This window comes from Phacochoerus africanus, chromosome 1 (genome assembly GCF_016906955.1).
Source record: "Phacochoerus africanus isolate WHEZ1 chromosome 1, ROS_Pafr_v1, whole genome shotgun sequence".
NCBI lineage: Eukaryota > Metazoa > Chordata > Mammalia > Artiodactyla > Suidae > Phacochoerus > Phacochoerus africanus.
In genome coordinates, this window is record NC_062544.1 from 133,363,970 (window position 1) to 133,508,148 (window position 144,179).

The 144,179-nt window shown below is 42.6% G+C and overlaps 3 protein-coding genes across 6 annotated transcripts; 1 reads left to right on the forward strand and 2 right to left on the reverse strand.

Moving 5' to 3' along the window:
* Nucleotides 1–17,777: 17,777 nt before the first annotated feature.
* On the reverse strand, nt 17,778–87,492 carry EIF4E3 (eukaryotic translation initiation factor 4E family member 3). 4 transcript variants are annotated; one of them, XM_047779213.1, is made up of 8 exons: nt 87,400–87,492; nt 61,140–61,287; nt 42,091–42,163; nt 32,880–32,974; nt 31,216–31,276; nt 28,598–28,664; nt 24,602–24,757; nt 17,778–19,787 (listed from the first exon to the last, which is right to left on the reverse strand). In XM_047779213.1, the coding sequence occupies exons 4-8, from the start codon at nt 32,903–32,905 to the stop codon at nt 19,741–19,743; spliced, it is 357 nt and encodes a 118-aa protein (XP_047635169.1). In that variant the 5' UTR covers nt 32,906–32,974; nt 42,091–42,163; nt 61,140–61,287; nt 87,400–87,492; the 3' UTR covers nt 17,778–19,740. The 4 variants fall into 4 exon arrangements, with proteins under 4 accessions (XP_047635169.1, XP_047635161.1, XP_047635151.1 ...); XM_047779205.1 differs by lacking the exon at nt 87,400–87,492 and adding an exon at nt 61,735–61,892; XM_047779195.1 differs by lacking the exons at nt 61,140–61,287; nt 87,400–87,492 and adding an exon at nt 57,865–58,056.
* On the forward strand, nt 86,922–89,704 carry GPR27 (G protein-coupled receptor 27). The gene has a single exon (XM_047779185.1). The coding sequence runs from the start codon at nt 87,238–87,240 to the stop codon at nt 88,366–88,368; it is 1,131 nt and encodes a 376-aa protein (XP_047635141.1). The 5' UTR covers nt 86,922–87,237; the 3' UTR covers nt 88,369–89,704.
* A 14,772-nt stretch (nt 89,705–104,476) lies between these two features.
* On the reverse strand, nt 104,477–120,584 carry PROK2 (prokineticin 2). Its single transcript, XM_047779220.1, has 3 exons — nt 120,425–120,584; nt 116,609–116,734; nt 104,477–106,055 (listed from the first exon to the last, which is right to left on the reverse strand). Exons 1-3 carry the CDS (start codon nt 120,518–120,520, stop codon nt 105,951–105,953), a joined length of 327 nt encoding a protein of 108 aa, XP_047635176.1. The 5' UTR covers nt 120,521–120,584; the 3' UTR covers nt 104,477–105,950.
* Between the last annotated feature and the right edge of the window lie 23,595 nt (nt 120,585–144,179).

The window sequence follows — 144,179 nt, forward strand, 5'->3', positions numbered from 1 at the left end:
CAACGGCGGATCCTTAGCCCACTGAGTGAGGCCAGGGATCGAACCCACATCCTCATGGATACTAGTTGGGTTTGTTTCTGATGAGCCACAACAGGAACTCCTATTGCTTCATTTCTTGTGTCTGTTTTACCTGGGGGAGCCAGGAAGACTGGCCTCCACCCCCAAGGAAGGAGATGACTCCATAATTGGAGGGCAATGAGGAGGGGCCAGCAGCTCAGTCTCAGGCCACTTCCCTAGCAATTAGAAGAGTCTCTCACCTGGACAGCACTTCTGGAATCAGGGGGGCCGTGAGCTGCCACTCCTTGGCTAAGTGATTCCAGGCCAGTCCCCCATCTTCCTCTCAGTCAATGCATCTGCAAAATCATGCTAATATGTTCATCACCTTGACTCCTCACCAAGGCCACCAGAGATAATGCACACAAATGCCCTTTGTCAACTCTTACATGTCACTCACATTCCAACTATTATAAATTCAGACACATGCAGTTGAAAAGCACATGCGTGAGTCCTCTGGTGGCTTGGCAGATTAGGGATCCCGTGTTGTCCCTGCTGTGTTGTGGGTTCAATCCCTGGGCCGGGAACTTCCGCCTGCTGTGGGCATGGGCAAAAATAAGCAAATCTTAAAAAGAAATATATAAAAGCCCACCTCGGTCTGAATTTTCATTTGAACAGGTGGAAACTGCATACTTTTCTAGGTGTGCTTTTATTTTTCCTTCCTTTGAATACTAAAAGAAAGGTTTTTTTTCTTTAAAGCTCTTGTCTCAGGTAGGAGACGAATGAAGACACTTTAATTTCCGGTGGTGCCACTGCCCTGGATTTGGGCTTTACCCCCAGCTGTGCTCAAACCAAACAAACAGCATGTCCACCCACCCGGGAGACTCAAAGTAACTCTGGATTTCTCTTTGCTGGGTTTCCTGTGGGTACTTCAAAGCCTAGAGATTTTGCAGATGTCTTGGTGGTGATTTCCCTTTAGCGAACACATGGGAAATACTCCAATAAGAGAGAGACCAGGAATTTTGGCTGTAGAAAGAGAGGGAAGAAGGCTTGCAAGCCGAGCCCAAGAGCACAGTTGCCCAGATTCATTCCTCATCCATACGGAGGGGCAGGTGTGTGTTTGCAGCTGGGGTTGAATCCCTCAGCTCGCCTCCAGCATTTACAGCAAGGAAGTGTTTCTGGCCCTTGAACAGTCAAAATCCAACTTAGCCAGAAAGAAATATATTCAATACTTCACCATCGGCAAGACCTTCCCTGCAAGCCACCACCCCCATGGGAAAGTTAAGAAATGAAGACTCTTGTATTTGAGAAAGGGGAGTAGGTGGCCAGCAGAGAGTGGATCCCCCGGCCCATGGTGTTATTTCCAGATTTGTGTTTCTTTGACATTTTTGATTCTCCTCCCGAAGCAAATTTCCCTTAACCTAGAGTCAGAGACATTTTTCCTTTGAGCAGCTCTAAAGTTTTAACACAGAAAGTCGATCTTTGCTTTCGGGAAACTTGTTCTGTGGATGAAAATCTGCTTTTTAAATCAAGTGGTAGTTCATCCTTTCAAAATAAGAACTGATTACCAGACAATGCTGCCTCTAAACCTAGATATAGTGTTAAGAGTCCATGCCTTTGGCCAGGAGACTGCTCCCAGACTGTCACTGGTGCAAGGGTAGGGGCGTCCACTCAGAGCCCAGCACACTCTCCCTGGGCACCTGCCAGGGGCTGTGCAAGGCATGGGGTCAGAACGAAGCCCCCTCATCCACTGGAGCACACAACCCACAGGATCAACCAGGCAGAAATGCTCTGCCAGCTGGCCTAGTATTCACCCCTGGTTGTTTTTCACACCAAAGATCCTTTGACTACCTGCTCAGGAGGCATGGCAGCCTCCTGAGTGATAATCAGGGTCTCCATTGTCACCAAGTCTAGTGGGTGGGACAGACCAGCAGGCAGTCTCCATCCAGTAGCCATGACCTGTCCAGGGAGAGGTGCAGAGCGCTAAAGGGAAACGAGAGGAGGGGGCAGAGCCAAGGCGGGTACTGCAGGGGCCCCTGGGGAGGTCACTCTCCTGGCAGAGGGGAGGAGCAGTGGAGGTGGGGAGAGATCATGGGTGGGGACCCAAAAAAGGCTGGAGACTTAGCTCCCTCTGGGATAATTAAGGAGTCAGGACTTTATCCGCATGGCATCTGGGAGCCACTGCATCACTCAGTCCCAGGCCCCTGGCTTCTCAGCTTATGCTAACTGCTAAAATGTACTGAGCCTGACACAGCTTAGAATACTAGAGAAAGTGAGGACAGTGCCCTTATCATCTGCATTCTGCAGCTGAAAAAAGGGAGGCTCTGAAGTTAAAAAACTTGCCTTAGATCATCCAGCTACTGGTACTTGAGGCTGCGGTAGAGCTTTGAGGGTTTTGTCTCTCAGTATCAATACCCCCTTGTCTGGGGAACCACTGACATGATTTCGCTCATGCATTAGGGATAGGTGTGTGACTTAAGCCTGGCCTGTCATTACACGGCTATGCCCTGCCCAGAGTAACTGGCTCAAGAATAAGAACGAGAACACTTTAGTGACAACCCTGGGACTTCTCGGACTCCAGAGAGGAAGAGAAAGAGAGAGAAAGGGGCCCAGTCTGTTGCTTTGGACTTAAAACTGGGAGGATGTAGGTTTAGACCTAGACAATGAAGAGAAAAATAAGAGCCAAGACAATAAGTCTCCTGGATCAAACTCTGCCTGAAGCCATTGCTCCACAACTTTTCAGTTAGGCCATTCATAATTTTTTCCTTCCCCTTAAGACACTCAGTTGGTTTTTCTGTCACTTGCAATGAAGTTGCCCTAATGCAATGGTGTTTAAGTGACCCTCACTTATTATACTCCTAATGGTTTAAGCCACTGAAATTAATTTGGCGTTTTGCTTAATTCATACAATAATTTTTTTTTTTTTATCCTCAGTGAAAATTTCAAGCATGGAGTAAACACTGCTTAGAAAAATAAAGGCAGAGTGGGGAATGTGGACGTGTTATTTAAGCAACTGCAAAATTATAGTTGCCTAGCAGAAAAGGAACTGAATGTGGGGTAGGAGGAGTGAGGTACAGGTCCTACTCTGTGGTTCACTAGTTCAGGGACCTTGGGCAAGGGACCCTTCCTCTCTAAGCTTCAGTACGTCAACTATGAAATAAGGGTGTTTCACAAGATGGGACCCTGACTCAAGTCAGCAACTTCTTCCTACGCTGTTCTTGAATCATCAAAGGTTGACTAGAACAAACGTAGGAAGCCCCTTCATAACCGAAGGTAAATAAGGGTTTATCTTCCTTCCAAGAAAGTCCACACCTGTTTGTATCCAGCAGGTGCAGCAGAGAAAGGTTCATCATTGAACATGGGCTCAGAGAGGTGTGATTACATAACTGACACTCTCGGGGCGGGGGCGAGGAGGGGAGAGAGAGGGAATCTAACTTGTACCACATCTTGGAAATCTCCAGTGGCAGCCCTGGGAGAGGGTCTCCCACCGAGTTTGAGTCCTGCTGGGCTCAGGAGACACCACCTCACCATCTAACCAATGGAGAGAGAGGACTTGCCCGGACTCACTTTGCACCACCACGGAATCTCTCTAGCGTAAACTCTTACTATGAGTCCCCAAGGCACAGCTAGCCTAGATTTTACACACACACACACACACACACACACACACGTATGTGTATATATATATGGCTTAGCCAATTATCTTTTTTTTTTTTGTCTTTTGTCTTTTTTTTGTTGTTGTTGTTGTTGCTATTTCTTGGGCCGCTCCCGTGGCATATGGAGGTTTCCCAGGCTAGGGGTTGAATCGGAGCTGTAGCCACCGGCCTACGCCAGAGCCACAGCAACACAGGATCCGAGCCGCGTCGGCCTACGCCAGAGCCACAGCAACACAGGATCCGAGCCGCGTCTGCAACCTACACCACAGCTCACGGCAACGCCGGATCGTTAACCCACTGAGCAAGGGCAGGGACCGAACCCGCAACCTCATGGTTCCTAGTCGGATTCGTTAACCACTGCGCCACGACGGGAACTCCTATCTTTTTTTTTAAATTGGAGTATAGTTGATTTACAGAGTTGTGTCCATTTCTGTTGTACAGCATAGTGACCCAGATATATACATTCTTTTTCTCATACTATCTTCCATCATGTTCTACCCCCAAGAGACTGGATATAGTTCCCTATGCTATAAAGCAGGACCTCATTGCTTATCCTTTCCAAATGTAATAGTTTCCATCTACCAACCCCAAAGTCCATCCATTCCACTTCCCCCCACCCCCATTCCTTTGATGACTCCAGCCCATGAACTGGGAGGAGGCCCGCAGGAATCTCAAGAAAACCACACTGGTTAGTTCACGAAGGTTGATGCCGGTGGCTTATATACAGGAATAGTGTCTTTGAAAGAATGATGGGCTGAGTGCCTTGTTTACCTTTTCTGCTAAAAGTTCACCTTACGATTTCTACAGCTTTTAAAAATAGATGATTTTCATCTATTTTGAGCTTCATACAATGAGCAAAGTACCTCTAAAAACTGGAGATAAGGAGCCGGTCACTAATAGACTTTGAAGGCAATCTGTTCTTAAAACCTGTGTTCTGTCCCAGGTAAATACATTTTTGTCCTCCAATAGTTCCATCTAGGAGTTCATTAGGCGTTTCTGTCTGCAACACGAGATTTAAAATTTGGTTTTGTAAAAAGTGAAATCTTCAAATGGGGATGTAAAATGGCTACTGGGATTTGCTAGCACAGGGGTACATTATAACCAGGAGCGCCCCCCGCCACCCCACTGCCTTTTCACAGGTAGAAAGCATCTCGTCAGCCCAGAAAGCACCAAAGCACACGGTCACATGCAGTCCCAGTGACATCCTCACACTCAGACCTTGGCCATTTCAGGTGAATGACATTCCAGGTCTGCTCTGTCTGGGCTCCACATGAGCAAAGAGATGGAACAAACCACTGAGGAGAACGACACATAAAGAACAATGTTACATAAAGAACAATGTAACTCCCGTTTTTACACTCTTGGCATCTGACATATTCTCAAACTCTAGCCCAACATCCAGTGGAAACTCTTAAGAGTGCACAGCTTCTGCCATGGCAACTCTAATTCAGCTACAGAAACGCAAGAGGCGTAAACCATTCCTGAAGACAGGATACAACATCAACAAGAAAAGGAAGCAGATTGAAAACAACTAACCTCCACAAAAGTTTCTTCAGGGCCAACAATTTCTGCCTCTTGGCATGAAGATAATGCCTATTTGTTGATCAAGGTGAGTGACAATTTAATTACTTAATGGGGGGCATTTAGGAGGGGGATAGAAGGAATTGGGGGGAAGGGGTCCTAAACTTCTAAAAGTCCTGTGCGTTTTCTCTGCCTTCAAACCGAGAAAGCTTGCTTTCCTCTGGAGGCGCAGAGTTAAGAGACTCCTACAGGTGTTGGGTCCACACAAATGAAGCATAATGGCTACATTTCCTTTAAAATGTTTCTTTTTTTTTGTCTTTTTTTGGGGCCACACCCGCAGCATATGGAGGTTCCCAGGCTAGCGGTAGAATCAGAGCTGTAGCGGCCAGCCTACACTACAGCCACAGCAACACCAGATGTGAGCCTCGTCTGCACCACAGCCCACAGCAACACTGGACCCTTAACCCACTGAGCAAGACCAGGGATCAAACCCTCATCCTCATAGATACTGAGCCAGGATGGGAACTCCTAAAGAGTTTCTTAACGGGAGTAGGCAGGTGTTATCAATAAATTACTTTCCTACCACCTGAGGGAAGGCAGGTGCCTCTAAGCCCAGGTCGCCACTTTCCTTTGGTCCCTTATTTTCTCTATATCTCCTTTGCTGTTCTGCCCTCACCCCAGCCCTGGCCCTAAGCAGCCCAATTTTCCTGCTATCCTCAGAAATCCATAAACACTGTTATTTCCCACTATTCATTTAGGAATAAAAAAAGTGATTAGGGGAGGCAACAAATTATTATCATTCACATTTGTTAAAATGAGCACTTTTATCCTAAAAAAATGAATTTTCATAAAAGTAAAGGGTTTCTGGTCTCCTTATAATGTGATTTTAAAACAACTACCAAGTATCTAAAAATAAAACATAACCAAAGCAGGTCTACCTTGACCAAAACACTTACAGCACCGTGAGACCTCAGTATTAAGACTTATATAAGAACAGCAGTTGACAGTTCAAAGTGGGCCTTCATGTGTAATTTTCTCATTTGATCCTCCCATCTCATGATGGGGGCATTCATTATCCTGCAGCCCAGATGAGGAAAAGGGGATTCAAAAGAGTCAGGCAGCTCATTCAAAGTCACAAAAACGAACAGGTTGGGGTGTAGGGAAGATGGGACTAGTCATTTCATGCCAAACGCAGTGCTCTTTCTGTGGCCAAATAATTTCCTATGAGTGGCACGTGGGTTTCTTAGGATGGGCTCTCGGATGGGCTTATGGCAATACTGCTTCTCGATCTACACAGAGCAAAACCTCTGTGCTCAGGGCCCTATGTGAGGGTGGACTGTAACCAGGCCTGGGGACTCTCAGGTTAGTGAGTGCCACCCTTACAAATGAACACACACACTAGAAAGAGCCAAGGGCCAGAGCAGAGCAAAAAGAAATTCAAGGGTCCCCTAGATTGGAAGAGAGGAGGGTGCCACTCAAGCTAGAAAGTGCAGAACAGGCTTGATGTGAAAGGGGGCCCTGGGTCACCCTGGGAGCCCTGGAGAGGAGGGCTAAGCATGCGGGGCTGAGGGCAGAGAGCCGGGGCAAACAGTGCTGCAGCCAGCTGGCAGAGGGAGGTAGCACCCGTGGCATGGTTTGCTCGTTGCTGAAATCTACAATATGGCTTTAAATTATCAAGGGTCCTGGAATGCCACAGACATTTTGAAAACTACCTTCAGGATCAGAAAGATATGTGGAGGAGAGATCTTCAAACCTAGTGTAAGAAATGAGAGATGGGCACGTGACCCCGCCTCACCCCACATGCGCTTATCAACCATAGGTGGTTGGGTGGCGGTGATGCGGCTGTGCGCAAGCAGACCCTACAAACTTAACAGAAGAGGAACCTTCTATCATGTGTAGATGTGAGCGTTTTGCTTCCATTATTAAAGGGGAAATAAACACCTTCCGGAACAAATTTGTGTTGCCAAGGTACGAACCCTTCATTTTGTAAAGGCGTTTTGGGAAAAGCGTAAAGCTCGCCCGGGACAGTCAGGGGACCATATTTCGTGCAACAGCAATTCTTCTAAATATAGAAGGCAGAGCAATCACAAGAAGGATGAGAGCGGTGTCCTTGGATGCCCCACTGAACACACGGATGACAGAGCTGCTGAGAGGGTTTTGCATTGACATCCTCTGCTCCCCGATTTAGCAGAAGGCTTCTCTGGCTGGCCCGGGAGTGGATTGCAAGAGCAGCCCCACAGTAATGGTATTTTGAAGCCGGCTCCTTCACCTGGTGCTAAGGCCTGCCTTCACAGGTACATAAAAACCCCGAACTCAGGGAATTTCTTTTTTAGCAATTTCCTTATCCAAACTCGGGGCTACCTCTAACGTTTGCCAGATATCACAGACCAATTTCTTTTTTCTTTTCTTTTTTTTTAACCTCATCTTCACAGCGAAAACATAAAAGGGGAGATCTATAAACATTTCAGATTCATAATATACTACTTCCTCTCGGTCCTTCTAAGCGGAAACTTTGCTCTAGAGCAAAGGTGAGCATCTACTACGAAGTAATTTTCCCCGGCAGGAGGGCTGGCCGTGCACTCGGTCGCAGCTGATACGTGTTTTAATAAGGCCTTTCTCCTTTACAAGCCCGGCTGGCTTTCAGCTCCATCCCACAGTTGAGCAGGGAGGAAGATGGCTCTCAGATATCCTTTTGTTACTCTAATCAGAGCCAGAAGGGCTGTATTGACTTTCTGGGCCTTGGGGAGTTGTAGTTCTTTTGTATCCATCTCATCCAAGAAATCAAGTTTGATTAATTTGTCATCAAGGAAAATGTGTGATCTGCTCAGAGCCAGGCCTTTGAAGTGGAAGGATGAACTTGGGGCTTGCAAAAGCCCAGGTCAGCAGGCGAAACAGCGATGGTGCCAAATGGAGCAAGTTCTTCACAGATTGCCTGTTCTCATTTAAACCACTTAAAAAAAAATTAAAAAAAAGGAAAAAAACAAAACAAAACAAAAAAACAAACCTTTTCCACAAGAACATTCAGTGTTGCAAGGCTCCCTGGCCAGGGTCTCCTTTTGTTTACCTTAATTTTGAAAATAGAGTTATCAGGGCTATAAAGCAAGACCCAGAGAACACTTAGCCATGCCACAAAGTGTGGGCTGGGAGGGTCTGACCTCCTGCCAATCTTAAAAGACCACTGAGAGTGGGAGAGCAGAGCAGGCTGAACTTGGTGTCAGCACGTGCTCCTGGAATGAATAATCGGGAGAGGTCTCCAGCTGGGTCATGGGACAGATGCTCATTTATGATGCTCTGTTCTTGTTAACCTGCACTTAGTGGAGTTCCCAAACTGCTGAAAATGCATAAGGTAGCGCCCCCCAAGATATTATTTAATCCTAGGCTTAGTGTCATATTTCTTTTTCAGATGCTATATATGCTTTATAAGGAATTACGGGGGCTTTTAAAAATGACAGAGTAAGCAATCTTTAGACATTCCACAGCGTAAGAATCCCCATATTTAACATGTTGGTGCACAGGCCATTTTATGATGCTTACCCCTCAGGTAGAGACATAAAGACACTCTGAATTACTGAGCAAAAGTCAAGGGCTCGCTTGGCTTTGAAAGATATTTGAAAAGCACCAACAAATTATCAACAGCCCTTTGCGGTTACTGAATTCATTGTCAAAACAATTATTAGAGAATTTTAAAACAATACTGAGATTAGTGAAAACACTCAGCTTTAGAAATCTAAGGATATTTTGACTTAAAAAAAACACACACCTCTGCTTACCATAACATTCAAGCATTCCTTCATTCAAATATGCATTGAGTTGGCAGTATGTGTAGGCATGTGGAACTCGAAGATGTTAAAGATCTACTCCCTGTCTTTCTCATAGTCTAGGAGTTCAGGGGTTGTAATGATGTTTACCAATCGTCTTATTTGTAAGCTCCATGAAGAAGGGAAGATGTTTCGGCCTGGAAACATTTTCATCAGCTGAACTTCCTTCTTACACTCCTGAGTAATGATGGCAACTATGTCCTCAGAAATATTTAATTGGAAGGTCCATTCAGGTTTTGAACTGGTTGATGGCAAGCAGACTCAGAAGTCAGGTACATGGAGCTCAAATGAGCCAGGCAGATTTGTTTTCTCTGAATATGGTTTGATGAGGTAGAAAGATCAGTAAACAAACAGTTAAGAGACTAGTAGGCTTGGCCAGTGTTGCCACCAACAACTTGCAAGACCTCAGACAGCTGAAGCTGGGCCATTCCCTCCAGAGGAAAATGCAAAAGTTTCGTTTGATCGGCTCATTCTCTCTCCGGGGTGTATTTCACCAATACAGCCAACCAATGGAAGTACTATATACTAACGCTCTGCATGAACCAAGTACTGAGGTGGGTGCCTAAATATGCTGTTTGCCTTGAAGAAGCTCCACCTTCTTCCTTCTAAAAAGGAGAAACGGAGGCTCGCAGAAGATGAGTCGCTTGCTCAAGGCACAAGCTAATAACGGGATTTCAACCCAGTAACACCAATGCCAAACTAAGCTCTTTGCATTATGCCAGTTTGCTTTTCTTCACCCCCAAGGCCCAAGGCTCACGCCCAAAGCCAAGATGGGCATCCTGGAGGGGTGTGACCCAGGAAGAATCAATCCTATAGTCTCCCACCAAAACCTCCATACCTTTATTTATTTATTTATTTTTAACCAGGGTGCCTAACCCTCTGGTCAAGAAATCACATTCCATCTCCTCTGCTTTTCTCCTCTGCAATCTCTGGTAGAAGCATTTGCAAACACAAATAAAGGTCACCAGTAAGAAGTAGAAGAGGGATTTTGCATGATCCATCTGTGCTGGGATAATCCAGAATTGGCCGTGAATATATTGAAGGGCCTACATTACACCAGTAATTCTTTTTCACCTGCCATGCACACCAGTCAAATGTGTTATTCTTGTACATTCTTTGGGGAAAAGTGTTAGGCATGTGCATCTACAGATTGGGCACTCAATAAGTGAAGCAGAAAAGCAAACTTCAAATATACATTTAAAAAAAAAAATTCCCAGTTAAAACCTTGAGAAAATAAGCAAGTGGGTGGTGCGTCCTAGTTATAAACTGGTTTCAAGTCCAATCTGCTCGTGTGGAAATGATGCAAAAAGCAGATTAGAAACTGTGTATTTTTTTCCACATTAAGTATGGGATGGAAGAAGGATCATTGATTTTAAGAGCCAGAAAATGTGGGGATCTGCCTGTGACTTTGCCACCAACTGTGTGACCTTAAACACAGTCTTTATCCTCTCTGGGTCATTTCTTCATGTGTAAAATGAAAAGCTGAACAAGGCCTGCAGGGATTTTTCTTTTTCTTAAAGCTGTAGATCCTTTCCTTTAGAAACAAACTCTTAAGACAGAATCTCAAAATTCTTGTACAGCAGAATCTTCAACTTCCATCAAGGCAGCCTCACCCTGGGAGAACAGGCTGGCCATTACTATGGATATGAGTGGGCTCTGAGATTAACAGTGTGACCCTGGGCATGTTAGGTGCTTCTCTGAACCTCAGTTTCCGCATACAGAAAATGGGGACAACAAGATCTACCTCCTAGGGTTTTGGAAATGAGCTAATTAATCCATGTGCTTAGAGGGTGTGGACCTCCATACATATTTGCTGTTATTATTAACGATATTATAGCGCTGGACAGAGCAGCATACCTCAGCAGAAGCATCTCACACTCTGTCCAGTCGCTGACTTATGGGGATGGTGATTGTTTACAAAGTATCATTCTGCACTTATCATTCAAGGGCTTATAACTAACTTTTCTGAACTTGACTTTCCTAAGTAGAGGAGTTTCTATGTAAAAAAATAAAAGTGATGTTTTTCACTTGAGTGATAGAACCAGAAAGAAATGCAAGGAAATGCCTACTTGGGTCAGAGGAATGGTTATTTTAATGAGGCAGGTGGGGGCTGTGACTGGGAGGGGAATGGGACTCCTGAGGTAGCTGGCACAGTTCTCTTTCTCGACCTGGGTGCCATTATAAAAATGTTCTCCTGGAGTTCCCATCGTGGCTTAGTAGTTAAACAAACCTGACTGGTATCCATGAGGAAGAGGGTTCGATCCCTGGCCTCATGCAGTGGGTTAAGGATCCTGCATTGCTGTTAACTGTGGTGTAGGTCACACAAGTGGCTTGGATCCCAAGTTGCTGTTGCTGTGGTATAGGCTGGTGGCTATAGCTCTGATTTGACCCCTAGCCCGGGAATCTCCATGTGCAATGGGTGCGGCCCCAAAAAGACAAAAAAAAAAAGTTCTTCTTAATACAATTCACTACGCTACATGTTTGTTTAGGGTGGTTTTCTATATCTTTTGTTTTATCGTACAATAAAAAGGTCTTAGAAGCGATGTTTCATAAAACAAAATCAATGAAATTATGCTTGCAGGCTCCCAAAAATGTTAACATTCTACCACCCAATGCACATCAGCATGGATGTGTTACTGTTTTACTACACTTTAAAAAATGTCTTTTACAATAGGAGTTTTGTTTGCAGCATCTAAAAGTATTTCTGTAGAACCAGCCACCTGGGAAACACTCTTTGAAAGCCACAGGACTTCTGTTAAATTTTTGTTTATGATTCCATGATGGGTTTCTTTTTTTTGAAAAGATACATGCTAAAAATCAAAGTCTTATTCTTCAGAACTTGCCTATCTTCATGAAACACCAATTATTTTTGCCTTAAAAGGGGGACTATTGCTTCAGTGTTGAACTTTCATTTGCCATTGTTCTGCAGCAAGAGTAAGATACCAACGGCCAAAACTTTGCTAAGACCTGAAAACTTCCTCGAGGTCTGTGCTTTCCAGAATTCTATGTGTGCAAAAAAACCCAATGATTTAAGCTTCCCGAGTGAAAAAGGTAATTGGGGAGTAAGAGCTTGTCCACATCTTTGAGGCTGGGAGGAGCACACACTTTTAACCATACCATCTGCACAAATGGAACTAGAGTTCAGCATGCTTATGACTAGAAGGGCTTATGATTTATGCTTGCTAGTTAAATACGCGTATGATTTAAACTTATTTTCTCTGGCACGAAATAAGCTAGTCAGCACCATGGCCTGGCCAGATGATGGGAAGTGGACACATATTTCAATGATACACATTTTAACTTGCAGAGCCTTGCAAGTGCTACTGTTTTCTTTTTATAACAAAAGACCTACCTTCCTGTAGGATTCCAGAGATTTCTTTTTAATACATTCATTAGTGAAAGCAGCTAAAAATTCTTTAACAGCAGTTAAACATTAGAAGTCACTGGTGTTGGCCTCGAAAAACAAAAACAAAAAACCCCTGTATTTTAGGTGGGAAAGCAAAGACTATGCTAATAAAACAACCAAGAACACATTCTAAAAGGTACATCGATAACCACGAGATGATAAAATACATACAGGATACATGGCAGGAGTAATCAGACTCATACGAGAAGGAGATATTAGGAAATCTTAACGCCTTCAGAGCGTTATACCTTGCCCTTCAAAGCTTTTATTAAATTCGCTGTCTTAAAATCAATTGGGCATCATATGCATAATCTTGAACTGCTTGCTTTTATAGGGAGATACAGGGAAGTCTGGAAAGTCTGCAGACGAATGGGAGAAATAAGAGTTGGCTGGTATTTTCTGTTTGTTTTTCAAGGGGTATATTAGCTAGAAAGGAAAAGTAAAGCCACCTGACTTGGCTGCATAAGGGACAACTGAATCTTATCGGCAAAAGAGAAACAAGTGTGCTTGGCTTATTCTAAAACGAAACCATTCTTGGTAAAGGGGCAATAAACAGAATGAAAAGAAGGGAAATGTGTTTTCTAAGACACCAAAATGGACTCTATCACCAGATATGTTCAGCATGAGAGTAGAAGAAAGAGAAAGAGCTGCTTCCTGCCAGAGGACCATGGACGACCTACTAGGCATCATACACTATGCTAGGGTATGGGGATGGGTAGGCAGGAAGTTTCAGTAGGTGCTGGAATAAACAGGGTTTGACGGTCACCACACATATACCTGGAACCTCATTAAGATGAACCAGTGCAGTTAATAAAATTGCATGTAATTCTACACCTGAGGGAGAAGAACGACATTTCTACACTACAGACCCTAACCACAGGATGAGAATTAGTGGCAACAGATTAGGGAAAAGGTCAACAAATTCTACAAATGAATTTAAACTCCATGAAGTTATAGCTGGAAAAAAAAAAAAAAAAAGAAGAAGGAAGGGGCGCAAATTCACAGCAATAGAGTCCCAAATTAGAAAACGGCAAGAATTTTCGCATGAGGAGGCCAAACACATGCACTAAACACATAAATCGCTACATTTGCAAGTAAGAAAAGTACCGTCTAGTCTTACCTTATTGCTGCAAGAGGCTGGAATAAAAATTACTGACTTAGAGAAGCAACTTTCACATGTATCTGAACATCAAACACAACACACAATACAAAATCAAAAATAACTAGAACAGAAAAAGTTTTCAGTCTGACCTTAAAAATACTGAGCAAATCACAAGATGAAGCCAGATCAAAGGGGAGGGCATTACACCAGCTTGTAGCCATATGTGAAAGGGCCCCAAATGCACAGGGCACAGATGGTAGCTGAGGGGGAGGAAGGGGCACAAGCAGATCCAAAACAGAAGGCAAATAAACCTGCTTCAACTTACACAGGTAAGACAGTTTGAAAGAATGAATAATTTTGAATGCAACTCATAAGATGCTTAATGTGGGACAAATGGTGCCGGAGGTCCCAAGCTAAAGTGGGCTCACTAGTGTAAGCTCTGAAATCCTTTTGAGTTACAATCTCGATGAAACAGAAGCCTCAGTGAGGAGACATGCAAAGGGCTGGTGATTTTCTATTAATCGATTACTGAGAAGACACTTCAAATTTTTTAAAAAACCATATAATGGCTGTCAGCCACATTACCTGATGAAGGGCTGAGAAATTGGGGGGTGGAGAGAAACTTAATGTATGCTCGCACAATTAATAGCTCTATTTGAAAACAGAAACCCTGTGACTTTATTAGAATGCTCAAAGTTCTTTCGTATCTCTCATTCCTCATTAATAGGAAGGGCTAAAATTACAATTTTCATCTCCTTAAACGTTCATTATAAGTCACTTGTTTCTATGTTAAAAAAAAAAAACTTCTATAGAAAACTCAGAAATGCTTATGTTTACTTCATGCTTGTTTCTCTCATGCAAAAGTGCCACTTCAATAAATCCCAAACACTTGTTCCAAAACAAAAGTTTTTTTAAAAAAAATCCTGACTTCAACATGAGAAGGTGAAATTTTCAGCAAGAAATCATACATTTCGATAAATGAGTTAATCACTTTTTTAAAGCAGCAACCAAAACAAACACATTTAACACAGATTTCTTCAACCTCATGATTTCTGAAGGACACAAGAGCATAGAATATCCAAAAGGCTATTTTATTGGATATTCTAATAAGGTACAGTCAACACACACATATACAATGGGACTCTAAATTTTAGTAGCAATGATGAACAAAATAATATTGACTTCACAATGACTCCTTATTTGATTTTTTTGACACTTCTATGTATTAAAGAATCCTTCCAGTTTAGTAACAGCTTTGCTAAGCTAAGTCTAGGAGTGACAATTAATTTTAGTGGAAATTCATTCCCAGGCTACTTTGATAGTCATTTGAACAGTTTTGCGTTATTTTACATGCAATTTTATAGCTCTATAACGTTCATTTAATCTTGTTCAATGATGCTGAACCCCAGATGCCATAAGACATTATAGAAAAGTAGTTACTGCACATATGGGGTAACTACTTTTTCTGAACATTAATTTCTTTTCTCTTAACAGGCTGAAATGGTATTTAGAAAAGAGAAAAGCCACCAGTCTGTATTAAGGGCTTTATGTTATGGACTTCCGGAAATGGGCTACCCATCACTGCTTGTGGCCCTAGCCATAAAGTTCTTATTTACAACCATCATCTTCTCAAATCTAAGGAATAATGGCTTTCTCCAGCCTTCAGAAGGTTGCTGGTATGAGACATTTGAATCAGGTCACCTGAGAAGCTTGGGGGCGGGGGGGAGGTTTTCCTCATTTGTCAGATCCGAGGGTTGGAAATAATCAGGGGTTCGAAAAGTGGGGTCTGGGGACCACCCACATTACAATCACTGGGGCACTTGCTATGAAGGCGGATTTCTAGGCCTCCCACACCTGCTTAATTCAAAACGAAAGGTTGGAGGTCAGGAAATCTGCATCTTAAGTAAGCACCCCAGTGATGCTTCTCCATGCTAAGGGGTGAGAGGCACGGGTAGATGATCTCGAAGGTCCCTTCCACTCTAAAATCCTAAACCTCTGTGAGTTTTAAAAGTGGAGTCCTGTCAGCCAGACCAACACAAGTAACTCTGAGCCAGAATGGGTTAACCTAACAAGAAGTGTTCTTGAATTTTGATGTATATGTAAAAGCAGAAAACAAAAACAGAACTGCATCATCAGATGTGTGAGGAGTATGTTTGTTTGTTTTTTTTCTTCACAGGAGATGCAGAGGAAGACGCCACCGTTAACCACTACGTAGAAGAAAAGGTTCCAAGGGATTTTGCACTGCCTGTTCCTATTTTTTTTTCCTTCTCACCTGCTGATGCCTCTCTGCTGTTGAGGTAGTGCTCCAGGCATTTCCAATCCCGAGTCACCAAACTCTTAAGTAATTTGCAATCAGTCTGCATATACTCTTGCAAGAAATAAACTATCTACAGGCAGTCCTCTACTTACATGTGTAATGAGGGAAATGTTACAGAAACATCAATAGAGGAAAAGTGAATGGCAGACTTACATTTTTAAGGGGGAAGTTTCGTATTTAGGCAGCAAAAAAAAGAAAAAAGAAAAAAAGGAATCAAACTCTAATTTTACTTCTCCCTTTGGGCACAGTATTTGCCCACTTGGATAAAATATTTCTGGTATTACCTATATGTTAGTTTATTTCATTCCTTCTCTTCCTAACTACTTATCGGCTCAATGAGAGCCCACAATTTGAGGTGGTTTTTTTTTTTTTCCAAGCACATCCGGAGTGTTCTATCTTTGACATATTTTTATTAGGTGCAGGAGAGCTAAACTTTTCTACTGGTAGTATCTCACCAAATTTTTATAAGATCACAAGAGCTATATGCAGTTGAACCTTAAAATAATTATACAGAGCTGGATAAATTATGTTGCTGAGCCAGCACCATCACGCGGGAAGGCAGCGCCACCATGTGATCGCTCCAAATGCTGTTAGAGTTGTGGCAGTACAAAAGTTAGGCTCCTCTAAGAGGTGGGCATCTTAGAGCAAAGGCCCATCTCCTGGAATAATAAGTTTATTTTCAAACACCAACCTGTGACACTGCTTCAGTCACTGAATGTGACAGGGAGAGAATGAGAGCTGTTTATAACAAGGACTGTGGAATAAGATCAATGGCCAGATTAGATCGGATATTTAGTGCTTGTACAGGGTGATTTGTTTTGGGGTTAGGGTGACAGACTTTGAGTGCTGTCTGTTTAAGGAAGCCTGGATCAGGATGTAGCCTGCAGACCTGAAAGCCCAGCTCTGTTACACTGGCTACTCCCCTGTCCTTTCACAAGGGACAATCCCTCTGTTGGGAGGTTATACATTATGTCTAGTGGACCCAACCATACTCAACATTTCTCTGAAGGATAGTGTCCTGTGACTGATACAGGGTGCAGCTAAATTCAAGACAGTGGAGAAAGTCAGAGTCAAGTTAAACTCCACTTAGGCTTTACTAGGATTGTGTTTTCCTATTCATGGGGTTTTTTTCCCCATCAATTCTATCTTGAATTCAATAGACACATTATATTAAAAGGAAATGTCCTCTATAAACTATACACTCTTAGTTCAGAAATGTGGGAAAGTGGCCAAGGAAATATTAAAATGGAGCAAGTCAGCATTTCAATAAGGACTCACAGAAGTAAGCTGAAATACAGACAAGTTACTTTAAATGGGTATTATCCATCCTTATGCGATGGGTGTAACTTGCTAGATGTAAGCAAGCACCTGAAATCAGACAGCCTGGGGAAGAATAGGAAGAGAAAAGGTGTATTGATTTCAGTCAGAGTCCCTGGCTCTGCATCACAGATCTTGAGGCGTGACAAAGACCAGAGGGTGAGCTCTCTGGCTTCTGGATGTCTTGATGCAGAGCCCAGGCTACACCTGCAAGGACGTGGCTGAAAGACATTGGGACTCTGCTGCAAGCTCTCACTTTTCCCAGCAACGGCCAAGGTGGGTTCGCCACCCAACACAAAAGTCACATGCCCTGCAAAATATTTTCTTCTATCTCACAAGAGCATTAGCTTCTTTAATCCAAAAAGGTAATGAGAGGTTTTTAAACTGATTAAATCAGCTTAGTTCATACACTGTCTCTTATGAACTCAATATTCAATTAAAACAATTTCCAGAGCAAAATCTGACAAAATCCTCCCTTGGAGGAACATAGATGATAGGTTCTTAACTCCAGCAAGTTAAATCCTTCTCAGGGTTGGCATTTTCCGCAGGGTCAGAAAGAGTTGCACAAGTTCTCTGGGACAAAAATTTACTTTGTGTGTTAAGCCACGTTTTGTGATCATAAACAAAAGAAACTAGAAAACAGTGATGGGAGCCTAACATTCCTATTTCTTTCATTTTATTTTTTTACTTCAAAAGCTACATACATGCAAAAGTTGAACATGTCATCACAATACTTTAAATAAAGTTCAAAAATAAAAATACTTCAAAATCCATTTACTTCTGGAAATATATATGACAATTATAATGAAGATAAGTCAATTATATCCTTTTTGTCTAATCTATCAGAAAAATACTTATATTATAAAAAAGAATTGAAATTCATGCCATGAATATTTTTCTAAATCCTTGATGAGTAATTTAAAAACAAGTTGGATGTTAGCACAATCTTTTAAAGAAACAAGTTCCAGGCTTTTGAAAAATGGGTCTGATATACCTCATTCTGAAGTCAATGAAGAAAAGTTGAGAACAAAAACATTAAAAAAAATAAAAAACTATGATCATTGTTATTATGGCTGATATGGTTAGTAATGCAAGTGGAGGGCACAACTTTTGTAAATAGATACTGTCTGAAGTCCATTAAAATGCCTGAATGTCGAAGGTTATTTACAAACACAGGTGGAAGGCTAGAAGCAGCTACCACCTCTCTCTGCTGGTCAATACTGCGAGAGGAATTAAAAATCCTGGGTACAACGAAGCTCTGAGTGCACCATCCTTTTGTGACATGTATAAGCATGTCCTGGCTTCCCTGACTCCAGAAAAATAGCCATCAGGAGGAAGGGTCTTCAAAGGGCCCTGCCTCTTTCAGGTAAAACGCAGGAGGAGGCTTGGCAGAGTGGAAAGAGGGAAATCGGAACATTCTGAGTGTTCCAGGATTGGGGGGGTGGATGGGGGGGAGGTCACTTCCTTCTACTAAACCCAGTACTTATTTGGTAACATAATAGGACGTATCTCAACAATTCCAAAATTAATATGAACAGAACGCAATTAAGAGTTCATCTCTGTGAATGTTCACATTCATTCTGGAAATGAGATTTAACTTCTGTTCCTAAATGAAGAAGGCAAGGGGGAAAAATTCCCCTGGCTGGAGGATGATCCATTACAGGAAATGACATAGGATGTGAGCAGGAAAAAAGGGGACTCATTTAACAGAATGTGTGTGAATTGACTTGGAAAGCCCTAAGTGGGTATATGCACCTGAAATTCGGAAGAAGCTTAACTCAAACAATTAAAATATCGCCTCCTCTTTAAATCAGAAATTATAAGGTTTCCTACTGAGACAACGCCCTTACTACCACTCTAAGCCTTCCTTTGAAAAGGCCAAATTGAAATTCTGGTTAGAAAATATTTCCACAGAGGGTCCAAAGACCTAGAATTTGATTTATATCCTGATCCTCAACTGTGATTATAGTTTTCATGTTTGGCAACCCAACTATTATTTTCCTTTCATCTCTTAAAAAAAATGCTTAAAAAGGAAAAATAAAAGATATGTGTGCTGTCAGTGCAAAAATCAGATTAAGTAAGGTTTTCCTTTTCCCTGGGACAGAAAAAAACAATGCCCAGTGCAGGGTATGTAGGAATGTGTCACAACAAATAATCAAAAGACAGGTTTCACCAAGCTAGTATTCCTCTGAGTACAGTGTGGTTTTCAAAAGCAGTATTGTCATGATTATGCATATTCTCATTAACTAGGTACAGCAGAGCTACTTAAAGGGAAACCGATTTCTTGTGCCTCAATGAAAGGGGAGTGCAGAAAACAATAATTAGACTGAATGAGGAATTTAAAAGGGCAAAAAAAAAAATTGGGGGAGTGAAAAGAACAGAGAATTCAGAAAGCCAAAAAAAGCAAGTAATGTGCCGGTAGAAACCCACCCCATCTCCCCCCACCCCACCTGCCACTTTGAGTCCTAATTGCTCAATCTGCAAGGACAGAAACCCACTCTAAATGGACCAGCATCGGGCTTCGGCAAGTCTTCTCTTCACTCTCCCTCCTGTTAAGACCGTTTCCAAAACCAATCAGCAAAGGACAAAGAATTCTTTACAGAGTGCAATTAGTGTTTTCCACGTCCACCTTCAAAAGCATGATGCTCTTCATGGGCTAAAGGACAGAAAAAAACAAAAAAGAAAAAAAGGAAAGAAAACTTTAAGCAAAGGATGGGGCAACCCTCCTCTAAGGCATCTCATTCAGTTTCCCCAAATGTTGGCAAGAACTCAAACACCTTTTTTGTGCCAGTAACTGTTAGCTAAGGCGTGCATTTCCTGAGAAACGTAATAATGAAAATTAAAACAAGAAATAAACAAGCAATGGGCAGTCTGCCGGTTTCTCCTGGCTGAGCCAGAGAGGATGAGTAATCCTGATGAGCTGATGGGCTACAGGCAAAGGCTGCGGGAAAACTTGCCCCACAGAACTCGGGCCTGGGACCTCACTGACCTGAGAGGGGGCCTTCACAAGCCTCAAATTCAAAATAAAATCAAACAAAAGTAAAACAAAACGAAGAACAATGCAAAGGTGGTGGCACTTTGCTTATGTTCCCCTCCCCCGCCCCCACTCCTGAACACCCTCTGTGGGAAATTAAGTTTCCTTCAATGGATGGGTCTTTTATTTCTCCCAGTCATATGTTTTTTTTGTTTTTGTTTTTGCTCCCCACTCTCTTTTTGTCCAGCCCTACTGTCTGGCTTGCAAAAAAAACCAAAAAACAAATGACAATTAGGAACTCTAGAATAAAAAAGAATGCTACCAAAAATGTTTTTCCAAGACTTAAACTTTTATAAAGTGGAAGCAGAAATTGGGAGACCTGTGAAACATATAATAGTTCCTTCAAGGCAAAAGGCCAAGTTTGAAAATCCACTTCCCGTGATGATGGTTAACCATCATCATGCAAAGGGGCAGAGTCTGTTCTCTCAAGTGAACAGACTGTAACTTGGGTCTGGTAAAGCCAAGGGCCCCTCAGGATCCCCGAGCTTTGCTCCCCCCACCCCCCACTGGCAGCAAAGGATGTCCTAGGGAAGCAGACAAGGGCTTGCCCATTTCATCTCCCAAGCCCCCCCAAGTCTGTATTTTTAAGAAGGACTCCATTCTTCAGACTAGTGAGGGCTGGGGATGAGGTGGGGAACAGGACCATTTTCCCTTTAGGATGGATGTTCACCCAAACTTGCTATTCACTTGGATAAAACACCAGGAAAAGCACACTTGATAGCTCCCAGGGTTACCTCCGGTTGGCCAAATTCCTCATGGTGGTCAGTAATTTGAATTGATGTAAGTGAACATTTCTCACACGGAGAATTTTATAGATATTTCTTTCTTTCTTTCTTTTTTTGCTTTTTCGGGCCAAACCTATGACGTATGGAAGTTCCCAGGTTAGGGATATACTCAGAGCTGCAGCTGCGCCTACACCACAACTACAGCAATGCCAGATCCAAGCCTTGTCTGCACCCTACACCACAGTTCATAGCAACACTGGATCCCTAAACTACTGAGTGAGCCCAGGGATCAAACCTCATGGATACTAGTCCTCATGAAAACTAGTAGGGTTTGATACTGCTGAGCCACAATGGGAACTCCAATATTTCACTTTTTATGCTGTTTTTTTTAAAGAAAGATTTTTAGGGCAGACATCAAAGAAAACGTGACCTGCTCTGCAATTAAATATGCTGTGCTTCTGGGCCAAGCAGGAGAGCCACGGCCCTCTTAGTGATGCTGGGCTTCCAATTATACATCCAGAGATGAGGTCTGTCCACTGATCTGTACTACTGAGTGTGAGGGACAGTTTGGGGCAGTCACAGTTGAGACAGTGCAATCCTGATGGGTTATGGAGACAGAACATTCAGAATTAGGAGAGTTCTGGGGAACAGAGACAGTTCTGTAGCCTTAGGTTAGTCTTGGTTGGAAGGGAATAGAGAAAAGCGCAAAGCCAGGAGTCAGCAAACTTTTTTTTCCAGAAAGGGGCAGGCAATAAATATCCCAGGCTTTGTGGGCCACAGGGTCTCTGTCTCAAGTATTAACTCTGGCTTTGTAACATTAAAGCAGCCACAGATGATATGTATACACATGGGCAGTGCCAATACACTTTATATATATACTGAAATCTGGATTTCATACAACGTTCATGAATTACAAAATGCAGTTCTTTTGATTTTTTTCCCAGCCAGTTCCCGTTGTGGCTCAGTGGTAACAAGCCTGACCAGTGTCCTTGAGGATGGGGGTTCATTCCCTGGTTGAGGATCTGGAGTTGCCATGAGCTGCAGTATAGGTCACAGATTCGGCTCGGATCCCAAATTGCTGTGGCTGTGGAGTAGGCTGGCAGCTGCAGCTCCAATTCAAGCCCTAGCCTGGGAACTTCCATATGCCACACATGCAGCCCTAAAAAGCAAAAAATTTTTAAAAATATTAAAAAATTAAAAAGAAGAAAAAAAAAAAAAAAGGAAAGCCATTCTTAGCTGCAGCCCATACAAAAACAGGTGAGAGGGGGCAGATATGGCCTGACAGTATAGTTTGCTCTAAACAATGCTCACGTCAGAAGACATTTGTCATTCAGCTGTTCTGAAGAACCTGAAAGAATCTGGGGGAGTGGGGGAGGCCTCTGTCCATTTCAGTTGCTCAGTCAAATAACCAGTCTGTATCCAGCTCGTACACTTATCAACAGCTGGACTGTCACCCACCCGGCTGGAGGCCATGCCCAGATTCACTAGGGCTCTTTCTCCACGGAAAACCTGTTACGTGGCTGTCGTACACTTGGGAATACTTACACCAGGATCCTATTAACAAGACAGAGGAAAAGCGTGGAGCTGGCCATTCCTGACTCAGCTCACTACCACTGTTCTTCATCAAGCTGGCAGGAACATTTCTGCCCCAACCTCATTTTCCACATCAATTCTGCAGCACGTGGGGTAGAGCCCTACTGAGTAAAGGACTGCCTGCTTTATTTCAAATCAAGACAATCGCTTGTTTTTTTCCCCATTCCAATTTCTATTTGAATAATCTCTGAATTTTTAATTTATGCCAATAAAATATAGATTTCTACCAAGACCTGTAGCCTGTTCTGCCTGACTCGCAAACTTGACAATGGCATCTACACTGAGGGCTGCAATCCTGCCCCTTTGTTCAGCTTCCATCCCCCGTTCCCAGCCATCATATCAGCTAAGTGATGACGCTCCCTTGCTTAGTCTTACCTGATGGCTGTTACTGCCCTAAAAACTAGTCTAACACTCAGAGGCCTAATTACCTCTGTGGCCTAAGTGTGCCTATCATGTTGAACCTGCTGCTAACCAACGTGTTACCTAGAAATTTAATTGAAGAATTTTGAAGCAGAAGGGACCTTGGAGACCATTTAAGACCAACCTCCTTGATATTAAGATGAGCAAGTGGAAGGATGAGAAAGTGTGACATGCCCAAGGTCACAGTGTTGACATGGGACATAAACCCACAGGGACAAAAACCTGACTTAAGATTCCAAACTGCTTTTCTCCTCCTTGGAGTCATATGTGGAGCAGGTTCAAAGGCAATAAACAATGTGTTTGCCCCGTTCATAACGGGCGGCAGAACACACTGCCTGCTGGAGAGATTCTGCTGGGGTGAGTCTCGTGGAGGAGAAAAAAAAGACCCCCGGTGACCTTTTCATTAGTATCTTCAGTTGAAAATACAATTACTGTTCCCTAAAGAATCAAAGTTGCATCTACAAATGCTCCAGTTCCACACTGCACAATCAATAAGCAACTTCTGCAGGGCCAACTCTGCCTCTTTTATGTAAACTTTTGTTTAAAATTCAGATGCCAAGCACGTCCGGAACACCTGCAGCAGCAGATCCGTCCCACTGCTTCAAGTCTAAACCACTGGGCCTGTGACTACGATTCCTGAGAGGGAGGCCTCAGTTTTCATGTCATCCTAGGACAATCACAAAACAAAATCTGATTTTTTCCTTCTCCTTTTTGACAAGGGTTTGGGAACAGTGAATCAATAATGGAGTGTATTTCACCAATTCTAAGATGCGCTCCCCCCACCAACCAGCCCTGCACATTTGAGGACCCCTGGGATCAAGAATGTGTTATAGTTTAATTAGGAGCCTTTTATTTTTCTTTCTCAGTAAAACTAAAATAACACTTCGCATCAAGGGCATCTTAGATTCAGGGAAATACCGTGGTTTTAAAAAAGTGGGTTACTAACTCAGAATCGCTGGGGAAATAGGAAATTCATCATCTACGCGTCGGGCTGTCAATCCTTTTCTCTAACTCATTGTTAAAACTATAACCCACAGTTTGATCTACCAAACATTGGTTTAATAGCACTAAGCTGTTTTCATTATGAAAAAGATGACTTTTTCAAAAGAGCACACAAAAGCAATGAACATGAATCATGATGGAAACAATGGGTCCACACACCTATTCACACTGTGAACATTTCACCACTCTGCGTGAATTCTCTCCTGTGTCACAGTCATCCGTAATGAGGACGTATTAGCATTTCAGTAGAACACTCAATCATGCCCGTGCTCAGAACGAGTTCCTCCACAAATACAGATGTTATACATTATAAATTCCTGTTTATGAAGGGGATGATTGAAAATCTGCCTGCCAGCTCATAGAATAACATTTTTGTTATTGTTGCTTCACGTCAAAGGTAATTTTTTTTTTTTTCCCCTGAGAGTGACAAGTTGGAGATCAGGTTTAAATTTTTGAAATCACAAAAACAATATGTATCTCCTGTTCTGATCCATGTGTGCAGGCGACAATAAAAGCTCATTTTTAATTTCTGAGACTAAACTTTTCTTTTTAGCCACCTAAGTGGATTTGGCTGAATTATTTACTAGATGATAGAATTTCAAGGGATTCTTTCTTCACCTCATTTGCAACAGTGTCTGCCGTTAAAAAGTATGAGAGAATAAGCTAGAAAGCAATAACCAGAAATGAAGCACTTACGTTTATAAAATACTGCTTTAAAAGATATGTGGGGCAGAAGTTCATAGATCTTTTCTAAAACGGTGGCTTCGCCCACTAACGCGGCATTGACATTCCACACTTGGACGACGTCTTCTCGGTCCCGGACGCTGACACTGACTCCTATTACTTCGTCATCTGAGGGGACGGCAGGGGGAAGAAAGAAATGAGGAATCAAGTCCGCTGGAGCTGGTTTTTAAGCACTTATGTTATCTGTAAGTTATAAAGCAGATGATCAAAACAAGATGGCAAAGGAGAACCCAGAACCAATATGGTTTCTAAGGAGACTCATTGGACAAAAGCACATGACAGGGTGAGAGCTGTAGCGGTCACATCACATTTAATCGGGGACTGAAACAAACAGTGTCCTGCCCAAACAAATTTTCCAGATAAGTAACTGACCCTTTTGAACATGTTACCGAAGCTCTGGCCTATTTCTTACTCTGTTTTGATGAGACTTTTTCTAAAACGAGTTGCATAATGTTCAGCCCTCTGAACGCCAAGTGAACTCACATGAACTTTTCCTCGATGCTTGGCTGTCTTTGTGAAGAACAGCAAGGGTTTCTCCTGACCTTCTGCCAGCCATTCAGAGATCTGGGGGGCTTGGTGCTCTGTGCCCAGACTGTGTGTTCTGAGCTGCTCATTCTGCTTCTTGCGGTTTGCTGGTCTGCACCTTTCCTGTCAATGCTCCCCGCTCCCTACTGCTGCTCCCCAGCCACCCCCCTTCTGGTTTTGGCATTTTAACTGTGGGCTAGAGAATCAATGGCCATCTGTTAGCACTGTGTATAAAGTAAGAGTCGATGTCTTCTAAGAGTGGCTCTGCTATTAGAGCACTTTGGCAAATGGGCAGGAAAGCATTTATCTACCCTGATGAAGGGAGGGTTTTTTAAAAAACTGAATTCTGGATTGGGGGCTGCTTGGTGGATATTTAAGAGCAGTGGCTGGATAAGTTAAGGCTGTGTACTGGTCTATGGAGCTGCTCTGTGTATGTTAATTTGCAGCAGAAAGATAGAAGACTTATGACTCCTGGTTTACACGTTCATGGCATATGACTAAAACAGGGTCACTCTCAGCCTTTGCACACTTAGCACCAATGAGTAAAGTGTGAAAGGTAAGCATTAGCAAAGTTAGGAAATTCTGCTCTAATTAATATATTTTGCCCGATTTTCCTTGTTTTCTGTACATTTGTACATCTCAATATTGGCACCATCAGTTTTCCCAGTTGTCTTCTGGAGCTTAAACTGGTCCCAGGATTTACATACAAGTTTAATGAAGACATGTCCAATTTACTTGAGGAGTTCCTCTTCAGTAAAATAATTCTTTTCTCCATCCTTCCTTTCCCACCTTCACTTGCTCTTTCCTTCTTTCCTTTTTAAATAAATTTCATTATGGCTAAATGCGTATGACAGGACACTAAATAATTCCAAGTAGAGAGATGTTTGAAAGGAGGCAGAATCAGTCTAAGGTGTCAGAAGTTTAGGCGGGTGGCCACCTCGGGAGGAAGAGAGGGCGTGGAGAAATTCTGGATGGCAAGATGTTCTGTTCCTTAATCTGGATGCTAGTTACAGGGCTCTATTTACTGTGTGAATATTCATCAAGCTATACACATCATAGCTGTGTCCTTTTCTGTATACATGTAACATTTAAACAAAAATTTTCAAAAAAGAAAATAGTACCTGATCATGGCCCTCCATGGAAACTTGCTATCCCATCAAGAATTATGTCATATGTACAGGTTTCTTATTTATTTATTTATTTATTTATTTATTTATTTATTTGGTTTCTTATTTTTTTAAAGCTACCTTCAAATTATACTTGCTAGAGCTCAGTGTTAATTTTTTCTGGCCACACCTGCGGCATGTGGAATTTCCTGGGCCAGGGACTGAACCAGTGCCACAGCAGTGACCCCAGCCACTGCAGCGACAGTGCCAGATCCTTAATCCATTGAGCCACAAAGGAACTCCTCAATGTTAAGCTTTTTTGTGACCACAAAATCATCAGGTAAAGCTTTGGCATTTTCCACTTTCAAGAACAGGCAAGAAGATTCTAGCTCAGCCTGTTAGGAAAAGATCAGCGTTTTCCAATCTTTTGGTTCCACCCATTTCTACCCTCCTGGTCAGAAGGCATTGTGGATGGGTGCTAAAAATGCAGAATAGTCAATATTGCAGTTTGGCTTGGCTTCTGGTACCTAGGTGTAGCCTCCTTGCACAGTACTTTCAGAAAGGCTGCAGCTTCTATGCAAAAGGGGATCCATCAGCAAATATGTAATAGGTATAAGTAAAATAGATCAGCAAAATCCTGCTTATTTTAGGGTAGCATAAGACCCTCGAGCCAGGAGGAGCCAGTGTTTAAAAAAGGGGAAGTGAGGATCAGCAAGTTGACCTGACCTGCTGTAGTGGCAGAGGCAGGTTAATGCAGAGCTAGTGGTTAATAGTTAATGGTGCTCAGGTTCCCAGGTCAACGAGAGAACAATAGGTCTTCTTTACTCAAGCCTGGCTATTTATGGTTTCTTAGACTATGTTCGCTGGTTCTGGAAACAGGAATAATTCATACAGAAAACTTCCTCTCCCAGGGATTTATGTGTTTATCATTACACCAAAGAGGCATTTTTGGCAACATGTTGTAAAATGCTAACTACTCTCTATTAAAACAGAAGGAATCTGTACTTTTAAGACAATTTAATCTTAACCCAGGTTCTATCTTCAGTGAATAAAAAGAGGTGTAAGAATTAAGGACAACAAAGACAGAATGATTGACACTGTTAGCGAGGTCAATCTGAAGCCCGCATGGCCTTGGTTAGGCTGATGGGGTTCCCAAAGACCACACCATTTAAGAAGTCTGAGGGCAAATTAATCAATACCAGTTAGTTAAAAGAAATCATTACTGAAAGCTGAACAGGAAAAATGTTATTCTAAATGTGACCTCAGAAGCATCCAGAGGGAACTACCCAGGAAACAAACAGAACTTTAAAGCAGCAGTTCAACTTTCCTCACTGAGAGTTCCATGATAAAAACAGAGCAAAATAAAAATGGGGTAGGGGATTAAGAGATAAAAACTCTTAGGCATAAAATCAGCTGCAAGGATGTGCTGTGCAGCTCAGGGAATATCATCAATATTTTGTAGTGACTACAGATGGAGGGTAACCTTTGAAAACTGTGTCACTAAGTTGTGCACGTGTAATGTACATGGTTTTGAACATCAACAATACTTCAATTAAAACAAAACCAAAGCAAAATAAAAACGTACTCACAGGGTTCTCAGGAATTCATTCAATATTTGAAAATCGTCTTCAGAGTAAAGTCCTGAGGATTTTATATGTTAGCCTCAATTGTGGGCTCATGGGCACTCATGGTGATTGGACCCCTAGCTGCTACCCTTTATCACTCACTTTGAGTGAAAGGGACCAAGAGAGGAACAGGAGGAAGTGGCAAGGGATTGAGAGTGGAAAAACAATAAACTTGAATAACAATAAACTTCAGTGGACAATAAAGGCATGTGCCCCTTCTGGAAGAATTGGAACTGATAAATGAAAACTCAGCTCATTTAAAAATAGATAGAAATAACCTCCACCAATTGCATGAGGAGCCCAATGTCAAATTTTCTTCTCTTCTGGAAAGAATATAATGTTGTGTGTCAACTACACGTCCCTTTTTATTTTAAATATTTTCTCCTTTTTTCCTGCCTATTTTAAACAAATGGTCATAGATACTATTAAGATGAGCTTTAAGTGCTAAAAAAATAAGCGTATACCCATATGCACATCCTCATAATATACACATATGTAAATATACATATGTACATACACATACAACACTAAACACCATGATCACATGGAAAAAAAGCTAAGTAACTGCATAGTTACAAAATCAATGACTTCAGAAAATCTAAAAAGCCAAACACACAAAAACAAACGTTGGCAAGGAACAAACACAAGCCAAGCGCACGTGAGCGGATGCCCGGAGCTGGGGGCTTTTTTACCTGCGGCGGCACAATCTGTGAATTGTTCCCCGATAGTCGCTAACAACAACTCTTTCCAAACTGTGGACTGGCGTGGGAAAAGAATAAAAAACAACAACAAAAAAAACAAAACCAAAGGGAAAAACAAAACACACACGTTTTTAAACAATTATCTTCAGGAGCTACACATATCACATTTTTTTTTTTAAGTCACATTTTCTTTAACCTCACATGCTATTTCCATGCCCATACCTGGAGGCTGCAGACACCTCTGAATCACAAGTGTAAACACTCACATGGTGGCATATAATGCACTGTTTGACACGTAACTTTACACAGATAGGTGGGAGGGATCCCAAGTTATAAATTATGTGTCCCAAGTCACAGAGCCAATCTCTAGTGACACCTCTGATGAAATGCAGAAGAATGTGAAAAACTTAGAATTTTCCAATTTCTCTACCTCTTACTGATTCAAAGGGTATTGGCTGGTTACAGGTGAATGCTATTAGTAAAATCCTTCTCTTCAAAACCTTTTCCTATTTTTCTCGCGGTTTGTGAGGTACTTCCAAGGTTACACAAGTGAAGAACACTTAAGGAAATATCTGGCTTATTGATTATCAGAGACTTGCAGATTTCCATTCATTTGAAGGCATTTTGTTTCTGCTAAGTGACTGTGTGTGTGGTGCATTTCCCTGGGAGAAAGACTGCATGCTCTGGTCAACTTCTTCTCACTGAGAAGAACAGGCATCTCTTCTATTCAAGGCCACTAATGCCAGCATCCATGCACATGTAAACTAACTGGAGGCCTGCAAGTTCTTCTACTATTCCTCCTTGAAAAGTTCTTGGTCCCATTTCTCTTCCTCATCATGATTCACAGGCTCTGACCTCTATGAGCACTAGGTTTGAACCCCGACAGCCGGCTTATCTATGACCCGGGCAGGTTCTCAGCACCCACTTGAGTATCGGTTTTCTTTGGTGGATAGGGAGCAAGAAAAGGATCGACCTCCCAGGGTTGTTGTGACCATGGAATTAGTCAACAAATGTATTTGACAGGCTCAGTCCTGTGACTGCAACAACAGGACTGGAGATTTAAGATCCATTCCATAAATAGCTGCATGTTTGCTCTGGACCAGGTGCCCAGTATATATTAACTATAATAAGATTGTGTATTATCATGTTCTAAGCAACTGAAAGCAGCCTAGCTGAATTTTTAACCAAGACAAGAGTAGTTCACCATTGTGCCCTTTCACTCCCAAGGAGAGTTTTCTTTCCTCTTCCCTAGACTTCTGGTCTACATACCTTCCATTTTCTATCTGTCCCATCTGTGGTCGCTTATGCAGACAGCGACAAAGATGAGAGTGTTAAGAAGAAATCAGAAGATGGGAATGTTCCCTCCCCCATTGTGAATTCAGAGAGGGTTGACCCCCTGAATGCCCACTGGCCAACAGTGAATAGTGGGCTGAGCTGCCTGGGAAGATGACGCTCATGCAGACACGAAAGTGTTATTATTTGTGACTGAATGTGGTCAGGTGAACTGACAAGGAGGGAGAACAAACGTGCCTCTCAGCTACCTTTTACCCACACTGACATCACCATTGCTTCCACTAGAATCCAGTGTCTACTGTGGATAAATAAAGGACATGGCAAGAAAAACGTGTTCTTACTGAAATTCACAACCTTCTTTCCTTTTTGATGGACAGGAAGAGCTTTACAGACCTTGCTTGCTTTATTCTTTGCTCCCCTGACATTTTTTATACATATATGCCAAATAACGGGTGAACCTTATACATATATGCCAAATAATGGGTGAACCTGTCTGCATCTTAAAGACAGTTTGCAGCTTTAACAAACAAATCAGGTCACGTCTTTAGGTTTGTGCTTATTGGGAAACAAAGCCAGGTCAAGCCTGGGGTCCCTGAAGACATCTCAATTCTCTGAGCTTTCCCAGAGGAAAGAGACCATGAAAAGGTGAGACTGGGTGGGATCTCCCCTTTCATCCATTTTCAAAGAAGCTTTATGTTTCCCAAAGCTTAAGAATAGACGTGAACGTTTTTTTTCAGTCAGTACAATAAACTGGAGCCCACTCCTGGAAAACCCAAGTTTCTGAAGCTTGACCACTGCCAGCTAGCACCCCAGCAGACTGTCCCACCAACCAGGCTCTGATCAGCCCCAACTGGCGACTGGGCCCAGCCTGGCATGAAACCCCAGAGAATGGTGAGATGCAAGGCCTCCTCCACATCCCCACACTCTGTGCCAGGGTCATTCTCAGAAGTGCCTGTCCCCACGGTGGGGGAGGGATGAGCCTTTGCTGGGAAGGAGCCTGCTTGTCACCATGTAAACTAGCTTCCACATGATAAGTCATGGCTGTGGAGGGCCTGACAGTCATAATCAGCTCTTCTGTCAGGTTGAAAGGCATGGGGCTGCTCAGACTATATCATAGAGTCACACTATTACACAGATTCACAATATATTTCCAAGGTGACATTGTAAGGTAGAACACCTCCGAGGTCAGGACAGACGTTCTCACCCCCAGCGCCATCCTGAGTCTACCAGGCAGACTGTCTAAAATGAGAGGTTCATTGTATGCAGTCAACAATAATCCACACTTAGCTTCTAGAAAAGGATTACAACAAACCTACCGTGCTGTCCTTGGGAACTTTCATCTTCCATACGCCACCCTTGGCATTACTTTCCTCTTCCCTGGATCAAAGACCAATGTTCAAAGTTATATTCATGGATAAAAGTCCTACATACATTGAGTTTAACAATGGATGACATTGAAAACAAAAAACAGTGGCGCATTCTTCAAGAAACTCTCCCCCATTGGTTATACTGGAAACAGAAGCAGATGAAAGAAAAAGCAAGAGGGAGGAGCTGGGGAGGGAAGAAAGTGGGATTCAGTGGCTAACAGGGCAGGGAAGGTGATGAGAGGCCAGGTTCTCATCCTCAAGCAGGTGGTGATGAGAGGTTCCCCAGACACTGTGGGGATGGAAAAACTAAAACAAGTGCCTCACAGATGTGAAGGCCTTGACAGTTCAGTGTCATGTTCCTGATGTTGCATTTCAACCTAGTGTCATAAGCCTAAAAGGAGACTCGGTCCCTGGAGAGGATGCCTGAGGTTTCCTTGTCTAGTAACTGCTCCCTCCTCTGGCAAAAGCACTCCAATTTCCCTTTAAGAAGCTCCTAGTCCCCTACTCCTATATCAGATTCTTTCTGATGTGACTGATTCCATGTCCTGGCTTTAAAACGGGCTTACAACCCAGGTTCACCTATGGGGAATCCTGCCTCCTAGTCTCTAGGGTTGGCAAGGGATGGACAGGTAAAGTACAGTGGGCCAGTCTGGCATTTTAATGGGGCTGGGGAATGTGGACATAGATAAACTTGTAAGGTTAAGACTGGAGTTTATGAAAGCCCTTTTATCACCACAAATGGGAGAGCCTGCCTGAAAGTTAAACCAAGGCAGAGGAAGGCAACAATGCAAAGCCGATGGAGAGGATCAGATTCCTAATAATGAGCACCTAGATCTGCCCCAGATCAGCCCTACCAGTACACTACTCAGGTACTACGCCTCAGAGATTCCAATTTTTTTGGCTCAACTTAGGTCTCTATCATTTGCTACTAGAGAGCTAAGATACATTTCCGTTTTATTAATGAGTCCATAGCTCAGAATGGTCAAGCGACATGATGCAAGGATTTACCACTAACTGGGACTCCAGCACAGGCAAAATGACACACTGTCCACCACTCTCAACATTACACCAAGCTATTAAAGAAAAGAGACACCTTCCCCTTGACCCTGGGCCATGACTAGTATCATATACTTCCCATGGGGTCCACATGAGACAGGTCTAAGGTGCTAAGATCTTTGTTGAACCACGCAATAGATGCAGGTACCACAGCTGTTCCTTCCCCTCCCCTCTAGCCTATAAGCTTTTTCATTCCACTGTCCAGGTATCATTGAACCAGTGACAGAACGAACCCAAACGATGCCACACCCCCCTACAAAGACTTGCATCACACCTGCAGTGAGCTAATGATGGCCTATTTATGGGGAGACTGCACTGGGGTGGTCAGTGTCGTGGTGGGAGGATTCTGAGACACCTGTTTGTCAGCCACAGAGCATAAGGGGAAAGAGTAGTGGGAAGGGGCCTATTTCAAAATGAAATCATGGCTAAAATGACTTTCCAATACCACCAGGAGAAGAAGACTTCGGCATTCCAATTCAGCATGCAGTAAGTATTTTAAGTTCACAACCATTTCCCTCCCACTGTAGTTAACCCCAAATTACACAGGACACACTTACCAAAGTGGTCGCCTCTCGCCTCTCATTAAATGATAACTACATCTCAAAGGCAGGCTAGTCACAGGAGGAATATTATTGTACACACTCCAGAATATCTTTAAAAGAAAAACACTTTGTTTAATATACCCAATATTCACTTACTGTGCCACTAGATTGTAAAATTAATGCATTAAAGAAAAATCAGATTCTCATTAAATCCTCTCCATTCAAACTAGATCGTTCTCGGTATTTTTTTCTGATTCTCTGATAAAAAATATAACATAACACTAATGAATGTTACTTTCTGAAGTTGGGGCCAAGCTGTATGCTTCAGGAAGCCATGGGTATTAGGCAAACATTCCTATGCAGTATGTATCCACATAAAACTGGGTAAGGACCTTGCTAATGATTTTTCTGACAAGTAGGTAGCATCTAACAGAGCCTGTAGTGCTGACAAGATGTACTGGACCCTATTTCCTTACCACACAAACTCTCCCTTCTTTCTAGCCTAGAAGGGTCTGCTAGACTTTGAATTAGGGGATGGGGTAGAGAGGAGTCAGCTATGTGCTCTGCCCTCCTTCCTTTCCTCTCTCAGAAGGAAAGAGGGACGGCTCCGTTGCTCAAGATATGGGACATGAAGGACTTCGTTTTTGTGTCCTTTCCCAGTGGGACAGTTTTAGGAGGTGGGGTCTTTAGGAAATGATTAGGCCATAAGGATGGAACCCCCATGATGGGATGAGAGTCCCCATAGGAAAAGGAAGAGGATTAGCCTTCTCTCTCCCTCAGTTGAGGAAACAATGAGAAGATGCCTGTCTGTAAACCCAGGAAGAGTGCCTTCACCAGGGCTGGCACTCTGATCTTGGACTTCCAGCCTATAGAACTGTGAGAAATCATTGCTGTTTAAACTACAAGTCTATGGTGTTCTGGTGTAGCAGCTGGAACTGAGCCACTGACTGGCGGGTAGACAGAAACAGATACATAAAAATAAAAAAGTGGAGTTCCCATCGTAGCGCAGTGGTTAACGAATCCGACTAGGAACCATGAGGTTGCGGGTTCGGTCCCTGCCCTTGCTCAGTGGGTTAACGATCTGGCGTTGCCGTGAGCTGTGGTGTAGGTTGCAGACGCGGCTCGGATCCCTCGTTGCTGTGGGTCTGGTGTAGGCCGGTGGCTACGGCTCCGATTTGACCCCTAGCCTGGGAACCTCCATATGCCGCGGGAGCGGCCCAAGAAATAGCAAAAAGACAAAAAAAATAAATAAATAAAAAAGTAACATCGACAATGATAGTAACAGCAGTAATGGTAACAGGGCAAGGATTCAGCCTATGGACTTTCAGATGTTTATGTAATTTTTCTTAATGACAACCTTGTACAGAGGTACAATTATTATCCTTGTTTTATAGAGAAGGAAACTGAGGCACACAAATGAATCTGCCCAAGCATCACTGTTTGGTGTAATCATTGGGATTAGGACAAGGATTGCGTTTACAAAGAAGAAAACTCCTCCCAGTTTATTTGAAATGGGCCCTAGAATCATTACACTATGAACTCTATTCACATAATCATAACACAAATGAGAAATATCATTCTGTGTGGTAAGATGCATCAAGGGTGACTGACTGGGTCTCCTAGTGGATCTGAGGAGAACAGAACAAGCAACAGAACAATTATAAAAATGAATCTCAGCTCATAAAGAACAAAGTAGCATTGGTGGAATGAAATTGTGTCTATGCCGAACAATAATCCTTATGGGTCTATGTTTGAGCCCATTAAAGCTGAATTAATTGCAACGGCAGCAATAATGAATGGCAGGGTAAAATTGAAGGCAAAAATCCCATCTGACAGTAGATTTATTAGGAGTACTTTGGGTCCCTTATACTCAAATGGTGCTAAAGTAGGAAGTAGCTGCAAAGAGCTTTGTGGTAACAGCAGGTCCTCAAACAAACATCTGTCTTTGTGAAAATACCTAACTTATAAATGGTTTGCTAATAGTGCAAATTAATAAGATTACATCAACATTTCAGTGTTAGTCTGCTGTGGGAGTGTGAATTGTCAGTGCTAGAATCTGAAGCCAGGTAGGTAGATTCCTCAATCAGTAAGCTCTTTCCTCTGAAGGTATCATTACATGTTTTAGGCACATCTTTCTCCATTCCTCAGGAACAGGTCATGAGGTAACAGGGAAAGGGCACCTGTGGAAAATGTTTTCCCACCAGCAGGTGCCCTTAATCATCTTGACTATGTCGTTGCCTTGGCTTGAGCCTGGGACTTCCGCAATGACATGGCTATGACCTGTGCAGAATGTACGGACAGCATTATGCTAATGCAAAATTCTCTGCTTCCACCAGGATGACTTTGGTGCTAGCAAACTGCAAGTCTCCTAAAAGGCATTTACGAACAGAGCACCTGCACTCGCTCCTCTGCTAAGCTTCTCAAATCCTAACTTTTTACCCAGTATTTGAAGCACCGTGGATTCCAAACACACAAAATGCTCCTCTCATTCCAAAGGTAAGAAAAACACACTAAGGATTGTGCTATGGTGTGTAGCTTTAGAAGCTTCTCTCTTTTTTTTCTTTTCTTTTTTTTTTTAACATTCATATGTATGGTGGTTCTCTATGAGGGTAACAGCGCAGCCACATAGAAGCTTCCTTTGAAAACAAAAACCGCCAACTGACTGTGTTAGTCTTGGCAAATCTGAGAGGAGAAGGTTAACAGCCCAGGAAGATACAGTGACAGACTTCACTCTGACTTAATGTACTTACTAAAGTCTTTGCATGTTTGGACACGAACACAAGATTCAAGTGACATGTGGTGATCTCACTGAAAAGAGCCATGTTAAAGTCTGTGGCACTAAGTCAGACTGTTTCCTTATTGCAAATCCCATCCAATGTGTAGGATACTAGTCAAGCATGTATGATGGTGAAAGAGCTCCAGGAAGGACCCAGCATCACACAGTGCTTCAGACCTTCCTCCTTCCTCTCCTGCGAAAGGGAAAGGGCTGTTTCACTGGAAGCTCGGTAATTCCTGGCCATACTCTGCATAAGACACTTTCATTTGAATTGAAATGAAACATCTACATTTCACTACAGACAGAACCTCGCAAATAGATTTCAAAAGACCTTAGAATTCATTCTAAGTGGTCTGCAAACAGCTTGCAGTAAAACTAAGCACAATGTTGATGAATAATGATGAAATGTTTTTTCCCAAAGACTTAATGATGACCGAGGAGTGGTAGGTCGGTTGGACATCATTCTTTCAGTCAATATATGTGGACACTAGTCGGGGGAAGCCACTGTGATGAGTCCCAGGGGTGGTGAGATTCATTAGACAATGTGACCACTTGACAAATCCGCAATCTATTCTGATGGAAGCAATTATGCTCCTCCAGTTAGTCTTTTGCCAAGCAGATAGTCGATCATTACCAGAAAAACAAATTTTCTCAATTTTCTACTCAATATTCTTTAAGAAAATAAAAGAATGTACTTGAAAATACTTGAGAAGATGCCATGATAGATAGACAATAGCATGTGAAAAAAAAGAAAAGAAAACATTCAGCAAATACACCTTGAAAAAAAAAATACCCAAATCAAGGATTTCTTCTGAGGATCATAGCCCACAAATCTTTGAAAGTATCCTCAAAATTTCAAACAAACATTTTTGCATTAGGCATTTATACTCAGCTGGGGCTTGCACTCACCAAGTGAGTGAATCAGTGGTATTTATGGGAAGGACAGAAAAAGCCCAGTAGACAGAAGGCAACCAAAGAGCTTAATGGATGATTTAACTCAAGGCAGACACAGGCTGAAAGCAAAGTGCTTTTGACTTGCTGGAGTTGGGTACTTGAGAGAGCAATGGGTTTTGCTTTCAATTCCAAAGGGCTGGACTTAAAGTGAGAGCCAAATTTGGAGGACTGATGGGGGAGCAGGTAAGACAAAGGCTAGGATGTTGGGGCGATTTCCCACCACACAAGAAGTCAGCAAATGAAAAGCAAAGTCTGAGCTGGGGAGCTAAGTAGGGTTCATACATTGAGAGACTAGGAGGTTAGGCTGGGCAAACAGCAAAGCAGTGTGTATTCAGCTTCCTGGGTAAAAGCCCATAGACATCTGTCTCTTTACAGATGTTAGTATTTTTAAGTGCATAGGACTTCCACTTTGGGGAAAACCCAAAGAAGGGATTAGTCTCAGAAGCTTATACACCATTTTAACAAAGGTTGATAAATTGTGGAGAGTGACCAAAGGAAAGGGTGTTGGGGACCCCTAAAGGTGGTATGTTGTGGGAAAATGACAATACAAGGAGTTGCTTAGTGGGTTTGCTATGCAGACTCAAGTGATAAGAAAAGGGGATACCTTTACAAATGTAAATCTGTCACCTTTAAGAAGGAAATTTATGCCTCAATTTCAGGAAGAAAGATGGTGGGGGGGGGGTGTCTCAATCACCTTCAATTCAAAATAATTCTTATGCTAAAGGAGAATTTTGGGGTGGCACATTCTGATTCCCTTTGAGGTTTTACAGGTGAAGTCACTAAAGTACCTTCATTTGGCAGGATTCAACCCTCACCTGCACAGGGGCCTCCACTGCCTACATACATGCTGACAGACAGGATCCCAGGTAATCTGACTTTAGTTCTTGTTCTGCACAACTGGGTTTGTGACCATAAATGTCGGTCCCATCATGCACACGCTCACTAAGTTTAATGATAGGTACAGAATCCTGCAATTCTTGCTATAAATTTTGTGCTAGATAGAACTATGAAGAAGACCAGGCTGCAGGGTTCTCTCTTATTTCAGAAGGGAGTTCCTCTCTTTCTTTCCTTGACCACCTCCTTTCACCTAAATGGTTCCCTGGAGGTCATTCTGCAAACAGCAAAGCAGTGTGTATTCAGCTTCCTGGGTAAAAGCCCTGTGGGCTGTCCTGTGGGGTTCCAAGGCCCTTAGGACTTTGAATCCATCTTTTTATCATTCCCCATTGACAATACTGACCTATAATACTTCACCTCCTGAATGGGGCAGCCCTCCTTTCCCAGTGATCTGGAGAACAACCTGCTGTTCTAATGTCATGACCTATAAGAGCACAACAACTCTACAACCTTCTGATTAGGGATGATGGCCTGACAGCACTGGCCACACACTGGTATAGTAGGAACATTCTCTTCTTTTTAAGAGACCATATGTATATTTTTAGGATGACCTTCTATTTATGATAATTAGATATCCATTTACAGAAGAAATATGGAGTTTCTATTTGCTAGAAATTGAAACAGAAATTCAGTCCATTTATGGGTTGCACTGAGTAGGACACAGAACAAGTGGGACATAGTGTGGCAGGACCGTGAAGGCGGTAACTGAGGTGGGTTAGAATGTGGTGCAGGAATGAGTTCTCAGGGGTGAAATTTTGGTCTTGTGGTAGCAAAATCGCACCTGGCTGGTAGCTCTTCTTTCTCCCCACAGGTAAAATCAGGCTTGTTGGGAAGCTGTGTTCTATTCTGCACTGCATCCATGTAGGATGTAAACACACAGGAGAAATGTGGAAAATTTGGAAATGTTTACAAAAGAGTAAAAGGAATCAATAAGCCTCTGGGAAAATGCATCTAGATGAAAATGGAATTTTCCAAGGAAGACAGGAAAGGAGGAAATGAACTGAACTTCAAGCAGAGAGCATTACTGTTGGCTGTGATGAGAGTTGTCCACAGCAGGGGTCAGGGGGCTGGCTGGAGGTGCAGGCCTCCTCCTCTCCTTGCTCAGTAAAAGCAAGAGGGTGGACCTAGAAGAGGAGGGAGTTCTGATCCCAGAGAGATGGCATTATTGGCTGTTTCCACCAAATATTGTGGGTCACTGACCTCCCTGCCTCAGTCTCTCCAGCTAATAAATGGGGTTAACAATTCCTGTTCCACCCCTATCAGCATCTCTGATTTGCTGAGTGCCTCAAAGTACAAAAAGATATATTATGTCTTTATGGAAAGCGATCATTAATAACACATGATACTGACATTTCACCTAAACATAGATGAGGGGGAAGCAGACACTATTAGAGATGTAATTTTTTTAGTGTTGACAGATCAAGGATCAACTAGAATAAAAGGACAGTGGGGCAAAAGCATATCCTCAAAAGCATGTCCTGAAAATCAGCACCCAGGCTAGTTCTCAGGTACTATGGCCTATTCACAGATATTAAGAACACTCAGGTTGGAATCCCAGAAATTACGGATAAGTTAAACGTGTTTTCCTAAGGAGAGATTTTTAGCTATGGTATAATCTGGGGAATGACTGCTTAAAATAAATGAACTAGAAGCAGCCGTTTTCTGATTGAAAACATGATTAAAGAAAGTACAAAAAAATGTAGTAAGAGAAACAGGCAAATAATGGCAGATGAATTTATTATTATTATCAGGCACTTACTATGTGCTTTTTACTTCCCATGCCATTTTATTCTCGCCACCTCATACCACTGGTATCATGATTATCCCCATCTTAGAGATGAGTCAACAATTGCAGAGAAGTTAAGAAAATTGCCTAAGGTACGAAGTGGCAGATATGGAACACATACCCAGACAGTGTGCCTACCCTGCACCCCAGCCCACATCCTCCCCAGTAAACAGATGGAGATGAGGGGCAAACCCAACACTTTAGTAAAAGCTGTCAATAGTAGAGCACTGACTGAGCACCAGGTACTACTAAGAACGATGCAATCTCCTTTAACCCTCACTCAACCCTAGGAAGTAGCAACTGCTCCTCTCCAAGTTTTACAAGTGAGGAAACAAAAGGGGACAGAGACATCAGAGACGTGACAGAACTTCCTGACTCCTCACAGCAGTGTTTCACTATCAGCCCCCCTATGCTGAAGGGGACCTTTCTTGTGAAACTTTAAGACCACAGAGGGACTATACATCTCTTTATGTACTGCATGTATATCTGTGCTTTATACTTAAAAGCAGTAAGATTTTATTTACCCCCACCAAGAACCAAATTCCCCCCATTGAGAATGTGTGGCTACAGCTTAAGGGATCCTTATGTGAGCCATCTGCCATGACTCAGGAAAGTGATTCATGTATTAATTTCTCATTCATTCATTCATTCAATCCCTCCGTATTTATGGAGTGAAAGGAGCCAGACACAACACAGTACTGCGTGATTCCATCTACAGGAGATCCAAGAAAAGACAAAACCAATCCCAGGTGACAGGGATGTGAAAAGTGGCTGCTTCTGGGAAAGAAAGGCTGGAAGGAAAAAGGGCACCAAGGAACTTCCCAGCATGATGGACCTTTTTTTTTTAATCTTGATCTGGGCCATGGTTACATGTTTATTTATTTCTGTCAAAATTTATCAAATAGTACACATAAGACATCCGCATTGACTTACGTGGGAAAGGAATCTAAAAGAGAATGGATGTGTGTACATGCATAACTGAATCCCTTTATTGTATAGCAGAAAGGATTACAACATCGTAAATCAACGGCATTCCATAAAACTTTTTTTTAAAAAAAGTCTGCATTTACTGAATAAATATATTATATCTCAATAAAGTTTCTAAGATGGTATTTCCTAGTATGTGCCAGCCTGGGTACTTTAAACTGGTCTCTAAAGGCCTTATGTCACTCACTTGCTGCCAGATGCCAAGGCTCAACCAAATGCTTTGTCACCACACAGGGTCCAAGAAACAAACTGACCCCTAAGTATGACTTCACTAATGTTTTTCTAGATTTCCATCTAGGCACAGCCCTGATGACCCAATGTCATAGATAGTGGGAAAAGTCCAATTAGGACCTCAAAAAAAAAAAAAAATCAGTGGGATCTAAGACCTTCTCTATTAGGACAGGCTTTAGAATCAAGCGCTCTGCAGTCTACACAGTGGTGCTGGGAAGAGGTAACAAGGTCCATAAAGTCAGACAGGGGAGAAGTGGAGGGAAACCCTTCCCGGACTCTGAGAACATCTGTCCCTCTGGACGGTGGCCCACATGCTGCCTTGTGACATGGCTTGTACTTGGCACTGAGTGGTTATTTACAGCAGCACTGTTATTTTGCTTTCCACATGCTTATGTCATTTTCTCAACTGGATCAGAAATGGCCTACGGTCAGGACAGTGTCTTTACAGCCGGCTTAGGGCTCTCAGTGGCCATGCATGGCACCTTACAGTCAGATTCCTGGGACTGCAAAACTGCACACTCAATTTTCTGAATGAGATACTGGGAGAAATGTCTGAAAAAAAGGGTGTCTGTGCTCCTTCTGCATGTGAGCGGCTGCCTAAGATACACAATAGAGGCCAGTCTACTGGAATTTCTAACACACTAAAAAATTTAGGGGCGGAGCATGTAAATGATTTAATCTGGCTCTTCTAGAAAATTCAGAACATATGGTCAAAGTGAGTATGAAGCAGCCTTAAAAGCCTTATTTTGTCGACAACAATGTATTAAGGTAGAAAAGGAGGAGAAACTGGACAGAATTTGCTTATGAATAAAACAGTAATGTGATCAACTAAATAAGCCAGTTTTGTTGTTGTTGTTGTTTTTTAAGAAACATTCAGCCTAAGAATTGGACAGAGAAAGAACTAAGAGCACTATGAGCTTCCATCTATTGAGAACCTACTATGTATCAGGTTTCCTGCTAAGCCTGCTAAAGACCTTTTATTGCTGGGTTCTCACAGCCACCCACAGAGGCAGACACTACCAACACACCAGTTTTATAGAAATTAAAGGGGCGATACCTGCCCAATATTAGGATGATGGACTTTGAATAAAGGATAAGAAACCGGTCTGAGGCCTTCCACTTTCATGCTCACACTCTCCTGCCCTTCCTATGTGACTGGTGACCTACGATAACCCTGCAGGTGGGTGCCAGCACCTCTCACCCATGGGGAACCACCTCTCAGAGAGGGAGTGGCTGAGTGGGTGTCCGAATGGGGACCCAGGCTGATATCTTCCAAACCATACCATTGTCTGCTGCTCTTTATGGTCTGGGAAACACTGAGGAAGCAGACAGGATTCAACAGCTCACCAAGAGAAGAGCAGGTCACTTGGGTGTGAGCTCTGCTGGCCTTTGTAGTAGATGTGGCTGGGGACAGTGCCATGGTATTGGACGTGAGGCCCTGGGTGGGGGCTGCGAGTAGGAATGTACTTGAGCACCCCAGGTGGGGGGCTGCCAGCAAAAACGGATGTGAGTACCCTGGGTGGGGGGCTGCCAGCATGGTGGGAGTTCTCAGGTTGTATGATTAAGTGGCCAACAGACAGCATGTTTCTTGATCTTACCTGCACTGTGTGTACCGTGTAGATTTTCTTCAGATTTGATGCACACTCAGCTGCTGTGGCACCAGGCAGGGATCTAAGCAAACACAAGCAAAAGAGTAAAGAAACAAGCAAAACAAGGGGTCAGTGTTCATGACATTTTACAGTGTAAATCTGCAGGTCTTCACACAAAACAGGTCTGAAACCACAGAAGTGGACCTTTCTGAGATGCCCGTTAGAATTTAAAATGTGAGACTCCTACTTTGTGAAAGCAGATGTTTGCGTCTCCTAAAAATAAGCATATTTGTCCTGTGGAAATTTAACAGGGAAAATAGAAATGTAAGTAGGAACAGAATTGGAAACCTTAGAATCACATTTTAAAAAATACTAAGATAACCAAGTAATAACCGTGCCTTTCTGCCTAGGACTTTGGATGGGAAACTGGGCCTGTTGTATAGATGACAATGACAATGCAGGGCCCTGACCTGGTTATACGTTTTTTTGAAAATCTCCTTAGTTCCAAAGTGGTAAATATTCATGAATTCTTGAGAAACAGGGTGACCTTTCGCCAACTTTAAGAAAATATGATTACTAAAAGCCACCCTTCGTTCCACTTGAACTTGCATGTGGTTCCAAAACCGCTTGCCTTTAGAAAATACTTTCCGTTGTTTTCTCCGGCTGATTTAATTAGCTCTGCTGAACTCTGTGGTCAGAATACATTAATCTTTAGTTTGCCATATGTTCCACTAGATGGCAACATACTACAGGCTTATTCACCAGAAACACCAGCCACCAGGACCAGCTTTACCCAGCACCATCTCCCAGGCTTCAAGGTAAGGGGACAAGGTCTCAGCAGACTGAGGAAGTGAATGAAGGCAGTCCATTCCTCTCCCTACACTACGCTGAATTAGCAGTTCTTGTTCAGGAATTTGGGGGTCCAGATTCATCAGGGCTAAGATTAAAAACCTCAGATAATGCACGACAGCCCCACGTCTGGTTGGGTAAGAAATCAGAGGTTTGCAGAGAGAAGAATGCACTGGCTCACAACTCTGCCACCGGTCCCTGGACTCTATAAAAGGAATGCTCTCTACCAGCCAATGACCCTCTGAGACACAGTCCCTAGGGAACCTCAAGATGTTGAACTTCCTGGCTACAGAGGTGCACAAAAAACGTGCCCCAAACTGGGGACAGCTCAGAGGTGGAAGGGATGGCAGAGCAAAGGCCATGCCCAGGTGTAGGGTGAGCTTGAGATACAAAGGGCAGGCTACAGTTCTAGAACTCTGGACCAATCTGTGCTCCCCAGGTGTTGAATCTGCTATCAAAAATGCATTTCTGAACACAGCTCTCTAGCCTGGGAGCTGCTATGGAAACAGAGTTACAGAATAGTGACAGGGGGTGGGGGGCAGCGGGGGGAGCAAGGGACCCCATCGAGCAGGTGGAGTCTCATAAATAAATTTTCCAGAAGGAACCAGGTTTACAACTCTTTTCTAATTGTTATAAACGTGCTGGACGTTGTTTTTGAAAAAAGGAAACCCACAATAACCACCACGTTTGCATTTTGCTGCCAGACCTAAAGCCCGAAGTAACTATGCTGAAGGCTGTGGTGAGGAGTGAAGCAAGTGTGATGGAGGGGCCTGGCCCCTAGGGGCCCCTGATGGTCTATCTGGACAGCCACGCCTTGGGGTTCTCAAGTATGGACTCTGATAAACACTAATTTGCTCTTTAATACAGGTTATATGCTGTTTGGGGCTTAAATTACAAAAGGATGGGGAAAACTTTAAAAAAAATCGAAATCCTAAAACTTTTCAACAGATTTTCATATGAACAACCTATTGCTTTTGTATGAAAATTAACTGGTATTTATTTCCACACTGATTTTTCTTGCTCTGAAGAGTTTAGCCGACCTATCCATCAAACATGCCTGGCAAACACATTCCTAGATGCCCAAAGCACACAGAGAGTGCACACAGGATTCTTTCCCTAATGGGGTAGCTCGAGGGTTGGTGTGAGGGTCCAAAGGGAGGAAATGCATGCTGCATTTTTTTTTTCATTTTTAAAACTGTGTATTTTGAATTTTTACTAATTTTTAAAGTTATGATTCAACTTCTGATGGTTCAGAATGAGTATAATTTGAGCATTCACCTCATACAGTTTATCAACTGAAGTAATATAATGTGAGAATAAAACCATTTAACCTAGAAAAAATCAAATCAAATCAAAATCAATCACCTCTTTTCAAAGGCCACTGTCTCCATGTTCTGGTCTTTTACCCATATTCAAGTGTGGGAGACAATTAGACAAAGGAATTTAAGTCCGTTCACAGTTTGAGTTTTTTTGAAGAAATCCAGTTTCCAGAGTCCAAGAAAGGGTTCTAGAGGACTAAGGCAGTGCTTCTCACTGAAAACAATGTCAGTAGCTAATACATGTGTACTGAATTCTTGCTCATGTACTAAGCATCTCATCTTCATTACAGTACTGAATCCTTGCAAGCCTACTTATGCAGGTGAGCAACCCAGTGCCTACAAAGTTTGGTAATGTCCCCCAGGCAACAGGAACCTGGCTTAAATACAGGTGACCTGACATTTCCTGTTCTTTACTCCTCCCTGCTAAATATCCAGTCAAGGAACATACACACTTACATGTTTATTTGTGCCTTTTTTTTTTTTTTTTTTTTTAAGGGCTGCACCATGGCATATGGAAGTTCCCAGCCTAGGGGTTGAATTGGAGCTGTAGCTGCCGGCCTACGCCACAGCCACAGCAATGCAGGATCCAAGGCGTGCTTGCAACCTACACCACAGCTCACAACATTGCTGGAACCTTAACCTACTGAGCAAGGCCAGGGATCAAACCTGCATCCCCATGGATACTAGTCGGGTTTGTTATCATTGTTACCACAACAGGAACTCCCCCACACTTATATTTTTTAATGGAGTTTTGCAACTGACTGTTAGGGGATTCTCATCAAGGCTTCCATTTTTGTATGGAGGATCCTAGGCTGGGGTCAAATCGGAGCTACAGCTGCCAGCCCATGCCACAGCCACAGCAACACCAAATCTCAGCCACGTCTGCGACCTACACCACAGCTCATGGCAACGCCAGATCCTTAACCCACTGAGTGAGGCCAGGGATCAAATCCGCAACCTCATGGTTCCTAGTCAGATTCATTTCTGCTGCTCCCACGGTGGGAACTCCTGAATCCTACTTTTAATATAAGACTCTGTCCCTATTACTTTCTTAGAAGAGTCTTTCCAGTAGAGCAGGGTAGAGAAGGTCCTCACTAAAACCAGCAGGATCTTGTTCAAAGATAGCTCTATTCTGCTTAGCATCTTATGATGCTGATATACTGCTGTTTGAAAGGAAACACGTCAAGTTCTATGGAAACTGAGTTTCCTAATTTCTTAATGGAGGAGGTTGGATTCTCTGATCTTCCTGGTGCCTTCCAGCTGCTGGACAGCATTATGAGTATCTAGGTTTCAGAGTAAGAAAACAAGGAAAGCCATTTTTCTAACAGCCAAACCTGATTCAGACAGTTACTAGAAAACATCAATAAGCCTAAATAAGCCTCATATCCACACCTCAGCCATCTTTCACAAGCACAACAGGGCCACCGCCACAGAATCTATTTTAAAAGGGCAAACAAGCCAAGATTTATAAGTGATCTGCCTTGTAAACAGGTCAGTCTGTCCTGGACTTGCTGGTTCCAAGCTGAACTGGAAGTGGACCATCTACAGTTACTGTTTCTTAAAGTAGCAGTGCGGGTGGCACCTGGCAAAGCCACAGCCCTGGGCTGGCAGCAAGCAGCCCGTACCTGCCCTCCCCTGTTTCTCTAACATACAGTTGCAGCAACTGAAGGGCAGTGTTTGTAGTGGATTTCAATGACAGACACTTTTTTTTTTTAATGGTGTCACATATACAGTATATTCTCACATCTTTAAAAAAAACCTTTTTACTTCATTCATATTCCAAACCCAAACCTCCCGACAGAACCCTAACCAGACTCTCTCTGCAGACCAGCAGGTGATGTCTAGGGGTGATGTGGCCTCTGGGGAGAGGACAGCTGGTACTATCTGGAGACATTTTTGCTTAAGCCAGCTGAGGCACTGAGTGGGTCAAAGCCAGGGCTGCTGTGGACCCATCTACCGTGGACAGGATAACCCCCACAATGAAGAATGATCAGGTCCACTATGTCAAGAGTCAATACTGAGGAGCCCTGCTGGGCACATGGAACAAATTGCCTGAGAAGACTTTTAATTTATTTAACCAACAAAGATCCACTGCACACCTCCTTCAGCTGATGGGAATACAGCAGTGACCAAGCCCTTGGGCTTATGGAGTATATGTTCTAGAACCTGTACCCTTGCTCTCTGAATTCTTCAAACTCCCAGAGGCAAAGAAACAATGTTTAGATTCTCTTTTTTTTTTTTTTTGGTCTGGGAGCGGGGAGGAAGTAGGGAAGAGAGCTGACAGAGAAATACACACATTGACTATACAGCCAAAGCTGTGAGAAATCACAGAACCAAGGAATCAGGAATTATTTTCACATCCTTTGCATTCTGCGTCCCCCTCCCATAGTATACAGCTGGTGCTGAGAACACGGCTATGGAAAAGGTTGAGTCTGAACTGTTGCACTAGGAGTTTTCCCTCTGATATAATGAAAGTAAATAATGGCTCCCTTTTATTGAGCATCTATTATATGAAAGGGGTTTGCATATAGATTTCTATTCCTTACAGCAAACTTGCCAAGTTGGTATCATTATCCCCACTGACAAATTAGGAAATTGAGGCTCAGCGAGCCTTTTTGCAAGTAGCAGGCCTGGGTCCTTTTCCTGGTTTCTATGGCTCTGATGCCCATGATCTTCCTTTTGGATGATGATACCCCTGGGTAAATCCCAGCAGTCACAGTCAGCATGGTGCTCACAGAGAGCACATCTCATAGCAAACCCTCTCTCAGTCTTTCTTAGGTTATCCAGCCCCTCCTTGGGTCCACCCACTGCCCTTGTCCATCACTGTCTCCTCTCCCATCCATTTGGCCATACTGCCAGGAAGGCAAAGGAGAGATGCCAGGCAGGGTTAGATACCACCAGAACCCCGGCACTAACGATACCCCTGAAATGTGATAAGAGGAACATAAGTCAAGAAGAAACCATCTGTATTTGTCCTCATTTTCTGAGGCATGGACATCAAAAGGAAGATAATTTCCCTGTGGTAGGGAGGCAAGAGAACAGAGGGGTTAAGAGGATGGTCTTTGAAAGTGACCAATTTGAGTTCAAGTGTCAGCTCTGCCACCAAGCAGCTGTGTGACAAGCCTGATTCTTCTGACCCTCACTTCTACTTTTGGAAAACCATGGTCTCCAGCCCATGGCCCCGTGTCTTAGACCACAGGAGCTAATGCGTGCAGAGGACTCACCCAGCACCTGGCATCTCACAAGCAATGGCTGCTGTCATCACCCGCAGCAGCAGCTGAAGAGGAACAGAGGAGGAAGTATTTAGAACTAAGAGGCACCAGTGGGGCAAGAGAGTAAAAATTCCAAGGCATTTTTGAAAGTTCCACAGAGCTGAGAAACCCCTATCTCCATCCTCTGAGGAGAAAGCCTATTCAGTGCCAGTCTCTCTGGCCTTAAGGCCACAGCTTCTGTGAGCTGTTTCTACTTGGACTTGGCCAATCCAGAAGCTGTGATGGTTGAGGCAGAAGTGGGAAGGGATCCTTCTGGGTTGGTCAAATAGATGATGAGTGTAAGATATCAGGAGAACTCAGTGTTACTGAAGACCAAAAGTCCCCAATCCAGCTCTATGTCACTCCTGTGTGTCTTCAACTTAACAATGGAGTAAGAGGAAATACATCTCAAGATCTTCTACATAAAACTGGTCAATGGGAGTTCCTGTTGTGCCTCAGTGGGTTAAGAATCCGATTAGCATCCTTGAGGACATGGGTTCAACCCCTGGCCTCACTCATTGGGTTAAAGGATCCAGCATTGCCATGAGCTGTGGTATAGGTCGCTGATGCAGCTCAGATCCTGAGTTGTGTGGCTGTGGTGTAGGCTGACAACTGTAGCTCTTATAGGACCCCCAGCTAGAAACTCCATAGGTCATAGGTGCAGCCTTCAAAAAAAAAAAGGATGAAAAAACCACCCCAAAACCCTGCAAAACTGGGTAACACCCCTTTTCATTTGAGGAATTAGAAAAAGCAAGGTAGACTAATAAGTTGGACCAGCTATTCTACTTAAATGATTTCCAGGAAGATAAACACCATTTACATGCAAAAGTGTAATGTGCTATTTACAAATCATTTTTATCTACTCATTAAAGCAGCTCCTGGAGAATCACCACAAGAGAGACTCTTTTAGCTCAATTGAAGTCTGAGACACTTTAAAGTACTTTTAGCCTCTTAGTCAAGAGATAGTTCCTGTGGTCCCAAGAGGTGAACAGACCACACAGCATGTGCTACACACAGGCATTATTAATGAAGCACCATGAGGTAAATAATGGTTGCAACCCCACCTGCAGAAAAGCAAACTAAGTCTGAGGGTAGTGACTTGCACCAAAGACTCACGGTTGACTAGTGGTGAAGTTGATACTTGAACCAAGGGTTGCCTGGCAACCTTGTTCTTTGTCATTAGCCTAAACAGATCACTTCTGGCATCACCCCAACTCTGCTTGATGCTGCGAACACAACTCTGCACCAAAGATATTCTCAATTCTCCTGCATCTTGCAATCCTCAACCCTGACTTTCCAGCCTCTAAATGTGCCTTCTCCCTAAAACCCCACACCTAGAGAGATGGTACTTCAGGCTAAGCTCAGGAGAAAAGTTCAGGAGGACATGGAGTTCCCATCGTGACTCAGCGGTTAACGAATCTGATTAGCATCCATGAGGATGCAGGTTTGATCCCTGACCTTGCTCAGTGGGTTAGGGATATGGCATTGCCGTGAGCTGGGGTAGAGGTTATAGATGCAGCTTGAATCCTGTGTTGCTGTGGCTGTGGCAGTGGCTGTGGCTGGCAGCTGTAGCTCCGATTTGACCCCTAGCCTGGGAACCGCCATATGCCACAGGTGTGGCCCTAAAAAGCTCCCTCCAAAAAGTTCAGGAGGACAGATGCCTCTGTAAGTACCTAAGGAAATTATCTTAACCAATACCTGGCTAGCTCTTAGTGGGCTACAGCACCACTTACCAGGGACCTGGATTCCTGGAGATACGTCCTACAAAGAAAAGAAGCTGAAAAGGTTTTTGCAAACCCTGCCCGAATCCATCCCACTTAAAGCATAGTCCACCAACCAGAAGCATCACCTGGAAGGTGGTTAGACCCACAGAGCCTCCAGTCCCCATGTGATGCATGCTAAATCTCGGGTGATCTCTCTATACATAAAAGTTTGAGACTTGTTGGCTTACATCATCTAAAGCAAAGAATGTGGACAACCTGGGAAATAAAAGCTAATGAACTATAGATAGCATTATCAGAAAAACATTAAAAAAATCATTATTCTCACAGATGCATTTTTTTCATCACTCAAAGAGATGATTAAGATAGGGTTATTGTTAAATGCGAAGGAGAATCCTAAAAGGCACTTAAATATGAATTTTAGGTGGAGTTCCCCTGACTTAATTATCTTCCATAACTCTGGCCCCCAATTTCCTTACAGGAGGAATTAAGGGACAGGCCCAGATGACCTCTCGAGTCCTATCCAGTGCCCCTATTTTATGATATGTGTCCCATTCATTGTTCATATTCACAGGGAAGCAGTATTCAGTGAGGTGATGGATGCCGCTGGTTGGGGTCACATGATCCTTAATTCAAATTCTGTTTCTGTTCTCAGTTAGCTGTGTGACCACAGGGGAAGTGACTTTTCTGGGCTTCATCTGTCTCATCTGTAAAATGTTGCTGGCACATCATGCTACTTCAGTATGGTGAGGACTCGGGGGGTAATTACACACCCTTAGCTCCTAGCCTGGTGCCCAGTACACCCAAGTGAACAGTTGTGAACATTAACAGGTTAAAGTGGAAAAAGATGTTTAAAATATTATAATGGTACAGGACAGCCAAGGTACACAGGCTCCATGCACGCAGTAAATATTTGGGGAAAAAAGAATGATGACACTGATTCACTTTACATGAGAGATCATTTCATTTTGGCCAAGAGAATAACCTAAGAGGAGAAAACTTCAGAGCCAGGGATATGTCTACTAAAAGCCAGTCTTCTGTTGAACATCAGCTTCCGCCATCAGAGAGAAAATCTGCACACGCCCGGAGACTTGATGAAGGCCACATCCCTTGTACATTGTTCATGCCATTAAAGACGATTTCACTGCAATCACTTTTACTTTATTTGCTTTTTAAGGCCACACCCTCAGCATATGGAGGTTCCCAGGCTAGGGGCTGAATCGGATCTGTAGCTGCTGACCTATGCCACAGCCACAGCAATGTCAGATCCAAGCCCCGTCTGCGACCTACACCGAAGCTCATGCAACGCCAGATCCTTGACCAACTGAGCAAGGCCAGGGGTTGAACCTGCATCCTCGAAGATGCTAGTCAGATTTGTTTCCGCTGAGCCACGATGGGAACTCCTGTAATCACTTTTAGATAGATCTGTGGCTTGTGGCTACACCAGCTTCCTGTTTGAGAGTCACCTGCAAAACTGGGCCAGGGCCTACTACTAACATTTAATGATGCATCTATTGAAACTGTCTGCATAATCTGAATACTTTATTTTTGCATATTTATTTCATTTTTTCTTGCTTCTGTCTAGTGTCACTCCTGGCCTAGGAATTCCTTGACAGTAGTAACAGGGACTCTTTTTATCTCGATATCTAATTAGTCCTTTAGCACAGAGAGGTGCAGTGAAAGAGATGTAGAACAGTTTGAGAGGTGACAAACGAACTAAAAAAGGCCAGGTTCTCAACTGCCACCATGCCAGGTCACCCAAGTCTTGCCAGCAGTCTTGGGTCTGGAAATAATAAAATGGTGTTAGGAATACTGAAAATAGGAAAATATATTTTCAAGAAGCAGTACAACAAGGGCGAGTAACTTTTCTGAGTGAGGCTGCTCAGGGCCCTGAGGCCGAGCTGTAGGAGGCAACTACAACCCACAGCTGGATAGGCCAGAAGTCCTTAGGTCAAGGCCTTTCCCTGCCTGATCTAGCCAGAAACACTTTGCCTCTTACAGAAAATTTAATTCTGGGCATTAAGAGAGCTTGTGGGTTCAGAAAGGCAAGAATAGGAGAAAATAATGGGAAAAATGGAGGTGCCAGCCACTTCCTTCCTATCACCCAAGGCCTCCCATGCCTCATCCCCGGAGGCGACTCCTGGAGTAACAAGGATGACCTGGGGATCCTCTTTGTCAAGCCTGATCCCACCACATCCCCATTACATTTGCTATTAGGGAGCCACTGTTGGAATCCTTTGAAGGTGTTCCACCCTGAAAGGAGTGGAAAGTCAGTACCCCTTTGAGCTCTTCACTGATGCTACTGATGTGACGCACCCCTCCTGGGAGGCCCAGGTCCATGCTGCTACCTTGGCATCCTCAGCACCTACAAGGGTGACTGGCAACTAATATGCTCAGTTAATCTGATCCATGACCAGAAAAGTGACTGTCAAATTTTGGGCCCTAAGGCATTTGTTACAAATGCCTACTCTACCCCAAAGGTCTGAGAAAGTAGGTCTGGGGCAGGGTATATAGCATATCTTGTAACACTGACCAGGTGCGGCTAAACCTTAATGGGGTGGGGTTGGTCAGTGATGGAGTAAGGGCTCACCTTTGTGATTTTTTTTTTGTCTTTTTGCCTTTTTTAGGGCCACTCCGACGGCATATGGAGATTCCCAGGCTAGGGGTCCAATCGGAGCTGTAGCCACCAGCCTATGCCAGAGCCGCAGCAACGCGGGATCTGAACCGTGTCTGTGTGACCCATACCACAGCTCACGGCAATGCTGGATCCTTAACCCACTAAGCAAGGCCAGGGATCGAACCCACAACCTCATGGTTTCTAGTCGGATTCCTTAACCACTGAGCCACAACGGGAACTCTGCCTTTATGATTTAAAATACAAGAATGCGGAGGAGTTCCCAACATGGCTTGGGTGGAAATGAATCTGACTAGCATCCATGAGGACGCACGTTTGATCCCTGGCCTTGCTCAGTGGGTTAAGGATCTGACATTGCTGTGAGCTGTGGTGTAGGTCACAGACACTGCTTGGATAAGGTGTTGCTGTGGCTGCAGTTTAGGCCCGTGGCTACAGCTCTGATTCGACCCCTAGCCTGGGAACCTCCATATGCTGCAAGTGCAGCCTGAAAAAGACACATACACACACACACACACACACACACACACACAAACAAGAATGTAAATACTCACTAAGCACCTACTATGGGCACTGCAAGGTGTACTTTTGGGAGACACAAGGCAGTTAGAGTCTTGTGGACAAAGGGGGAGAAAGAAGAGGCATCAGTGGTCCTTAATACTACTCAGCCTATTAAAAAATGATGTAGGAACGCAAAGGAGGTAGCTTAATCCTGCCTGAGCCAAGGGCTACTACAAGACAATCACAGAGGTGGCATGTCAGGAAGGCCATGAGGATAGGTGTCAGCTTTTTAGGTAGAGAAAGTGGGGAAGGGCATCCCTAGCTGAAGGAACATCATGAGACAAATCTCAGAGGCTATGAGAAAGAAAGGGCAGCCTGCGTGCTCCAGTGGAGGTGGGGAAAGGCAGGTGGTGGTGATGCTAAAAAGGAGGTGGGTTTCACGTTAAAAAGGGCAATGCAGGAGTTCCCGTCGTGGCACAGAGGAAATGAATCCGACTAGGAACCATGAGGTTGTGCGTTCGATCCCTGGCCTCACTCAGTGGGTTAAGGGTCTGGTGTTGCTGTGGCTGTGGTGTAGGCCAGCAGCTACAGCTCAGATTAGACCCTTAGCCTGGGAACCTCCATATGCCTTGGGTGCGGCCCTCAAAAAGCAAAAGGGCAATGCAGAAGTCTGCACCATCATCTGTTAGTCCACAGTTGTCACCTTTTTTAAATCTGGGGAATGCATTCTTCGAATTAATGTGGCCCCATTTCTAAAAACCACCACCAATAAAACTTGTCAGAGCTGCTCGAGGCAAAGCAGGGATAGAGAGTCACAATTCCACGTGTCTGCAGCACACAACCCCACAACAGAGGCACCCTTAGATGGGGAGACATGGAGTCAAGATATACTGCTATGGCTGAGGAGAGGGGCAAGGGGTGGCTGGAAGGACGAGGGCAGGCGGAGTGCTGCAGGCCACCTTGCCTAGCTGGGGTGGGGGTGGGGGGGAAATGCCTGAAGAAGGGACAGGCTTGGGAGCAGGAGGGCTAGTGTGTGACTGGGCTGGAGAGGACCAGGACATGCAGAGGGAGGGGCATGGAGAGGAGAGCACAGGCTTGGAGCCCGTCTCCCCAGGGTAAACCAATAAGGAGATGTTTAGGACTGGATGGGGAAGGGTATTTGAGAGAGAAGAGGACTCAAGGGAGGCAGGTGGTGCTCTGGACCATAACAAGGAAAGTGGTTTGGGTCCAGAACTCAGGGGAGAGGTCAGGGCTAGGGTGCAGATTAGCAAATGATACTTAAGAGTAAAACGAGCCACCACAGGAGAAGGGAAAGTCACTGTGGGTAGAGGTCAAGAGCCTCCTAAATATTTATACGGTTTGACCTGTGCTAGGCTCTGGTCACGTAGCTGAGGATGGAGCAACAGGGAAAAGAACTCCGTGAAGTGTACATTTGAGTGAAGAAGAAAAGACACACGGCGCTAATCCTATGGAGAAAATAAAGCAGAGCCAGGAGCACTGGGACACAGTTAGGAGGTGCATGTCATTTTACCTCAGTGATCAGGGAAGGCCCCGCTGACAAGATGACACTGGAGCAGAGACTGGAAGGAGAGTGGAGTGCAGGCCTAGCTGATGACAGAAGGAGGAGCATCCCAGGCAGGTAGCATCCTCGGGGGCAGAGGCCCAGGCTTGGGATGATGCGGAAAGGGCCAGGGGACCAGTGAGCTAGAAGGGCCCGTGCAGGAGGGGGAGTGACAGAAAGACAAAGGAGCAAGGTACACTAGGCACTAGACGGGGGCAGAGTCTCAGGGGCTATTTTAATAAGCACTTGGGCTTTTGCTCTGAGAGAAGCGGGCAGCTCAGTGAAGTGACATGCTTGAAGTGAGGCATTTAAAGGGATTGCTCTGACTGCTGTGATGGGAATGAATGGTAGGGGCAAGGGCAGGAGTGCGGAGAGCAGTTAGGATGCCTTAGCCTTCATCCAGGTGACAGAAGTGGTATGGTCCAGGGTCTGGGATGCAAGTGTGAGAATAAATTGGATTTTGGATATGTTTTGAGGGTAGAATCAACAGCATTTGTTGATAACAGACATAGCAGGGAGGGAGCAAGATGGGAGGAAGGAGAGAAAGGAGGAGGTAAGAAGGAAGAGGAGGAGAGGCACAGATGACTCCAAGATTTAAGGGGCTGTGCACCTGGAAAGACAGGGTTTCTGTTAACTGCTCCTCCCCAAGATAAAGGAGGCAAGACTGGAGGGCAGCTGAGGAAGAGGACCGGCACATGATGCATCTGGATGTGTACGAGACACGCACATGGAGACAGAGAGGAGGTGCTGCATACCCAGGGGTAAGGTTCTGGGAATCACCAGTGCACCGATGGAGCTGAAAGCCTTGTGACTGGGTGAGATCATTGGTGTGGATGAGAACAAGAGGCCTGAGCACTGAGTCCCTGTGGAGAAAACTCAGGGATGGGGGTGGGGGTTGGTCACCATGAGATGAAAACAAAGCCAATAGAGGCACACAACCAAGAGTGGCCTCCAAGAATCAAGACAGGAGAGAGTTTTAAATATCCAGAAAGGGGAGAAAAACCCTTCATCCTACACTGTCAGCAACCAAAATTAGCCCCAAATGTTTAAATCCTTAGCCACACAATCACATTAAAAAAAAAAAAAAAAAAAAGACAACAACAAATAAAGACTATTCTTGGAGTTTTCTCCAGAAACCGCAAATAACTCTACTGCAGAACTCTGGGATTTGTCTGTGAGGGGACTAGATTAGGGTGACTGAATTCACACAAGTGGCTCTGGGGACTGTGGATCAGGATGGGTGGTAAGTTGGGAGCACTGGATAATAATGTTAGCAGTTAACCTTTACCAAACACCTATTCTAGGCTGGGCACCCTTGTGGGTGTTTCACATTCACTGCGCTCTATGACATATGGCCCGGGGATGATCCCCATTTTACAAACAATGCAAGTGAGGCCTCAGGAGGCTAGGTCATTTGTCCATCATCACACAGCAGGGCGGACAGGAGGACAGGCCAGGAGGGAGGTGCCCAAGAAGACTTTTACGTAGCAGGAGACCTCTGGACAGTGTGGTTCTCAAAACTGATGTGAGTGGGGGCAGACAGCAGCTACCTTGGGAGCAAGCTGCCTTGGGGGGCTCTCCTGAGAACCTCACCACTCTCTTGAGAATTGTGCATTTCTGTGGGGGTGGGAGGGAGGGGAGATACAAATGAACCTCCAGAAAGCAACATGTTTACAACTCTGAGGGGAAGAGGGGCACCTCCAGACTAGTGGGGAGAGGTCAATAAAGTCTTTTCATGTATTTTGATGTTCTGCTATTTGATGGATTTCTAATCCTAACAATGTTAATCTGCATAATCTTTTTCTTGGCACCTGATCATGATATGCCATGTTTTATCCAAATTGTATTTTACACACCTATCAATTAATAAACACATTTATACATTACATTTTAAAAAAGCTAGGGGGTTAATGACCAGGTAAAATGAATTCATATGGGCAACCAAAGGACTAAATATTATTTCCAAATTAATAGGGTCATTTTTAGTGAAGAGGTGGACACTGTGGTGATAACATATTTCATTTGATTATTGGATTTCAGAGAACAAAAGTATGTAAAGACAGCAAAAAAGCTATAGTTTGTATTCACTGAAGTTACCGTATTTCTAAGAGATACCAACTAGCCTTTAAAAGTTGTGTTAAGCAATAAAGATATACTGTACAAGACAGGGGATATAGCCAATATTATAATAACTATAAATGGAGTAAAACCTTTAAAAATTATGAATTGCTACATTATATACTGTGTAACTTACATAATACTGTACGCCAACCATACTTCAAAAAAAAAAAAAGATACAAGATATTCTTTCAAAGTTAACATTGCTCTGTAGTATTAATATCTAAGGTCATTCTTAAAATGTTGTGCCTGTAAGTAGACTAATTTCTGACCTGTTTAAAAAGAAACTCTCTTGATACTGTTTCCAGCAGTTAACAGTATCTAATGTAGACCAGAGGTAAAGGTTTAACACCTGAAAACAGATAGCAGGTTAAGAGCAATTACAACACACTTTGGAAAACAAAGACACACATGATTTCATTCTGCCACAATTTGCCAAAACCAGTCTTGTTATGACAGCAAAATGTTCTTTGCATGTCATAACGAAAGTGAAAACGTTTTGGAGAAATGAGACTCACTGTACCTCCCCTACCCCCAACTTCTCTGTGTCCCTGGAAAAAACAATGACTCCAAGTGTCAAGTCTTATAAGAGGTGTCAATTTCAACAGGAAGAAAGGAATGAGCTTGCCATCCTAAGAAAAGATGAAAATCACTTTTTAAAACCTTGCAGGTATTTTATGTAAGGCCTTTAAAAACCAGAGTTGTATCTATTAAGCAAATTTCACAAAATACTGTCACATCTGTGCCTTCCCAACACTTAACCACAGTAGATATAGTGTCATCAAAATTTTCATAAGCTCTTGGGACAACCCTGAAATGTCATCCTCGAGCACCCGCAGATATCAAGGGGCTTTGCAATTATTCGTCAAAAATTTCTTGTGCTCCTGCGGTGTACCAGGCACGAAGTTTCTGCTCACTGGCCCCTAACAGAGGAGGAAGTATTGAGGGACCAAGACACCAAGAATAAACAGTATCCTATGTAACACAATTCCGTAGCATTAAGACTACGAAGAAAACCGGGGAGGCAGCATTAAGCATTATGAAGAAAACCAGGGAGGGCAGGAGTGATGCGGCAGGGAGGTGCTAACTGAGATGCGGTAGTCAGGAACACATTTCTGAGAAGGCACTTGAACAGTCCCTCGAGAAAGCTCTAATTGTCCCCACTTTATTAACAAGGTGAGAATTGCTCACCAGTGAATCCCCATCGCCTAGCAGCGTGTGGGTCCACGGTAAGTGCTCAAGAAAGAACTGCCCAGTGGATGAGAAAGAATTCAAAGAGGTGTCGGAGCGAGCACCGGTGGGGACTGGAGGCGCCGGCCAAGGCATAGCAAAACCACCGCCGCACACTTCCCAGGGGCCGCTCAACTTTCCCCAGCGCTGTCTCAGCAAGGGTCATGTCCAGAGTTCCCCAAGAGCCCCGTGACTCGAGGCAAAGAGGTCAGCATCATGCTGCCCACCTTAGGGCGAGGACCCCCACCAAGCCCAGCATCTCCCACCGCCCAGCCAAGGTGCCCGCCCGCTGGCATTTCTTCTTTGGAAGGGAATAAAGGGGGAAAGTGCTGCTGAAACTTTTGGGATTGCGTGTTCTCTCTCTCGGCCGGGAGGCGAGGCCGCCAGACGGCCGCTCTCGCTGGCCCAACCCTCGGCTTCCGAGCCGGTTCTGCGCGAGCCCGCGCGGCGGGGACGGGGCCGGGCGCCGGGCAGGGCGCGGGCGCCGGGAACCGACCGCCAGAGTGCATCGAGCCCGGGGCGGGAGGAAGCGAGCGCCGAAACAAAGCGGCGGAGCAGGCCCGGCGGGCGCACGGCGGCGGCGGGCCCCGCGCCCCCTCACCTGTCGAGCCAGAAGGTCCAGGGCGAGTGCAGCGGGACCCCGCCGGGCTCGGGCCGCAGCGCCGACAGCTGCTGCAGGCCGAGCGGCGTGGCGGGGGCGGCGGCAGAGGCGCGGGGCCCGGGCGGCTCCCGGGCCCCGGCGGGGGGCGCGGCAGCCGGGGGCATCGCCATTTTCTCCGCCCCGCCTGCGAGGCCGGCGGACGCGCGGACCGCGGGGCGAGCGGCGGCTGAGTCACCCCGGCCCCCGCCCGCCCCACTGCGGCCGCCCCGCCCCGCGCGCGCCCCGCCCCAGCCCGGCCCCATGCCTGCCCGGCCGGGAGCTGTGCTGCCGGGCCACCGGGGCAGCAGCCGGCCTGCACCACGTAACAAAAGCACGGCCCACGCGAGTCGAGGAAGTCGCTTGCGCGCCGGCACCGACTGTCCGGGGACCGATGGACCAGCGGGCCGGAGGGAGGGCAGAGCCGCCGGCGCCGGGTCGGATTCCTGGCTATGGGAGTGGGGGGAAGGGAGGAAGGGTCAAGCGCTGGCTGGGTTCTGCCTCTGGACCGGAGGAGGGTGAGATGGAGGGGTGGGCTAAAGAAAGATGGAGGGATGGATGGATGGTCCAGTGGATGGTGTCTCAGACCCACATGGTAGGGGTTGGGGGTGGACAGACAGCAGTAGTCTGAAGGAAGGGTGGGAAAGCTGGCATATGATTGGAGGAAGGAATGGAAGGATAGATGGAAGCAGAGTTTGATGTGACAGACAGATGCCAACGGATCGACTGACCAAATAGAGACTGGAGTGCCCAAGAGGGCTGAAAGAAAGGGTCAGACAGACAGGACGGCTAGCGGGGGCATGAGGTTGTTTCAGGTCAGTTCTGCATTTTTCCTAACTCAGCTGATTTGAAAGGGCCACCCTGTGCAGAGAGTGTGACCAACTTTAACGAGGGCTCCCAAGATCTCCACATTGGCCCCAAAGCACCCACAAGGAAGAGGAGGAGAACCAGCAGTCTTGCACACAGCCTTCCCCCTTCTGCACCTTTGAATACAGAGGAAGTCCCTATGACCACAAGATTCCAGAGCCCAAAGAAAGAGGGATCCTTCTAGCACAGCCCCTTGCCAGGGGACACAGATGTCATAACCGGCATGGGCACAGACAACCTCTTTAAGCTTGAAATTTTGGATAATCTCTCTTGGCCTTTACCAGCTGTGGATGTAGAGTTTCATCTCCTCAAAGATTTTCTTCCTGGGCTAGCATACATAGCACCCAACTTGACTGAGCATTCTCTGGGACTCCAGGATGGATTGGAACAGAAGCTGCAAAACCAGATGGATTTAAGGGGTCCATAACTACTTGCTGTGAATCCCGGGGCAGGGGAGGGGGAGTGCCTTCCCTAAAAGGTATTCAAGTTCAGACAAAATGACAACACTGAAAACAAGGCCACTGCTTTGCTATCCCTCCATCAAACATAATTTTTACAAAACATAGGATGCTGAAAGTGGTAACAGATTTAAAAGTTCTTCTACCTTTGGTTAGATGCATTTGGGGGGGTTAATTTCTCCTTTTAATTTTTTCAAGAAAATGCATATATGGCATAGTTTAAGCTATTCTGTGCACTTTACACTTACTAACTCATTTAATCCTCAGGAAGTCCAATGAGGAAGATACTATTATTAGAACATTGAGTAGATGAGAAATGGAGAATTTAAATTAACCCTCAGGTCACAGAGCTATTATGTGGTAGAGCCAGGATTTGAACATAGGTATTCAAACTCCAGAGTCTAGGCTTCTCACTGCCAGTCTGTACTACCTCTTTAACTGGAAAACTACTAGGTCCACATAATAAGAATAAGAACATGAAAAGTAAGTCTCCCTTCTTCAAAAGGCTATCAATCTTTTTGCCCAGAGTAAACCACTGTTAACAGTTTCCTTCCAGAAAAATGCAAGTATGGACATAAAGCATATATCTAGATATATAAATTACATATGTACCTATATCTTTTAGAAAGAAATAGAAGCTGTGCCTCATCTTTTTCTTTCTTTTTTGGCTGCACTCATGGCATGCAGAAGATATTGGGTTGAACCCGTGCCACAGCAGTGACAATGCCAGATCCTGAACCTGCTATGCTGCCAGGGAACTCCTGTACCTTCTTATCTTAACATTATACATTTGAAGGATTTCTTCATGTCAAAACATATAAACCTACTTTAAGGACTGCAAAGTAATCCATTCTAAAGAAGTAATAGAATTTAATTCATGAGCTCTCAAGATTTATTTGGTTTGCAATCATTTTCTTTGATAGATAATGCTACCATAAGCATTTTTATATTTAATGTCTTTCCTTATCTGCACAAGTTTGTTTCAGTATGTTTGGAGAAGTAGAACTTTGCCTATGCCTAAAATTTTGATATACATTGCTAAATGACTATGCAACATGATTACATGCATTTATATATAATTGATTTATAAATAATGGCTGATGCTGAAATTTTACCTTTACTTAGTGACATCTTTTTTTTTTTTTAATAAAATTCCAAGGCATTGGTAGAAAGGGAGTTTTTGCTTTCTAATGATTAGAAATAGTCAAACTGTCAAGTTTAGCTTCTTCCTTATCTCTCTTCCTTATCTCCTAGAATAATATTCTCAGCAAGAAAGGGTTATTTTAAAAGTTTTATTTATCTGCAATTTCCAAAAGAGAGTATGCACCACATGATAAATTACTTTCAGAATTTAGAACTAGGATGGGTCTGGCAATTTATCTTTATTTGGTAACAACTATGTACCTCCCTCTTTTTTTGCTTTGGCTTCCAGCATGCTCGAAACTACATCTGATGTTCGATCACAACATCAATATTAACCAATAAAAAATTACTTTTTATATTAATATATTCCTATTTTTATTTTAATGATCCAGTTGCACATATGCACCTTATATTGTGAACCCTTCAAATCTATTTTGAAAGTAGTTGACATATCAAAAATGCAAAATTTAAATGACCTTAAGATTAATACAAGAGGTCAGGCAAAGTGACTAAGGTGAAAAGCAAAGAGAGAGCAACAGGCATTACTTTCCTTCCTGTATGAAATGTGTGAGAGACTTCACTATTGTTACTGCTTTTCAGAATCATCCTTAGAAGATAACAAATTGGGAAAATCCCCCTCATCCTTCCCACTTTGCAAGTGAACAGCAGGAGTTCGAATTTCAGGGTAGAAAGGGAACATGGAGATTACCTACGCACACCCATCATTTTACAAATGAGGAAACTGAGGCCCAGAGAGGTTAAGTGACTTACCCGAGGCCACAATTCTAGGAAATGACAGAGGCAGGACTAGAACGTGGGTGGCTGGAGATCCAGGCCAACGTGCTCTCTTACTGCATAACCCGCAACTCAGACGGCTTGGGGTGGCAGGAGGGAGGAAGAGAAGGTGACCCCACAGCCCCTAGCAATGAAAACAACAAAAAAGACTTGAGGCACTCATAAATAATTAAGCAATTAGCTGCAGCAGCTACTACCCTCCCTTCCAGCATTCAGTCACCAAGGCAACTTGGGCAGGGTGCCTGCTGGTTGCCTAGTAACAGTGTGGTCTGCTCCCCTGACATGCTCCCTAGGCATCACAGGATTTGAGAGCTGGAAAGAGCCTTAGACAGGGATCACTATTCCACCACCTTCGTTTTCTAAATGGGGAAATGGAGGCCCAGAGAAGCCAAGTAACCTGCCCAAGGTCACACAGCTACTCAGAGGCACAGCCGGTCTCCATCTCCAGTTACTTTCCTTTCTACTATGGCTGCCTCAGGGACACTGGAGATGGAGGAGAGCACATCTCTCCACAGTTCTTAGAAGAATAAGAGAGTAAGATGGAGAAAGCAAGCAAGAAAGAGACAGAGACCTTGAGCTTTTGTATGCAATTAGCAGGAGCTGGTAATCCCATCAGCCCAACTTTCATCATCACCATGGCAACATGGGTGAGGTGGGTACTGGTTGCCTAGTAACAAGTGGTCCTCTCTTCTCTTCACATCAGGCTCCCTGGGAGTCACAGGAATAGTAGAATGTTGGAGCTGGAAGGGAAGGCAGGAATCCCAACTCAGTCTCCTCTTTTGACCAATGTGGAACCCAAAGTTTGGGGATGCCGTACTCAGTGATACAGCCACAGAGCTAGATAGTGACAGTGACTTATTCTTGGTCAGCTTGCCTTTCCTGAATTCCCTCCAATTGCTGCCTCTGTCACAGCACTGCACAAAGGGAAACTTCACTCAGTAAAGTCAGAACATGGCAGGGGAATGGCTACTGGTCCACAGGAGGTCCTTCTACTTCTTGTCTGCATGTGACAATGCTGCACGCAAGGTCTGGCACACGGTAGACATACACAAGAGGCACTCCGCATAGTATGAAACACAGGGTCTCTAAAGTCAGAAAACTGGAGTCAAACGCCAGCTCTCCCCAAACCTGGAAAGCTCCTTATCCCTCTAAGCCTCTGTCTCCACATTCAAGAAACAAGCATCCTGACAGTCCCTACCTCCTGAGTTGTCATTAGGATTAAATGAGAAAAGGTACATGTCAAGTGCCTGATATATAGTAAAGATGTAGTAAATGTTAAGTACTCATCTTTTCTACTTTGAATAAATATTTGTCGCATGTCTGCTATGTAAATGCCACTATTCTAGGCTCTTGAAATTCATTAGCAAGCAATATAAACAAAAGAAATCCTACCAGGAAGCACACTTTCCAGTGGAGTGATTATATATATATACGCACACACATATGTGTGTATGTATACACACACACACACACACACACACACACACACACACACCCCACATATTTAAATGTTTGTTGAATGGGTGAAGAAACTCATTGGCAATATGCTGTGTTTGTCTTACTGGGCTCCTTGTCTAAGACTGAGAAGTTTCCTGTTTACAGGGTGTGATGCTATAAATACGCAGGCTTGTCTTGTATGTGGAAACTCCTGTTTTCCTTTCTTTTAAAAGCTCAGAGGGAAAAGGAAGGCAGTGGCCACTAGATGGCAGACCTCAGTCTCCCCAGATGAGGGCACTTGGAGGCTCAGGCCCAAGGCACAGGCTGTGCGGCAGATGGTCAGTCCAAGGGCAAGGCTAGGAGGCATAAGGGAGACTAGAAATGCCTCTGGAATACTGGGGGTGTTGGGGGAGGCTGTAGTGTGGTGTAAGAGTGATTGCTTTAGTGAGACTGAACCTGGCCTTAACTAAAACCCTGCCCTGGGGAAGCTGTGTGACTTGGGGAAGTTTCATTCATTCATCTTGCTGAGCTCCAGGTTCCTCCAGCGTAACATGGATCCAGACAATAACAAGAGGTCCCCCAAGGGGGCACTTTGAGGCATGTATGAGAAAACACGTCTGAGGGACTTGCAAGATGCACATGGAAAAAGCTCAAGCAATGTTACTTATCTAGAATCTAAAAGACCCCTGAAGATCTGGTGCAATGGTTGCAAGTCCAAAAGAGAGTGGTAAGGGTAATAGCACTATCTCAAAGCCTTGGCAATGAGGACACTGAGGTCCTCCCAATCACTGGGCCTGGAAATTGTGGCAATGAGGTTCAGTTGTCCCGCCTTCCACCTCCCTATCCACCTGTCAGCCCCTGAGCCTTAGTTCTGTTCTCCCTTGCCCCTCGAATTAGTCTTCTTCTCTCTTGATTCCCAGGGGTAGCAGCCACTCCCTGCCTTACCCCCTGAGATCCAGCCAAGCATCCTAGGCTCCCTGCTTCCAGCACCAGCCCCTACAACCCGCTGCCAGACAACAGCCTGAGAAATTGTCCCGAAATACCCTAAAGCACTCCACTGGCTTCTTATAGCTCTAAGTAGAAAGCTCAGACCCTTTCCAGTGGCCACCAAGGCTCAGCATCTTCTGGATCCTTCCTGCCTTTCCAACTCCATGGCTGTGCTCTCCCACTTCCTCAGTGCTTCTCTGCAGCCTTGAGGCATCTGCATGCGCTTGTTCCTTTCCAGACCCTCCCGTCCCTCTGCTCTGCATGGCTGCTCACCCATGAGCAACCTCGCCTCCTGGGCAGGATCTTCCCCAGCCTCCTGGGCAGGATCTTCCCCAGCCTCCTGCTCTAGAGCCAGTCCTCTCCCTCCTCATTTATTTCCATCCCAGCACGTGTCACAGCCACACCAGAATATAGGGTCCCCACTGTGCCCTGGTACCCATTCTAGGGCTGGCCATATGGATGACATATCACCAAGATCTGTTAAATAAATTAACTGGGTATAGAACAGCTATGATCAAAGGCAACGGCCTGTGGACTCATCATCCAGTTTCTAGGCTTTCTCCCCTGTCAGAGTAGCCTTTGTGTGGATGGCATATTAGTCTTCCTAAAAAGCACCTCTCCCGTGTTACCTCTTTGCTCAAAAGCCCACGCAAATGGCTAAATGGCTGGATGGCTCTCACGAGCTGAAGCCTGAGGTCCCCAGTCAAGCATTTAACATCCTCCCCACCCAACCCCTTTCCAAAGGCATTTATTTGCAAGTATATTTCCAAAAGTATTGGGTTATTTATGTGGATATATACACCTATATTTGCATATACTTGGAAATACAGGTATACGAAATGTGTTTGGAAATATATATACTTGGGCACATGGCATAAGTTTCCGAGGGCAGGCCTGTGACCCCCTCCTCCACCAGTTTCCAGTGCAGCATCCAGCACATGGGAGACTGAACCTTACTGAATGGATGATCCATCTATTCTGTGCTTGGTAAACACACTGTGTGCATTCACATCTCCATACTTTTGCACAAGATCTCCCCTCTCTTCCTTTCCCTGACCATCCAAATTCTCTAACCGTCCTCCAAGGGCCAGAGCAAGTTCCAATGCAGGAGATCAGCTATCACACACACTCCAGAAAGGGACTGGTGATCTAGAATTCCATGGCCATGGCTGAGCAGGTACCCAAACTACTTCCCCCGGGAACTCTCTTGGCCTGGCAGTGGGCACACTGGAAAGTAATCATGCTTTTCCTTGGTTATGAAAAATGTCCCGATGACTTCAGAAATACTGGTTCTCATGATGGAGGATAATGTGAGAAAAAGAATGCATGTATATGTGTAACTGGGTCACGTTGCTGTGTAGGAGAAATTGATAGAACATTGTAAATCAACTGTAACAAAAAATAAAAAATAAAATACTGTGAGAAGGATGAATTTTACAACAAACAATATGAAAGCAACTGAAAAGATTAGTGGAAGTAGAAAGTTAAAAATACCTTTACATGGCATGCAAGGTATATTCTTGATAATTAAAATTTTTAATATAAAATCTAAGCCATTTAATAAAAGAACAGTTGAATAAATGTTTTTGTAAATTCGTTATGGAGGTTTCTCAAAGCATAATAATACTGACATAAACAATTAAGCAAAAGACAGGCCTATAAAAATGTAAGCTTCCCTGCGTCAAAGAGTGGCATGTATAAAATTAAAACACAACAAACTGGAAAAAATAAAAAGAAGAAATACTGGTTCTCTGGCCAGGTTCAAAATTTAGAGCAAGACTTTTGCTGTGGTCGCACAGCAGTTCACTGATTGGAGGAACAATAATTCATAGAAGCAACTCTGTTGGGCATTTAGATTGTTCCCAAGGTTTACTTCCATTATGTGTCCCCCACCCCCACCATAAATATACTGTGTGAACCACTGGCTCCTTATCAAAGAGTATTATTAATGCTCCTCCAGGACAATCAGTCAGCCAGAGAGTTAAGGATGGCTCGGATCAGAAAGTGGATCTGAACACGAAGGCCTGGAGGCCTCTACTTGGTCTTTGGAAGTTTTTAAAGGAGAGGGAAAGATGGACAGCAGAGAAGGGATGGGATCTGAGGAAAATCCAAAAGTGTGCCTCAGCCGACACTTGAAAGCTGTACGATTTGGAACAAACAATCAAGCTCTTGGTATCTCTTTTTTTCTCACCATGCTGTCTGGAGGCGAGGCTCTACACAAGCCAAAAACTGCCACACGAGTGCTGGGTGCTGTTTCCTTCTGACTATTCCTAGTAGGGACAGTGCCACCACGCACGCGCTTGTGTGAACACGGGTGTTCTCCTTTGCACTCTGGGGATTTACAGAAGAAAGTGCAGAGCAACCACCTGTCCTGGTTTGCTTGACACTGTCAGGATTTAGGCACGGAAAATCCTAGAAAACCCTTCCTCAGTCTTGGGCACACCAGAGCAGTTGGTCATGCTAGGAGACCGTCCACGGAGTACAACCTGTTGCCCTGGGCTCTGTGCCTCCCTCATGGAAGCCGCTCATCCCCATGGCCAGCAGACGATTGCTAGCAGAGGGGGAGAGGTGAGCAGCAAGCGGGTGCCTCTTCACAGCTAAGTTCACTGCTTTACAGGTAAAATTTGGTTCTGAGTTTTTTGGTGATGGCTTGGATATCACTAAGCGGAGGATTTTGTAAGCCAGTGCTCTGAGGAAGGGTGTTGTGCTTTCTGAAACTTTGTGTTTAAGCTTAAGTAAAAGCATCATGGGAAGCTTCCCTTTGTAGTCTTCACAGAAGAGATTGCTCAGGTGGTGGACACTCAATAAATATTGGGGTAAAATTAAAGTGAATACTGAAATATCTTATAAGTCATTTATTTCTTAAAAGCAGAGTAGTCAAATACTTGAGAAGCTATTATCAATTGATGGGCAGTTAGAAAAGGAAAATAAAGCAATTTTTGAAATAATACCACATGATTTGTTTTCTAAAAAAAAAATTCTAATTGCATTACTATACCTACCATGTACAATATTACGCTAGGAATCATGATGATGTTTTCAAACAGCATTTTAGGCCAACAAAACTCCCCAGTTATCCTCTTACCATCAGCAGGAATTGTATAAGCCCAATAGAAAGACACTGTTAATGTTTTACTTCTTTTCTGTTGATTTTCATTTGTTACATATTATGTACATAATGTTAACTGGCATGTTATGGTATTTCTTTAAAAGTTTCTTAGTTTTTTAAGATAGTGTAAGTCTGTTATAAAATGGGCTCTGATGGGAGTTATGATAAACATGGTACTCCACTGATCACCTTGCATGTGTGTTTTGTTCATAAACATTTACCAGCATGAACAATGATCTTGGAGATAATTAAGAGTCATTTTTGTCTCTGCAAAACCTTTCGGATCCCTCAGAACTAAAGTCTGAATTATCCTAACTTCGAGTTGATTCTCTATCATTCCTTAAATGCCCAAGGATCATGTCTGCTTATCTTATAGACTAAAATATTTTACATTGTATGAAACATAATCTTGTCAATAAAACATAGTACCACTTTTTTATATTTTGCAAAAGCACAGTTAATGATGCAAATAATTTCCTATCTTTCATTCTGAGGGAAAACCATTAATAAAACCATACTCCTCGCAAGAATCAAAATTCAGCAGAAAGAGGACACAAACCACCCATAAAGGCAAAGACGTAAATTAGCAGTGAGGAAACAAGCCTAATGATTATGATGTCCAGATGGAAATGAATAACTGAATCATTCTCTGTCAAATCAAATAGCATCTTAATAAGTTGTTGCATCATCTCTGTTGATTTAATTTAACTGGAAGATATGAGAAAATGATTATGACCTGCAAAAATATCTTCATTTCCCCAGCTCATTACCATTTGGCCTGTGAATCCTCTCCTTTTATTTTGAAGATGATGTTACCTCCAAAATGCTTTTTAGGTTTCTTTCCCTCAAAAGTGGACCATGTTAAAAAGAGAAATAGCCCCAAATTGGTATGAAATTATCAGAATTAAAAAACTGGAACCCCAGTGTTTGGTCAAGTCTTTTATCAAAGAAAGAATTCAAACATTTCTTTTACCAGGCAAGCTGGTAAGTACATGTTGTCATGGAAACAAGATATATTCAAATTATACTTGGAATGACGTTCTTCATCTAACTAGGTGTTCATCTCCTCCAAATGGGGAGAAATTGTTGTAGCTGAAATCCTTTATATTTCTTTCAAATCTACATTAAAAACAATCATTTCCTTTATTTTATATAGAAATACACAGACACAGAGCCTCACTCTCATACAAGGGAGAATTAAAATTACTTGCAAAAGAACTGGTGCGTAAATAAAAGGCATAAAATGAAAATGAATCCCATGATATAAATCCACTGACGCACAGTGAAGGGGTAAAGAATGGAAATCAGATCATATAATACAACCTTCACTTACAATGGGACAGATTTTTCTTCTGTAGCACTAGTGACTATTTTGTACAGAATGATCAAGGCCAGAACAGTTCTCTAGAAGTTGGGATGATATGTGTACTGTCAGATGTACTGTCACCATTGCTGGTTACAACACAGGCCCTTGTTAATTCATACACGTCCAAGAAAGACATTAAAAAAAAAACAAAAAACAAAACCCAAAAGCGCCACGCTGTGATCAGCAGGCATTTCCCACTACTTAGTTAGGCAATCATTAAGAAACACATGGTATGGAGTTCCCGTCGTGGCGCAGTGGTTAACGAATCCGACTAGGAACCATGAGGTTGCGGGTTCGGTCCCTGCCCTTGCTCAGTGGGTTAACGATCTGGCGTTGCTGTGAGCTGTGGTGTAGGTTGCAGATGCGGCTCGGATCCCGCGTTGCCATGGCTCTGGCATAGGCCAGTGGCTACAGCTCCGATTGGACCCCTAGCCTGGGAACCTCCATATGCCGTGGGAGCAGCCCAAAGAAATAGCAAGAAGACAAAAAAAAAAAAAAAGAAACACATGGTATAAGCTAATTATTTGGGGAGAGGTTTAGAGCATGGAAGGCCCATGAAGTCACAAGGTATCTAAGAGGCAGCCTGAAATGTTTTTTGGGTCAAGGTAATCCAGGGGAACATCTTTCAGTTTTTTGTGTTCTCTTGTTTTTTTTCAGGTGAAGGTAATTTCTCTATCTCCCTCTGAAAAATGAGAAAAAAGATTTTCACATGTTGCAGCCTAGAATGCTGAGGTCTCAACAAAGCCCTGATCCAAGCACTTAAGAAAATGGTAATTCAAATTAACATGCCAACAGTTCCAAAACAGACAAAGAACTCTTAATACTCAAAAATAAAATGACAACTGATTTAAAAATAGGCAAAGGGAGTTCTTGTTGTAGCTCAACAGCTTAAGAACCCAACATAATATCAATGCAGGTGCAAGTTCGATCCCTGGTCTTGCTCAATGGGTTAAGGATCTGGTGTCGCCGCAAGCTGTGGCATAGTTCACAGATGCAACTTGGATCCAGTGGTGCTGTGGCTGTGGTGTAGGCCTATTTGACCTCTAGTCTGGGAACTTTCATATGCTGCAGGTGCAGCCGAAAAAGAAAAAAAAAATGGGCAAAGAGCTGAATGGACACCACACCAAAGAAGATATACAGATGGCAAATATGCATATGAAAAGATGCTCAACATCGCATGTCATTAAGGAACTGCAATTAAAACAAGATACCAGTACACAATGATTAGAATGGCCAAAATCCAATACACTGACAACACCAAATGCTGAAGAAGATATGGAGCAATAGAAACTCGCATTCAGGGCTGGTGGGAATGCAAATGGTATAGCCTTTTGGGAAGACACTGGTGATTTCTCACAAAACTAAATATACTCTTACCATATGATCCAGGAATCATACTACTTGATATTTAGCCAAGTAGCTGAAAACATGATCTCACAAAAATCTGCACATAAATGTTTAGAGCAACTTTATTCATAATTATCAGAACTTAGATGCACCCAACATGTCCTTCAGTAGGTGAAGTGATAAACTGTGGCACATCCATTGATTGGAATATTAGAGATAAAACAAAGTGAGCTAACAAGCCATGAAATGACATGAGGTAGCTAAAGTGCATTTTACCAAGTGAAAGGAGTAAACCCGAAAGGGCTAGATACCATATGATGCCAACTATTTGACACTCTGGAAAAGGCAAAACTGTGGAGATAGTAAAAGGACCAGTGTTTGCCAGAAGTTAGCAGGAAGGGAGGGATGAAGTGACCAAGAAAAGGAGATGTTTAAGGCAATAAAACTATTCTGTATTCTGTAATGATGGATACATGTCATTATATATACTTGTCAAAAAGTATGGAATGCACAACATCAACAGTGAACCCTATCCTAAACCACAGACTGTGGGTGGTAATGATATGTCATTTTAGGTCCAGTGACTGTAACAAAGGTACCACTCTGGTGTGGGATTTTGATAGTGGGGGAGGCAGTTCATAGGCAGGAGTAGTGGCGATAAAGGAAATCTCTGTACCCTCTGCTCAATTCTGCTGCAAACCTAAAACAGCACTAAACAAGTAGACTTTTTTTTTTTTTTTTAAGGGCCACACCCACAGCACATGGAAATTCTCAGGCCAGGGGTCGAATTGGAGCTGCAGCTACAGGCCTACGCCACAGCCACAGTACTGTCAGATCCAAGCCACATCTGTGACCTACACCACAGCTCATGGCAACGCCAGATCCTAAACCCACTGAGTGGGGCCAGGAATCAAACCCACAAATCCTCATGGACATGAGTCAGGTTCATTATCAATGACGCACAACAGGAACTCTCAAAGACTATGTTTTAAAGATACTAACAGCAATAATAGCTACCATGTTTTGACTGCTAAACTATGTTCCACATCTATTCCACAAATCAGCCCTATGAGGTAGATACGATTATCATCCCCATTTTAGACACTGGAGGCTCAAAATGGTTAAAGGACATTCCCACAACTACACAGCAAGAGGTACAAAGTTCAAACCCAAGTCAGCCTGGTTCCAAGCCTATGCTCCTAACATATGCAAATTCTCCTCTGGAGAACAAGCCTCAGTTCTGTCAAGATATCTCCATGTCATTAGAAAAATGAGCCCAGCCTTTGACTTCAGGAAGTATTGGAATGATGCTTTAAAACAGAACACTGTGGAAAAAGTGTACAAAGCACATATACACCTATTAAATAAACAAAATGGGACTAATAAGCCAGAGTTCAACTACAACAGCTGTTTAGCATTTGCTGTAATTTTGGTTGGAACTTCTGCTTCTGGAGAGGAACTGTTTAAGAGATAAACCAGTAGGTCCAAGACTCTCAATGAACTCCAAATACAAAAAACATGAAGTAAAATCACACCAAAGCAGAGTATAATCAAATCACTCAATAACAGGAAGATGATACCTTATGAAGAGAGAAACAAAAATAAGGATTAGATAAGAGTTCTCATAGGAAATAATACAAACAAATGGAACAGTCTCTTTAAAGAGCTAAAAGAAAAAAAAAGTCAATCTAGAATTCTATAGCCACTGATACATCTTTTCAGAGACAAGGGAGAAGAAATGTGCTTCTAGAAAGATGGAGTAGGCAAGTTCTTCTCAATTTTTCTCACTACAATGAAAACCCCTGAACATTATATGCAGAATAAACATAAGGCAGCAAGAAGGTGGCACACCAACTAGGGAACTTGGGACCCAAGGAATGACATGGTGGTGAGTTCCCTGGCATTTTTTCTTTCCACTTATATCCCAGATTTGGAGCCAGAAAAGCTGGCAACCTGGAAATGCCAATGGTATAGACAAGAAAGGCCCTCATAAAAGCCTGTTTCCCTAGCAAAAGGACATGAAAAGGAGCAGCCTGGCAAGACAAAAACGTTTAGACACTACTCTACAACAGCCAAACACTATGGGCAAGACCGTGACCATACTTCTTCTCAAGCCAGCAAAGTCCAGAGGAGAGCTTAGGCTTCTGCCTTCATCAAGCAGAGTGGATTAAGCAAACAATGACAAGAGCAAAATTTCCATGACCCTACATATGCCATCTACAAAAAGCTCACTTCAAATAGAGCATGGTTAAACTGAAAGGGAAAGGCTGGGGGAAGAGATACCATATAAGTAAGAATAGCTCTATCAGATAAAGTAGACTTGAGAGCAAAGTTTCCTAGAGACGAAGGACATTATATAATGATGAAAGGATCAACCCACCACGAAGACATAACAACTCTAAATATGTATACACAACACAGAACCTCAAAATACACGAAACAAAGCTTGAAAGAGCAGAAGGAGAGGCAATCCACAGTTATAGTTGAAGACTTCAATACTCCACCCTTGGCAATTGATAGAACTATGAGATAGAAAATCAACAAGTGTATAGAAAAAAATGAAAAACAAAATTAGCCAACAATATCTGAAATAGGTAGCACTTTAGCAGAATACACATTTTTTCCCCAAATGTTCTGCAGTGTTCACTAATATAGATTATACAATGAACATAAAACAAACCTTAAAAAGATAACACAAAGAAAACAGGAATTTCCAAACACTTGAAAATTAAACAGTAGACATATAACAATCCACAGGCTAACAGGGTTCATCAAGAAAGATAAATATACATAAAACTGGATAAAATAAAAATACAACACATTAAAATAAGTCAGATACAGCTATGGCACTGCTGAGAGGGAAAATTATAGCACTACATGATTATATTAGAGAAGAAGAAACATCTCAAATCAATAATATAAAGTCTGGAGTTCCCGTCGTGGCGCAGTGGTTAACGAATCCGACTAGGAACCATGAGGTTGCGGGTTCTGTCCCTGCCCTTGCTCAGTGGGTTAACGATCTGGCGTTGCCGTGAGCTGCGTGCGGTGTAGGTTGCAGACACGGCTCGGATCCCGCGTTGCCGTGGCTCTGGCATAGGCCGGTGGCTACAGCTCCGATTCGACCCCTAGCCTAGGAACCTCCATATGCTGCGGGAGCGGCCCAAAGAAATAGCAAAAAGACAAAAACAACAACAACAACAACAACAACAACAAATAATAATAATAATAATATAAATTCCTATATTAATAAACTAGAAAGAGAAAAGCAAAGTATCTAAAGCAACAGGAAGGAGTGAATAAAACAAAATAAGAGTAAAAATCAGTGAAATTAAAAACAATAGTGGATATTAATAAAAAATAGGAAAAACAGACACTTTCTGCTTGCAAAAGCTAAAAGTATTCATCACCATCAGACTCATCTTAAAAGAAATGTTACATAAACTCCTTCAAGAAAGAATAAAATTTGAAGAGAATTTAGACCTATAGAAAGGAATGAGGAGTACAGGAAATGAGAATCACATCGGGAAACCTATGGGAATATTATAGTATAGCATAATTTAAACATGATACATTTAAATAATAATATAATATAGGGTTAATAACATATGTAAAAGAAAAATGTTACAAAAGTACAAAGGTTGGGAAGAAGGAATGGAAGAGATGAAAAAATAGATGAAATTTGCTACTGCAAATTTTTATACTGTATGTGAAGAGGCATAATACCACTTGAAGGTAGACTATGGTAAGTTAAAGATTATCCTATATACCCTAAATAAAACACTGAAATATAAAAAGGAAAAAAAAAACTTTAAGGAGTTCCTGTTGTGGTGCAGTGGAAATGAATCTGACCAGTAACCATAAGGTTGCGGGTTCAATCCCTGGCCTCGCTCAGGGGGTTAAGGATCCGGCATTGCCGTGAGTTCTGGTGTTGGTTGCAGATGTGCTTGGATCCCGCATTGCTGTGACTGTGGTGTAGGCCAACAGCTGTAGCTCTGATTTGACTCCTAGCCTGGGAACTTCTATATGCCAAGGGTACAGCCCTAAAAAGCAACAAAACAAAACAAAACAAAAAACAGAAATAACAAAGCAAAAAGTTATAGCAAATAATCTAGGTAAAGAGATAAGAAATCATAAGAAACATTTTATTAACCCAAAAGAAAGTCTAAAACTAGGGGAAGGGGAACGAATAGCAGGTGGGACAAGTGAAAAACGAATAGTAAGATGACAGATTTAAATCTTACATATTAATATTCATATCAAATGCGGACAGTATGTGAAAGTTAGGGACTGTCAGACTGGATAAAATAGCAAGATCCAATAAAAATGATGTCAACAAGAAATATGCTTTAAATATAAAGACACAAGTAGGTTAAAAGGACAGAAAGTCTCTTTTTCTTTTTGCAGGTAATACACAAAATTTAACAAATATTTACTGAGCACCTCCTATGAACCAGGAATATGTGAGAAAAACCATTAAGAGAACAAAAGAATTTTAAGAATTCATTCAGGTGCAGACACACACACAACAAGCAGATACCCTGAAATCCCAGGGATAGACTGTAAGCAAAATTAGACATTACACTGATCCTTTGCTTGATTTCATGATCATATCCTACTATGAAATAATTTTTAAATGAAAAAAACAAGAGTAGATAAAAGATACACTGTGCTACTTCTAATCAAAAGAAAACTTGAGTGGTTATATTATTATCAAAATAATTACATTTCAGGCCAATTAATAATATAAAGGAATGGGTTACCGAATCCAACTAGGAACCATGAGGTTGCGGGTTTGATCCCTGCCCTTGCTCAGTGGGTTAACAATCTGGCGTTGCTGTGAGCTGTGGTGTAGGTTTCAGACGCGGCTCAAATCCTGCGTTGCTATGGCTCTGGCGTAGGCTGGCAGCTACAGCTCCGATTCGACCCCTAGCCTGGGAACCTCCATATGCTGTGGGAGCGGCCCAAGAAATGGCAAAAAGACAAAATAATGATAATAATAGTAATAATATAAAGGAATCAGAGTTCCCATAGTGGCACAGTGGTTAATGAATCCGACTAGGACCATAAGGTTGCTGGTTCGATCCCTGGCCTTGCTCAGTGTGTTAAGGATCCGGCATTGCCGTGAGCTGTGGTGTAGGTTGCAGTTGTGGCTCAGATCTGGAGTTGCTGTGACTATGGCGTAGGCCGGCGGCTATAGCTCTGGTTGGAGCCCTAGCCTGGGAACCTACCTATGCCAGGAGAAGCAGCCCTAGAAAAGAAAAATAAATAAATAAATAAATAAATAAAGGAGTCACTTCATCAAGAGAACTCAGCAGTTCGAAACACTCTGCTCCTGACAATAACAGAACTTCAAAATCCATGAAGAGGAAATGGTTAGAAGCACAAGGAACTATATATAAATCCATAATTGTAGTCTGAGATTTCAAAACCTCTGCCTCAATAAATGCTAGAACAAATAGACAGAAAATCAGTAAGAATATAAAATATTTCAACAACATTATTAACTGACTTGACCTGATTGACATTTATAGAACATTCTATTTAACAACCACACAATACACATTCTTTTCAAGTACACATGGAGCATTTAAGCAAGACACACCATATTCTGGACCATAAAACAACCTGCAATAAATTTAATAGAATTCCAGGCATACAAGTATCTTCTCTGATACAATTGGAAATTAAAAATTAATAATGGCAATATCCCTGGGAATTTCCAAATATTTATAAGCTAAATAACACACTCCTATATAAGCCATGGCTCACAAAAGCAATCAAAAAGGAAGTTAGAAACTATTTAGAAATGAATAAACATGAAAACACACACATCAAATTTGTGGGAGGCTGCTAAAATAGCACTGAGGAGACATTTCGTAATAAGAATTCTTGAACAGCAGTCTCAAATCAATGAACTCAGCTTCATGTTAAGAAACTGGAGAAAGAGAAAATTGGACTCAAATTAAGTAAAAGAAAGGAAATAATAAAAATCAGAGCAGAAACTAATGAGGTAGAAAACAATATAAAAGAAAAAAATCAATGAAACAAAAGAATAGTTCTTTGAGATTAAAAAAAATTGATAAACCTCTAGCCAGACTGTTCAGGAAAATATTGTGAAGAAACAAATTATCAGAATCAGGAATTAGATACATGGTATCAAGACAGACTCTACAGACAACAAGGTAATTCTAAAGAAAACAAAGATTGATGAAAAAATAACTTTATGAAAATAATAAAAGATGAGATGAAAAAATTCCTTGAAAGGTATGAACTACCAAAGTTTACTCAAGAAATAGATAATAATCTGAATAGTCATATACTTATCAAAGAAATGGAATATGTAGTTAAATACCTTTTCACAAAGAAAACAGAAGCCTCAAATGGGTTCAATGATAAATTCTACCAAACATTCAGGCAAAAAATAATACCAACTACACAAATTCTTTTTCTACAGAAACTGCATAAAGAAAAAAAAACTTGAAAAGGCCAGCCTCTCCCACTCTGAAAAACCAGCCGAAACCAGTACAAGAGGAGAAAACTAGAGATCGATAAACGTTACGGTTATATTCACAAAAATCCCAAACAAAATTTTAGCAAGAGGAATATAAGGAAAAGGATAATGCAGCTTGGTTTAACATTGGAAAGTCAATTAATATAATTCAACATTTAACAAAAGATGCAGAAAAAGATCTGCCAAAATCCAACATTCACTCCTGTTTTTCAAAAATCTCTCGGTGAAATAGGAACAGGAGAGAACTTCTATAGCCATTTATAAAACCAACAGCTAATACCATACTTAATAGTGAAAAACTGAAAGCTTTTCCTTTAAATGTGGGGAAAAAGACTAACAAGGTCCACTCTCACCACTTCTGTTTAGCAAAGTACTGAGGGGCTAGCCAGTGCAATAAGAAAAAAAAAGAAATAAGCATCCACACTGGAAAAAAAAGTAACATAGTCCTTATTCACAGACAACACAATCATCTATGTAAAAAACCTGATGGAATTTACCCCCAAAAGCTATCGAATAAATGAGTTCAGCAAAATCTCAGGATACAAGTTTGGTGCAAAAACCAATTGTATATTTATATACTAGGATTGAACAATCAGAAATGGGAATTTTTTAAACACCATTTATAATAACATCAAAAATATGAAATACCTATGAATAAATCTGAGGAAAGATGTACAAGAACTGTACAATGATAACTACAACTACAAAAAGAAAGAAATTAAAGGCCTAAATCTATATAGGAGATACACATTGACCATGTATAAAAAGATGGAGTATTGTTAAGATTTCGATTTTCCCAGAATTGATCTACACACAATCCCAATTAAAATTCCAGCAAGCCTTTTTGTAGAATCTGACAAACTGATTCTAAGAGCTATAGGTAAATGCTAATGACTGAGAATAGCCAAAACATTCTGAAAAAGAACATCTTTAGAGGAATAATACACCTTGATTTTAAAATCTTACTAAAAGCCACAATAATCAATACAGTGTGGTATTGGCATCAAGATTGACAAAGATAAATTGAAGAGCAAGTCCAGAAATAGACACATATATACAATTGATTTTTGACAAAAATGCAAAGGCAATTGAATGAACAATAGTAGTTTTTCAACAAAAAAGTTGGTTGGAACAACTGGACATCCACATGCAAAAAAAAAAAGAATGCCAATCCATACTTCCCATACCTCATACCATTAACAAGAATTAGCTTAATATGGAACATAAAACTTAAAAAAATAAAACTTCTAGAAGAAAACATATAAGAAAATCTTTGTGACCCTAGTTTAGGAAAGGATTTCTTAGATATGACATCAAAACCAGATTCATAAAATATTCCAAAATGAAAAACTAGGCTTGGTGAAAATTAAAAACTTGTGCTTTTCGAAGACACTAAAAAAAGAATAAAAAGATAAGCCATAGACCAAGAGAAAATAACTATGAATCATATATCTGAAAGAGTACTTGACTCCAGAATATATTTTTAAAACTTTTAAATGTCAATATTAAAAATATAAATAACAAAACAAAAAAGGGCAAAAAGTTGAACAGATTTATCAGCAAAGTTAAACAGATGGTTGTGGATCACCTATACTTTAATAAAAATTAATTAAAAAATTACAAAGATGGCAGATAAGCACATGAGAAGATGCTCAACACCATTAGTCATTATTTTCAACCTAGGAGAATGCTATTCCCAGCCAAACTATCAAACAAGTATGAATGCAAACGAAGTGCAGTTTAAGATATGTAAAATCTTACCAACATATATACACCAACTAAATTGAAAGAATAAAGAAAGAGAAAGAAAGAACAAGAAAGAGAAAGGTGTGGGCTGCAGAAAACAGGAGATCTGACCTAGGAAGGGAGGGAAGAGACCAGCATGATGGTGAATGGAAGTGTCCTGTGCAGACAACTGTTCAGATCAGACTGAAAAGAATGAAGGTTCCAGGAGAGATGTCTCCAGGGATAAAAATGTCACCACTCTATTGGATGATGGCCTTGACTGTAGTGAGTGAAACTGCATGGTTCTATCAGAAAGTCTGAGGTCAAGTGGGTTATAGGTATATATCATTTTAAAGGGGGGAAAATCACAACTATTAGCGTGAAGGAAGACAAAAAAGTTTTACAACTGACAAAGTGTAGTTACGGTGCATGATTCAGCTGTGAACTATTCTGCAGTGTGGAATTGCACAGTTCCACCCCTCACTGACGCCAAGCTGACTCTAAGTAATTTGTATTCATTAAATGAGTTCTATGCCTGTTAGAAAGTGGCAGAAGAGTGGGAGCAAGGGGGTTCTGAGAAATGTTGCTGTTTAATCATAATGACTGTGACACTGGCATCAAACCTTCTTAATGTCTTATGGAAGACTTGGAAGAAATGTTCCCAAGTCACATACCTTTTACATGACTTGTTTTACCATCAAAATCCACCTGCCTTGTCTCTAAGATAAGCTTACCCTTTATTTTTACAGAGACCTCCCCAATAGTGGTAAGAATTCTGACCATTACAAGACTCTTTACTTCATCTAAATCAAAGCCAAATGCACAGGGTGGGGGAGGGATAAGAATTTATAGGTATATGCATGTGTACGTGCAGAGAAGGTGGGTATTTTAAAGAATTAAAACTTTCATTTTTTTTCCTTACAAGAAAGTTGTCAGCTCACTGGGAAGAAAGACAGGCACATCTCTAAATGGTGTGTCTTGTGGGCCTCGGTTCTCCAGCTTACTTTTTTTTTTTTAAAGAGCATTTTATAAAGATGTCCTCCCAAAATGTGTATCTTAGAAATTACAGTCTCTGTTAATCCCTAGAACAGAAAGTAACAATGATCAATGAGCTTTTTGATTTCTCATCAAATAAGCAAGTGGGGAGAGGATTATAGAAGTGGCAGCTCTGATAAATACTATTTGCACCATGACTCCATGACACAGGAAGAGGACATCTAAGGAACAGGTTTGATCCTATCCTCTGTGGCACTCACAGCAGCACCTTGGTCCCCACAGCCGGGTTCCATCTTTCTAAATCAAAATTTAAGATCACAACATGATTTAACCGCTAGAGGGAGTTTAAGCCACTATCAAGTATAATGGAAAAAAGAGGGGCCACATAAAAGAAGGCTTTTTTCTCACTTGGAGCCATGGCTCTAACTCTTTGAAAAAATGTATTACAGAAATATCAAAGAGTTTTTAAAGAAATATCAGGGATTTTTTTTAAGGTAGTGACAGGTATAGTTTTCTGTTTCTTTGCAATGTTGGAAGTGTTCATTTTCGAGCGATTAAAATATTGCCAGTGACATAAGTTTTTCTCGATCCTGTAGCAAGTGATACGACCTCCAGTTTAGTATTTATAAGATATTGATAAGTGTTCTCCTCAATTACGTATTAGCCAACACAGCCCTGTATGTGTATTTATTAAGAAATCAGTCTTTCAGTCCAGACAGACCAGAATTTAACCTTGCCTTAGCACTTTGGGCTATGTAGCCAAAGACTATGTAATTAAGTGCTCTAATTAACATAAGGTTCTAGGTTCCTCTTCTGTAATATGAGGGTACAGGGATTTGTAAACGTATATTAGATAGTGCAACACCTCAGTGTGCTACTGGATGTAAAAAAACCGAGGGAACGATAGGTTTTCCAGTAGGTAGTCACTACACTATAAACCTACTGACTGAATAAGAGTTCCTTAATCCCTCCTCCCAAAGTCATTTCAGCATCAAAGCATGTAAATGCTGAAGCAAATCTGAGATACAACACTTGGACACGTGACCATATGGCAAAACATACTGATTTCTGTGGCCAACCCTGAGGAAGGGCCCAAGAATTCGTACCTTTAAAGCTTACATTCACTCAGAAAGCAGTGGGAAGTCCATGTCACTTTCTAGGTCCATAGCAACCTTTTTTTTTTTTTTTTTGTCTTTTCGCTATTTCTTGGGCCGCTCCCTCGGCATATGGAGGTTCCCAGGCTAGGGGTCCAATCAGAGCTGTAGCCACCGGCCTACGCCAGAGCCATAGCAACGCGGGATCCGAGCCGCATCTGCAACCTACACCACAGCTCACGGCAACGCCGGATCGTTAACCCACTGAGCAAGGGCAGGGACCAAACCCGCAACCTCATGGTTCCTAGTCGGATTCGTTAACCACTGCGCCACCACGGGAACTCCCATAGCAACCTTTTAATAAGGATACTTTTTAAGGTTACAGAGGTGGCCTGACTGTAATAGGAAATGTGGTTTTTTCCCCCCACAATTACATATCTTCTTAGGACATGCAGAGTTGAGCAACTCTTACCACTACCTAATTTAATTAATTATTTATTTTTTTCTTTTTTACCACACTCATGGCACGTGGGAGCTCCCAAGCTAGGGGTTGACTCAGAGCTGCAAATAGGGCCTATTCCCCAGCCATGGCAACACTGGATGGAACTGCATCTGTGACCTACACTGCAGCTTGCCGCAACCCTGGATTCTTAAAGCACTGAGTGAGACCAGGGATCAAACTCACATCAAAGAACATTGGGTTCTTAATCTGCTGAGCTACAATGGGAACTCTACCACAATCTAATTTTAGAATAATTTCATCACCTCCCCAAAACAAATGCCCCAATACCCATAAGCAGTCACCATCCAACCCCTTCTACCCCAAGGCCCTGACAATTATCAATCTGCCTTATGTCTCCATAGATTTGCCTACTCTGGTGATTTTATATAAACGAAATCATACAATGAGTGGTCTTTTCTATTCGACTTCTTTCACTTAGCATCACGTTTTCAAGGTTCGTCCATGTGCACGCCTATGGCAGCACTCCATCCCTTTTTATGAGTGAATAATATTCCACTATACAGAGAATTCACATTTTATTTATCCATTCATCCACTGATGGACAATTGGACTGCTCCCCTTGTCCCCTTGGCTAGAAACATGTGTGTACAAATTTTGTGTGGATGTTTTGGTTTCATTTGGGTATTTACCTAAGTGTAGAATTGCTGGATCATAGGTAATTCTATGTTTAACTGATGAGAAACTGCTGAGCTATTTCCCAAACAGCTGCAGCATTTTATATTTACACAACAGCACTATATGAGGGTTCCAATCTCTTCACATCATTGTCAACACTTGATATTGTTTGTCTTTTTTGGTAACAGCCATCCCACTAGGTGTGAAGTGGTATCTATGGTTTTGATTTGCATTTTCCTAATGATTAATGATGGTGAACATCTTTCTATGTATTTATCAGTCATTTGTATATCTTTTTGAAGAAATGCCTATTCAATCCTTTGCCCATTTTAAAATTGGGATGTTTGGCTTTTTACTGTGGACTTATATAGGCACTCCTTATATATTCTGGATACAATTCCCTCATCAGATATAATTTGAAAATATTCCATTCTGCAGGTTGTCTTTTCACTTTCTTGAAGGTATTCTTTTAAGTGGAAACTTTAAAACTTTAATAAAATCCAATTTATCTATTTTTTTCATTCCTCCTCTTTGTGTTATATCTAAGAAACTACTGCCTAATCTAACATCATAAAAATTTACTTCTACACTTTCTTTATTTACAGTTTCAGCTCTTGTATTTATGTCTATGATCCATACAGAGTTCACCTTTGTATACAGTGTGAGGTAAGGGGCTACCTTCACTCCTTTGCATATGGAGAAAACTGTTAAGAGTTTTCACTAAACCATATTTTGCTTGTAAGAAGTGTGACACTATACCTTGCCTATACACATAAATGATATATTCAGTCAATTAGTCAACAAATACACAGCAGGGACAACATTTTGAGGTAAGACCTGATCAGTCTCTCTTCCCCTGTTTTTCCCTTTCTTTCCCAATACTGAAGCAGATAGCAGGTTCCAGGCTTCCTTGCCAAGGAGAAGCTTATGTAAGGTAGCTTCCTGACTCCTGTTTCTCCAAACACCTAAATTCTGGGCCCACAGATTCCCAGAACTGGCCGATTATACTGTCCAGAAGAACAAGAAAAAATAGATTTCCCTTATGCCAGAGGAGAGAGGAGGTCCCCAGAGATGAAGGCAGAAGGAAGGCAAGAAGAGGGTACAGAGACGGGGAGCTCTGCATGGGGTTTCCCAGACACAGTGCTGAGAGGAATGGCTGGGGTGGCATCTAATGATACATATCCCAGCCCAGATTCTCATAAAGCAGCTAATTATCACTAAACAACAATGGCTTATGATGACAGAAACAATGGCAACAACTGACCCAACATTAGATGTCATACCCTTCCCTCCCCACACCTGTACCCACTACCCTGAGCAATTGTGTGGTGCGCAACCTGGGTGCTCTCCTGAAATCCTGGCACATCCCAAAGAAGCAAGGATCTTCAATGAAACCCCAGAAGCACCAAGGTTACATTTTTTTCTTTACCCTTAAGGCAAAATGGCAACTCAGTCAGAAATTAAATTTCTATGAAGCAGTTATATTTTTGGCCCCTTTCAGTTTATGGACTGACCTTCATATGTTACACACCAAGTACTGACAACCCACTATGCACAGGGCATCCTCCTAAGCTAGGCTGAGGTGGAGAATATAGTCAATCAAGTCATGGTTAGCCAAGGCATATATAGTCTGGTGAGAGCAAACATGAATAAACTGTATCTACCGATGACTACACACCACTTATGTGTACACCTTGTATGACATTCTTTTTGCAAATGGATCGAATTTAATGGACTCTTCCTCACAAAAGGCCTTTGAGGTTCAGAGGTTCAAGGGACTTGGCTAAGGATACATGCTAGTAATTGCTGGGGCTTGGATATGAACTAAGGTGTGTCTGACTCCAGCCCATTTTCATTCCTCTCCCAAGGAGAGGCCAATCTGAATGCTACTTTTTTTTTTTTTTTTTTTAGGGCTGCACCCATGGTATATGGAGGTTCCCAGGTTAGGGGTCAAATCAGAGCTGCAGCTGCCAGCCACAGCCACACCAGATCCGAGCCTCATCTGTGACTTACACCTCAGCTCATGGCAACGCTGGATCTGAACCCACTGAGTGAGGCCAGGGATTGGACCCGCATCCTCACGGACACTAGGTCAGGTTCTTAACCTGCAGAGCTGAAATGGGAACTCCCAAGTGCTATCCTTTGATAACTCAATGCCCACTGGAAATAGACTTTGGCTTATATTTTCTAAGAGATGGGATGAGACTAAGTCAGGCCAACCTTCTTTATCTTGATGTGCACTGGCAGATGACTAGCCAGAAGCCTGAGGTTGGACAGAAGTCAGCCAAACTGGCTCCCATGATGAAGAGAAATGTGGCCTTGATTGACTCTGTCAAGGTCTTTCAACCGGTCTTTCAAACAGCTGCTTTCTATTATCAATCACATCATCTATATGTGCAGCAAAGAAATAACAGCTCAGTTGTGGTGGGTGGAGGGTAGGTGGGGGAATCCCAACTTTTCTATCTCTGTGCAGAAGGCAGAATCTGGTTATAAGCAAAAGGGAAATTTTTCGTATAAGGAAAAATCCCACAGAGCTGTTCTGCTTTGAGATACTGGCACTCAACTCGGGGCCTACGAAATTATTTTAAATTCTTGTGTGAAGCTTCCTAGAAACAATAAAAGGAAAATAAGTTGACTTTGGCAATGAAATGCTAATGGCTTTTCCTTATGTATTAATCTTCTGAACAAATGGTGACAATGAAAGGAGGCATATAAATGCTGTGAAAGCCATGATTTATATATTTTCTGTTGCTGCTTCTGCTATTTGATTCTGGGCAGATGACTAAACCAAATCTCAAATCCCAAAGAGAAGCATACAGAGCCGAAGAGAAAAATAGAAAACATGGAGAAATTTAAATCACAAGGAGCTAATGTCTCTTCCTTGGGGTCCTCTTCTGAAGAATAAATCTCTCCCTATTTGGGATTATATAACCACTGAACTTTCATTTTCTCATGTACAAACTGATCTTCAGAGGTGAGGACCCTGAAAAATCATTTGGTCCAATGTCTCCTTTTGTAAAGAGGAACGTCTGAGATTATGAGACATTAAGTGACTTGTACAATGGCATATGTTCACTGGAATAAACACTATTAAGATTTTAATTAAGTGGGAAGGGTACTGACTTCAGAAGGAGAAGACCTGGACTCTATGCCCATTCAGCCATGTATGAGTTTATAAAATGAATATCTCTGCCCCCTTTGAAAGGGCTATAATTCTGTGAACATGAGGATCATGTTAGTTTTTGCTTTTAAAAACTTAGTAGCTTTCTTCGCAGTTACGATGAAGGGACAATGCATACAATGTTTATGAGCATGGGCTTTAGAGCCAGACTTACTCCCTTGCCATCCCAGTTCTCACAGGTTACCTTTCTGCCTCTTCAGCAAAATGGAAACTGTAAAAGCACCCGCCACATGCCGCCCTTAGAATGATTGAACAAGATAACACGTTTCAAGAAGTCAGCACACTGCATGGCACGACAGCAGGTGCTCAGTTAGCACATGCTGCCATGATATGATCATAAAGCAACCATAAAGATGATCATAAAGATGATCAAAGAGTTGACATCTTTGTGTGCATTAAAGGAAGGCATCCCTTGTTCTGGGCTGATGCAGCCCAAATGCTAAGGTCCCCATGAAGGTTGGATCTCATTCTCCATGGTTATGTCTGGCTCTAAAGAAATCATTTCCCCAAATCCTTTGCATGTAGTCAATGACATGTGTTTGTTATAATGTAGGCCTTCTAGAAAATGCTTCCAAAGGGCCCTACTTAGACGGCAGGAAAAATTTTGCTCTTCTTTTCCTTCTTTCTGCCTAGAATGCAGAAGGAATGGATGGGGTGACAGCAGCCTATTGATCATGAGGGAAGGGCTAAAAGACTTTCAGAAATTCAGTTCTTCAGCCAATAATTCAAGGCCAGCAACCACTAACCTATGGACTTTGCTTCATGAGGAAAACAAAATCATTTACATTTTTTAATCTACTATTATCAAAATAAAATTCCTAACCAAAATACCCTCCAGAATCCACTTCTCTTTTCTGATCAAATATTTGTAGACCTCGGACTTCCTGTGTGGCTCACAAAATATTTGTAGAACTGCCTGGTCAGCCACTTATTTCTGGCCACTTAGGGGTCCTAAGTTAGATCCTCATTGTCTATCACTTAGATTTTTTTTTTTTTTAACAAAAATGTAAAAAAACTGCCCTCAAAGTCCTTGCTATTCCAAGTGTGGTATGTTTGCCAGAGGCACAAAGGTCACCTAGGAACTTGTTAGAAAGGCAACATTTTCAGCCCCATCCAGAAATAGTGAATTAGGATCCCCAGTGATTTCTGTGCACACTAAAGTCTAAGGCTCTGCACTAGACTTCCAAACTCTGCTGTCATTCCTCTTAAACACTACAGCCAAAATCATCCTCCTGAAGCACATGAGTAGTTTTCTAATAGCATCACTTTCCTCAAAAACCTCTAAGGTCTCCGTACTGCCTACAAACTAAAGTTTAGACTCCTTATCCTGAAAAGATTTTCTATGGTCTTGTGTTGTCCTGAAAGTGCCCAACGAAGTGACTGCCACACACATACAAGGCAGGCAATAAATACTATTCTGCATAAAAGAAAGCAAAAAGTGAGTGTACCCAAGAAAGAACATATTTCTTAATTCTGGCTTTCCCATGCCAGGCACTGAGGATACAGTGGTATGAAAAACCAGACACTGTCCCTTGCCTTCATGGAGGTTAGAGACCGACTGGAAGGACAAGATCTTAAAAAGAAATAAAACTATGTAGTGATAAATTTTAAGTGCTAAGAAGGAAATGAATGGGGAGTTCCTGTTGTGGCTCAGTGGGTTACAAACCTGACTGGCATCCATGAGGATGCCAGTTCCATCCCTGGCCTTGCTCAGTGGGTTAAGGATCCCACATCGCTCTGGCTGTGGAACAGGCCGGCAGCTGCAGTTCTGATGTGACCCCTAGCCTGGGAATTTTCATATGCCATGGGTGCAGCCCGAAAGAAAGAAAAGAAAGAAAAGGAAATGAATGGACAATGACACAGTAAGCTAGACTGGTCAGAATGGCCCAGAGTTTGGGGAGCCAGTTGAGGGGCTATTCCAGGTAGAGGAACAGCCGGCACAACGCCTTGAATGTGGCCTGTCTAAGGATCAGAACAAGAGCTGCCCTTTTAGGCTTACTCCAAATTCCGGGAGGAAGGTGGTATGGGCTTCACCTTCCAAATCACTTAAGAGAGCATGAGGGCTTTCTTTTCCCTGACAGATGTCTTCACTGGCACCACGAATGGGACAGAGAGCAGGGTATGCTTCAGAATCCTGTGAATCCAACCCTGGAAATCAGACGCAGTGAAACTGGAATCTCAACTCTGCCACTTACCAGCTCTCAACTCCCTGGACGCCCAAAGCCTCTTCTTCCTCAGATAAGAAGTGGGTTTAAGAACAGAACCAACTTTGCGGTTATTGTGAACGTTAAGGGAGATGATGCTGGTAAAGCTCCCCAGAACACTGCCACCCACATCGACGCTGACCTGAATATTAGAGGTTACAAGATTGTGGTGATGATGATGATGGTGACAGTTAACTATTGTTAGCTGCGGGCAGAGGGCTTATCCTGGATACTCCAGTTCTCCTCCCCCCATCTCGTCTCCCACCCCCAGGCCTTCAGGCCCTGCCAACCCCGGCAACCTCCCACCGCGCGCGAGGCTACAGTGACCTCAGGGCGGGCGCCGGGCGCCGCCGCCGGACCCCGGTTACCTGGGGCCAAACGCGACCTGTCGCCACCTCGCGTCCTGGGCCCTGCCTCCCTCCCGGCTGCCTCCCGGCCCGCAGCTGCGGCAGCGGCGCCCCCAGCCCGGCCCGGCCCGGGCGGCGCGGGATTCCTTGGCGGGGCTGGCGGCGGCGGCCACGCGGCGCGCTCCGGCGGAGGGGAGGGGGCTCCGCGGCGGCGGCGGCGGCGGCGGCGGCGGCGGCGGCGGCGGTGGCTGCAGCAGCGGCAGCGGCGGGCCCGGCGGGGGGCAGAGCCCAGAGGCGCGGCGGCAGCGGCGGCGGCAGCGGAGGAGGAAGAGGAGGAGGATGCAGGGAGCTGCGGGCGGCGGCGCGGCCCGGTCCGCAGTGAAGCCCGCGGCGCCCGAGGCGCAGGGAGTGGCCGTCGCCTCCCGCGTGCACCATTCCTGAGATGGCGGCGGCGCGGCGGCAGCTCGGGGAGCCGAGGAGGGGCCAGCCGGGCGCGGGCTGAGCCCCGCCGGCCCGGGAGCTCGCCTGGGACCCGCGTGGTTGGTGGAGCCCCGGCGGGGAGCCAGGCCTGCGGAGCGGCGAGGCCAAGGGCGGCCCCGGAGCGGAGCGCAGCCTGGCCCTGGGAGGCCGCGATGGCGAACGTGAGCGAGCCGGGCGGCGGCGGAGGCGAGGCGGCCGCCCTGGGCCTCAAGCTGGCCACGCTCAGCCTGCTGCTGTGCGTGAGCCTGGCGGGCAACGTGCTCTTTGCGCTGCTCATCGTTCGGGAGCGCAGCCTGCACCGCGCCCCATACTACCTGCTGCTTGACCTGTGCCTGGCCGACGGGCTGCGCGCACTCGCCTGCCTCCCGGCCGTCATGCTGGCGGCGCGGCGGGCCGCGGCCGCCGCGGGGGCGCCGCCGGGCGCGCTCGGCTGCAAGCTGCTCGCCTTCCTGGCCGCGCTCTTCTGCTTCCACGCCGCCTTCTTGCTGCTCGGCGTGGGCGTCACCCGCTACCTGGCCATCGCGCACCACCGCTTCTACGCCGAGCGCCTGGCCGGCTGGCCGTGCGCCGCCATGCTGGTGTGCGCCGCCTGGGCGCTGGCACTGGCCGCGGCCTTCCCGCCGGTGCTGGACGGCGGCGGCGGCGGCGAGGACGAGGACGCGCCGTGCGCCCTGGAGCAGCGGCCCGACGGCGCCCCCGGCGCGCTCGGCTTCCTGCTGCTGCTGGCCGTGGTGGTGGGCGCCACGCACCTCGTCTACCTCCGTCTGCTCTTTTTCATCCACGACCGCCGCAAGATGCGGCCCGCGCGCCTCGTGCCGGCCGTCAGCCATGACTGGACCTTCCACGGCCCTGGCGCCACAGGCCAGGCGGCCGCCAACTGGACGGCTGGCTTCGGCCGCGGGCCCACGCCGCCCGCGCTCGTGGGCATCCGGCCTGCCGGGCCCGGCCGCGGCGCACGCCGCCTCCTCGTGCTCGAGGAGTTCAAGACGGAGAAGAGGCTGTGCAAGATGTTCTACGCCGTCACTCTGCTCTTCCTGCTCCTCTGGGGGCCCTATGTCGTGGCCAGTTACCTGCGGGTCCTGGTGCGGCCCGGCGCTGTCCCCCAGGCCTACCTGACGGCCTCCGTGTGGCTGACCTTTGCACAGGCCGGCATCAACCCCGTCGTGTGCTTCCTCTTCAACAGGGAGCTCAGGGACTGCTTCCGGGCCCAGTTCCCTTGCTGCCAGAGTCCCCAGGCCACCCAGGCCACCCTCCCCTGCGACTTGAAAGGCATCGGTTTGTAAGGGGACCTCCTGCCACCTGCACCCCAACGCAGCCTTTCCCTTTGGCTTGGACAGTGACGTCGTTTCTCCCCCCTTCTGCGCCCCGTTTAATTTTCTAAGCTGCCTTCAAAACGCCTTTGAGAAGTGGCTCGTCACTTACTTGGATTGTACAGACTCCTTGAGAGGGGGCGGTGGTTTCGAAGTTTCAGCCCCACCCCAGCTCTCCACGTTCGTCCTCCTAAATATATTTTCATTCTGACAGTAGAGACCCTGGAGTCTTTGTACTGGTACTGATGTCTTTTATTCCATATGTTACTCCTTTTTTTTTTTTTTTTAAATTAAATAAAGGCTAAACTAAATTTCTTCATGCAACCTTTCCTAAAGGCCATGGCCAGTTTTCTACAGAAGCTATTTTTGACAACCTCAAGTGGCATTACCTTTTTGCAGTGAAGTAGAGGAAACCAGGGGGGCTTCACAAGTCTCATTTCTTGAGGGTCTTCTGTTGGAAGCAGGAGAAGGAGGGAAAGTTGTCTCAAGTTCCCTCTGAATTGCCGGCCTTGGGGTCGTGGGGACTGCTCTGGTTCTTTGAAGGCGTTGAGAACTTTGTGCAGTATTGATTCTGAATTGAAAGCAGAAAATGGGAGTGAGTAGCAAGGCAGTGGTTTGTAGTTGGTAACAAGTAATGCAAGTCAGATGTTTCCTACCTTGCTTTATACCACTAGAAACAGCCCATCAGCAGACAATTGCTCTTTGTATTATACCAATCTTGAGTGGAAACATTTCTGTAAAATTGTAACTTTCAAAAGAGTAAAAAGTGTCTTGGTTAGTAATGGTGTTGGAGAACATACAGTATTGCATGTTTTTGTGTGTACTGATTGTGGTTCGAAGATGGGAGGGCTCTGAGACAAGCGGAGTACTAAATCAAAAGTTATTTAGGTATTTTTTTTGCCAATAAAAAGTAAAATAATTTGGTGGAAACAGCTTGTGCTTTGAGGAGCCCAGTTTTATTCTGTTGTATGAAGCTAATTTCCACTTTGACAATTGTTCTTCTTTTGTTCATGGTATAAATGGATGGAATATAATAATACTCTACTTTGAGACAAAGCATTTCCTTAAAATGTTTGTTAGGTTAAGCTGTGCTGTTCTACTGATGTTTAAGTTAATAATGAGAATTATAATTTTAAATAATGTTTCTTTGTTAGACACAGTGTCATCTTAAATTGAAAGACTAAATTCTGCAAGTACTGTATAATATTTTTTGGCTTATAATGCTACATTTTTATTAATGTATCTTCCGTTTTGAGGATTTATATCTGTATTTCTCTTTGCATTATATAAATATACCAGTATTTTCATTCTGGAGTGGCTTTTTGTTGCTGTTGTTGTTTGAGGCCATGACAGGTAGTAATATACATCTAAGTAAGATACTGATGTTCTGTTATCCTCTTAGTGCATGCTGTCTAGGTGGCCATCGGAATTTCAAGACACTTGGAAGCTTGGTAACCTAAAACAGTATAAAAATCTGCAACTCTTATCTTTAAAAAGAAGAAGCAGTAGATATATATACTGCCTTAAAACTGTTTTCTATAAACATATAAAATGAGTTCAAGCAAAGTAATCATTCTGATAAAATAATTAAAAATGAGTGCAGTAAATATATTGACATTTATTTCAGTTGAGCATAATCTAAACTATTAAATATTCAGTCCAAGATGGGTAAGTCATAGTAAGAGGGTATGGCCCATTTATCTCAGGTGAATGGTCAGCATTATTTTATTTTGTCTGTAAAAGTCAATCGGTCTATGGAGACAGTCTCGCATTTGGAAAATATGAGTAAATATTAGCTAATTTCTCCCCAGGTCACAAGACCAGATGTTCATTATTCAGTGGCCACTCATCAAAAATCTCAGCTAACCTAAAGACGTAGAAGCCCAGGAAGTGTCTCTCCTCATCTACACCCCCCGACCCAAGTGGTCCAAGTTCAGAAAATAGAACTTGCTAAGCCCGTGTGATGTAAGAATTTTTAGTACCTCTCCTGGCACGGAAACCAAGCTGTCAAGGCTAACTCCTGTGTGACCCCAGCCTTAGGCAGTAGCTCAATCTCCAACTATATATAGCCTTAAGCTCATGGATATTTTTTATAGGAGAATCCATAAGCCAGTGATTCTCGAATTCTAACATTCATAATAATAACTGCCTTAAGTACCTGCAGAGATTATTATTAGAAGGGATCGAGTGACTTCCCTGGTGGTACAGCAGGTTAAAGATCCTGAGTTGTCACTGCTATAGCAAAGGTTCAGCCCCTGGCCTGCAAAGTACCCGCTTCAGGCATAACCAAAAAGAAAAAGGGAAATTAGAAGGAGTTGCAGTGGGGCCCAGGAAAGAGCATTTTAACGAGATTCTGATAAGTTGGAGGCATACCTCAAACCTATGTTTGAACATTATTTACTTAGACACCATGTGTACAAACTTGGTGATCTGGTTTTGTTTTGCTTTGTTCTCACTGGATGGGGGATTTCTAAGGAGAAGTCAGTAATGAGAAATGACAGCCAACTGTAAAGGGAAAAGAAAGAAGAACAAGAGAGGCAGAGAAACTAACCATCCAAGGAAATACTGTTTAGGAACAAAAGTCCCCTCACACCTCAACAGCTATTTTCATCACTGAATTTTTTAACCTGAACTTTGATTGTTAATAAAAAATCATCAAGAAAAGTTTAGTTGTCTTTCAGAAAACTCATTGTACCAGGACAGGTACAATGTATTTGGGGAAGACCACCATTAAAATCATTCATTTTGGAGCTCCGGCTATGGTGCAGTGGGTCAAGAATCCAACTACAGTTGAATCCCCTGCACAGTGCAGTGCCAGTGGGTTAAGGATCTGGCATTGCAGCAGCTTCATCATGGGTCACAGCTGCAGCTAGGATTTCAGTCCCTGGCTGGACAACTTCCAGATGCCACAGGTGTGTGTGGGGGAAACTCAATTTTATTTATTTGAAAAATTAATTTAACATAACCTCACCCCTGTCCTCCCCCAGTGAAATCAATGTGTTATGTATATACTTGAAGCAAAAGAAAAGAGGTTGCTTGTCTATAAATTTTTGTCTGCATGTCCTGCAGGTCAAAAATGAGTATTTTTAGGTCTTTTGATACCATATATGAAATCACTTTGCATAAGGACATATCTACTTAGGTTTCTACCTGACCATGTTCATTTTTTAAAAAATGAAAGATCTCGAGTAAAATGAAGCAAATAAACTGATAACCATAATGATAAATTATAACCTCCATTATCCACCATTCAAACTTGCCAAATCTTATCATTGTTGCCATATTTATTTCTACCTTTCCTTTTCTCCCTTCTTTCCTCCCTCTTTTCTTTCTTTCCAGCCTTGCTTTCTTATTCCTTCTTTTCCTCCTTCCCTCCCTCCCTTTATTTTCTTCCTTTCCTTCCCATTTTGTTCCTTTCTCTCTCTCTCTCTTTTAAAGACATAAAACATGACACAATTATTTCTACAAACATTGGGCATCACCATCAGCCATCTACATTTTCAAATGCCCTGCCCCTAAGAGGTCACAGGGTCCTGGGTCCTGGGGCCGAGTCTGGATGGATCATTGGGTTGGCAGCATTGGTTCTACCCCTTTATGACCCACAGGCTCAAGTACAGATTTCTGGTCTGCCACAGAAGGACTTTCATGGTCCAGCCCCATCACTACCCTGGCCTCATCTTCTTCGTGTATTTCCATCTCTCCCTTCTCTGGTTACCTCTGAATAAGCTCTCCCTGGAAAGCCCACCTCACTCCCCTTTCTCTCCCTGGGAAGCTCTCATTAAATCCTCTGCTAAGGTAGGATTTACAATACTTAATAATTAGGATGGTACAAGCATAACTAACCTGTATGACCATACCTCTGGCTCTTGGCTGAACATCAGGTTTGTGCTGGACTCAGATCCAAGATGTTTGGAAGGCCTTCTTGGCCCAATCACCCCTCCTCTGGGCTCTCATGGTGCGTTGTGTTTACCTTCATGAAGCCTGATGCACGCCTGGCTTTGTGGCTCCCTCTCCAGTCTCACCTCCTCACACTCTCTTTTCAGGCTTCAGCCACTCTGAGTCACTGGCGGTGCCCTGAACAGATCATACCAACATGCCTTTTGCATGTATTGTTCCTCGTGTCCAAAGTCCCTCCTCACTCTTTTCCCAACCTAACTGCTGTTAAACTTTCAAACTTAAGGGGTGACTTCTTAGACATAAAGGGTGAACTAAGCTCTACGGAGAGAGGGAGATTGTCCCAGGGCAGGTCCTGCAAAATTTTCAAGTCTCCAAACTCAGTCATTAAATCTGAGTGCCATGGCAGGCTGAGTAGCAGGCTTACTGTCATTCAAGCTGTCTTGAAATTGAGGTGAATTGAGATGGCTGGAGTCATAAAATGTACTAGACCCAAAATACTGTTTTCTATTTGCCAGACAGATGTGTGACTCCGTGTGACCTTCTAAGACCACTGAACTTCAGGGCCCCCATTGTGAGGGACAAAACAGGTCATTGGAAACTGTCTCCAACCATCCACATTGTAGACCCATATCAATATCCTCGCACTGTTTACTACTGTTTCCAGAGTACATAGAATTAAAAACAAACTTGATCAGAGTCCAGGGATTCTTTATGCTTTTTCTCCAACATGGGCAAAATTTTGGGGTCTAACTCAACCCATGAACAGAGCCCTCTTGCCCTCCCTTTTCCTTCTTTTGGGGATGTCTTTGATGATGATGTGATGCTTGGAGCCACAGCAGCTGTTTTGCAACCATGAGAAGAGATACTGCCAACATTATGAAAATAGTGGACCAGAAAGACAGAAAGAGGAGGCATCTTTTTTTTTTTAACACTGTTAAGGTGCTTACTCAAGCAAGCAAACTCATATCTCTAAATTTTAGATTTCTTGACTTGAAATAATAACTATTACTTCAAACATTAATATTCATAATGACTACTATTTTAAACAATTAACCAACAATACTTAGAATGACTCCATCCTCTCTACTCCCTTGCCTGATATCCTAGAACTATCCTAGAACTATACTGACAAATTTTTAAAAATCAAACCTATTTAATTTACTTTTTCTAACTATCAGATTATTTAGCTGGCTGTTAATTGTTAGATTAACCTGGCTCTGGAAAAAAATATAAAATAGATTTGACTTGATTTCTTAGATTGAAATAAAATCTAGAATATTAAAAAATGCTTTTATAAGGTCAATTCTATTTAATAGCAATTAAAAAAACTGTTATCATGATCAGTATATTTTCAAGCTTTTGATAGACTAAATTTACTACAGGAATCTGGAAAACCACATGAATTAATCTATCAAATCCATAGGAATTTTAAGCAAATAAGAAACCAGTTTCTCTGTTGGGCAGTACAGGAGAACATGAGGACAAGAAAGGTTGAGCTCTCTAGCTAATGAGTTTGAAAGCTAATTGGAGAAACCTGGTAAATATGCCCCAGACCAGAAATCAAGGTAGAACATGATATATGTATGCCAGAAGGGAGATTCAGAAAAAGAGCCTGGAATAACAAGGAAAACAGGAGTTCCTCTTGTGGCTCAGCATATTGAGAACCCAACTAGTATCCATGAGGATGTGTTTTCATTCCCTGGCCTCTTTCAATGGCTTAAGGATCCAGCATTGCCATAAGCTGCAGTGTAGGCCTCAGCTGCAGCTCTAACTGGATCCCTAGCCTGGGAACTTCCATATGCCACAGGTGTGTCCCCCAGAAGGTCCCAATTAAAAAAAAAAAAAAAAAAAACTAAAAAAAATTAATAAAATTAAATTAAAAAAAGAAAAACAACAAGGAGAACAGACCTCATAGTAGATTGCCTGGAAAGGGCCCCCAGCAGTCTATCTCTGATCCCTTAACTGAGGGAAACAGGAAAAAACAGAAGATGGAAGTAAAATTGTTCAGTTTCCATCTTCTGCCTCTTTTTTGTTGTTTTGTTTGTTTTTCCTTTTTAGGGCCACATTAGAGGCATATGGAGTTTCCCAGGCTAGGGGTCAAATCGGAACTGCAGCTGCCAGCCTACACCACAGCCACAGCAAGGCCAGATCCAAGCCTGTCTGCTACCTACACCACAGCTCACGGCAACGTCAGATCCTTAACCCACTGATCGAGGCCAGGAATCGAAACTTCGCCCTCATGGATGCTAGTCAGATTCATTTCCACTGAGCCATGATGGGAACTCCCATCTTCTGCATCTTTCTGACTCCCACATTCTCCCCACTCTGGGGTCTGTTTTCAAAATGAATTTTTCTAAGGGAAATAAAACAATGCAATTCTCTCTTCAAAGTTTTCTGTTCCAATTCTATGTGAATGCTCTAGTGCCAGTAAGGGATGTGGTCATTTTAATGGAGAAAGTTTGTTACACAAAAGCTTTCTGCAGGGAGAACCAGCAAATTAGATTACAAATGTCAGAAATGGAAAGAAATCAAACAGGTAGCCCTCCAGAAGACCACTCCTTTCTCCTCTCAAAGGAAATGGAGTAGTAGGCTTAGACACAGAAAAGGGTATTTTTGTGCTTTTTCTCTGAAGAAAAGGAGAAGAAAAGTTTTAGTAGGTAGTCAACACACCCTGTATCCTGGCAGGCATTTAAGATAAGTAAACTGCTTGAATGTATATCTGAAAGCCTGAAGACTCAAAGTCACTTCAAATTGCACAGAGAAAACAGGCACAAATGTCTTAAGTTGCAACGTCAACGCATGAATGCAACTCTTATTTCTCAGTAACATTAAGGAAACAGGTAAATTAAAGCTGTTACCACTTGGCTTCCAGGAGGAATAATTTAGTCATTTATAAATTAAGTTTTAAGTGGCCAGCCTACTCTAGGTGGAGAGCATGTAAACTCAGAGAAAAGCATATATTTAAAAATATCACCCGATACATTTATATTACCTGAATTATGCCAGACTGCGTAGTTTTCTAGGATGGAAATCTTATTTTCTGCCAGGATGCGATATCTGCGAAGTGCATGCTGTGTTCTGGTTAGAACTTTGTTGGAACCTAGAGGGTGCAAAAAATGGTTTCATTTTCTTTTCTTTCTTTTTTTTTTTTGTCTTTTTTGTTGTTGTTGCTATTTCTTGGGCCGCTCCCGCGGCATATGGAGGTTCCCAGGCTAGGGGTCCAATCGGAGCTGTAGCCACCGGCCTACGCCAGAGCCACAGCAACGCAGGATCCGAGCCGCGTCTGCAACCTACACCACAGCTCACGGCAACGCCAGATCGTTAACCCACTGAGCAAGGGCAGGGACCGAACCCGCAACCTCATGGTTCCTAGTCAGATTCGTCAACCACTGCGCCACGACGGGAACTCCGGTTTCATTTTCTTAAAGATATACAGAGGTGCTACAATTTTGAAAGGCTTTGAAAAATTATTACAGTTTCAATGCTGACAATACATGCCTTATTACAGTATTCTCCAGAGATCATAAAATCTAAAATACATGAGATGAAAATTTTCCGTCTTTTTCACTTAACATTTTTTTTTTTGCTTTTATTCCCCCATGTATTTTCCTCATATAGTTCTCTAGTCTTGACCAACTTGCATTGCAATGTGCTAAGTAGAAGAAAAAAAAGGGAGAACAAACAGGAAACAAGCCCAGTAACAGATATTCATTCCACAGAGTAATATACTAAAGAGTATAACTGTACAGTGTGTGGTTCTTTTAACCCACAGTCATGATCAGTTTAATTTGCATATCTATCTTGAGGAATTATGGGATACCCAGAGCTATTTCTAGAATTTGATTTGCATAACTGTTCTAATCTTTTATAAATAGGGTGACATGTGGTCTGACAAAAGATTTTTTTTAATTTGTAAGTTACTTTATAAGTTTTATAAAGATATTAGAATTAAACACCTTTAGATATATATTTAATATCTGCCTCTATTGACAGGAGCACAATTACACAAAGGTACGATTTGTCTTCTGTTAATGGCATATTACTTTACCTTTTGCTAGTAGGAAAAACAGCTTTGTTCCCTTCAAGTGTGTCATTCGAAGTTTATTCTTTTTTTTAGCATCTGCCAATGAGATTAAAATTTATTTAAACATCATAAGAAAATGTTCTGATACAATGAGCCCCAGTGAGTTTCTCTGTCTCTAAAATACTTTTTTTTTTTTGTCTTTTTAGGGCCACACCTGTGGCATGTGGAAGTTCCTGGGCTAGGGGTCGAATCGGAGCTACAGCTGCTGGCCTACACCACAGTCACAGCAATGCCGGATCTGAGCCGAGTCTGTGACCTACACCATAGCTCAGGGCAATGCTGGATCCTTAATGCACTGAACAGGGCTAGGGATCTAACTTGCATCCTCATGGTTCCTAGCTGTGTTCATTACTGCTGAGCCAAAACAGGAACTCCTTTCTCTAAAACTTGTTAATTCCTGAGTAGATGATATACTTGAGTTTGGAACAGTGGCAGCAAGAAATACATTTACACATTTTCTTAGTGTTTGCTGAGTAGATGATATATTTGAGTTTGGAACAGTGGCAGCAAGAAATACATTTATACATTTTCTTAGTGTTTGGAATATGAATGCTCTTGTTACTAAAGTATATAAGTGAGTTTAACCATTTCTGATTTGAAAATGCTTCTTCCATTGAGTTATCAGTTTCTTATTAAGATATTCCTTCCGGATTGTGATCAAGATAAAAATTCCATTTTGCATGTTTGAACACTATTTTTTACCCTCAAACTCTTCTTTACCTTTTGCCCTATACCTGGGCTAGCAAGCCTCAGTGGGTAGGTATTCTCACCCCAGCCCTGCCTCCTGGCCACAGTAAAAACTAAAACCAGACCATATGATCTGGCAATCCCACTCCTGGGCATATATCCAGACAAAACTTTCATTCAAAAAGGTACATGCTCCGCTATGTTCACTGCAGCACTATTCACAATAGCCAAGACATAGAAACAACATAAATGTCCATCGACAGATGAATGGATTAAGAAGATGTGGTACATATATACAATGAAATAAAAAGGACAAAATAATGCCATTTGCAGCAACATGGATGCAACTAGAGATTCTCATCCTAAGTGAAGTAAATCAGAAAAAGAAAGACAAATACCATATGATATCACTTATATCTGAAATTCAAAAAAAGGCACAAATGATCCCATCTACAAAACAGAAACAGATCATGGACATGGCGAGCAGACTTGTGCTTTCCAGTGGGGAGGGAGTGAGATGGATGGGGAATTTGTGGTAGATACAAACTATTACATTTAGAATAGGTAAGTAATAGGGTTCTACTGTACAGCACAGGGAACTATGTCTAATCTCTTGGGTTAGAGCATGATGGAAGATAGTTGTGAAAAAAAAGAATATATATATATGTGTGTGTGTGTGTATATATGTATGTGTGTGTGTATATATATGTATATATATATATGACTGGGTCACTTTGCTGTATAACAGAAATTGAAGGAACATTTTAAACCAACTGTACTGTAATAAAAATTTTTTAGAATAAATAATTTTTAAAAACCAAAACTAAAACCAAGCAAACTGCCTCGCAGTTGCCACTTTTGACTTGTACCTGCTTTCTTCTAACCAGACCATTCTATGATGTGACGAATTAATCTTGTCACATTCTTACGGTGTGTGTAGCAGCATCAATCCTAACATCCAAACCAGTTTGGGGGTGGGTGTTGTTTCCACCTTCTGCAGGGCAACCACTACACAAGAACACAGTAGCCAAGTTTTCAAGATCACGGAACAAAATACTGAGTAGAACAAAATGATGCACTTTTGAAAAGAATGATTCCATTTGCAACGATTAGGGTAGAAGTGGAAGCATTTAATGGAGACCTCGAATCACTATGGCCAGAGTGTCTTAATGGTTTTACCGGACTTTTTTTTTAATTTTTAATTTTTTAAGGTATAGTTGATTTATAATGTTGTGCTAATTTCTGCTGTACAGCAAAGTAATTCATATATGTGTGTGTATGTGTGTATATATATATGCATATACATATGTATATGTGTATTTTCTAACCATATATATGTGTATCTATATATACACTTTTTCCCCCATTTTCATGGCCATACTTACAGCACATGGAAGTTCCCAGACTAGGGGTTGAATTGGAGCTGCAGCTGCTGGCCTACACCAAAACCACAGCAATGCGGGATCTGAGCCACATCTGCGACCTACACCACAGCTCGTGGCAACTCTTGAGATCCCCGACCTGCTGAGCATGGCCAGGGATCAAACCTGCATTCTCATGGATACTAGTCAGATTAATTTCTGCAGTTCCACAACGGGAACTCCTCCACTCTTTTATAAAATACTCTTTTCCATAGTGGTTTATCATAGGACATTTCTCTGGGCTTCTGAATGACTGTTTCAGGAGGTCATTTAGCAACCCAGCTAGCAGGTCAGCCCTGCTTTCCTCCCCAAGTGCCTTCACTCTCTTGGGTCCAAAGTAACCAGATTCATTGCTGCATTCCCCTGGAGAGGAAGGGGAATGTAATTTACTCTTAAGTAAGTGAGGCAGATCACTTCTGCAAAGGTTCCATTGCTAAGAACTTAGTTATCTAGTCATACCTGGCTAAGGGCTGCTGGTAAATGCAGTTTCTAGATGTCTGGATGAGTGGCCACATGCCCAGCTAAAACCTCTTGGGGGATGGGCAGGGGTAGAGATGGAAAGAGAGGAGAAATGAAAGAGGAGATGGGGTGGAGAAAGGAGAGAGGAGGGGAGGGAAGGAAAGAGAGAAAGAGAGAATATGAAAATGACAGAAGGAATTGTGGAAGACAAATGGAGTCTACCAGCCATGCCTTGCATTTAGGGATTTTTTTTCTCTCACCCTCCCTAGCCAAATCCAGGAAAATTAACAGAAAATATTAACATCAGCTGTCCAAAGGACTACGATTGCAGATGACCGTTAACTCCCCAGGACCCAATCATGGTACCATAATTAGCAATATTCTTCTCTAAACCTCTTACTTTGAGCAGCAGGTATTTTCTTTTTTTTTTCTCTTCTTCTTCTTCTTTTTTTTTTTTTTGTCTTTTTGTCTTTTTGCCTTTTCTAGGGCCGCTCCTGCAGCATATGGAGGTTCCCAGGCTAGGGGTCTAATCGGAACTGTAGCTATCAGCCTACACCAGAGCCACAGCAACTCGGGATCTGGATCTGAGCTGCATCTGTGACCTACACCACAGCTCATGGCAACACTGGATCCTTAACCCATTGAGCTAGGCCAGGGACCAAACCCACAACCTCGTGGTTCCTAGTAGGATTTGTTAACCACTGTGCCACGACGGGAACTCCAGCAGCAGGTATTTTCTTTTAAATTTTTGCACACGAGTAAGCATTCATTCATATATGCATGTTCTGAGCCTGAAATATTTTGCTCCTCCGTTTCGAACTCCAACTTGGGACTTCATAAATAACATCTTAAAAGCAGATGTTTAGGTTTAAACAGGCTGATCAGACAAATGACCTTGGCAACATCTAAACAGAGAGCCATCATCATCATATACATTTGCTTTGTCCATCATGGTCTATCCCAAGAGACTAGATACAGTTCCCTGTGCTGTACAGTAGGACCTCACTGCTCATCTGTTCTAAACATAACAGTTTGCGATATGACAACAATTGATAAGATACTGGATGATGGAGAGATGAGGCTCCCTTATACAATTTTAATTTTTTGATATTTAAAATTTGTCATAATAATTTTTTTAATAGGAACCTACTGTACAGTTCAGGGAAACCTATACAACAGTTTGTCATAACTTATATGGGAAAAAAGAATGGCCAGTTAACTTTTGCTGTGTATCTGAAACTAATATAACACTGTAAATCAACTATACTCCAATAAAATTTAAATAATAATAATAATAATGTTTTGTTTTACTAGTTTCCTTTTAGGAATGAACCTCATACCATGCCAGCCTCACTCTTGTCTACAGGGAATAGGCCTGTTCTGAGTCACATTGAGAAAACTCAATTTATGAAACTTCTGCACAGTTATTCAAATCCACCTTAATAAAACACAGTTTTCTCCAATTTTCCCTGTAAAACTTTTCAGTTTCTGCTACAGAAACATTTTTCCTAAATTACATCCTATCTTAATCCAGATGAGGACAATTTGGATTTAAACACTGTGGACATTTGCTAACACGTCCTCCAAAGATATGAAATCTTTTATCTATGATTCAAGTTATCTGAGCCCTTTCCCTTAAGGATTAGAGACTGGCTTAATATAAAGATTTCTTGGAACACAGTATACTATGGAGCTGACCTAAAACTGGTATTTCTTTGATAGATTATTACATGTCTCAAATGTTTACCTTTTCCACAAGTTCAAACACAAAATGATAGGTTTTTTTTTTTTTTAATTTTAGAATACCATTTTTACAAAGCCCCATTGGAAGGCTTAACATTTTAAAAAAACATTGCCATTTCAAATTTTGTATGATACTGAAATAAAACCTTACACTAGCAGGTACAAAATATCTTCAGACTAAACCAGTGGTTCTCACAGGGACACAAGTTACCCTATCCCCACCCCCACCCCCTTGGGACATTTGGTGATGTCTAGAGACATCCTCATGTGTCACAACTCAGGGGAACTACTGTCATCTAGTGGGTAGGAACCAAGGGAGCTACTAAACATTCTGCAATGCCCAGAACAGCCCCATGGCAAAAAACCCTATCTGGTCCAGGAAGTCAGCCATGTTAAGGTTGAGAAATTCTGAATCAAAGTGAGAAAATGCCTGGAGTTCCCTTGTGGTGCAGCAGTTAAGGACCTGGTGTTTCCACTGCAGCAGCTCAGGCCACTGCTGTGACATGGGTTCAGCCCCTAGCCTGGAAACTCCCACATGCCATGGGTGCAGCCAAACCAAATTTAAAAAGCAAGAAAATGCCTGGAATTCCTGGCCATGGTCACCATTCCAAAGAGTAGGCTGTGGTTTTGTCTGGCTGGCCCAGTTCATGGGTGACTGCTCTAGGCTTCATAAGGATGAAAGTTCCCTGTGGACATAAGGACACACACTCGTTATGAACATAGTACAGATCAGCCTGTGCATTCTGTCGTCAGAAATCATGCTCACACCGTGATTTTCCACTCTTTTGCTTTTAATCTTTTGTGACATAGGTTTTATGGACATGCTTTCTAGACTGAGTTATTTAGTTCAATTTGCTGCAATATTGGACTTTCTAAATCATCTGGATGATTTATGGGCCCAATAAAAAAGAAACCTGGGACATATGAGAAAGTGGGGCAGGGAGAGGGGGGAGCTTGTGCTTGGGGGTTCAGAAGCTGAGTCCCCTGGGTGGGGGCATGTAGAGGAAGAGAGAGGAAAAGGGACTCCACGCCAACCACATGGCCAGCAGGAGGGGCAGGACCAGCTGGGCTGCACCCAGGCCTGCTTCCCTAATCTAAGGATGTTCAATCCCCAGCAATGTAACTGACACTAACATTCTCCAGGGGGACCCTCCTGTGAGCTTCCCTCTAGAAATAGTGCTGGAGCAGGGGGGGGGGGGGGAGGAGAAAGAAAATGGATTCATTTATTCTTGAGGATCATAGGAACTTTTGAGGGTGGCAAGAAATAACAGCATTTAGCTACTCTCTTGACTTCTAACTAGAAAGGTGTCTCTTCAAGTGGCATCATGACAAACCAGTTGCCTTTCTACTGATGCATGTTCCTTTGTTCTTTCTCAGTGGTCCTCAATTATGGGTGCACCTTAAAAGGAAAGAATAATCTTAATGCCCAGGCCTTACCCTAAACACATCAAATCAGAACCCCTGGGGGTTGGTACAAAGATAATGATGTGGGAACTATTGCTTTTAGAATGGATAAGCAATGAGATCCTGCTGTGTAGCACTAAGAACTATGTCCAGTCACTTATGACGGAGCATGATAATGTGAGAAAAAAGAATGTGCATATGTATGTGTAAATGGGTCACCATGATGTACAGTAGAAAAAAAAATTGTATTGGGGAAATAATAAAAAAAAAGTTAAAAATAAATTTTAAAAAAGAGAATGATGTGGGAGTTCCCATTGTGGCTCAGCAGAAACGAATCTGACTAGAAGGTTCGATCCCTGACCTCACTCAGTGGGTTAAGGATCCGGTGTTGTCATGAGCCTTGGTGTAGGTCGCAGATGCACCTTGGATCTGGCATTCCTGTGGCTGTGGCTGTGGCTGGCAGCTGCAGCTCCGATTTGACCCCAGTCTGGGAAATTCCATATGTCGTGGATGTGGCCCTAAAAAGACAAAAAAAAAAAAAAAAGCATTTGGCACCTCTAGATGGGGAAATGTATACTCTGAAAGTGCCCTGATTTTGGGGGTGGGGGGGGGCTGGGGAGATGGAAGGGAGTCATCTACTTTATTAAGGATTATGTTGCTAAAGATTGTTATCATTTTGAAAAATACCAGGAAAAATACAATTCTCTTTAATGAAGAAAGGAGTATTGCGGATTAACAAATGAGATGGAAGATATCAGAGAATGCAGTATTAACAGGTTGAAACAGATCATGAGAGTCTGCCAGTGAATTTTAGACTGATCTTCACTGAGTATCAAAAATGTCCTTTTTTAAATTAAAATGACCCCCGACTTTATAATCTTCTAAAAAATGAAGTCAGAAAAGAGAGGAGGTAAGATTTCTGATATTAAAACCAATGAAAAAGTGAGTTCCCAGTGTGGCTCAGTGGTAACAAACACGACTAGTAACCATCAGGACGTGGGTTTGATCCCTGGCCTTGCTCAGTGGGTTAAGGATTCTGTGATGCTATGAGCTGTGGCATAGGTCACAGACATGGCTTGGATCTAGAGTTGCTGTGGCTGTGGTGTCGGCTGGCAGATGTAGGCCCAATTTGACCCCTAGGTTGGGAACTTCCATATGCCGCAGATGCGGTCCTAAAAAGACAAAAAAATAAATAAATAAAACAAACGAAAAGTTAGCAGATTTGTCTCATCTATCAGTGGTCTGGTTTTGTCAAGCTCCAACAGAAGGACTACATGAAGGTCTTCAGTTACATAAGAGGGTTTGTGAGGGAGCAGTTTTGGCACAAACTTTTCTACGGTTTTTTTAAAAAAATGTTGCTTTTTTTAAAAAAAGGCTAATGTCAGAAGTGACAGTCTTCCTGAAAGTCAGTGTCTGCAAATAAATCCAAAGGTCCCATGTGCGTTTGGTCAGTAGCTTCTGGCATAAGATCTATTTCTACTTTAGAAAGGACAGAACCTAATTCACAGTATTTACATCAGACTAGATTGTTGACTTAGCGTTTCTTGCGTAAATTCTCACTTGGCCTTACTGTTGGAAATTCTGGTCTGTGAAGTCCACTACAGTGAGAGTTCGTCCTGGGAAGAAAAAAGCACCACCATTTTTATAAACTAAGAGTCTATGTGCATTGCATAGAATTATTTTAAAGATGCTCCAGGAAGCATGATTCTAAGTTTTTGAAACAGTTATTTGAAAGGTGCTAACAAGTTAAAAAATAATAACAAAGTAGAACAGCAGTCTATGTCTCCAATAAAATAATAACCAAGGAGAGAGGTAACAAATAACAAAGTTCTATTTCCCTTTGGATGGGAGCCCGTGAGGCGTAGGTATAGTTCTAAGTTTTCTACACAACCTTCACATTTGTTCTCTTGGCTGTGCACACATGACCTCAGTGATTTAACAAAATGAAGTTGGTATATGTAAAAGCCAAATTTTATAAAAGTTGGTTGTATGTCTTTTAACCTGGGGGAAAATGGATGACTGACCCAATCAAGTTTTCACCACTTATAAAAAAGCATGTGTTGAATGTTATATAAAAACAGCACTGAGCAAAACTGCTGAAGTGCCTGTTTCTTTACCCATAATTCCACTTGAGGTCTATTTTTTTCCCCCAACAAATTCAATGAAGAATGTTTCTTGAACGCAAACTAAACTGAACCCAAAATAAGCCTTCTATGACCAAGTATGGTGAGGCAAAATCCCATACGTTTATGGGACATGTTAACCCTGGGGCTAAAGTTACAAAGAATGCGCAATTGTAAGTCCTGGCTGAATAAATAACTACAAAATGGACATTTTTTTTTTTTTTTGCAATGGTTAGCGGGTTGGCACAGCCACTTTAGTCACTGAAATGCATTTCAGAAGTTGTTTATTTGCAACGTTGAATCCATTTACAATACTTGGTGGGTTTTTCAAGGCCAGGCTACACTGGCAGTGTCGGAGGGCTAGCACCTAGCACCTTGCCTAACCACCCATGATCAACACCCCATAACAATTTGCTGAACCAAGACAGTGAAATCCCATGGGTTCATTCCTGATTCCAGTCACTTTCGCATGTCACAATTTTCATGCTCCAAAACCTCACTGATTTATACATTATTTTTGTACTACCTTAAAATTCATGCAAACAGAACCTTCCTGGATGTAAACTGAAAATGTACACACTGTTAGTGCTGTAATACCAACTGTGGAGTCTTTACCCATTTTCAACTGTGGGCTACATAGAAATTGGCTTGTAATAAAAACTGACAACTGTGACAAAAATAAGGATATAATATGAAAAATAAATCAAATGATATACAGTACTGTCATTATTCTGATACAGAATTTTCACACAGCAATATTGATACAGGTACAAACGGCAGGATGTCGGGCAATCCATTACAATAGACCTTTGGGTTACAAATAAAGTTCCAAAGACAGCTTATAATGATTTCAAAATGGTAACTAGTGTGATGCCAGATTAAAATCAATACTGCCTCTTCAAGTGACATTTTTTAGAACATCTCTAACTAGCAGACTGTCATAAAAAAATTAACTTGATAAAAAGAAATAAATATATTGTATTGGAAAGGTCTTTTTAAAAAAAATCCCAAATCTAGAAATCTGGACTAAATTACTTTAACTTTCCATTGTTTCTGTCCTCCCACTAGTCAAACAGCAGACCTGAAACCCATGTGCACAGGCGGGTTCAGTCAAAGTCAGAAGCACCCCATCTCCACTCCATATAAGAGACGTTTGGGGTGTTTGGTTCAACTATACATTCTCTTCACTGTTTAGGTATTGGCAAAAAGCTTGATTTTCATCAGTGATTCTGCCAGCAAACTCAAGGATGCAGACCCCGATTTTAAAATGCTAGAAAGCCGGGGATGGTAATCCCAAACAATAAAATGAGAGGAGTGAGGGAAAGAGACCAAGGTGTGCGTGGTGTGTGTGTTGTACGGTGGGGCAGGGCAGGGAGTAGGGGGTGTTCAAGGAAAAAAAAAATTTCTGTAACAAAATATCAAATTCCCATTTGTATTTTAGTGAAAATGGGTGAATTACTGGCATTTTAAAGGCCAAACCAAAACACAAACAGGGAAATGAGAACTCGTTCCATAATACCCTGCACTTAACATTTCTATCCAAAAGATAAATCCCTTTTCAAATAAAAAAAAAAGTAGAACATCATTTAAAAATCAAAGACGGAAATGTTACTTGGAAAAGTTGAGGAAGCAATAGCGTTTCTTTCTGGCATATTATTTGTTTGGCACAATCACAGGTAAGTAGACTTTACAGACACCGTGTGGCTGTTCACATTTAAAGCTTCTCCTCTAAGGTGATTACTTTCGAGCTAAACAAACAAATCGATTAAATGAAGTCCGTGAACAGGCTAAACCAGGCATGCATGGACACGTGTGATGCATTCTCCGCCCGAAAAATGGAACCTACAATAAAAAAGAAAACTGAGTCAGAGCAGGATATATTAAAGCAACAAACAAACAAAAAACTCATCTTGAGAACTCTCTTTAAATAACAACAGCTGGTGTTTTCAGAGGGTTAACTGTTCATCAAACAACAGGCTCAGCCCTTTCTTATGTATTATTCTTTTCCATCCTTACACCCAATCTGTGAACATGGCAAATACTTTAATGATACCCATTTTACAGATGAGAGACTGAGGCACAGAGTGATCAGTAACCTGCCCAAGGTCCCATGGGCAGAACTTGAAGCTTGGCTGGCAGGCTGACCTGAAGGTCTTTTAATCAGCAAGCTACACTGACTTTTACTTTTGCTCATTTTCATCCCTTTCAGAACCCCTTGCTACTGAAGCTCTACAAGAAGAGCATAACGTTACGGGCACAACCACGTCTATATAATAAGCCGAAAAAAAGGCACGGATAATGAACAATACATAAATTCACACATTTGTGCAAAGATGTGAGAAGTCTAAATTCTGGGTGGGGCAAGGGGTGAGTAACAAGAGGAAAATTAGGGAAGGAGGCAAGCTCGATTTGCAGAAATGGAAGACAGCAAACCCCAGGCTGGGGAGGGCCCTCAGTGAAAGATGGTCGGCTTCAGTCTAAGAGCCGTTCAATGGAAGAGCCCCCCTTCTCATGCCTTGGGCGAAGTTGGGTCGAGAAGGGTCAAGCAGCAACTGGTGTGCCACTTCTCTGTGCCAGGGACGAGTGGAGTGCCCTCAAAACACATATGTTTTCTAGAGGCAAAGAGCAAAAAACCATTCTACTTCTCCTAGAAATGGTGACCTCTTGAGAACTAGCCTGCTTTGCAAGTTACAGGGAGAAAGTTTAATTCCAGGCCTGGAGGCATTTGAAAGTCAATGAAGTGGGGTGGCAGACTACCTGGTTGGGGGTAACAAGAGAGAAGCCAGCTATTACAGACTCATGCCTCAGGGATCCTTCTACAGTTTACACACCGTATGGAAATCCATCCTTCCTGCTCCCCAACTCCAATGCTTCATCCAGAATCATCCTGGTGTATTTCCTGTTGTGTTCCACCAAAAGAGGCTGCCCCACACCAGTTAACTGTCCTTATGAGAACATCTGAGATGCATCTTACGGATGCCTTCTAAAGAACTTCCTCATATGTCAAACAAAAGGCTGTCTGCAGAGAGCGGCAGAACCATTCTAACCTCATTTTTATTTTATTTTATTTTATTTATTTTTATTTATTTATTTTTTTAGTTATTTTGCTATTTCTTGGGCCGCTCCCGCAGCATGCGGAGGTTCCCAGGCTAGGGGTCCAATCGGAGCTGTAGCCACCGGCCTACACCAGAGCCACAGCAACGCAGGATCCGAGCCGCGTCTGCAACCTACACCACAGCTCACGGCAACGCCGGATCGTTAACCCACTGAGCAAGGGCAGGGATCGAACCCGCAACCTCATGGTTCCTAGTTGGATTCGTCAACCACTGCGCCACGACGGGAACTCCTAACTTCATTTTTAGGTTGAACTGATAGGATGGACCCAACTCTACGGGTGTCCAACAACGGTCAAGGCTAATTATTCTGGGTCTATCTTTGCTTGTGCCCTTCTTACCTCCTTTTTCCTTTTTCTTCTCTTCCTCCTTCTTCTTTCCTGCCTTCCATTTTCAAAATGGTTCTAGAAGGGCCGGGGAGATGGTTGAGATCAATAAATACAGAGGGAAGAAAGGAGAGCAGTAGGTGGGTAGGGGTACATGTGGTAAACAGGCAGAGCCATCTCCATTCCTTGGGTCTTTCTGCAAGAGTGTTACCTTCAAGGTGCTAACAATAATGTCTACATGGGGGCGCCATGACTGTCGGCTCCATGTAGAAGCGTGCTAGAATGGTTCTGTCACTGTGTGTGTCAGAGGGTCCCCGGATGGCTGGCTCATTTGTTGCCACCAAGAATATGTCAAAGAAGGCAGGTGCAGCAGGAATGGTTTGGTCAAATTACAAGTGGATAGGATGAGACTGCTATCTCATGACCTTTACAATCCCTTCTGACCCTGAGACTCTGGGAGCTTCCTTTAACTAACCAAGTGCTCAACTACTGCATGAACTAGTGGTTCTCAATGTGGGGTGACCCTACTCCCACTCCCTGAGGAGACATGTGTATATGTCACAAATGGTGGGAGGCAGCAGGATTACTAGCATCCAGTGATACCCAAAGATGTTGCTGAACATCCCACAACTCCATGGCAAAGAGTTATCTGATCTCAAATGTCAACAATGCAATGCGAAGGGTGAGAAAAACCAATATAGGCAGAGATAGCCAAGGAAAAGCAGCCCCGGATGAGTGACCTCTAACTGCAATAAGCATGTCAAACTGTCAGAGAACACCAAGCATGTTTCCTTTAATTCATGCAATCAGCAGACATTTTATGGATTGTTGCCAATACACTGGGCCCTATTTTAGGTGTGTGGATACAGTGATGAACAAAAGAGGAAAGGCTTCTGCCCATCATGGAACTTTTAGTGACGGATACCCAGTAAGACAGTTTGGGACGCTAAGAACTGCCCTCATGGTGTTAGTCTTGTGCTCTGTGCATCTTGACACTGTGGTCACTCTTTGGCCTGGCAATGTATGTTGTCAACAGCAAAAGCAGCAGAGGAGAAAAATAACACTGCTGGCCTGCCATGGGCCAGGCCTCAGAAAGGCACTGTGTATAAATGTCGCACTAAAGGGGGAGGGGGCAGATTTATGCCTCATTTTGACAGGACCTAAGCAACTTCCTCTCAAGGTGAAGTAATGTATCTGACTGAAGTCACCCCCAGTGAGAAAAGGAACATGTCACAGTCAAACCCAATCCCACCAGGCCCAGACACCAGGCTCTGGGGAAAAAGGGACTCTTGTTCATGAGCACATAGCACTCAGCCTGGTACAGTGGACACACTAAGAAGATATCAGTTAAATGCCTGTCTCCCACCTCCAACCCCACCACAGTCTGCGAACTCCCTGAAGGTAAAGGAGTGACCTTTTCCCCAGCCCCCCTAGTTTCCACAAACTTGGAAACCAAAGGCTCTTGCTCAAGCAAGGCCCCTCTAGGGTCTAGGAAGGGCCCTGGCATTGTGTTTACAAGATCGTGTGCTTTTGTGAAACCTTCAAAAATGTCTTTTTCTTACCCAGAGCACTGAGACTGTGGAAGTGTCCACCTAGATCTGCCCCAATCCAACTTCATATGATGCCGAGACTCTCCTGCAGGTCCCCTTCACACCTGGATGCCCTTTTCTTATTTTTATCCTTTTTCAAGATCCAGTCTGAATCCCTCCCTCCCTCCCTCAAGCTTTTCTCCACTGGACCAGCCTGTAGCAGTTCCCCCTCCCCTTCCCTATGAGTTCTTAACTGCACAGCCCAAGATTTCTGATATGATATACTCCGTAAGTACCTGCCACTTCCTTGACTGGCCTACCCACTCCTAGCTCTGCATTCACTGTACGACAAACCTAAGAGTTGTTGAGCAGTCACTAAGGCCAGACAAAGTATTCACAGAAGATGCATCTTCAGATGTGAAAACAGGGCCAAAAGCTAATCATTCCATGCAAATGTGACGGTTTACTTTAGAAGCAACTACACACTCAGGGCAATATTTCTAACAGAGTAGTTTCTAACCAGAGAATTCTAAAAGCGACCATGGCAGACCCTTTAGGATCCTTGAGAAGACATGGTTCTCAATACAATGGCAGCACTTGTGCTTTTTTTTTTTAATTAAAAAAAAAAAATTGGGGGCCACATCCATGGCATATGGAAGTTCCTGGGCCAGGGATCAATGTGTGCCACAGCTGCACCCTACACCACAGCTACTGCAATGCCATATCTTTAACCCACTGCATGGGAATGGGGATCGAAACTGCCCCTGCAGAGACAATGCCTGATCCTTAGTCTGCTGCACCACAGTGGGAACTCCTGGCAGCACTTTTAAAGAGAAAATAGTGCTGATACGACACAGCAGTGTTGTGATCTCTCTCAAAACAAGGGCAAATTATTAAAGAAGGGAACACAAGAGTTACTGTTGTGGCTCAGTAGATTAATAACCCCGACTAGTATCCATGAGGATGTGGATGGTTTGATTCCTGGTCTCACTCAGTGGGTTAAAGATCTGACATTGCCATGAGCTGTAGTGTAGTTTGCAGATGCAGCTCAGATCCTGCATTGCTGTGGCTGTGGTGTAGACTGGCAGCTGCAGCTTCAATTTGACCCCTAGCCTGGGAACTTCCATATGCCAAAGGTGCAACCACCAAAAAAAAGCGGGGGGGGAGAATATAATGAGATACCTTAAGAAAAGCCTAATCATGTGACATAAAAAGCACTGGCCCTATTATAATGTGGCTCTTAATAAAAACAATTTTGTTACAATTTTTTCAACAGAAGTACCGAGTTTAAAAAAATTCAGATGGTGTGATAGCACGTAAAAAACAAATTTCAAGTCCCACACTCCCATGGTTTCTGGTTTCAATAACTCTGAAGAGAGCCATTGTATCTTAATCTGCTAAAGTTTTCAATTGTTTCATCTCATTTTGGGGGAAATAGGTTTATATTCATATAACCTTAAATAATGCAATTCTTTATCTGCTCCTTTCCTGTGAGTATAGGATTGACCTGGGGCCTGGGCTGGTGAAGGTGACCTGACAGGGACCTGGGCTTTCCTCTGAGCTGTGTCCCCAGAGAAAGAAAAGGGAACGGGGAATGGGGGTCAGCCTCCTGGGTTGTGTGGCACTGCACCTGAGTTGGATAAGCCTGGAACCTCTGTGGCTGGGGGCATAAAAGATTTGCAAGAAAGAGAGTGGTAGTTTCTGTGGGTCAAGGGGATACCGCCCACACGCTGCTGATACTGTGTGGCAGCACAGGAACCCTGTGTGGATGAGGAGGGAAAAGAAGCTGTGTGCTTGGGTAGCTGATGAGTTCCCAAGGAGGCCAAGGTACTTCACCTCCTATGCTGTGTCCTATAAGACTATGTAAATGCAGAATTAGACAGGGGTTCTCAGCCAGAGTGATTCCAGCCTCCTCCAACACCCCCACCTCCCTGCCCAGGGGACATGTGGCAATGTCTGGAGACATTTTGTGTGGTCACAGCTAGAAGAGGGGCACTACTGGCTTCTAGTGGGTCAAAGCTAGGGATGCTGCAAACCTCCTACAACACCCAGGGCAGCCCCCACAACAAAGAATCTAAAATGTCCAAAGAGTGCAGCCTGAGAAAACGTGTATTAGACAAAAGTATATTCATGCCTTGTGAGTCTTTCTGCCAATCTGAACCTGAAATCACAGCCATGAAGCCGCCCTAAGAGATGAAATGCAGACAGTGGCTTGTGATATCCCTGACAGAAAAGATGAAACAAATAGCACATTTTGTTCTCTTTCACCCATCTTTTGCTAAATCTTGGTTATATTATCTATATTTTAGTATTTAAAAAAACTTATACTCTATTCTGAAATTATGTTTACAGTGCTTCACCATAGGTTGGTTCAAAAAGAGAAACAGCTAATAATTTTTTAAATTTTCCTTTTCTTTTTTTTAATACACAGACAAGACCCAGGTTTTAATAGAATTTTTTTTTCTTCAGAAAAGGAAAACGTATTAGTCAAGTTTTAAAGTACAGCTAAAAAATTTTTAAAAAAGCCCAAATGAATGCTAAAAATATTCACATAAAAAAGGAGCAAAATTTAAAAACACTTTAATTAATTTTTTGGAGGAAGCACAGCTTAAATACAAAAATTGTTTTAAAAGAATAAAAAATAATAAGCAATACAAATAAAAGTATTAGTCACATAATTCTAAACTTCCAAAGTCAATGAATCAGAATGGGATGAAAATGGCTCATCTTTGTAAATTCTAAAAGTGTGGGTATTAACAGAAATGAGTGCTACTTTTTTTTTTGGGGGGGGGGCCTTTTTGCTATTTCTTGGGCCGCTCCCACGGCATATGGAGATTCCCAGGCTAGGGGTCCAATCGGAGCTGTAGCCACCGGCCTACGCCAGAGCCACAGCAACGTGGGATCCGAGCCGCATCTGCAACCTACACCACAGCTCACGGCAACGCTGGATCCTTAACCCACTGAGCAAGGGCAGGGATCGAACCCGCAACCTCATGGTTCCTAGTCGGATTCGTTAACCACTGCGCCACGAAGGGAACTCCTACTTTTTTTTTTGTCTTTTTTTCTTTTTTAGGGCTGTACTCATGGCATATGGAGGTTCCGAGGCTAGGGGTCCAATCAGAGCTGTAGCTGCCTGCCTAGGCCACAGCCACAGCAACACGGGATCAGAGCTATATCTGCAACCTACACCACAGCTCATGGCAATGCCAGATCCTTAACCCACTGAGTGAGGCCAGGGATCAAACCTGCATCCTCATGGATTCTAGTTGGGTCTGCCAACTGCTGAGCCATGACGGGAACTCCAGAAATGACTGTTTCTTACACAGCAAACTATTCCCAGTAGACAAATGATTTGGTAATGCATTATCAATTATTTTAAAAAATTGCTAAAAGTTAATACATGTTAAAATTATTATTTGCCTAAAATGTGTTTAGAAAACATGTACCCGGTCTTCTTAGGTAGACTTATGTTTTATTCTATTTTTGAATTATCAAATGTGAGGCTAAAAATTTTACAATTACAAAACTGTAACCTGGCAGTGACTGTACACTCTGCAAATTGACTGATGTGTCTAAAACAACATAGTAAACTCAATTCTAGTCGCCACCAGTTCCTACTTACAGTTCAGTTTCACTCAGCCAGTACTATTCCCTTCATCAAAATAAGCAAACATCTGTGGTTAATGTTTAAGCCAAACCAAAATGGAAAGTTTAAAATTTGAGCAGGTGTAGTCCTTGCCTATTCATAGCCTTGTGTTTTTAAAACACCAAGCCCTGTGACTACAATCAGAGTTAATCCATTTTTTTCTAAAACAAAACAAAAAGAAAACTGGGGAGAGTAATGAACACATCACATTAGAACATAATTTTCTATACCATGACTATCTACATTTTGACCATCTACTAAGGATGCATAAGATTTCAGGATATATTTATAAAAAATGTTTTTTCTTGAATTGTTTTGAATAGCTTGCGGTCACATGATACTCTGGAAGAATAGTATTTTCACCAGGATAAGTTAATTTTGCTGAAACAAGTAACAACTCTAGGACTAAAAACAGGTCATTGACATGACCTATGAAAATGTATTTTATGGACAAGAAAAAAACCAATATGAAAAGCTGTAACATTGAGTTTTAGAAACACATTTCAAGTGAGTATCTGAACAGGAGGTAAGTTCAGGTTTAACATTAAAATTTTATTTTATTTTTTTAAGATTTCAGTTCTTCTTTTTTTTTTTTTTAATCTTTTTGCCATTTCTTGGGCCGCTCCCGTGGCATATGGAGGTTCCCAGGCTAGGGGTCTAATCGGAGCTGTAGTCACCGGCCTATGCCAGAGCCACAGCAACTCGGGATCCGAGCCGCGTCTGCAACCTACACCACAGCTCACGGCAACGCCGGATCGTTAACCCACTGAGCAAGGGCAGGGATCGAACCCGCAACCTCATGGTTCCTTTTCGGATTTGTTCACCACTGCGCCACGACGGGAACTCCTAGGACTTCAGTTCTTTTCTCACTTATTCTACCAAGAAAACCATCATCTGTTATTATAGACTTCTACTGAAACTGTGATAAAAATACAGCACAGGAGTTCCCGTCGTGGCGCAGTGGTTAACGAATCTGACTAGGAACCATGAGGTTGCGGGTTCGGTCCCTGCCCTTGCTCAGTGGGTTAACGATCCGGCGTTGCCGTGAGCTGTGGTGTAGGTTGCAGACGTGGCTCGGATCCCGCATTGCTGTGGCTCTGGCCTAGGCCAGTGGCTACAGCTCCGATTGGACCCCTAGCCTGGGAACCTCCATATGCCGCGGGAGCGGCCCAAAGAAATAGCAAAAAAAAAAAAAAAAAAAAAAAAAAGACAAAAAAAAATACAGCACAGAGATGAACCTGGGTTTATGGGAGCAGAATGACGTTGTTTCCTTTCAAAACTGACCTTGCATTAAACTTGAACTACAAACTGTAGGAACCAGGGAAAGAGAATTCTGGTTCTCTTTTCAAAATATCTCAGATTTGGAAACTATAGGATGAGACAAATTCCAACCCTTGGACCGTTACCCTGCATCTCAGTGAACATCTTCCCCACACAAACCAGTTTGGGTTAACTGCACTAAAAACAAATCCTCTAATTAAAGACAACAACAACTTTCAGAGAATATAGAATATTTTCAGCTTTCAGAGAATATAGAATATAGTCAGCACCACACAGACCATGAAGCGTCAGAAAGAGGGGACATCCAGAGCCTGCCCTCTGACCTAACACCCGTGAACTCAACCAGTTACTGAGCCCCTCTGAGTCTGAATGTGGTTGTTCAGAGGATGGGACCAAAACCAACCTTACATTACAGGCTTGTTGTGAGTATTACGTGAGAAACACATACACTGAGTTTAGTATCGAGTATCTGGTACACCACGGCATTCAGCAAGTGGCAACTATGATTGCTATTTATACAAAAATAGTTCCTCAGACTGTGTCACTCATCACTTGTTTTAGAAAACTGGCTGCACAGTTCCAGTGCCTAGAGTACTCCAGGGTGTACTAACACTACAGAGACAGAATAATTCTTAAAGAAGGGGGAGTTAAGAGAAAATGTTTTAGTGACAGCAACTCAAATATACAAAAGGTGACTCGTGCTGCATAGGGCTGATAAAAAAAAAAAAAAAAAGATCAATGCCAAGGGCCTCTGAGCCAGCTTCCCCTACCCTGGGGGGAGTTGGTCACTGAGCCAGACAGCTAACGGTTTAAAACCTTTCCTGTCTCAAAATGGCCAAGAATAAAAGGTGCCTCTCATGCTTAAAAACCACCATACCATCTCTAGCGGTAAAACCACGGGGCGGAATGGTCTAAACAGAACAGGAAGTATTTCTCAAGGAAACCACAGGGGAGCCCAATTCCGCCTTCACATGGGTCCAAACCGCCAGTCCCCATCACAGTGCCTAGAGTGAAACCCCAGCCAATTTATTTCCCCATTTCATTCAGAGAGAGTCAAAATATTAGCTGTTGTCTGTGACTGTGGCAAAGATGTTTGTCTCTTACTACGGTTTTGAACCCTAAGCCACAAGTGTGTGTGTTGGGGGGAGGGGGGGCAGAACAAAGAATTCAGTTTGCTTGAAAACATTCAATCCATTTTAAGATGAGAGTATACAATGTGTAGAGACAACATTACAGAGGACTGCACTTGCCTCCAACAAGCCACAAGCCCTGGGACATGTCCTTTCAGCACCCTCAGACCTCCCGTAACTGCTGGGTGAAGGAGGCTGTGACACCAGGAGAGCAAGGCACCTGCAACCTGGTATCTACCCCTGGGGGACTTTGCTGGGACGAATACTGAGCTTCAGACTTTTGACTCTAAAGGGCAAAGACCGTCCAGGCTCCACACACTTCTCAGCTCCTTCCTGTCCGCCACTCAATCCCTTGCAAGAGTGAATAAAGTTGTCTCGCAACTGCAGACAGGAGAGTCCGAAAGCCCTGGGGACACAGCCTTTAAAGCCCCAGCTGATCCTGCCATGGGTCCTGCCACTTCTTGTCAATAACTTTTCAAAAGTGGTGTTTAGGTCATTGTGATGCTGAGCTATTAGATAATAAGAGAAAGTTAAATATCATTAACCTTCAGGGTTTTCAACAATGTATCCTGTGTGCAGAGAGTGAACATAACAATACAGAACTTTCAAATTAAGACGCAAGAATGACCGCGTCACAGATGATTTTCTGCAAAAAACAAAACACAAACTGATTTACTTCTGCCTTTTCAGTTGGTCTAACATTAAAGTGTTTGCAAGAGCTTTCACACTCTGATTTCTGCAGAGAAGCATCCATCCATACATATATTTATTTACATATATAATATATATACATATACCTGAGCATTCCATACCAGATATATAAATTTTGAAACAAACTTACCTGCTTGAAATTACTTTTTTTTTCTTTCTTTTTATGGCTGAACCCATGGCATATGGGAATTCCTGAGCTAGGTGTTGAATTGGAACTGCAGTGCTGGCCTACACTACAGCCACCACAGCAACACTGGGTCTGAGCTGCATCTGCAACCTATGCTGCAGCTTGCAACGACGTCAGATCCTTAACTCACTGAGTGAGGCCAGGGATAGAACCCGCATCCTCACAGGATACTATGTCGGGTTCTTAAACCCCGCTGAGCCACAATGGGAACTCCTGAAATTACTTTCATAAAATATCTCTAAGGCCAGGACAGCAATGATATATGTAAATCATTACTAGAATAAAGATGGTAAAGGACACAATTCTTTCAAGTGGAAAGGGGGAAGGGAAAGGGGGTGGTTTTCCATTGTCATCTTCTCTGACTTCCAATTTCTAGTACCTTTGCCCTGGGTTTCAGGTCCCATAGGCTTTGCTCAGAGTTGACCCATGGGTGGGTAAGAGAACCACCATGAATAAGAACGTATATACTAACTTTGCGAGTCATCGGATGACAGCTGTCTCCCACTTTGCCCATCGGTGTGCAAATCCGTATGCTCTTAACCCAGATACTAACAGCACAGCACATGCCTCCACCACACTGGGGGTCTTTGTCGCAGGCCTGAAATGTGATAAACAAACAGATAAATATAGATAATAGGAAAGACTCAGGCTAAAGGGATCTAAAATTAGCATTTAAAAAAAGTTCATTTACTATCCAACCACTATGATTTTAATAATCTCATATATAAAAAAGAACTGTAATCTCCATTTGCTTGAACACATTTATGATCAAGTCTGATCAGAAGAGATTTTTGTCTCTGTTGAAAAATAGCCTAGGAACTCCCATCATGGCTCAGTGGTTAACAAATCTGACTAGGAACCACGAGGTTGCAGTTCGATCCCTGGTCTCACTCAGTGGGTTAAGGATCTGGCATTGCCATGAGCTGTGGTGTAGGTCACAGATTGTGGCTTGGATCCCAAGTTGCTGCAGCTCTGGTGCAGGCTGAGGCTACAGCTCCGATTAGACCCCTAGCCTGGGAACCTCCACATGCCGAGGGTGCAGCCCTAGAAAAGACCAAAAAAAAAAAAAAAGAAAGAAAGAAAGAAAGAAAAATAGCCTAAATAATGGCCTATACATTACAAAAATCTTAAACCATACCATTTAAAAAAAACCAAAATCAGCTCTCTTCTTCTGTGCTTTGGGGTTGAATTGGCTTTGAACTTAAAGAACAGTCTCTATTAGTCTTTTGCTATATATGGCCATTGGGAATTATATAAATTGAATCACAAGATTTTATGACTATTAACTCCAGAATACACTGGACCCAATACTAAAAAGGGATTTAAATGGTTTCTAAATCTGGCATGAAATGCTCGGGACCCATAACAGCTCTGATGTAAATTTTTAAAGTGCTAGTCATTTTCTCTTTCAAATATTTGATTTTGGTTCACCAGACTTGATGTTTTTTTATACCATTTACTTGATTTTCACCATTTACTTTTGAAAGAGGGAAATCTTAGAGGTTGAGAATGGACAGACCAAAACCTTTGCTTTTTGTTACTCTTTTTTTGGGAGGAGGGGTGAGTATCCTGCAAAAAGGAAATTCTTGGCTTAGGATATACATATGTGTACATTACAAAATTAGCCGAACTATTCTACAAGATCCATCAGATTTAGAAATGAAATTACCAACAGTGATTACTCAAGACATTTGTTCCTAATATAATAATTGTAAATACATATAATCAAAGAATCATCTATGGAGGAATTTCCATATTTGACTAAATAGAGGTAAATAATGAAGTCTAAGCTTATTTGCATGAAAATAGACCTGAAGAACCATTGTTCTTTCCTAGAATCAACCATAAAAGAGGATGCTTTGTTTGAATGCTGTGCAATAATCTGTTTTGCTAGCGATAAGGTAAAAGAATTCTATACTATATACGTAAGAAGCTAAAAAATCAATAATTCAGATACAAACTTAAATGTAGATTTAATGAAAACAACTAAAACACTTCTTCAAATTTCTTAGTTTTGGAAAAAGCTATAACTTCTCAAAGCATAAATATATGGGCACATTCTTATTCATTATTTTTTTCATTACAAGTGATAAACTATCTTGCTTTAGAGTTGTTTTTCCCCCCTTAGAGTTTTTTCTCCAGCTATTTAAAATAAACATCTGGATAAAAACTACAATTTTCTTCTTGGAGTGTTTGGACATTTACAGGAAAATATCTAAACATTTCCATTTTCCCTTTTTATTTGTATGCTAGAAATCACGTATATGTAGCAATTACATTCCAAGAATGAGATGTTCAGTATATGATCTTTTCCAATATGGTTTTAACAAATCTATGTGGAAACATAAATCAATTTAAAAATAACTACACATATTACCCCCCAAAAAGTAAATATTTAAGATGGAGGCTTCAAGCAATATTTTATTTCAACAGATGCTCAGGACCAGGAATTCTGAAGCCCCACTAGCGCTTTTAATAAGATGATAAAAATCCAGCCAAAATCTCTTAAAATGCAATCAATCACTTGGATGTTTAACATCTTAGAGATGATATATCTAGATAAGTTACTGAGTTTTTCATTTGACTACAGATGGTTCCTGTCATGGAAACAAAACTCCATTTCTTTATTGCCATGTTGCACTGATTTAAAACAACAAGAAAAACAGCACATGTAGAAATATAATAAGCCTAGTCTTAAACCTGAACAGATAAACATTCAGTGTGATAAAATTTCATTTTGTAACAAAAAAGCTTCAGTACTTGGAAATATTTACAAAGAATTGCATAGGTTTATATATTTTTAATTAGACAGCTGTTTCCTGATGCCCTTCATCTTTAACCCACTGCAGACCTACTCAAATAGTGTTGTCTTGTGAATGGAACAAAAAGATACTTATATCACAAAGGAATTTGGGGCTCAGAGGATTAGGAGAAATTTTAAATGAGCCAGCAGGGGAAGATGGGGAGGGGGTGAACTAATCAGGTTTCAATTCTCAAGTATTAGAGAAACATGTAAAAACTTTTTTTTTCAACCACAGGGGCTGACAAAGCTATTCAAACACATTTGTAAAAATCTCTATCAGCTATTCTAATAAATACCATAGTGCTTATAATTAAATATCTATTGGCTGTAACCCAAAATTCTACTGGCTGTAACCAAATACTGTTACTGTAGAAGGACTATCAAAATGCTATAAAGCTATTAACTAACATGGAGACAAAAGAGCTTAATTTTCTCAAGAGAATGACATTTCCCTTAAATTTGAATGTTATTTCATTATCTACACATTATCATTTCAAACACTGAAGTTTTATTTAAAGCCTATTACGTGGACTTAGATACATGAAATAATTTAATGGAGGTATAAAATAATTTCAGATTTAGAAGAATAAAACAGCTGAACAACCAGGAAATGGTAGCGGGTTTTGCACTGCTGATGTAAAGCAAACTAGACATTTTAATTTTGTGCTGTAAGGTCATCCTTCAGATCCACACAAAGAAAACTGTTGGTGGACGGAGGGGAGACCTGAACCAGTTCCTACTTTCACAATGATGAAAACATCTCTCTAAACAGAAACGTCTACATGGCAACTTATTCCATAATGAAGCCTGAGCTCTGGAGGGGTTTTATCAGAAACTGGAAATGGAAAACTTTTTACAGGGAGAACCTCAGGTCGCTGGGGAACCACCCCCCCAAACTCCCCGAAACCCAAAAAAAACCTAGAACTCAGAAGGAAGCATCCACATTGCTTTTCAAAATGCACACAGGGCCTCGGACCAAATTATTTCAAGGGGTTTCTGCGGAGGATGCACAGGGGAGCAAACTCCCTGACAACAGAATTAAGACTCCCGGGATCTGGGGGTTTTCATCTTGTACATGTGCATTTCAGGAAGGGGCCTCTCAAATTTTAAAATAGAGGCTTGGAATGTCTGGGAAAAGTACTCGAGAACACCGAAAGGAAACTTCTTTCATCTTAAGAGGGAAGCAGAGGAAACACGAGGACAGAGGGATAAGCAAGAGGGAGAAGGTCGTGATGATGGTGGTGGGGTGAGTCTGTGGTCACCTTCTCCTCCAGGGTAAGTCCGATGTCCCGGCCGCCCGCTGCTTTGGGAGCACGGCACTTTTCCAAGTGAGCCAAGCGGCTACTGGGGCAGGTGTCCTCAGCCGGGAGCGACCCTCCCAGGGCCCCCCGACTCCCCATCGCGGTCTTCCCATCCCCGCCAGAGCCCCTCGGGCGCGCAGTGGGCGTGCATCCCCTGTGGACAGGTGCGCCGAGGGCCGCTTACCCCGGTGATGACGGCGGCGTCCCCGGCGGGGAGCGTGAGCAGCAGCAGCGGCAGCAGCAGCAGGAGCAGCAGCGGGGCGCAGCGCGGGATCCTCATGGCGACCTCGGGCCTGGCAGGCAGTTGCGAGGCCGTTGGGGGCGCGCGGGACGAAGCGCGGAGCGGCGGGGCGGGCGGCTCACGCGAGCCTGCCGGCGGTTATAAAGGCTAGCCCCGCGGTGACTCACGTCGCCGCCCGGCCGGCTGCACACGCGGGGGCCACCGCGCGGGCACACCCCCCGCGCCCACCCGGTCCGGCGCGGCCCGTGTCCCCGGCGCGCACGTGCCGCCGCGGTTCCCTGTGCCCCCGCCCCGGGCGCCACGCAGGCAGCGCCCCCCACACCGCGCCCTGCTCCGGGCCGGCCCCTTGCCTGGCGCCCGCCGCCGCCTTCCGCACGCGCCCGCATTGCTTTTGTGGTCGGAGACACCCTCCTCTGCTGTCCTGGTTTCCCGAGCTCCACGTGCTCAGCGCCGCAAACTTGCAGCTCATTTGCTCTCCAGATGTGTAGGGAGCGCTTACTACGTGCCCGGCCTTGTGGACACACGGGGGGAGCAGGGGAAGTCCTGAGAGCCTCTGAATTTGGTCAATTGTTCAGTGGGTCTTTACGGGGCTCCCGCTGTGTGCCACCTGCTTCAGGGTCCAATAACCGAGCAGGAAAGACAGAAACATCAAACACAAACGCTGGAAACGTGGAAGACCTGGGTGGGGGCACAAAGCGAGCGCAAAATTACCCCTCATCCCACATCTCTGACGACACTGAGGGGGTCTGTCCTTCCAGCTATGGGAGTCCAATTTACGTCTTTCACTTCACATGCTGTCCCTTGCTGCTCACATCTGTTCCAGAACCTCTGCTCTCTGATTTTCTTTGCATGCACTTCCTCCCTTTAACATCGCGCCAGCTTCGGGCAGAGCAGCTCAGGATGATGCCAAAGCGAAATCAGGAGATGGCCAGGCTTCGGGTGCCAGCCTGAGGCCCCATAAGCCCTAGCTAGACAGCTCTCTTGTCTTCTACTTTCCAGTCCAGGATAATCACCGTTCAGTCTTCATAAGATGTGATAGGGTGTTACTGGGTTTCCTTCATTTCCATAAATATGACTTTACTGCCTGCTGGGTTCTAGGCCACCTATGAAAGACCAGTGACAGATTTGCCTTACACTGGTGACCCTGAGCCTAGCTCCAAGAATCTCAGCCTGTTTTACCTCAACGAAAATGATTTCAAGAATACACAAGTGTGACCATGCCAAACTTGCTTCCACTGAGGTTTTGGGAAGCCCAGCTTTCTTCCTGAAACCTCAGAACCTCTGGTTTTCCCTAGTCCCAGTCAGGACTACAAACTGTTGAAAAGCAGATGCATCTTCCAGCCTCTATAACAAATGTGGTGAGGAGAGTACTCACAAAGTTACTTTCAGACTGTGGGGCTTCCCCATGCCAAAGCTTTCAGACTGAATGTGGGGGAAAAAAAAAAAACAAAACCCAAGCAATTATCTGAATGTTAAACAGCTGAATATTTGGAAAACCAAATCTTTGAATGATTTAAAAAACTTTTTGCATGCATGTGTTTTTATGTTTGGGAAACGTCTTGAAAGAGAAAACAAAAAAAGCATCAAACCTTTTTTTTAAGTTTTAAAATTTGTTAAAATTGGATTTAAAGTCAAATAAGTGGAAACAGTAGCAAGTGACAGATTGGTGGAAAGTTTCCTTTTCCAGTCTCCATGCCAACGCTAGCATGGGAATGCTGCCGGGTAAATGTAAAAACCAGTCAACATAGATTTTAACATTCCTACAACTTTGAAAAAATGGTCTATTTCATATTGGTTACTACTGAATGCCAGCTTGGGTATTCCCTGCTTCTCCAAGCATAAAAAAACAGGTTAGGCCTCCATATGAAAATCAGTTTTCAAAAGTAGATGGCTTCATACACTCCTGTTTGGAAAACAATCCTCATAAGGCTGTTTTGAAACAAGGTTGGAAACACTTAAAAATAGGGTTGGTTTTGTTTCATGTTGTTTCTTTTGATCCTGCTATTCCTTTTTATTGTTTTAATGCTTTAAAAGAGAAATGAAGGCCTCTGATATGACAGATTTTTGTATCCATAGCCAAGTTAGAAAATTGAAACCTGAAAGATCGTTCCATCTCATAAAAGAAAGGATAAAACGTTGAGTTTAATTAGTTCATAAAAATCAGTTAGGAAGGCCATTAATGAAATAGAAGTTGAAGAGTACCTTAACTCTTTCTCTGTTTCTCACTCTTAATATAGTCGCTTGATCAATGCAGCTTTGGGATAGCTATAGGAGAACCAAACTTTGTGTAGGTCAGAGCGTAAACTCCCACATTCTGGTAGACCACCAAGGCTTAGCTGCTGAAGGGACAGTACAGAAAGTCCAAAGACTCCAGGTTTGTGAATCAGACCGACTGGGATTGGAATTCTCAGTGACCACTGGGCAAGGTGGTCATTTTCTAAGGCTCTGTTTTCTCACTTATAAAATGGATATAAAATTCCAAACTCAAGAAGATGTGGTACATATATGCAATGGAATGTTACTCAGCCATAAAAAAGAGTGAAATAATGCTATTTGCAGTGACGTGGATGGACCTAGAAACTATCACATACAAGGAAAGACAAACATCATATGATATCACTTATACCTGAAATCTAAGAAAAAGGATACAGGAGTTCCCGTTGTGGCGCAGTGGTTAACGAATCCGACTAGGAACCATGAGGTTGCGGGTTCGGTCCCTGCCCTTGCTCAGTGGGTTAACGATCTGGCATTGCCGTGAGCTGTGGTGTAGGTTGCAGATGCGGCTCGGATCCCGCGTTGCTGTGGCTCTGGCGTAGGCCGGTGGCTACAGCTCTGATTGGACCCCTAGCCTGGGAACCTCCATATGCCGCGGGAGCGGCCCAAGAAATAGCAACAACAACAACAACAATAACAACAACAACAAAAAGATAAAAAAAAAAAAAAGAAAAAGGATACAAATGAACTTATGCACAGAACAGAAACATACTCGCAGTCTTTGAAAAACTTACGGTTGCCAAAGGAGATAGGTGGGGTCAGGGGGAGGAATGGACTGAGCGTGTGGGATTGGCATATGCACACTGAGGTATATGGAACCATTGGCCAGTGAGGACCTGCTATATAGCACAAAGAATTCTACCCAGTGTTATGTGATAATCTATGTGGGAAAGAACCCGAGAGAATGAATATGTGTAAATGTATGATTGGATCACTTGGTTGTGTAGCAGCAATTATCACAACCTTGTAAATCAACTATACTTCAATAAAACAAAAAAAGTCCATAAAAATTCCAAATTCATGATGTACAGCCTCCCTGGAGGTTATAAATTGCTTAGCACAGTTCCTAGAACATATTGGGAGCTCTATTAGCATTGCCTCCTTTAAGTCTTATTATTTGGTATCCTCTAACAATTTCAGCCAACGCCGACAGTTTTTTCTTGATTGCCCACCAGATTAGATTACACACTCCTTGCAAGTAGGATCCTTATGTCTCTGTTCCACACTCCTCTTGGCACATAGTACAAAGATAGGACTATAACAGTCACTGAGGAATGGATGATCAACAAAATATACCCTATGGAGGACAGTCTGGAGACAGGTCACAAGAAAGATATACAGTGTGAACACATTGAATTTACATGAATCAAATATAGTCATCAAAAAGCTAGAAGGATAAACACCTGGGGCAGTTGATTCAGCCTGCTACTCTACTCAGGGGACATGTGACTGAAGTGAGGTAAACTGGGAGCTACAAATCTCTCATTACAGTGGCTCTGGGACTCAGGCTGTTGAAGGCTCCATCTCAACTTGTGCTTCATGCTTGCCAGTGTAGGGTAGTATAATAGATTAAATTATGCCCCCCCCCCAAAAAAAAGCTGTTTTCAAGTCCTAACACTCCAGACCTGTCAGTGTGACCTTATCTGGAAGTAAGGTCTTTGCCAAAGTAACCACTTTAAGATGAGGTCACACCCAATTAGAGTGAGCATTAAATCCTTGTGATGTTAGAAGAAGAGGACTACGTGGACACAGAGACACACAAGAAGGCCAAATGAAGATGGAGACAGAGATTGGAGCGAGGCATCTACAAGCCAAGGAACATCAAGGACTGCCATCAGCTACCAGAACCTGCCAGAGTCAAGGGAAGAGTCTTCCCTAGAGTCTTCAGAAGCAACAGAAGCAGCATGGCCTCAGTGATACCTTGATTTGGGACTTTCATCCTCCAAAACTGTGAGGGAATAAGTTTCTGTTGTTTGAAGCAACCCAGTTGTGGTAACTTCTCATGGCATCCACAGGAAGCTAATCCAGGTGAGCAGAGCCAGAGGTTTGCACCCTGGCATTCAAAGGCCTCTGCTGGAATTGATGCCTATCGCTCTGGCTCACATTTTAATGGCTAAAATAGAGTCGAGTGACTTATCTGTCTCTATCTTCAAGGTGACAGATGATGTCAGATGATGCAACTCTCTACTACACTCTGGTTTCCAAGGAGAACCTTCTAGTGAGCAGCACCATATTTTACAGGAAAGGGATCATTCATGCCTTAGACCACCTAACGAACATGTAACAGGAAAAAAGAATCTTTATAGCCTATTATAAATTCATCACTCAATGGATGTTGTCTCTAAGCATATACATAATGGCCCATCACTGGGATCGATGCCTCCCAGATACTGAGCATTAAGCTAAAATACTTTTGTTTAGCTCACAGGAACTATCCTGACCAGGCCCACTTGTGAATGACTAGAAGAAATAAGAAATTAACACCTCCCCTCTGGAGGCTGACAGGAGCCAGGAAATGTTTGACTTTACTCCCTCCTCTTTCAGTATAAAAGAAGCCTGGATTCTAACTCAGGGAAGATAGGGCTTTGGGACATGAGTCCACCATCTTCTCGGTTTGATGGCTTTCTAAATGAAGTCACCATTCCTTGCTTCAAAAACTCATCTCTAGATTTATTGGCCTGTCATGCAGCTAGCAGTATGAGCTCAGACTTGGTAACAAGCATAATAAACTGTCAATGATATTAGTCAACTGTCAATGATATCATTATAAATGATAATGTGTTATTTCCTTTGTGTTTTTTCCAGCTTAGTATTCCCTATGTTAGAATTATTCAAAGACTCTGAAAAAAAAGTAAATGTAAAAGCTGCCATTTTCTGGAGTTCCTATCGTAGTTAAGCAGGCTAGGAATCCAACTAGTGTCCATGAGGATGCAGGTTCAATCCCTGGCCTTGCTCAGTGGGTTAAAGGTTCTAGTGTTGCCTCCAGCTACAGTGTAGGTTACAGATGCACCTTGGATCCCAAGTTGCTGTGGCTGTGGTGTAGGCCAGCAGCTGCAGCTCCAATTTGACCCCTAGCCTGGGAACTTCCATATGCCTCGGGTGCAGCCCTAAAAAGACCAAAAAAAAAAAAAAAGACAGAAAAAATAAAAAGAAAAAGCTGATATTTTCTTTTATTTTTTTTTTATTTTTATTTTTTTGTCTTTTTGCTATTTCTTTGGGCCGCTCCCATGGCATATGGAGGTTCCCAGGCTAGGGGTCCAATCGGAGCTGTAGCCACCGGTCTACACCAGAGCCACAGCAACGTGGGATCCGAGCTGCGTCTGCAACCTACACCACAGCTCACAGCAACGCCGGATCGTTAACCCACTGAGCAAGGGCAGGGACCGAACCCGCAACCTCATGGTTCCTAGTCGTATTCGTTAACCACTGCGCCATGACGGGAACTCCTGATATTTTCTTTTAGATGGATAGTAAGCCATAATTCACTCATTCAGCAGACATGTACTAAGTACTTACTATATGCGGATATTGTGCAAGGCACTGGAGGTACAGCAGTGAGCAAAACAGTGAATCCAGCCCCCTGGGAGTTTCTAGTCTAGTGGGAAGAAAGACATGAATCAAATGAATATACAATTATATAATTACAGGAAACAGATGTAGGGCACTGGGAGAGAGCATATCAGAGATCTGGAAGTTTCCTTAAAGTAATGGTGTCAGAGCTGAGATCTGAAGCTTGAGCAGGATTTAATTGAGAAAAATGGGGGCAGCAGGAGAGGGAGGTGGCTGGGAAATCCAGGCAGGGGAATTGCTTGTGCTGGAGATCGGCAAGAACATCCATGTTCAAGGAGCGGAAGAGAGGCCAGAGTGGCCCAAAGAAGTCTGGTACTAATATGCAGCCAGAGAGGCAGTACAGACCCAATGGTGGACCATACAGAGGCCATGCTGAGGATCTTAGTCTTCATATAGCCTGGGAGAGGAAAAACATAAGAATGGACCAGGCATGATGCAAGTCTTCTTTGAAAAGAATAACCTCACTGCAGTGCAGCACATGTCCAGTACCAAACTCCTCGTGGCCTCCACCCTAGACTTCTTCAAAGGCAACACCATCCTTCTGAGGATAACCTTGGACTCATCCTTGACCCTCTCTTTCCCCCGCACCTCATGCCCAGTGCATCTGGAATCCAACCACTTTGCCCTCTGTCATGGCCACACTTCTTGTTCTGAGCCTTTCTCATCTCCAGCCTGGATTATTGGCATTGCCTCCTGACTGCCTTCTGCCTGGTCACACCCTTGCCCTCTACATTCCATCAGCCCCTGCCCAGCTGCCTCAGCTATTCTTGTAAAGTCAGACACTTTGCTCAAAACCCTGTGGCAGTGTCTTGTTCCCCTCACTGAGATTTTAGGTCTCAGTTTTGTCTATTCTGGTGACTAGGTGTCTTCCCGCCAGCTCTGCGCCAGCCATACTGGCCTCTTAGAGGCTCTTGGAATACATAGGCAGGCTCCCACATTGGGAATTTTGTCCTGAAACTTTGCTTTGTCAAGACTGCTCTTCCCCCAAATAGACAGGAAGGTGACTGATTCCCGCCTTCCTTCCAGTGTTTGCTCAACCCTCCCTCAAAGACGCTTCTTCTCCCTACCACCCTGGCAAAGATGCCCCAGCACTCCAGTTTCCCTCACTCTACTCCTCTTCCTCTTTGGCTTTCTCCTCTGGCACTTAACACTTTTAGCACTCTATTCTTTACTCATATATTTATTATCTTGCCTGACATCCGTTCACACATTGATCAGAATATAAACTTCAGGGACTTTTTTTTTTGTCCTTTTAATTTTTTTTTTTTTTTTAGGGCCACACCTGTGGCATATGGAACTTCCAGGGGTTGGGATTAAATAAAAGCTTGCTGACTCCTGCTTAGGTGATAAAGAAGAGGAATATGAAGTTTCTTTACTGCTCCTCAGGGCAAATTTATTACCACCAAATTTTCCAGGGCTGTACTTTTAATGATCTGTTTGGGTTTCCTAGTTTAATTCATCTGCTTCCTGAGTTTGGGAATATGCCCCCAAGTACTAGTTTTCTGATGGACCCCCTACCATGTTGATCCTGGTAGAAGTACTCTCACTTCGATTGCCTATTTACATAATAGATGCTCAATAAATCTTGGCCAGGAGAATTTGAGGTGGAAGAGCAATAAATATGTGTTTGGTCTACTGTCTTGAACTGGGAGCCTGAAGCCTTTTCTCACAAATGTAAATGAAGAACACTTTCATTACTCTTGTATATGAAGTTCTAGTTTTATGGGTGATCCCACTTTGCTTGATGACTTATTTCTTCCTTTCTTCCACTCTTCCTTTCTTCCTTCCTTCTTCCTCCCTTCCTTTCTTTCTTTGCTTTTTAGGGCCACACCCAGCATATGGAAGTTCCCAGGCTAGGGGTTGAATCAGAGCTGCACCTGCTGGCCAACACCACAGTCACAGCAACGCAGAATCTGAGCTGCGTCTGCAACCTACACCTCAGCTCACAGCAACACCATATTCCCAACCTAATGAGTGAGGCCAGGGATTGAACCTGCATCCTCATGGTTACTAGTCAGATTTGTTTCAGCTTCACCACAATGGGAACTCTGATGACTTACTTCTTGACAACTTACTTTGTGTGTGTGTGTGTATCATCTTCATAGGATTCTAATTATTACAGCATAATAGGTGGCCCTGGTAATTTTGTAGCTGGTCCCATTTGTCTTTGTGTAAATGATTTTCATTTAGATAGATTCAAAAAAGGTAAAAGATATTCTGCTTGTTTTTTCACCCCTTCATTCTTATCACTGTACTATTATAAGGTGGCTTTTCTTGTTAATAAACCCATAATATCAGTTCTGAAATATCTTTTTAAAGTAATAATGTGCTTTAAATGTGACATATGAAAAATGGAACTGCTTTTATAATTCTAAATAAGACATCTATTTTAATCTATTTCAATGCTGATGATTTCTCTTTATTTTTAAAAATAAATCACCATGTTCAATCTGAAAGCCAGTTGTCTACAGAGGCACTCAAATTATTTGGTCTATTCAAGTGATAATGAATGATAAAGTTTATCCATTTTTAAATAGTTGAAATATTAATCCAGGAGAAAGAGTTTTCTTAAAAGAATTAGTATAAAATACATTTGCAATAATATAAGGGGTCAGAATGAACATTCGGTTCTAAAAGATTTAGGTTTTATTCATTATAATACTGAATGTCTTAAATGTTCATTTTTAGCATTGAAGAGGAGCCTGAAGGCTAAAGCTTATATATTATGTATTTCATTAAAAGGAAGGGATTATTATGTAAATCTGTAGCATATTTGGTAACTTTCTGGAGAGAAAGAGAAGTCTCATATAGTAAATAGGTTTTTTTTTTTTTAAAGATAAAAAACAGGGCTAGGTAATCACTTCTTTATTATTTTAGATCAACATTTATTCACTATCCCATACTAGTAAATTTCATTTAGCAATTCATTTTTCTCCTCTGAATCTGGATCATTTTTTTTTTCTTCTGAAGGAAAGGGCATGTATCAATAAGTCATCCTGGTATAGGAATTTTAGGCACCAACCAGTTAAGAGAGTCTTCATTTCTAAATGTAAGGCTGGCTCTCTCTGTGCTTTGCAAGTGGTTGGTGCTCAGTAAATCTCAATACACCTTCTATCAGAGCCCCGGTTACCCTATGGGGCAGTCATTATCACAATCCTCATTCTACAGATAAGGAAAGCGAGATTTGGGGAGATTAACTATGCTACAATAACTTCTAAGTGCTAGAGCTGGGTTTTAACCCAGATCAGTCTGATACACAAAGCCTCAATTTTATTGCTCCTCTTCCCAGTTGTATGCTTTACTTCAATAGTACCATAAAAATTTAGGTAGCCACTAATTAGAAGAAGCAACCACGATGTTGTGAATGTTCTTCAAACTCATCTTTAAACCTCATCTCTCTTTCAACTCAGAGAACAAGACTTAAAAACAAAATGGCAGAAGACAGGTACAATTCTGGATTTTTTTGTTGGGGGGGGGTACTTTTTCCAGAGGGATTCTCTAAAAACAGCTTTGGAGGAGCTACTGTTATTATTATTACTATTATTTGTAAAGGAAAGAAGTGCTCAATACTTCGGCTCTGCAGGTTACTTATCAGAGTTCTGAGATAGGAGAGATGCTCCTATTCACACAAGCAGCCTATCAGAGGGATCATGCTTGCATTTTTAGCCAGAAGGGTCAATAGAGTGAGCTAATGTTGGATGGAGGGTGGGGGTTGCAGTGCAGCATTTGCCCATGAGTGTCTCTCCTTAGAAAAATAGTGAGTTCTATGATCAAATGATTTTGGAGCCCTCTTGAGGAATCACAATTCATATCAATACATTAAAGGCCCTGACAAGTCCTGCACTAAGACACCAGCCCTACTTGGCACAATCCAGCATTTCCAAAATATTTGGTGAGAGAACCCCTGATGCATGGGAGGAGATCAAGTTTGAGGCAAATCTAAATTCTCTAACCTTTAGCACAGCACAATCCTTAACAAAGAACCCTACTCAATTTAGCATAAGTGTTTTAAATACAATGAGTTCATCAATCAAATACCAGAGATGTTGAGATATTCTAATTTATCTATTCATCTAATTTGCTTTACAGATAAGGAAACTGAGAATGCAAAAGATTTCATCTTAGAGGAAAAAGGAGACAGAGCTGGGAGTAGGTCAGGCCTTTCCTGTTCCTATTTCAGGATTTATTGTTTTTTGTTTTTGACCTTACTTATACCTCCTTAAAGTATGGGTACACATCTACAAAACAGTTAAAAGCACATTTTCTAAAAACAGAGACTAAGCTATGGATAATCCTGCCCTGCATGTCGATTCATGGTAGTCACTGGTTCCAGTGTTCCTGCAGTAAGAGAGATGGCCAGGGAGTTCCCGTTGTGGCTCAGCAGTAACAAACCCAACTAGTATCCATGAGGACGCAGGTCCGTCCAATCCTTGGCCTTGATCAGTGGGTTAAGGATCCAGTATTGCTGCAAGCAGCACCATAGGTTGCAGATGCAGCCCAGATCTGGCCTTGCTGTGGCTGTAGTGTAGGCCTGCAGCTGCAGCTCCTATTGGGCCTCTAGCCTGGGAACCTCTATATGCTATGGGTGCGGCCCTAAAAGGACAAAAAATAAAAAATAAAAAGTAAATAAAAAAGAGAGAGAGATGGCCAGTAAATTGTGCATTGATGTTAAAGTACCCTGGGTCTCTATCCACTGGTGTCACTAGCCCTTCAGTTTGGCAGAGTCTGGGTTTGCCGAATGTGTATACAAGTATCATCAACATTTGTGCCACGAATTAGCAAAATGGATAGCATAGGCTTGTGTGGTTTTTGGAAAATTACTTTTTGTGGGATAAACTTTGACTTGAAGAATTCTAGGTGGTAATTTGGTAACTCATCTGTTTACTTCTAAAATGTTTTTGAGCTGATAGATGCAATTCACTGTAATGAAAGCATTTCCAAGCCCTAGCCAATGATCCATTGTAATTGCCCTTTTATGATCTTATTATAGCAGTCTTCCCTCCATTTTCTCCTGGGTTGGTCTGTTTAACAGATCTCCATCATAATAGCTGGAGATGGAGGAGTAGAGAGGGGTGTGGTTAGATGAATTACAGATACTTCCAAGTGATTTTTTTCCTTATAGAGTGGGAAACCAACCTGGCCTAAGGGGCTCACAGTCTTCCTTAAAGCTGATGAAAACCCCCAAATCTATCCCAGCACCAAGTGCTTCCAGCTACTAAGTTATTATTATTATTATTTTTTGTCTTTTGTCTTTTTTGAGGGCTGCACCCACAGCACATAGAGGTTCCCAGGCTAGGGGTCCAATCAGAGCTGTAGCCGCTGGCCTACACCACAACCACAGCAAGGTGGGATCCAAGCCGTATCTGCGACCTACACCACAGCTCATGGCATTGCCGGATCCCCAACCCACTGAGCAAGGCCAGGGATCGAACCCACAACCTCATGGTTCCTAGTCGGATTCGTTAACTACTGCACCATGATGGGAACTCCTGCTAAGTTATTTTTAAATTAATTAATGGCCAGTCTGAGTTGCATATTGATCTCTGATACATTCCGTTTGTGGAAAATAGTAGGTGTCAAACTTTGTAGTAGTTGCTGTTGTTGTTTTGTCTTTTTAGGGCTGCACCCGTGGCATATGAAGTTTCCCAGGCTAGAGGTCAAATTGGAGTTGCAGCTGGTGGCCTAGGCCACAAACTTTGTTTTTTCTAGTGGAACTCGCAAGTTTTGATGAGAATCCTGTCTGATAAAATTCTTCCCAATTTGCTTTCTTTGACATGCAGACAGGGCAGTGGGAGCTGGGAAAGGAAAGCAAGGCAATTTTATTCACCAGAGACCCTGCTCTGCGTCTGCACGCACCATGAAGGAAGTGCAGTGAGGACCAGCCTCCAACAGTGCAAACTGATTTCTAAAAAATAAAAAATAAACTGATTTCTTTTAAAAAATTTTTTTTTTTTTAGTTTTTGTCTCAGAGCTTTGTCAAAATCAAAGGAATTTATTCATTGTATAGGTAAGTAATATATTTTCTCACTTGATCATGGATTTTTTTTATGTAATGATTTTTCTTTTTTCCATTAGAGCTGGTTTACAGTGTTCTGTCAATTTTCTACTGTATGACAAGGTGACCCAGCTACACATACATGTATACATTCTTTTCTTCTCGCATTATGACTTCTTAAATGAAGAGCTCATCTCATTATGCCCTCTGAAAAGCATGGCATATATGTCTATGTATAATTGATTCACTTTGCTATATACCTGAAACTAACATGACTTTCAAAGTCAATTCTACGTCAATAAAATTTACGAAAATAAAATATACAATCATACTGTGGGAAAAAAAAAAAGGAAAGCCAATTGTATTTCTATGTGCCAGCAACAAATGATAAATAAAAGTTAAGTATTTAAAAAAAAAAAAAAGCATGGTGGGTTTTCTATGATTGGAACCAAGTGTCCCTGTTCAGCAGTCTCGCCTTTGAATCCTAACCAGGCAGGGTTCTTTCCTGAGGTCACACAAGCCAGCAGCCTCCACAGGCATGCCTGCTTCTGTCTTCACTCCTGCAGGATTGTCCCTCTCCTCTCTCACTACTTACTCACTCTTCAAGGTCAAAGCTAGGCATGGTCTCCCCTCCAAAGGATGGCAGTCCACATTTAAGTCTCCTAAAATCTGAGAGCATGAGGGGGGTAGCCGTCGACCACGTGGGAGACACATCTAGATCTCAAGCAGAGCTCCCGCACTCACTCTCTGAGATTGCACGGCTCTGAGCCTCAGCTTCTCACCTAAAAAATGGGTATAATGATGGCTCCCTTCTAAGAGGGTTTCTATGAAAGCTAAATGAAATAAGGAATACATATAATCTGTCAATTGCATCATTATAAGAATTCAATAAATGGAAGCTAGGAGCATCCTTATATTTACTTAGTAGGTAAGTAATAACAAGTACTTAATGTTTAAGTGAGTCCACGTAATAATATGCTTAGCAGATTGCATGGCATATAGTATGTGCCCAATTTTTGTTAGCTCTTATACTACGAAGATGCTGCTGCTGCTGCTGCTATCACAGAGTAAAGGAAAAAAAGCAAGTGACATATCTAAATACCTATGTGCCTAGCACCCTGGCATAAAAGAGTGTTTTAAAATGTCAGCTATTAAGCAATGAGGTCCTGCTGTATAGCGCAGGGAACTATATCCAATCATTTGTGATAGAACATAATGGAAGATGGTATGGGAAAAATAATGTATAAATATTTATAACTGGGTCACTGTGCTGTACAGCAGAAATTAATAAAACACTGCAAATCAATTATACTTTAACAAAACATTTTTTAAAAAGTCAGCTATTGCTACTGCATATTCTTTTGTATTATTGTCTACCTATTTCTTAAAAATGTCAATCTGTTTGTAATTTTTCTATTTTTTCCAATGTTAGGCCTCCAGGGGGTTGTTTTGTTTTTTAATTTTTAAATGAGTCATCATATGCCAATGAATGAGCTCTTGAAGTCGAAGAGTATGAAATGTACAGCAACCCTACAGTGCACTTTATATTGGTAATGCTATTGTTTACTTTTCTTAAATATTATGTTTATTAAAAGTTTGAGCAAATTTGGGGTTTAGTAATGTGCTGTCAGAATTTGGGGTTCTAGTCAATGGCTCCCCTTTTCCCTTGGTGGGGTGCTGCAGATTTAACAGATAATGAATCAATGTGGAAATGTAAGCTGTGAAAGAAAGGCTTTCTGGTTTGGCCTGCTTGTTAAAGTTTTTTAACTTCAATATGTATTTAAAGAAGGTTGCTCTGGGAGTTCCCATTGTGGCTCAGAGGGTTAAGAACCCAACTAGTATCTATGAGGATACAGATTCGATAAGATCCATTGTTGCCATGAGCGGTGGTGTAGGTGGCATACATGGCTTGGATCTTGCGTTTCTGTGGTGTGGTGTAGGCCAGCAGCTGCAGCTCTGATTTGATCCCTAGCCTGGGAACTTCCATATGCTGCAAGCACAGCCCTAAAAAGCAATAAATAAATAAATACCTAAAAATACTAATCAAATAAGTGCCTCTATGGCCAACACCCAGCTTCAGCTCTTGAACACTCTCTATGCTTCTGAAGTCCCTCCCAAATAAACACCCTGATTTTTTTGTTAACCACTTGCTAGCTTGTGTTTTGCAGTTTTGCCAGTGATGTACAGCTGTCTAAATAAACACACGTTCTGCTTCAACTCCATTCTACAAGCACTTCTGAGCCCTTTTTTCCATGTTCTATAGAACTTCTCAATTCCACAGAAATCTTTTGGTTGCAAGTGTGAATGGAACTCAATTCAAGCTGGCTTAAACAAAGAGAAAGAATGTATGGACTCTAGAAACTGGAAGGACCAGAGGTAAGTCCAGGCTGATCTTTGATTCTGTTTTGGGTTGAGGTGGTCTCCTTTGTTGGGTCTCATGAATGAGATATCTCCAGAGGCTCCAGGCTGACACCCTCTCTGTTTCTTATTTACTGAAAGCAGAGGCTAAACCTCTCTCTCCAATAATTCCAGCAGGGAACCTGGAATTAAGTCTCAGTGGACCATTCTGGGTTAGATGCTCATCTCCAAACAATCGCTAGAGCAACAGGATGGACAGGCTTGTTATACGGGGGTGTGATGATGACACATGTGTACAGGTGGTCCCAGTGGACCACTTGAACTTAGGGTGAGAAAGAGGTGGCTCTCCTAAGGAAAATAAAGGTGAGGGTGACAGAGGAGGAGAGGATGTATATGTACAGGCAAGAGATGAGAGCCCTGCCCCTGAGCCCAGAGGGCTACTGTGTATACATCTCAGGTACTGATGAACTATGAACACCTTGCCAAGACACAGGAAGCAATATAAGTGCTCCTCTGAGAACCTTCTCAAAGACAGAAGACCCTGGGGCAGTCCTGGCATGGCTCAGTGGTAACGCACACAAGAAGGATCCATGCGGGATGCAGGTTTGATCCCTGGCCTTGCTCAGGGGTTAAGGATCCCATGTTTCTGTGAGCTGTGGTGTAGGTCACAGATGTGGCCTGCATCCTGTATTGCTGAGGCTGTGGTGTAGGCTGGCAACTGTAGCTTCAATTCGACCCCTAGCCTGGGAACCTCCATATGCTGTGGGTTCGGCCCTAAAAAAAGAAAAAAAAAAAAAAAAAAAAAAAAAGAAAGAAGAAGAAGAAAAAGAAGCTGGGAAAACAGAAGCTATCTTTCAAAAAGTATCCTATTTCTAAAGGAAAACATTACCAACGTCTTTCCCTTTGGCTTATCACTTTATTCACCATACTGTTTGACTCTAAGAATGTACTTCATTTGTTTAAATTGGATAGTACATCTCTAACTTCCTACTTGATGACTACGTATATTCCCTATACCAGAATGAGGTAAATGAAAAAGAAATTAGTGGGTGCCATTTCCGAGATGTATGGTACAGAGATCAGCAGAAAAAGCCAGAAACAAACATAAAGCAACCCATGATTACTCATAATAGAGATAACCACCAAACAGTGAGACTTTATGGGGCTAAAATTATGAAATATTTATAGACTGGTTCATTTTGTTTGCCACTGGAAACTAGTTTTCATTTTTCACATTTCTCTTTGTTTCTCTTAGGAACCATGGAAACAGACCTTCCTTTTTTTTCCTTCTATGCAGATGAATTCACGTCAGCATTTGCTGACCTTTTCAGGGCGTATTCTTTTTGACTTTGGCCATGTCAGTTATAAAAGAAGGCAAAGAACCTGATCATGAAAGCTTTCAGAGGATAATGATGTCAAATCCAACTTGAATTCATAATGGCACAATCACTTTGCAGAATTTTAACACACACACACACACACACACGCACACACATATAAAATCAGTGATGGTGTTTCTGCCTTAAAATAATTATATTCCTCAACATGACTTTTGGAAGGAAAAATTGTATGCTTCATTCTATAGACCTATCTCCTAAAATTTGCATGCAACCTCACTTTTGTAAACTGAATCTGTTAAGGTCCAGGGTAACTCAAACATTTTTTTTCAGTGGATCATGGAATAATGTTCATTTTAAAGGAGAAAAATGCTTCTGAGCTCTCTTACATAAGCTATCTTACAAGTCTTATCTTACATAAGTCTCTCCACTTATAGATATGGAAACTGAGATACATAGTTGAAAAATGACTTACCTAATGTACACTTGGAGTGATTTCCTTCTGTGACTTTAATGTGTACCTACATATATATTTGCAATTGCAGATTTCGTTTTCAGTGTTTACTTAAAATAAAGTAGTTCTATAGGACCAAAAGAGGATGATTTTTTTCACAGCTCTCTTGTAGGTTGGATATAAGTTAGCATTAATTATAATGCTTGTAGGTAATGCTTGTAGATAAAACTTACAAATTTCAGAGTTCCCGTCATGGCTCAGCAGAATGAATCTGACTAGGAACCATGAGGTTGCAGGTTCGACCCCTGGCCTTGCTCAGTGGGTTAAGGATCTGGTGTTGCCGTGAGGTGTGGTGTAGGTCGCAGACATGGCTAGGATCTGGCGTTGCTGTGGCTCTGGCATAGGCTGGAAGCAACAGCTCCGATTAGACCCCTAGCCTGATAATCTCCATATGCCATGGGTGAGGCCCTCAAAAGACAAAAGACAAACAAAAGAAAACAAAAAAGCCCAAAACTTACAGATTTAAAAAGGACTTTTTGAATGAAAAAAGGCATAGTTTAAACAAGTGCTTTCCAGCTGGGGGTGATTTTATCTCCTCCCCCAGGGGATATTTGGCAATGTCTAGAGCTATTTTTGTTTATCACAACTTGGGGTGCAACTGGCCTCTAGTTGGTAGAGGCCAGGGATGCTGGTAAACATCCTACAACACACAGAATAGCCTATGAAGCAAAGAATGATTCAGCTCTAAATGTCAGTAATGCTGAGGTTGGGTTAAGTGAACCCATTTCTGTAGGTAAAGACTCCCACAAAGATAATAAACCCGTTTTTCTACTTATTCTGTTGGCTCTGTGTTCAAGTGTCATAGGAACCCCATATCTTTAGAGAAGCTAGTTTGAGAAGGCTTCTGACTTAACCTCTGCCTCTTCCTTCCTGTGAAAGTGAACTTCTCCTCTCTAAGGTCAACCTTCTTCCATAGCTAGACAGCTGCTTAGGACTAAATCCAGTACATGTAACAGAAAAACCCAACTTCCTCTGGCTTCAACACGGGGTTTTTTTTTTCTTCCTCCTTAAAAGAAGTGAGGAGGTGGCTTTCCAGGGCTGATGCGTTCCATCCATGATGCCATCAGAAGTGGGGGCACCTTTCCACCCAGTAATCCTTAGCACTGTGGTCCTTTTGCAGGTCCCTGCATGGTGGCACAATGGCTGCTCCCTTAATAGCCCAGGGAGTGGGGGTAAAGGATAGCAAAGGGTAAAGAGTGCCTACAGGTTGAGAAGATCCAACTCTGAGGACCATCCTAACTAGGTACTCACCCATTAGAGTCTAACATCACACTCGGTTCATTTCCTATGCAGGACTTACCGTATTTGATGATGACATTTTTATCCGTTTTCTTGCTCTTGGTCTCTCTCCACTGGATGATACACTTTGTAAGGAGAAGGCAGTCACCCTACTGAGGCTCTGCCCACCTTCCCTGGCATCCTTTTGAACGTTTCTCCTCCCTGATTCACCGGCTTGGACCTTTGTTTTTCTTAGGCTCCTGGGGCTTTGCCCAGAGCACCACGTGGCTTGCCTCCCTCTTTGCTTGCACTGGTCCCCCTCACTCAGAAGAGTGAAAACTGCACTCTTCTGGGAACACTGCCTTAAGAAATCATTTCTACATGACTCTTGGTCTCAGAGTCCTATTCTGCAGAATAAACTATGTTGTTTTTTATTTACCTGGTGCCTAGAACAGTGCCTGACATATAGTGAGTACTTGAAAACCTCTGCAAGACTGGTTAAAAAAAACAACAGTAAGCTTGATCAAGTCACCAGTGTGAGAGAAAAGACACATTTGAATTCAGATGAGCTCACATGATTCAGTAACCATCAGTAACTAATCTCTGTAGAGGGTTTTCTGTTTTTCGCTTTTTGTCTTTTTAGGGCCATACCCATCGCATATGAAAATTCCCAGGCTAGGTAAGGGTCGAATCAGAGCTGTAGTCACTGGCCCAAACTACAGCCACAGCAATGTGGGATCCAAGTCGCGTCTGTGAACTACAACACAGCTCACGGCAACACCAGATCCTTAACTCACTGAGTGAGGCCAGTGATGGAACTCACAAACTCATGGATACTATTTGGGTTCATTACCACTGAGCCACAATGGGAACACCCTCTATAAATGTTTGGTCCTATGTAGTGAAGCTCCAATTGAAAACAATGAACAAAGTTGGATATTACAATTTTTACTTAAATTAGAGGTCAATACACTATGAAAAGGGGTAGGCTTCAAAATGTGTATCATTCTTAGATTAGCTTAAGTTCCCACGCAGAAGTCCTGGAAATCTCACCCTGCTAGGTGCCACAAGACTCTCTTTTTGGTAAGCAGGCTGGCTACAGTGAGATGATAGAAACACAGCTAGAGGTGATGCTAAGTGAAGTTACTACACATGAGAGCTGGAGGTCTGGGAAGAAGGATGAATTCCTACTGGGAGCCTCCATCTTTTGTGCAGAACTCTCAGGGCTAACAGAGCCTGCCTCCTCTGGTTTGGGTGGATGCTCTCCCATTCTGCTGTCTGTCCTTCATCATCCTGGGTACTTGCCCATAGTGATTCTGCTACAGGTCTTGGTGCTTGACTCCTAAGACAACACTTCCTTGAAGCCACAGAAAGCCCTTTCCCCCAAAAGCATAGGCTTAAAAGAAGGGAGCCCAAGGCTGGCTGCGTACTGTTTCTGAATTTCAATTACTCTCTTATCTCACATTTATGTTAGTCCATGTAGGGCCAAGTAAACATCTTCTCACCACAAGCCACTCTTGGCTTTGGAGTTGTCCTTCCTGCATTCAAATCCCAGCCCTGCCACATTCTAGCTCTGTGATCCAGGGCAACTCACTCAATCCTTTTTGGCTGCAGATTCCTAATGATAGAATGTGAGATATTTGAGCGCCAGGTCTTGGTCTGTTTAGACCAGTACCATATTCCCAGTGACCAGACAGTGTCTGAAATATGGTTGGTGCTCAGTAAGTGCTTGCTGATTAAATGAGTGAGGGTGTTTGGGAAAGTTGAAAGAAGCAATGAATGTAAAGAACTTATCATAGCATCCGGCACAAAATAATGTCTCTATAAATATTAGTTACAAATATATTCAATATACATATAAATATATACTTTCATTTATTGTTTTACATCTGGTAACAGTTTTTAAGCGACGTTAGAAATCATCCTCTTGATGAATAGGGCATCTCCATATTTTTGATGGCAATCGTACATGCGGTGAGCATTGCTGGTTGTCCAGTTAGTCTCTATTTCCTCCCATTTTCCCTCCTAACAGAAGCCAGATTCTGGTCAAGTATTCACAATCCTTCATGTTCCTTGACTTAAGAGAATGTGACCCAAGATTAGACTCCAGGAGTGAAACCTGAGCCATCTGAGTCAATCACAAGCCATACCATGTGTCCACCTTGCCCTGCTCCATGATGCTGATTGGTCATGCAACTAAGACTGGTCCAATCAGAATGAAGGAAAGATGGGGTGGAGAAATGCAGAGAATCAGACATGTGATAACATCACTGAACTACTGATGGCTCCACTCCTTCCTGTTATGTCAGATAACACATTTCCTTGTTATTTAAGTCATTTAGGATGAGATTCTTGCAGCCAGAAACATCCTACCTAATGGACTACACAATTATTTAGTGGGTGATACTAAAAATGCTTTCTTCAAATAATAGTAATGATAGTTATTACTCATCATGGTGTGTTAAAGCTTGTGCAAATACCATGAACTGTTTTACTTATTTACTCTTCTTAACAATCTTAAGAGGTAGAGAGTATTATTAGCCTCATTTTTCAGATGAGGAAACATATGTCCAGGTACATGTCAAGGTCACTCACACACACACACACCACTTCAAAACAGGTCAATGGGAGAGCTGGGATTTAAACACAGGCAGTCTGGCTCCAGAGCCAAAATTATACCTAGCCACAAAACCTAATCATTAAACTGTACAGTATGTACTGCTGCTAGGAAGGTTCACAATGAGAAGAAGAGGAAAATGGAGAAGAAGAAGGAAAAAAAAAACCATAATGGAACATGGTTTGGTTTTTTTGAAAAAAAAGAAAATGCACTAAGCCTTTCTTAAGAAATAATTGAACACTAGCACAAAATTATTGCTAGTGTACCCTGTTTCATAAAGCAGTCTTCTTTTGAAAACATGTATTCATTTATTTAGTCATTCGTCAAATATATATTGAGTCCTTATGTGTCAATCATTGTGCCAGGTGCTAGAGGTACAATAGAGAGTTCCTGTCTAGGGGGAAAGATGGACAAACAACAATCACCAGGCTGATAAGGACTTTCATAGGAGAAAACACACTACCTGCATTATGGGAGCACCCAAACATGGTACCTCAACTATTTTGGTGCAAGAGTAGTGTCAAGCAAGGAGTGTTTCCTTGGGGAAGACATAATGACTTCCCAGGAGAGAGATGCGAGGAACTGTCCAAAGACTTGCAGGAGGAAGGAGGCACTGTGACATGTCCTCGAAACTGCAGAATGTGGTGGCCATCTCAATTGGAAGGGAAGAGAGGCAGAGTTTGGGAGGTAGCAATGGTCAAGCACTTTGGTCTTTGTCTAAGTCCTGGTCCTCTGAGGCCAGAATTAAAATATTGATTCTTCATTTGGGACATACAAGCCCTGAGCTGTAAGGCTAATTTAAAAAGGAAAGTAAGGTAATTAAAGAAGCAAAGCATAGGAGGAAATGAAAACATCTCCTTGATGGCCACCATGTTACAATGACCCAGAAGGAGGCACAGCAAGCAACTTAGCAGCAGAATCTACTTGGGACATGGGACTTCTTTGAAAAGCTTGTATATAAGAAGAAACCCAGGAGTTCCCGTGGTGGTTCAGTGGTTAATGAATCCGATTAGGAACGGTGAGGTTGTGGGTTCGATCCCTGCCCTTGCTCAGTGGGTTAAAGATCCGGCGTTGCCGTGAGCTGTGGTGTAGTTTGCAGACGTGGCTTGGATCCTGCGTCGCTGTGGCTCTGGTGTAGGCTGGTGGCTACAGCTCCGATTAGACCCCTAGCCTGGGAGCCTCCGTATGCCGTGGGTGCGGTCCTCAAAAGGCAAAAAAAAAAAAAAAAAAAAAAGAGAGAGAGAGAGAGAGAGAGGAAAAAAAGAAATTATAAGGCAAAAGAGAGTACCATAGATTTTAGCCTTTCGTTCTGCTTTGCATTTCTTCACAGCATCTTTAGCATCTTGAAATGCTATTGTTTGTGTACTTTGTTTGTTATCTGTCTCTCCTCTAGAATGGATTTGCCATAAAGGCTTAAATTTTGTCTTGTTCACTCCTGCATCTTCAGAGCTTGGCACAAAGTTACCATTGAGAAGATATTGGTTGAATAAAGGGTTGGAAAAATCTGATGAAAATATTTAAAAGAAAGTAAAATAGAACAAGTTGAGTTATAGGAACATGTTTCCAGACTATTTACAAAATAACAACAGATGAGTGTTCAGATAAGAAGAGCAAGTTGTGAAATTGACTATATATAAGACATCTCCTGTGGTCAGTCTTCCAGATTTATAATTTAAATGGAAATTGAAAATGCTCAAAGACTACAATGCTTTTCAAAAAGAATTTTCTAATCTACAACTCTCCTATAGACTTTAATTTTTTAAATATTTTATCTTATTTTATTTTTTAGGACTGCACCCATGGCATAAGGAGGTTCCCGGGCTAGGCTCGAATCAGAGCTGTAGCCGCTGGCCTAAACCACAGCCACAACAACATGGGATCCAAGCCACACTGGTGACCTACACCACAACTCATGGCAATGCCCTATCCTTAACCCACTGAGTGAGGCCAGGGATTGAACCTACATCCTCATGAATGCTTATTGGATTCCTTTCCACTGAGCCAAGATGGGAACTCAATTTTTTAAATTTTTTAAGTTTAAATATAGTTGATATACAATGTTGTGTTAATTTCTGCTATGCTGCAAAGTGACCCAGTCATAAATATATATGTAGATTCTTTCTACATATATATAGAATATATACAGATTCTTTCTCTTGTATTATCTTCCATCATGGTCTATCCCAAGAGATTGGATATAGTTCACTATGCTGTACAGCAGGACCTCATTGCTTATCCATTCTAAATGTAATAGGTGGCATCTACTAACCCCAAACTCCCTCCCCATCCCCCTTAGCAACTACAAGTCTGCTCTCCATGTCTGTGAGTTTTCTACAGACTTTTATGAAGAAATTTTATTACCAATTAGATCCTAGGCTGCAAAGGTATCAGCTTAGGGAAACAAATGTATGTGTGTTTGTGTGTATGTATGTATGGATATATTTTTTCATGATTTTAATCAAGTAAGCGAGAGAAATATGTCTAGTTTTGAAGTTTGCATCTCAGAATCTTACATTTTTATTGAAGGCAATATCATGCATAACATGTAACATCCATGCCAATGACCTCTTTGACTGCATTGTAAGAAGAAAGACCTACTTTCTACTGAATCATTTCTAGAAGAAATAAACACTGAAATGGCAATCCCAAGAAAAATACTGCCTTCGCTTAATTGGCTTTCATCTCTACTTTCTACAGCTTTCTTTATGTTAGACGTTTTAGCAGAAATCAATTATGTATATATATATTTAATTATATACGTGTGTGTGTGTGTGTGTGTGTATGTTTGTTTTTAGGGCCACACCTGCGGCATACAGAAGTTTCCAGGCTAGGGGTCAAATTGAAACTGCAGCTGCCAGCCTACACCACAGCAATGCCAGATCTGAGCCACATCTGCAACCTATACCACAGCTCACAGCTATACTGGATCCTTAACCCACAGTGTGGGACGAGGGATTGAACCTGCATCCTCATGGATACTACTCAGTTTCTTACCACTGAGCCATGACAGGAACCCCTAACTATATATTTTTTAATGAAATATTTCATAATTGTACCAAGACCAATTCTGTCAGTGACTTGAAAGGGTAGATATACATTCAATTTAGATATTGAATCCTGGTCTCCAAACCATGTGATTATAGTGATAAGAATGGGGTGTGGAGATATGGAATTAAGAAAGTCTTTCATATGTTGCATACATTATTCTTCATGAGGGCAGTGGAAATTAAGAAAGAAAGCATTCTTAAAATATCTTAACAGTATATTATACAAACAAGCAAAACTCATAAAATCAGAATGATTTGGGGAAATTCATTTTTCTTGAGTAGATTTTATAAGTATATGTGATATGGTTAGTAATATTCTAGACTGCCCTACTTGGCTAATTAGTCCATTTAGGGTAACTTAACTTGCAGAAAAAAATGTACCCTCAAATTTCAATGGCCTTCGATCAGAAAAGCTTCTAATTCTCATTACATACCAATCTGAGAGCAGGCTTTCTACCTCCAGGATGGCAGAGTAGGATCATAATATACTGTTTTTCCTGCAGGTCACAAAGCTGAACTCTGAACAAGATACAAACAAAAGCAACTACCTGGAGAGTGAGCAAAAGCAGGCAGATTTTGAAAGGGAGTCAAAACTTGGAACAGGGATCATCAGAGGATGTTTCCCCCTTTACAAGCTCATTAGAGAAAAAGCTATAGTCACAGCATGGGTGGGCTAAAACTCCACTAGAAAATCTGCTGTCTTCCTGGCCTAGACAATCAAAGGGCCTGGAAAGTGTGGATGGAATCCCAAAAAAGAGAGCTCCAAGA

Excerpts from the sequence above, each read along its gene's own strand:
- EIF4E3 (XM_047779195.1), bottom strand. The coding sequence starts at position 58,034 with ATGGCGATGCCCCCGGCTGCCGCGCCCCCCGCCGGGGCCCGGGAGCCG. Across the intron at positions 42,164-57,864 it reads TGGACCTTCTGGCTCGACAG|ATCCCTGCCTGGTGCCACAG; the intron begins GTGAGGGGGCGC and ends GTGTTTGCTTAG. Across the intron at positions 24,758-28,597 it reads CACAGATTGTGCCGCCGCAG|ATGACGAAGTAATAGGAGTC; the intron begins GTAAAAAAGCCC and ends CCGTCCCCTCAG.
- GPR27 (XM_047779185.1), top strand. The coding sequence starts at position 87,238 with ATGGCGAACGTGAGCGAGCCGGGCGGCGGCGGAGGCGAGGCGGCCGCC.
- PROK2 (XM_047779220.1), bottom strand. The coding sequence starts at position 120,520 with ATGAGGATCCCGCGCTGCGCCCCGCTGCTGCTCCTGCTGCTGCTGCCG. Across the intron at positions 116,735-120,424 it reads ACGCCGCCGTCATCACCGGG|GCCTGCGACAAAGACCCCCA; the intron begins GTAAGCGGCCCT and ends ATCACATTTCAG. Across the intron at positions 106,056-116,608 it reads GTCATCCGATGACTCGCAAA|GTTCCATTTTTCGGGCGGAG; the intron begins GTTAGTATATAC and ends TTTTTATTGTAG.